At 46.2% G+C, this 144,179-nt stretch overlaps 3 protein-coding genes across 8 annotated transcripts in view; all 3 read right to left on the bottom strand.

Annotated features, from left to right (window-relative positions):
- Positions 1–4,626: 4,626 nt before the first annotated feature.
- CEP135 (centrosomal protein 135) lies at positions 4,627–50,975 on the bottom strand. Of its 3 annotated transcripts, XR_005456524.1 has the most exons (26): positions 50,834–50,975; positions 45,842–46,032; positions 44,004–44,171; positions 42,541–42,682; positions 41,320–41,404; positions 36,558–36,686; positions 35,071–35,286; positions 33,119–33,184; positions 31,807–31,957; positions 29,951–30,156; positions 28,701–28,853; positions 26,096–26,236; positions 25,499–25,576; positions 25,230–25,381; positions 23,684–23,799; positions 23,358–23,512; positions 21,944–21,999; positions 20,418–20,586; positions 17,009–17,119; positions 15,864–16,049; positions 14,001–14,210; positions 10,732–10,934; positions 8,760–8,864; positions 7,763–7,891; positions 5,616–5,793; positions 4,627–4,702 (listed from the first exon to the last, which is right to left on the bottom strand). XR_005456524.1 is itself a non-coding variant. In XM_038769321.1 (25 exons), the coding sequence occupies exons 1-24, from the start codon at positions 50,944–50,946 to the stop codon at positions 7,786–7,788; spliced, it is 3,408 nt and encodes a 1,135-aa protein (XP_038625249.1). In that variant the 5' UTR covers positions 50,947–50,975; the 3' UTR covers positions 5,260–5,793; positions 7,763–7,785. The 3 variants fall into 3 exon arrangements, 2 of the variants coding, with proteins under 2 accessions (XP_038625249.1, XP_038625250.1); XM_038769321.1 differs by lacking the exon at positions 4,627–4,702 and having other exon boundaries at positions 5,260–5,793; XM_038769322.1 differs by lacking the exons at positions 4,627–4,702; positions 25,499–25,576 and having other exon boundaries at positions 5,260–5,793.
- Positions 50,976–71,520: 20,545 nt separating this feature from the next.
- EXOC1 (exocyst complex component 1) lies at positions 71,521–133,568 on the bottom strand. Of its 4 annotated transcripts, XM_038769108.1 has the most exons (20): positions 133,491–133,568; positions 120,596–120,775; positions 119,211–119,341; positions 116,675–116,834; positions 114,263–114,283; positions 110,626–110,813; positions 108,156–108,383; positions 107,144–107,276; positions 106,131–106,240; positions 100,645–100,794; positions 94,608–94,713; positions 89,377–89,421; positions 88,334–88,497; positions 85,506–85,616; positions 84,218–84,294; positions 81,960–82,188; positions 80,469–80,652; positions 75,828–76,027; positions 74,234–74,428; positions 71,521–72,239 (listed from the first exon to the last, which is right to left on the bottom strand). In XM_038769108.1, the coding sequence occupies exons 2-20, from the start codon at positions 120,717–120,719 to the stop codon at positions 72,087–72,089; spliced, it is 2,709 nt and encodes a 902-aa protein (XP_038625036.1). In that variant the 5' UTR covers positions 120,720–120,775; positions 133,491–133,568; the 3' UTR covers positions 71,521–72,086. The 4 variants fall into 4 exon arrangements, with proteins under 4 accessions (XP_038625036.1, XP_038625038.1, XP_038625037.1 ...); XM_038769110.1 differs by lacking the exon at positions 89,377–89,421; XM_038769109.1 differs by lacking the exon at positions 114,263–114,283.
- A 6,207-nt stretch (positions 133,569–139,775) lies between these two features.
- EXOC1L (exocyst complex component 1 like) overlaps positions 139,776–144,179 on the bottom strand; it is a 17,159-nt gene continuing 12,755 nt past the window's right edge. Inside the window, exon 3 of the mRNA XM_038769123.1 lies at positions 139,776–140,042. Coding sequence (XP_038625051.1) covers positions 139,776–140,042 — 267 coding nt within the window. The remainder of the gene's footprint in view (positions 140,043–144,179) is intronic.

The raw sequence follows: 144,179 nt of genomic DNA, 5'->3' as shown, positions 1-144,179 counted from the left end.
GAGGTAACCGAGGCCCAGAGAAGCTAAGTGACTTGCCCAAAGTCACACAGCTGACAATTGGCGTAGCCGGCATTTGAACCCATAACCTCTGACTCCAAAGCCCGGGCTCTTTCCAATGAGCCACTATGCTTCTCAACTTCTCTGTGCCTCAGTTACCTCAACTGGAAAATGGGGATGAAGACTGTGAGCCCCCCCCCGTGGGACAACCTGATCACCTTGTAACCTCCCCAGCGCTTAGAACAGCGCTCTGCACATAGTAAGCGCTTAATAAATGCCATCGTTACTATTGTTATTATTACAAGAGCTGGGGGGGCGGGGCATACAAGGTGATCAGGTTGTCCCACGTGGGGCTCACAGTCTTCATCCCCATTTTACAGACGAGGGAACTGAGGCCCAGAGAAGACAAGTGACTTGTCCGAAGTCACCCACCTGACAAGTGGTGGGGGCGGGATTAGAACCCACCACCTCTGAGTTCCAAGCCCGGGCTCTTGCCACTGAGCCACGCTGCTTCTCTGTGTGTGTGTGTGTATCTGCCAGGTGTGTCGACGGTATTTATTGAGCGCTTACTGGGTGCGGAACACTGTACTGAGCACCTGGGAAAGGACACTACAACAATAAACAGACACATTCCCTAACTACGACAAACTTACAGTCTAGAGCTTGTATCTAGTCTGCATCTATCGCAGCGCTTAGTTCAGTGTCTGGAGCATAATAAGCACTTAAATACTATTTTAAAAAAAAAACAACTAAGGGCCAGGATTTGGGAGGGAGACTGGGGAAGGTGGGAAAAGTTGAAAGGGAGGAAAAGGGGTGGAATAGGAGAGGCTTGGGGGTGGGGAGTTACCTGATCAGCTGGTGGAGTCACGGGGGGAAAATTGTCACGTTTATTTTACCTCCAACCAAGTAAAGGCTGGAAACGGGCCAGGGATGAGAAGCAGCTGGGTCTGGGACGCGGAAGACCTGGGTTCTAATCATTCATTCAATCGTATTTATTGAGCGCTTACTGTGTGCAGAGCACTGGACTAAGCGCTTGGAAAATACAAGTCGGCAACATGTAGAGACGACAAAACAAAACAGGTAGACGGGTGTCAAAACCGTCGGAATAAATAGAATTATAGCTCCATGCACAGCATTAATAAAATAGAGGGTTAATATGTACAAGTAAAATAAATAGAATAATAAATATGTACAAATATACACCAGTGAGATGGGTGTCAAAACCGTCAGAATAAATAGAAGTATAGCTCTATGCACAGCATTAATAAAATAGAGGGTTAATATGTACAAGTAAAATAAATAGAATAATAAATATGTACAAATATACACCAGTGCTGTGGGGAGGGGAAGGAGGTAGGGTGATGGGGAGGAGGAAAAAGGGGGCTCAGTCTGGGAGCCTGCCCCTGCCACCTGTCTACTGGATGCCTGTCATTCATTCAATCGTATTTATTGAGCGCTTACTGTGTGCAGAGCACTGTACTAAGCGCTTGGGAAGTACAAATTGGCATAGAGACGGTCCCTACCCAACAATGGGCTCACAGTCTAGAAGGGGGAAGACAGACAAAAAACCAAAACAGATAGGTGTCAATACCATCAGAATAAATAGAATTATAGCTATATATACACAACATTAATAAAATAAATATAGTAAATACGTACAAATAAAATAAAGAGTAATAAATATGTACAAATGATCTCTCTCTCGGCCTTTGGGCCAGGTTCCCACCTTTGGAAGGGAGCAGGAGGACTTCAGGATCCCCTTTAGTGGGATCCTCAGCAGCAGTAAGCGATTCCGGAGGTAGGGGCAGGGGGAGACCCGGATTTTATTGCGGAAACCAACTGCCAGAGGGCCCAGTGACATGATCCATTCTCCTCAGCAAAAGCGCCCCAAAGTCATCCTAAGTAACACCACCCACGGACAAGTCACTTCACCTACCTCGTGCAAAATGAGGATTGAAAAGCCTCCCTCTTCTGACTTCGACTCCGAGCGCCGAGAAGCAGCGTGGCTCAGTGGAAAGAGCCTGGGCTTGGGAGTCAGAGGTCGTGGGTTCTGATTTCGCCTCCGCCACTTGTCAGCTGTGTGACCTTGGGCAAGTCACTTCATTTCTCTGGGCCTCAGCTCCCTCATCTGTAAAATGGGGATGAAGACTGTGAGCCCCACGTGGGACAACCTGATCACCTTGTATTCCCCCTAGTGCTTAGAACAGTGCTTAGTGCATAGTAAGCGCTTACATACCATTATTATTATTATTATTATTCATTCATTCATTCAATCGTATTTATTGAGCGCTTACTGTGTGCAGAGCACTGTACTAAGCACTTGGGAAGTACAAGTTGGCAACACACCTACCCAACAGTAGGCTCACAGTCTAGAAGGGGAGGACAGACAACAAAACATATTAACAAAATAAAATAAATAGAATAAATATGTACAAGTAAAATAAAAAAATAAATAGAGTAATAAATACGTACAAACATATATACATATATACAAGTGCTGTGGGGAGGAAGGGGGGAGGAGGGGGAACATATAGAGACGGTCCCTACCCAACAGCGGGCTCACAGTCTAGAAGGGGGAGACAGACAACAAAACAAAATATATTAACAAAATAAAATAAATAGAATAAATATGTACAAGTAAAATAAATAGAGTAATAAATACGTACAAACATATGCAGATTATTCTAACCTAATTATTTTGTTTGTACCCCAGCTCTTAGTATCGTGCTGGGCACACAGTGAGCGCTTAGTACCCTTAAAACAAAGTCAGTTGCTCTATTGTGGAACCTCTTTGACTAGATATGAGTATTGAGAGACAGTGTGACCTACTGGAAAGAGCATGGGATGGAGAGTCGGGAGACCTGGGTTCTAATCCTAGCCCTGCCTTGTGACCTTGGGCAGATCTTTCTGGGCTTCAGTTCCCTAATTGGTAAAATTCATTCATTCATTCATTCAATCATTTATTGAGCGCTTACTGTGTGCAGAGCACTGTACTAAGCGCTTGGGAAGTACAAGTTGGCAACATAGAGAGACGGTCCCTACCCAACAGCGGGCTCACAGTCTAGAAGGGGGAGACAGAGAACAAAGCAAAACATAAGACCTCTGTGTGTTTTAGTTAGGTCTTCAAGTAGTCTTCAAATATTACTCAATATTACAAAAATAATATTGTAATAATATTAATAATAATATTACAAATATTATTCAATTAGTCTTCAAGGTCTTCAAATATTACTCTATTTTATTTGTACATATTTACTCTATTTTATTTTGTTAATATGTTTTGTTCTCTGTCTCCCCCTTCTAGACTGTGAGCCCACTGTTGGGTAGGGACCGTCTCTATATGTTGCCAACTTGTACTTCCCAAGAGCTTAGTACAGTGCTCTGCACATAGTAAGCGCTCAATAAATACGATTGAAGAAGAATATTAACAAAATAAAATAAATAGAATATGTTCAAATAAAATAGAGTAATAAATATGTACAAACATATATACATATATACAGGTGCCGTGGGGAGGGGAAGGAGGTAAGGGGAGGAGGGGGGGACAGATGATTCCCACCCTCTTTCTCACTTGATCTGTGAGCCCCCAGCTGGCCCAGGATTGGGTCTGATCTCATCAGCTCACTTGTACATATTTATTCTATTTATTTTGCTAATATGCTTTGTTTTGTTGTCTGTCTCCCCCTTCTAGACCGTGAGCCCACTGTTGGGTAGGGACAGTCTCTATATGTTGCCAACTTGTACTTCCCAAGTGCTTAGTACAGTGCTCTGCACACAGTAAGTGCTCAATAAATACGATTGATTGAATGAATGAATGAATCAGCTGTATACCTACCCTAATTGATGACACATGGGAAGCGCTTAATAAATACCATAACCCCCCCCCCCAGACATTAATGTGGCTATATCGCTCATCTATAATCGACCGGGGGGTCACGATTCTGGATCATTTGGGGAAAAAAAAAGGGGGTGTCTGGCCCCGATTCAGGAACCACTTCCTCATTTATGACATCGTCCCTATGGGGAAAGGAGTTCCGACCGACCGGCTCGCTTGAGCCGACGGAGCGGACCTCCCAATCTGCTGACAACAAGGCCTGGGCCGAACTTAATCCACACACACGGTTTGCGCTGTTTGGCGGCAACCAGAAAGCTGGCTGGGTCCGTGCTGCCTGATTCCAGGATCCCCATTACCTGAAAATCCGGCCCCTCTCCTTTAAGATGAAAAATGCGTTTAAAATCATGGTCTTAGTGGAGAGAGCCTCGGGCCTGGGAGTCTGAAGGACCTGGGTTCTAGTCCCACCTCTGCCACCTGTCTGCTGTGTGGCCTCGGGCAAGTCACTTTGCTTCTCTGGGCCTCTGTTATCTCATCTGTAAAATGGGGATTAAGACTGTTAGCCCCTTCTGGGACAGGGATCCGACCCAATTTGCCTGTATTCACCCCAGTGTTTAGAACACTGCCCCACACAGAGTAAACGCTTAACAAATACCACAGTTGTTATTCTTTATTATCATTTAAAATGTGGAAGGAATTGTACTTCTGTGAAGGTGAGGGTGCCTTTTTTAAGCTTGTCGGGGCCAGTACAAATTAAGACCCTTTAATGCTCATCTTCTACTATGGAAATGAGCTGTCTGGAGACAAATCACAGCAAAAGCAGCTGGAGAAATCCGCCACTCCACAACCACACCCAGCAGTTCCTGCCACGGACTACAGATGAAAGAAACATCGAACGTCAGGCTTCAATAAAACACAGAATGGAAAGCTTAACCGACTGAAGATGTTTTGGGAAAATAAAAAAAAAGGATTCTTGTTTTTGAAGCCACAGACCGTACTTGGCAAATTGTCCTCCCAATGAGCTGAGGAGGGAGTTTACTGGCTTGTCATTTTAAAGTGCTTTCCGCCAAGACCTCCATCGTGACCATCATCATCGGTGGTATTTATTCAGCGCTTACTATGTGCAGAGCACTGTACTATGCACTTGAGAGAGTACAACAGTTAGCAGACGTACTCTGATCAAGTCTTCCCATTCATTTTCGAAAAAATTTGAACTGAGAGAACAAAGGCTCATGAATTTTCAATGAGTGAAAATATTGAATATCTTTTACAGATAGCTCTTACCGTACTCATCAGAAATATCAAAAGTCTACAATACAAAAGACCACATACTCAAAAACTGTGGCTAATGTATAAGAACAGAATGAACAGATTCGGCCCCCCTCCCGCCGCCACAGCCCCACAATAAACTGCAAATTAGTGAAGGCAATTGTGAATTTCACAGAGTTTATTTAGAAAAAAATAATAAGGATGATGGCACAGCATCAAAGTCAGCCATTCTTCACGAATGTGTTAAAGTTAGGGGTAATAAACACACGCATGTAAACTGGAAATGCACTTTAAAACAAAAGCATAGCAAGTATATCGTTGCTTAAAGAAATGTAGGTTAAGGTGAAATGGGGATATTGCTATCCTACAAGTTCACAGTTTAAACAGAATTTGGAGAGCCATCGCTGATTAAGGGGACACAGAAAACACACAGACGTTAATCGAACCTTTTCAAATCAGTTATTCTGGCCGAGCACACATTCTGTTTAGAGCATTCATAGATAATGAAACAACTTACACACGCAAATATGAGTTTTGAAACGTAAACGGCACACAAGTCACTGATTTGAGGAAAACTCAGACAAGAGGTAGAATTCGTGTCAACCTTCATGATTTTCAGAAATAAGTACTTCCCAATCAGTTCATTCTTTGTCATATCAAAGGTCCAGCTTCCCTGTTCCTTGAAGACCACAATTCTGTGAGCGATAAGAGCATTGGAAAACGCAATTATTCAATGGAGGTTCGGGCAGAGAATCAAAAGTCTGAATTTTCTGAGTTGTGTCATACTAACTCTTTCTCCTCCTCTGAATGCACCAGCAGCCGGCTATTCCCTGGCCATTATAGAAGTGTGGGAGATAAGGGTTTGCTTTATTTTTAGGCTTAGAAAAACAGTTAAGAAGTACTTGGATGTGCTCTGGGGCTTAAGTGAGCCCCACGTGGGACAGGGACTGTGTCCAACCTGTTTAGCTTGTATCTCTCCCAGTGCTTAGAAGAGTGCTTGACACATAGTAAGCGCTTAACAAATACCGTAATTACTTATTCCTTTATTATTAAAGGCCCAGCAGAGCACTGCCAGCTCTCTGATTGGCACAGGGCCTGGAATACGTCTTATACTTCACCCAGCCTTAGTCTGAATGGTATTCAACAAGGCTTGATTTACTTGAATATGTTCTGTACCCTGTGAACCCCACTTGTGGACTGGAAGCTCTTTGTGGGCAGGGATCGCGCCTGCGAACACTTTCATTCATTCAAACGTATTTACTGAGCGCTTACTGTATGCAGAGCACTGTACTAAAGCACTCGGAAAGTACAATTCAGCAATACAGAAAGACAATCGCTGCCCATACCAGGCTTAAAGCCTAGAAGACTTGTTGCAGTGTACTTTCCCAGGTGCTTAGTGGGGTGCCCTGTAAACAGTAAGCACTCAATAAATACCACTGACTGACTTAGTACTTTGCCAAAGGAGGCAATCGGGAATTGGGTTCTTACTTTTTATTTGGAGGGATTTCCAAGCCGGGGCTGCAGGTGAGGTAGAGAGCCCCAAGGAGATGATGGGCGCTGGGCTCGGTCTGAAGCTTCGACTCAGATTAATCAATCAATCCAACAACCGTATTTATTGAGCACTTACTGTGCGCAGGGCACTGTACTAAGCACTTGGGACCTTACAATATTACAGAGTTGGTAGAGACATTTCCTGCCCACAATGAATTTACGGTCTAGAATGGGGAGACAGGCGTGAATATAAATAAGTTAGAGTTGGGGCATAAGCGGTGTGAGGCTGAGGGAGGGATTAGAAAGAGATAAACTGACAGGCTGTGGTGGGGTTTCTCACCCCGGTAAGAGATTTCTTAGAGAAGCAGTGTGGCCTAGTAGATAGAACCCACGGCCTGGAAGTCAGAAGGTCAAGGCTTTTAAGCGCGGCTTCGCCTTCTGCCTGCTCTGTGGCCTTGGGCAAGGCAATTCACTTCTCTGAGCCTCAGTTCCCTCGTTTGGAAAATGGGGATTAAGACTGTGAGCCTTATGAGGGACAGGGACTATGTCTAACCTGATTTGCTTGTATCCGGCCCAGTGCTTCTTACAGTGCCTGATACATAGTACGCGCTTAACAAGTATCACAATTATTATTATTATTATGCACCCCCAGACCGGACCAGGGACCCCTCGTACAGCCAGGGTGAGGATTCAAGGCCTGAAAACTCAAGCCTCCTTAACAATTAACCATATTAAATACAAAGATGATATTTGTTAAGTGCTTACTATGCACCAAGCACGGCTCCTCTGAGCCCTGGGGTAGATATAAATTAATCTGGTTGGACATAGTCTGTTCAATAAATATGACTGACTGAATGAAATACCATTAAAAAGAGTAAGAAGGAGTAGTAATAATAATAGTGGTATTTGTTAAGCGCTTACTACGTGCCAAGCACTGTTCTAAGCACCGGGGTAGATACAAGTTAATCAGGTCGAACACAGCCCCTGTCCCACAGGGAGCCCAGAATCTTAATCCCCATTTTACAGATGAGGTCACTGAGGCGCTGAGGCCAGACGTCTGTTGGGTCTTAAGAACCGGCGGAGAGGGTTGGTTTAGACGGAATCCCCCAGGGGCTCCTGGATTCCCTCGGAGGGCCCGGGCGACGTCCTCGGACACGGTTAGAGGTCACGTACTTCTCGGAGGGAGCTGCCGCTGGTCAAGACCGGCGTTCTGGAGATCTCGGGGTGGAGCTCAGGGGAGACGAGGAGCGCAGGGAAGATGTGGGGAGGCCGTGCCGCCGCATCTCCTGGATTGCACGTTCGCTGTCAAGATTGGAAGTTGGTGACCCTTGAGGAACTTGCGATTTTATATTTTTCTTTATCGCATGCGCGAGCGTTCAAATTCTAGCGGAGCATTCATTCATTCAATCGTATTTATTGAGCGCTTACTGTGCGCAGAGCACTGTATTAAGCGCTTGGGAAGTACAAGTTGGCAACATATAGAGACGGTCCCTACCCAACAGCGGGCTCACAGTCTAGGAGCAGCATGGCCTACTCAAAAGAGCTGCGGCCCGGGAATCAGAGGACCTGGATTCTAAGCCTGGCTTTGCCGCTTGCCTGCTATGTGACCCTGGACAAGTCACTTCACTTCTGTGGCCCTCAGTTCCCTTGTCTGCAAAATGGGGATTCAATCCCTGTTTTCCCACCTACCTGAAACTGTGAACCCCAGGTGGGATCTGATGATCCTGTATCTAACCACAGTACTCAGGACAGCACTTGGTACTTGATAAGCACTTAATAAATACCACTGTTGTTATTACAACATAACTATATGGCATAATTACACAACAATAATAATAACAATAGTATTTGCCTGTGGTACCTGCCACTGGTCTGCTGTGTGACCATAGGCAAGTCACTTCCCTTCTCTGTGCCTCAGTTCCCTCATCTGTTAAATGAGGATTAAGGCTGTGAGCCCCATGTGGGGCATGGACTGTGTCCAACCTGATTACTTTGTATCTTCCCCAGTGCCTGGAGAATAGTAAGCGCTTAATAAATACAATGTGTCTCTTTGTTGTTGTACTGTAGTCTCCCAAGTGCTTAGTACAGCGCTTTGCACACAGTAAGCGCTCAATAAATACGACTGAATGAATTACATACCATTAAAAAAAGACGAAGCAGGCTTCCTTACCGTTCAAACCTTTCAGTTGTCAGTTGCCTTTTTAAAACATCGTAGTCAGTTTGCAGCTGGGCAACTTTGGTTCGGAGCATGGCGGTCTCTCGATTGTGACTGGTTCTAAACACACACAGAAAAGTCGCAGAAAACAATGAAAAATAGTCTTAGGCGAGTTGGCATTTTCAAGACTCTTCTGGAAGGACATTGAAAGAGTTTATAAGAGCTGAGATGCAGCGTGGCCTAATGGAAAGGACATGGACTCGGGAGTCAGGAGACTTGGGTTCTTATCCCAGTTCTGTCGCTTGCTGTGTGACTTTGGGCACGTCTCTTAACTTCGCTGGTTAAGAAACCTCAGTTTCCTCATTCACAAAATAGGGATGAAACATTTGTTGCGTTTCCCTCAGACTGTGAACCCCATGTAGGCGAGGGACTGTGTCCGATCTGCTTATATTTTATCTATCATCAATCGTATTTATTGAGTGCTTACTGTGTGCAGAGCACTGTACTAAGCGCTTGGGAAATACAAGTTGGCAACATATAGAGGCAGTCCCTACTCAACAGTGGGCTCAGTCTAAAAATCTATGTCATCTACTTGGCATCAACACATACACACATACATACCCAGCCCAGCCCAGTTCTGGATCCAGATAAAGAGGGGACATAGGGATTTTCTGGGTCCAAAATACGGAAAAGATTTCAGTTTTACTAGATGTAAAAGAGCACTGTCCGATGGTTACCCCACGCTAAATACTAGGAGACAAAGTGGATCCCTTCAAAAGGTTCTTATGACCACGTGAACTTCCAATTCGAAGTCACCAGAATAAGAACGGTCCAGAATAAAGGACAAGCTTTGTCTAGGCCAGTGGCAGTAATGAAGGAAAATGGATGAGCTAAACTGATCTGGCACAAGGTTAGCTGCTCGCTATTGTGAAATGAAATATTGCTTATTTTCCCAGATTTGCTAGCTATCCCGGTGCACATTATTTTATGTGGGCTTGGGCTCCTTTTGCGACATTTCCAATGTCACCTACATAGGTCCTTGGTCGGTGAAGGGCGCAGACCCTGGATAGTTCAGTGTTTACTAGGGAGAGACACACCAGCCTTGAGAAACTAATCTTCAAGAGAGACAGTTCATTTTAGCTCCATGAGAACTTAGGCGGCAGTTCAGCAGTGCCCTGGGCTGGCCCTGATCTTCCTGACATTTCAGTAGGCGGTCTGGCATCCTGTGGGCTGCCCTGAACCAACAAACCGGCATTCCCTGGAGAGTGCAGTCACGGAATGAGGGACCCCACTCAGGTTGGGGAAAAGAAAAAAAAATCAGGAAGCAGCATGAAGACCCCAGTTACTTTGACATGTCTATTCCCAAATCATCCTAGCTAATGGAGTATTTCAATTTATTTCTATTAGTGTTTTTCTGTCTTCCCCTCTAGACTGCTAGCTCTGCTGCACTGCACTCTCCCAAGCACTTAGTAGGGTGCCCTGGAAACAATAAGTGCTCAATAAATACAAATGCTTGATTGATTCAAAATGAGGACACTCCCCCCCCCCCACCAGAATATTATATAATAATAATAATGCTGGTATTTCATTCAATCATAATTACTGAGTGCTTACTGTGTGCAGAGCACTGTACTAAGAGCTTGGGAAAGTACAATACAACAATAAACAGACATACTGCTTGCCCGCAATGAGAAGCACTTACTTTGTGTCAAGCACTGTCGTAAGCGTTAGGGTAAATACAAGCTAATCAGGTTGGACACAGTCCCTGTCCCACATGGGGCTCAGTCTTCACCCCCATTTTACAGGTGAGGGAAGTGAGGCCCAGAGAAGTGACTCACCCAAGGCACTCGGCAGATAAGTGGCAGAGCCGGGATTAGAACCCAGGTCCTTCTAACTCGCAGGCCCGGGCTCTTTCCATTTCCATTTCCAAGAGAAAGGCATTGGCCTCAGACCCTAATAGGAACGGGGGGCGCTTTCAGAAACTCACAGTTTGCTCTCTGAAAGCGTCAACTTGTCTTTAAGAAGCTGAATTTCAGAATCCTTCTCATGGGAGGTTAAATGGTTATGGAATTCTTTGTCTCTGTTGGTAGCTAACAAGGTTTCGAGGTTTTTAACTGAAAGCCTCTCGCTGGATAACTGCTTCTTCAGCAGCTCTGACTCCGTCCTCGCGTCGTCTAGTTCTGCCAGGACCTATCGAGAAACAAAACAGGAATGACTTCAATGAGATGGTAGCCGGTTTTACAGCCAAGGTCCATATAGTGTTATAAAGTGTTGCCTGGATGCTAAGGATTTATCGCCTTCTTCAACCAAGTTGCAAAGCCAAACACAGTACTTTGAATTAAAGGGTCCTGTGAGCGGGTGGAGGGTGTCATCCTCAAGGTGGGATGAGGAGTTCAGAGCTTTGGGCCGGTGCGGGGGAGGCAGTCAGGCCCAATCAGTGGGATTTGTGGAGCTCTTACAATGCACAGAGCACTGCATTCAGCGCTTGGGGGAATTCATCACAACAGATTGAACAAATTCATTCCCTGCCCACAGTGAGCTTACAGTCTATGGTGGGGGAAAGACATTACTATAAATGCAGAATTTATAATATACGATTTAAAGACATGTACATAAGTGCTGTGAGGTTGAGGGTGGGGTGAATATCAAATGCCCAGAGGTCACAGATGCAAGTGCCAATCCAAAGGAGCTGGAGAAGGACAGGAGTGAGGGGGACGGGAAGAGGATCGGAGGTGGGCGGCACTAGAACTCTTTCCAGCCCCCTCGCTTTTTGCCCCGCAAATTCCCCTAGCCCTCCTGGCTAATAATAATAATAGTAATCGGGGTATTTGTTAAGCGCTTACTATATGGCAAGCACTTTACTAAGCGCTGGGGTAGGTACAAGATAAACCGGTCCCACATAGAGCTCACAGTAGGAGGAAGACAGATATTGAACCCCCATTTTGCAGGCGAGGGAACTGAGGCACAGAGAAATTAAGTGTCTTGCCCTAGGTCACACAGCAGGAATGTGGCAGAGCCAGGATTAGAATCCAGGGCCTCTGACTCTCAGGCCTATGCTCTTTCCCCTAGGCCAGGCTGCTTCCCTACAGAAGGCTAACCAGGATTTTAATAACCGATATCCGATAACCAATATATTTTTTAAGGACATCTTTCAAATAGGACAAAAAAGACTTCATAAAGAGAGAGGTGTGCCCCCAGAGGCATTTCAAGACAATAAATCAAACGGTTGGCCAGTCATTTAAAAGAACTAATTTTTTTTTTTAATTGTCACTTATGAAGTGGGCTAGATTTCTTCCAGCAAACACAAACTGATCCAAATTAGGAAAGTATTTAAGTTCGAACTAAAGTTCTAGCGTAATATGTCCCAGTATTGAATAAAACAATTTGCACTCTATGAGAAAATTCTAAATCCAGGCTTTATTGACGGACTTAATTCCAAGGTTTTGGAAAACTTCCATTTGACAAGGCCCAGCGTTAAAATAAATGTAATGTTTTATACAAATTTTTCAGTTTGAAATGATTAACGACTTAGAACTAATTTTGTCAAGCTGTGATCTGCTTAACACACATTCTGAGGCATTATTTGAGATGACTAGATTTCAGGAAACCCTGGAGCAGTGTGGCCTAGTTGACAAAGCCCAGGCCTGGGAGCTAGAGGACCTGAGTTCTAATCTCAGCTCTAACTACCATTTGCCTGCTGTGGGAACTTGGGCAAATCCCTTAACTTCTCTGTGCCTCAGTTTCCTCAACCGCGAAGTGAGGATTCAATACCTATTCACCTGTGGACTGTGAGCTCCATGGGGGACCGGGATTGTTTCTAGCCTGAATAACCTGTATCTATCCCAAGGCTCGGAACAGTGCTTGACAAACAGTAAGCACTTAACAATTACCATGAAAACAAATAAAACCCTGGCAACAAATCTAAGAACTTTTAATTTTATTTAACACACCTCCAGAAGTGTTTCCTTCAGGAAAACATCACACAATAACATCCCGAAAGAACTCACAAAACCCAGCCAAGCTCTTGGAACCCAGAAGCACGAATGTCCTTCCTAAGACTCCTTTCCTTCCATTTTTAAGAGGAAGTTCATAAGTACTCCTCTCACACTGATTTCTGATTTTGCTGTTTCCTGCTTTGCGTTCTGTGGCTAAAGACAGGGGCCACGATGATGACTCTTTGACAGTACCTAGAGAATCACATTGCTGTCTTTAAGAAGGAAGGAGGAACAAAGTCGAGCTTGAAGTTGTGAGTTTTCTACAAAATGGTGGGCAACAATTGCTAAGGCAAATTTAAGAGCCCTGGATAGGAGTTCTGAGAGAACACTGAGAATGAAGGGGATTCTCACAAATCTCCATCATACAGCAAGTCAATGAATCACAGGTATTTACTGGGCACTTACTGTGTGCACCACACTGTACTAAGTGCCTGGGAGACTACAATACGAGTCAGAGTTGTTGGGCAGGGAATGTGCCTGTTTATGGTTGTATTGTATTCTACCAAGCATTTAGTACAGTGTTCTGCCTGCAGTAAGCACTCCGTAAATATGACTGACTGAATGAATGAACACATGTTCCCTGTCCACAAACAGCTTACAGTCAGAGTGAGTGGGTGAGTTAATGTGATTGTGTAATAACTATGTGACTGTTTAGGGTGATTGTAATAGCACTAGTAATAACGACGTGGTATTTTCCCTACACACAAGGAGCTTACACTCTAATGGAGGAGACAAACATAAAACTATTTACAGGAGCTGTCCAAAGAAAACATCAAATGTACAATGGAATCAAACCTCTCGTCTATCTCGCTGCCAACCTCTCACCCACATCCTACCTCTGTCCTGGAACACCTTGCCTCCTCTGATATATCAAACAGATAATTCCTCTCCCATACTTCAAAGCCTTATTGAAGACACATCTGCTCCACTCTCTTCTCCACTCCCTTTTGCACCACTCTAAATTGCTCCTTCATTCATCCTCCCTCCCATCCCCACAGTGCATATATATATACAAACAGGTATATACAGATATGAATAGAATAAATTACTATATATCTGTAATTTATCTATTATTCATATTGATGTCTGTCTTCCCCTCTAGACTGTGAGCTCGGTATGGGCAGGAATGGGCGTGTTTGTTGTTATATTGTCCACTCAGTACAGTGCTTTGCACACAGTAAGCGCTCAATAAATATGATTGAATGAGTGAACGAATAAATTCCAGCAGCCAAGGACAGCTGAAGGGTGTTTTGCATCTTACCCTTTCGAGCTCGATGTTTTTGGAGGCGAACTGCCGCGAAATGACCTCTTTGCCGGAATCAAGTTTAATGCAGAGTTCTCGGACCGACGACAAGTCGGCCAGGGCGGATGACTTCTCGTCTTTCTCTCGCCGGAGTTCTTCCTCCAGCCTGGCTTTGGCTTTGGCCGCGGAGGAGATCTGAGTCTCGTACGCTTGATGAGCACTCATGTGCTGGCAAAGGGGAGATCGAGGAGTGCCGTCAGCCACCTGGTTCTACTTCCACGTTCAGTCAGTGGGGTTCTTTCTCTCCCGTTAGAAATTCCCAAAGCCCTGGGGCGGACGGGGGGACGAGACCCTGGCTGCTCTGGTGGTGACCGAACGTGATCGGACAATGGGACTCCCCCAGGATGGACTCAGGACACCCCTAGAAATGGTGGGCTTTCTCCTTGAGGGCAGGAACGGGATTCTGTAGCCCTATCATACCCATCCAGGCGCCTCTTAAAGTGTTCTGCACACAGTAGGCGTTCTCCACCAGGCCACTGATGGATCGCTTGACTGATCAGAAGCTCCACGGAAAAGGCCTCTCACCTCTGTACTCTCATGCCAATGGAAGCGGGGAAGCTTCGGCCTCTTGGACTGGAGCTCCGCAAAATGGGAGATGGAGCAGAAGTCTTCAGACCAATCATTTAAAAGCTTCCATGCCCGATGCTATAACGGAGGTTACTCCATTTATGGAGTCCATGATCTCTCTGCCCCTGCATCCTGTGGCAAAGAGCTGCCCAAACTGGTGCAGGCCTGGGTCACCTTGAATCTCTTGTAAGAGTCATTCAGTCAGTCAGCCTTTATTGAGCACTTACTGTGTGCACAGCACTAAACTAAGCGCTTGGGAAAGTCCAAAAGAACACTAAACAGACACATCCCCTGCCCACAATGAGTTCACAATCTAGATGGGGAGGGTGGATCCAACGTGGCCTAGTAGGTAGAGCCCCCATCTGGGAGTCAAAAGGACCTTGGTTCTAACCCTGCCTCTGCCACTTGTCTGCTGTGTGACTTCGGGGAAGTCACTTCACTTCTCTGGGCCTCAGTTGTCTCACCTGTAAAATGTGGATGAAGGCTTTGCCCCCCATGTGGAACAGGGACTGTGTCCAACTTGATTAGCTTGTATCTACCCCAGCGCTTAGTATACTGCCAGGCACCTAGTAAGCGCTTAGCAAATACAATTTTTTTTTAAAGGCGTCACAGTTTTAGGCCCCTCAAGGCCTGCTGGCTGGAGCATTACTTCAAAAGTGAGCCCACTGTTGGGTAGGGACTGTCTCTATATGTTGCCAACTTGTACTTCCCAAGCGCTTAGTACAGTGCTCTGCCCACAGTAAGCGCTCAATAAATACGATTGATTGATTGATTGATCTTGTTCAGACCTCTGAAGTATGCTGACCCAGGCCCAGTATTCTTTTCTGAGCCCCAGGGCCCAGCAACTACCCCATCACTGATTCTCGGGCAAAAGACAGATCGAAAGAGAAGCAGCATGGACTAGTGGAAAGAGCACAGAACTGGGACTCAGAGGACCTGGGTTCTAATTCTGGCTCTGTCACTTGTCTTCTGGGTGACCGTGGGCGAGTCACGTCACTTCTCTGCACCTCAGTTTCCTCATCTATAAAATGGGGATTAAATCCTACTCCCTCCTTCCTAGACAAGGAGCTCCATGCAGATTAGGGACTGTGTCCAACCTGACAACCCTGTCAATCCCAATGCTGAGAACAGGGATGGCCACGTAGTAAGTGCTTAATGAATGCCTTTTTTTTTTTTTTAAAAAAGGGGGGGTACTATTATTTAAGCCTCCTTACTAGCCCTGGATCAACTTTAATAGAGGAAGTTGGCTGCTACCTCCTGAATCTCCTTCTCCAGGAACTCCACTCTCTCTCTCAAGTGCCTCCTATCCGTGTCGACGGAGAGGAGTTCAAGTCGGATTGAGCTGCTTTCTCCCTCGGCGTGATGGGCCTTGACCTCCCAGTCTTCAGCTTGACTGTGAAGCATCTGAAATTTATCTAGCAGGTCCCGGTTTTCTTGCTCCTAACAGAAAGAAAAATCACTTTGAAGATGATTCCGATATGAAAAAGGAGGGAATGTGGTCACCTGAGACATAGGGCCTGCTCCAAGCTGCCATTTAGACGGCAATCTCCTCAAGGGCAGGAACGGGATTCTCTACCTCTATCGTACCCTCCCAGGCTCCTCTTACCGTGCTCTGCACACAGTAGGCGTTCTCCATCATGCCACTGATGGATCGCTTGGTTGATCGGAAGCCCCTAATCTGAATTTCTCTGCAGAAAAGGCCTCTCGCCTCCGTACCTTCATACCAACAGAAGCGGGGAAGGACCAGCCTTTTGGATTAGAACCACTCAAAATGGAAGGTGGAGCAGAAGTCTTCAAATTGATCATTTAAAAGCTTCACTATCCAATACTAAAAAAGTAAATGACGCCACGGTGGTGGGGCGGGGGGGGTGTCTACTCATTCATTCAATTGTATTTATTGAGCGCTTACTGTGTGCACAGCACTGTACTAAGCGCTTGGGAAGTACAAATTGGCAACATATAGAGACGGTCCCTAGCCAACAGTGGGCTCACGGTCTAGAAGGGGGAAGACAGACAAAAAAACAAAACAGCTAGGTGTCAATACCATCAGAAAAAATAGAATTATAGCTATATATATACAACATTAATAAAATAAATATAGTAAATATGTGCAAATAAAATAGAGTAATAAATATGTACAAATGATCTCTCTCTCTGCCTTTGGGCCAGGTTCCCACCTTTGGAAGGGAGTAGGAAGACTTCAGGATCCCCTTTAGTGCAATCCTCAGCAGCAGTAAGCGATTCCGGAGGTAGGGGCAGGGGGAGACCCGGATTTTATTGCGGAAACCAACTGCACTCTGAGGGCCCAGTGACATGATCCATTCTCCTCAACAAAAGCGCTCCCAGAAGTCTCCTAAGCAACACCACCCACATCCAACCAAAAAAGGGAATTTTCTCACCTTCGCAGCCATTAGGCTTTCGAATCTGGACACTTCCGTTATGTAATTATGAACTCTGGTTTTCATTTCTTCTTTTTCCCGCACTGCTGCTTCCAGTTCGGCTGAGATGGCCTACAAAATGGCCACCATTAAAGACAAAGTAATAAAATGACAGTGCCACACTTAAGCACTTTGTAAATTGATGGCTCTGTCTCCTGTTGATCGGGAATCTTGATTTACCCTCTGGGTAACAGTTGATCAAATCTTGCATTTTAACAAATCTTCCAAGAGACTTAACTGGGTGGAAGAATGCTGATAATAACAACAATAATAATAAAAAAATGTTTTTTGTCAAGCACCTTTATGTGCCAAGCACTGCACTGAGGGCTGGAGTAGATATAAGATACATAGGGCTCACAGTCCAGGTAGGAGGGAGAACACGTATCAAATCCCCATTCAGCAGAAGAGGGAACTGAGGCACAGAGAGGTTAAGTGACCACCCAAGGTCACACAGCAGGTAAGTGGCGGAGTTGGGATTAGAACCTAGATCTCTTGACTCACAGGCCTATGCTTCTTCTACGATGAGTCTCAAAAACAATCATGGCAATGATGATGATATTTATTTACTAAATACCAAACACCGTTTTAGGCTCTGGAGCAGATACAACAGACACCAATCCCTTTGCCACCCACAAAAAGGTTTCACTACTTTTTCAAATCTATCTTGGAACGCCATTCAGATGAAGCCCATAATTTAAAAGTTACTTTTTCCTAACAAATATGAAGGCTTTTGCCAACCACAGAACGTAGCAGTCGAAGGTTAACGCCCAAAGAATAAGATCAGTCCTTCACTACAAGAGGCTCAGAAACATAAGTACACGTTGGGTGAAGCCACATCCCCTCTGTGCTTAGCGAGTACTTACAGTGCATAAAAGAGTGTTTAATAAAATATCATCGTTAAAATAGATATTTGTTTTATCCGCTGTCCGTCCATTATTTGTTCTGATTAGTCTGTTTGTAAATATTTTCCTGTCTGCTTCCCCTGTTACAGTGTAAGAACCCCTGACTGCTTGATTGATTGTGGGCAGGGAATGTGCCTTGGGCTTCTGTTGTGCTTTTCCAAGCGCTTAGTACAGTGTGCTGGCCTACTGGTTACTTAATAAATGCCATTATATGGCTTAATACAAGCCGTAACTACTTAGAACGCGGTTGGGGAATTAGGAAGCATTCATTCAGCCATGGAGTTATGGTGCGAATTTGCTTTCACGTGAGATTTGGCGAGAACACGCAACTGTTGTATTGTACAAGAACTGGGTGTATTATGTTTGGTCCAAATGCAAATCGTCAGATGTCAACATCTGTGTTTTTTCCCTTAAGAATATCAACTCTTCTGAGGCCGGGCTCTGTCGCCTTGGTTTGAACTATGATACTGTGTCTATCAATCAATCAATCACATTTATTGAGCGTTTACTGTGTGCAGAGCACTGTACTAAGCGCTTAGTACAGCCTAGCACCATCCTTTATGTCAAGTAGTATGTGATGAGGAGATTCATTCATTCAAGTGTATTTATTGAGCGCTTACTGTGTGCAGACCACTGTACTAACTGTTTGGGAAAGAGGAGCAGCGTGGCTTAGTGGAAAGAGCACGGGCTTTGGAGTCGGAGGTCGTGGGTTTGAATCCCGCCTCTGCCATGTCTGCTGTGTGACCTTGGGCAAGTCACTTAACTTCTCTGAGCCTCAGTTACCTCCTCTGTAAAATGGGGATTAAGACTGTGAGCCCCACGTGGGACAACCTGATCACCTTGTATCCCCCCCAGCGCTTAGAACAGTGCTTTGCACATAGTAAGTGCTTAAAAAATGCCATTATTATTATGATTATTATCTATCCCAGCGCTTAGAACAGTGCTTGACACATAGTAAGCACTGAACAAATATCATTATTATTATTATTATTGGGGAAAGTACAATACAACAATAAAAAATGACATTCCCTGCCCAAAACGAGCGTGTATGTAGATCTGGAGCCATACTTACACAAACTTGGCAAGAGGAATTTTCGGTATTACACTAATAACAATTATAAGTAATGGTATTTGTTAAGTGCTTATTATGTGTCGAACACTGTATTCTAAGCACCGGGATAGATACAACATAATCAGATTGGACCCAGTTCCTGTCATAGAATAGGGCTCACATTCTTTATTCCATTTTACGGTTGAGGGAAATGAGGCCCAGAGAAGTGACGTGACTTACCCAAGGTCACACAGGAGATAAGTGGCAGAGCTGGGATTAGAACCGGTATAAACACTATAAACCTACATAAACCCTGTTCCTATAGAGGAATCTATGAGGTGCATCAGGAAACAGGAGCCGAAGAGTTGGAAAAAACTAATCCACCTGTGTCAGAAAATCAACCTGGGAGCCAGAGGCCCTGTGTTTTACAAAATGTAGAGAAAGGCTGGGACTAGATTAGACCACTCAATATTTTTCCTGAGCACAGGCAGAGGGAATGACACTGTACTAAGCACTAGGTACTGTATTATAATGCACAGTCATTGTAGGAACAGATTTTTCCTTCGGGGGGGCACCTCAAATCAATCAATCAATCAATGGTATTCAGTGAGTGCTTACTATGGGCAGAGCACTGTACTAAGCACTTGGGAAAGTACAGTACCACAGAACTGACAGACCATGCTCAAACCCTGAGTGCAGGAAGAACCATTCATTCATTCATTCAATCACATTTATTGAGCGCTTACAGTGTGCAGAGCACTGTACTAATCAATCAATCAATCAATCGTATTTATTGAGCGCTTACTGTGTGCAGAGCACTGTACTAAGCGCTTGGGAAGTACAAGTTGGCAACGTATAGAAACGGTTCCTACCCAACAGCGGGCTCACAGTCTAGAAGGGGGAGAACCAGAACCAGACCCTCTTTTCCTCCCTCCCGAGTGAGGAGGAAAGAAGCAGCGTGGCCTAGTGGCTACAGCACAGGCCTGAGCGTAAGAAGGACCTGGGTTCTAATCCTGGCACTCCCGCTTGTCTGCTTTGTAACTTTGGGCATGTCACTTTACTTCTCCGTGCCTCTGTTCTCTTACCTGTAAAGTAGGGATTAAGATTGTGAGCCCACGTGGGATAGGGACTGAGTCTAACCCGATTAATCTGTATCTACCTCAGTGCTTAGTACAGTGCCGATCATAGTAAGCACTTAACAAATACCACGGCGGGGAGGAGAGAGAAAAAGTGGCCAAATATTGTTCGGCCTCCTGCTTCAGGCTGCCGATTGGGTGTCGAAATCTGGCCAACTGGGTCAGTGTGTTACTCGACGCGTCTTTACCAAGATACCGCAACTGATCGGCGGGAAAGGAAACCTCCCGGTCTCAACTCCACAGGAGATTTGGCTGCAACTGACTCCCTCGTCTTTCCATACCTGGTTTTCTCTGGTCATGGTGGCCAGATCGTCCTGCAACCTCCTGATTTCCTTAACAGCCACCTCCTTGGACCGCTCTTGCTCTCCGAGCTCCAGGTGGACGGTGTCAAGCTGGCGGCGAAGGGAGGCCACTTCCCGGTCCCGGTTACTCAAGGTGTCCTTCAGGCGGCTGTCAAGGGGGCGGTTTGGAAAACCTTAATTAAAATTTCTTTTAAAACGGGAAGTGCTGAAGGCTCAAAAGCTTTTCAATATTCACCAGATCAATAACGCACTAAATAAAGGCTGCTTTACTAGGAAATGGCCGCCCTGTCAGATAACGGCATTTTTAATGAGCTAATCACCTACAGTGCTCAATTTCAAACAGAACCGACCAAAGAAGTAAATAATCTGGGCAGATGCTGAATGTTATGGGAGGAAATAAAGGGTCCAGAAACGGGGTAGAAGCAGCGTGGCTCAGCGGAAAGAGCCCGGGCTTTGGAGTCAGACGTCATGGGTTCAAATCCCGGCTCCGCCAACTGTCAGCTGTGTGACTTTGGGCAAGTCACTTAACTTCTCTGTGCCTCAGTTGCCTCATCTGTAAAATGGGGTTAAAACTGTGAGCCCCCCGTTGGACAACCTGATCACCTTGTAAACCTCCCCAGTATTTAGAACAGTGCACATAGTAAGCGCTTAGCAAATACCATTATTATTATTATTATTATTATTACTATTCCAAAGCTGACAAGAAACCAAGGGATTCTCAAAAGATGTAAAAGAGAATGCCACTGTCTTCTGAATTTGGGTCTTCTACTACTACTAATAATAATAGTGGTATTTGTTAAGTGCTTACTATGTGCCTAGCATGTACTAAGTTTTGGGGTGGACACAAGATAATCCTCATTTTGCTTATGAGGAAACTGAGGCGCAGAGAAGTGACTTGCTCAAAGTCACACAAGTAGGTAAGTGGCAGAGCTAGGATTAGAACCCAGGTCCTCTGATTCCCAGGCCTTTGCTTCTTCCACTGGGCACAAACTACAGCTCTTTTGTGACAAATCCCCCTCACTAAAGGACACTTTGAGAGTGCTTATTATCCTTGTTGCCTTTTAGACTTAAGCGCCTCAGTCGGGGAGAGCAACCCCAAGTGTTAAAGATGGCGCTTCCCAAGGTCCAGTTGTTAAGTACGGCCGTCACTGGAAATGCAGGCATTCTGAATGCTCCCTTTTACCCACATAACTTTTCCCTGAAGTTTTAATTTAGAATTTGGTTTGGAACCCACTTCTGGCCATCTTCGCGCTCTCCAAATGCCCAAGAGCAATGAAGCCAAGGCGTCACTCAGGGCTTCTGAGGGCAGGACCCCTTAAGCCCCTCCAGCCTGGCAGACAGCCTGCCACCCCCCTGACCCTCCGTGCAGGGCCTGACAAGGGGCTGCCACAGCTGGGCGGATCCAGATTCCGTTTGTTTAAGCGGGAAACATCCAAAGGCTGGTGACTCTCCTTGAAAATGTATAACGTGGAAGCCAGAACGGGCCTGTTTTGGTCATGACTTACTCTGTGGCTGACTCCAGCTCTGTCAGGGTTAGTTTCAGGTGGGCAATGGCTTTTTCCTGAGGAAATTACAAATATTTTAGTATAAAAAGCCCCAAAGTTCCATCAGGGAAATTGACACTTGAATATTGCCTGTGTACTCATTTGCAGACTTAGATACAGGCATGCCGAGAGATCGGTTTTTAATACGTTCCTTGGAAATGGGCCAAATGATCCCGAGATTCACCCGATCGTATTTATTGAGTGCTTACTGTATGCAGAGCACTGTACTAAGCGCTTGGGAGAGTCCAGTATAACAATAATAAGAGTTGGGGGTTTTCAGTGATCCTGGGGACAATCAAAGGATGGACTGGGCTTAATAATCAGGCCTGGTTTGACTATAAACCTCTCCTAAGAGTTGCTGCCCGCTTGCCATTTTTATCAACCCACTGCATTTATTGAGCACTCATTAAGTGCAGAGGACTGTACTAAGCACTTGGGAGAGTACGATAAAACAATATAACAGAGTCGGGAGACATGTTCCCTTCCCACAATGAGCTTACACTCGAATTGGCTCGAGAGGAGTGGCACATGTAGGCCCCGGGCCCCTGAACCTCAATATAACCCCCCTTCTACCTGCAATCAATCAACAGAACAATGACATTTACAGAGCGCTCCGTGCAGAGTGCTGTACTGAGCACTTGGGAGAGTACAGTACGAGTTGGTAGACATGATCCCTGCCCGCAAGGAGTTTTCAGTCTAGAGGAGAGCAACTGAGACCGTGGCCTTCATCTCAGGAGGTGAGGGATAGAACCAATGACTAGTCATCTCCCCTACTCCCTGCTAAAGTTCTCCCATTTTCCTGCCAAGGAAAAAAGAGGATAGAAACACATAAGAGTCAGTGGGGAGAAAGAGAAGATGTGATTGGCAGGGGAGGGAATCAGGGAGAGGGAGAAAGGGAGGATGTGTTAGTGTGACGACGAGAGGTAGAGAGAAAGACATACCCACACGAGGGGAGACGGAAATAGAAGCGTAGCTGAAAAATGGAGAGAAAAAAATTAAAAGGACAGAAAAAAGGCCAGAGACTGCAGCTTGCCCCTCCTGAATTGAGCAAGTCCTATGAAAACCTATTCTACAATCGCCCGGGACCCAGTTCAAGGACAAAAGAATGGGTTTTGGGGGGACTCTTGTGGAGGGAAATGAGTCTTTGGAATTTTGGAGTCGGCACAGATGACAATTAGTGCAGCTAGTTCTATGTGTCGGTCACTGCTCAAGTCATGGTTTTAAGGGGGCTCCCGGTTTTTGGTTTGGGTACAATATGGTAGCCCAACCTTGTCTATAGGAGTACATTCACGTCTCAGTGGCCCGGACCGACGGCTTCTCTCCTTCCTGATCTCTGAATCGGACGGAGATGTGACATCCTGGCCCGCCTGCATACCTTATTGGCTAAGTTATCATCTAAACATGCGAGCCTCTCGGTCTTCTCATCCACCGTCTCCTGAAGATGGTCCTTTTCCCTGTCCAGGACACACACGGCCCTCTTGAGCGTATTCACTTCCTCGTCTTGGCAGGTGATCTTTCGGCTGAACGAATCTAGACCCCGGGAGGAATCCAGAGAGGAGCGAGGGAGATGGTAAATGACCGCTTCACCCGACCGCACGCTGTTGTAGTGTACTTTCCCAAGCGCTCAGTACAGTGCTCGGCATACAGTAAGCGTTCAATAAATACGATTGAATGAATGAATGAATGAATGAGCCCGCTCACCTATTTTGTCTTCCAGGGCGGCGATCTGGGCCTGGGCCGACTGAAGCTCGTCCCTCTTCACGGACAGGCGGTGCTGGAAGTCATCAAGGGAGCGCTGGAGCTGGTCATTGAGGAGCCTGTGGAGCCCACCCCAAAATGACGGAAGGGCACGCTGAGTGCTGAGGTGGGGGCACCACCATGCGACCTGTTTTATTCACCCTGCCCGCTTCAACTGGACAAGGCCCGTGGGCAACGGCGCTGAGATGGCCTCGGCTCCGCTTTCCCACCGCATAACCAGGGTACTTATTAAGAGCTGACAGCCGGGACCAGGGAAGGCGGTACAAGGGCAGTCCCCATCCCACGCAACCTGCTGCTAAGTGTTCCCACCATCATCATGGCAGCGTGGCCTAATGGGTAAGCCCAGGCCTAGGAGTCAGCAGGACCTGGGTTCCAATGCTGTGTGATCTTGGGCAAGTCACTTAACCTCTGTGCCTCAGTTACCTCATCTGTCAACTGGTGATTAAAACTGTGACCCGGTGTGGGAGACGTGGAGTGTGTCCAACCTGACTGCCTTGTATCTACCCCAGCGCTTAATATAGAGCATGGCACGTAGTAAGCACTTAGAAAATACCACCACCAAAAAAAAAGGCCCAGGCCAACGGTCAGTGTGCCGGCCCTTGCTTTTGGGTCCATTTGTGACCGTTAGGGGTGGGCTGGCCACTTGCTTCACCCGTCGTCTGTCAAGCCCTGAGTGAAGCTGCGGGTACCAGTTCCCCCCTAAAAAAGCCCGGAACTGACATTATGTGGAGGGAGGAGATTCCCTCAAGCCGTCCGTCTCCTCTGCGTTGTCCAAAGGCTCATAGGGAAGAGGGGGATAGAGGAATGTAAGCTCCCTGAGGGAAGGGATCAGACCTACCATCTCTACTGTACTGTACTCGCCCAAGCGCTATTTTTTTCTTGGAATGGTATTTGCTATGGGCCTACATTGTGCTTAGTATCGAACTAAGCGCTGAAGTAGATATAAGATAATCCAGTTGGATGCAGGCCCATACGGGGCTCACAGTCTTAATCTCCATTTTACAGATGAGGTAACTGAGGCCCTGAGAAGTGACCTGTCCAAGGTCACACAGCAGTAGACAAGTGGCGGAGCCGGGATTAGAGCCCAGGTCCTCGGACTCCCAGGCTCTTGCTCTATTTACTACGAAACGGTACTTCTCAAGCACTTAAAGTGGCAGTGCTCTGCACACAGAAAACACTCAATAAATACTACTGATTGAATGGTTAGTTGGCTATGAGGGCCTTGGGAACACTGGGATTTGAATGCAGAGAGCAGCATCTTCCCACTCCTTTGGTAGGGGGTAAAGGGGTTTGGGGCTGAGACCCAATGAGGGCCTGACTCGCCTTCTATGACCACAGGGAAACCCACCCCTCAAGCAGAAGGCTCAATGGACCTGGGATTCTGCCCAGTATCAAAGTACGTGTTCAACCCTCTGAATGTCAGGGCTTACCGAAGTGTGTTTCGATCATATCAAGGTAGGTGTTCAACTATCTTAACGTCAGAGCTTACCGAAGTGAGTTCAGCTCCGTCTGCTGTTGAGATGAGTCTTCGGAAGCTTGGATGCGTTTCTGTGACTGGACCTTTAGTTCGCCCTCCAACGAAGCTATCGTCTCTCTCATTTGGGATACTTTAGACTTCAAATCAAACCTTTCGGTTTCAAGCTAGAGTTAAAACAGGAGAAGAGTTTCTAATTATGAAAAAAAAAACCATCTTGAACACACGCGTTCGTTTTTCTTTCAACCGAAAAGTCATCGTGTAAAAGCAGAGTTCAGTTTCACCTCGTAGTTGGTGTTTTTCAGCTCTTCAATCTTGTATTCTAACTCTGATTTCCCCAGAATGGTCAAGTCCTGTTGGTTCTGAGGTAAGACAACTTGAATGAAAAATCACAGGCTATGCTGAAAACCTTTGAACCATCAGAAACTCCATACTGACCTGGGTTTACACTCGACTGTGAGTTCGTTGTGGGCAGGGAACGTGCCTACCAACTCTCTTATACTGTCCTCTCCCAAGCACTTAGTACGGTGCTCTGCACATAGTAAGCGCTCAATAAACACCACTGATCGACTGATTGATTGATTGATTGATTGGTTGCCTTACTGAGAAAGACAGGTTAGGCCAGGGACATTGGCCCAGGTGTCACAAAACTAGCTGCTCAGGTCAAATCACACTCCTGTCCAGCTTCCATTTTAGCACCCTCCCTCCGAATTCAGCCCCAGGTAGAAACTAATTGGATTTGGCTATTTCCACACTTGCAATGTGTTCAGTTATCCCCATTTATTCATTTATTTTAATTTTCTATACCCAACTGTAATATAGATAACTTGGAATAACCACTGTGCAGATTTTAAAAAATGAAATAAACGCAAAACATTCACCTTTAACTTTTCTCTTAAACATTCTTTTTCCTTGATCAGTCTTCTTAAATCAGCTAATGCATTTTCCTTCTCCTCTTCCAGTCGGCAAAGAACATCTTGAGACACTGCATCCCTTCGGAGAGCGCTTAATTCATCCTGTGCCTTAAAGGATGAAAAAGTACAAATGAATAGTTGCGGTGTAAAATTTGTTACCATTTTAGAGGCCTGCCCTAATCACCATTAATGAATGAATCAATCAATGGTATTTACTGAACGTTTACTGTTTGTGTCTAGGGCACTGTACTAAGAGCTTGGCAGAGTACAATTCCGCAGAGAGTTTCCAATTAGCTGAAAAGTTTATTGGCTGGAGTCTGTGATGTTGATTAGTCGCGTTCCTGTCAAAAAAAAAGCTGATAGATAATTTTGCTTCTCATCACTGACAGAAGAAGTCCTGCTCTGAAATAATAATAAAAAAAGGATCTCAGGAAACCTACATAACATTCAGGTCTGCCCTAATGCAAATTTGCACTAAGCGTTTTAGCTAGAATGCTGTCAGGAAATTGGGAGACAGCGGTCTAATAACACAAGTTTGTCTAGAAAATACAAAATCATGGTTTCGGCAAGTACCACAACGTGAGTTATTCCTTAACATAAGAAGCAGTGTGACCTAGTGGCTAGAGCATGGGCTCCGGAGTCAGAAGAACCTGGGTTTTAATCCCAGTTCTATCACTTGTCTGCTGGGTGACCATGGATCAATCACTTTAACTCCTCCGTGCCTCAGGTGCCTCATTTGGACAATGGGGATTAAGACTGTGAGCCCCACGTGTGCCATGATATCTACCCCAGCGCTTAGCAAAGTGTCTGGCACATAGTAAGCGCTTTAATACAATTACAAAATACAAAACAACAAAAAATGTGGTATTTTGAAAGGACTTAACTTTGTAACAACGCCACGCTTGCCTCCTAGAAGTGTGGCAGTCTGGCTCATGGTCTCCGAGCCATCTGTTTGGGGGTAGTCGGTCAGTTTAGAGTATTTATTGAGTGCTTACTGTGCGCAGAGCACTGTACTAAGAGCTTGGGAGAGTTCGATATGACAATAGAACCGACACATTTTCTACCCACAGCGAGCTTAAAGTCTAGAGACGAGGTGGGAGACCTTCCACAGGATGCGGTAAACGGCCAATAGGACCTTGGTGAAAGGGCTGGGGGTGGGGAGGGGAGGAAGAGGGTGCCGAAAAGGGCAAAGGTGAAGGAGTGGCTTCCTCCCACTTTCTTCGGGTTGACTCTAACCAGAGTCCCGGTAGTGGGGGTCATGTCTGCACCCCAAATTTGGAGCATTCACGTAGAGAGTGACCTTTTTAGAATAGGGAGTCCCAAAAAACGGACTGCTGCAAACCCTGAAAACCTCCACCCCCAAAACATCCAGAAACTTAAATCTTTCTTCAGAATACTAAACAAATGAGTCAAAGATCTCAAGGCTCCCAAGAAAACTGTTGTTGCACTCTAATGATCTGCTTGATATCGCTGTATAATAACAATAATGATAGCATTTATTAAGCGCTTACTAGGTGCAAAGCACTGTTCTAAGCGCTGGGGAGGTTACATGGTGATCAGGTTGTCCCACGGGGGGCTCACAGTCTTAATCCCCATTTTACAGATGAGGGAACTGAGGCACAGAGAAGCTAAGTGACTTGCCCAAAGTCACACAGCTGGCAATTGGCAGAGCTGGGATTTGAACCCATGAACTCTGACTCCAAAGCCTGGGCTCTTTCCACTGAGCCACGCTGCTTCATCTCTCTCATCCTTTTTTAAATGGTATTTGTTATGTGCTTACTATGTGTCACACACTACACTAAGCCCTGGGGTAGATAACAAGTCAATCAGGCTGGACACAATCCATGTCCCTCATGGGTCCCTCCCGTTGTTGGGTAGGGACCATCTCTATATGTTGCCAACTTGTACTTCCCAAGCGCTTAGTACAGTGCTCTGCACACAGTAAGCACTCAATAAATACGATTGAATGAATGAATGAATGGGGCTCACAGTCTTAATTCCCATTTCAGAGATGAAGGAACTGAGGCACAGAGAAATGAAGCGACTTGACCAAGGTCACACACCGCAGGCAAGTGGAGGTGGGATTAGAATCCACTTGTCTCTTCCTCGTCTGCTCTGTGACCTTGGGCAAGTTACTTCGCTTCTCTGGGACTCAGTTCCCTCATCTGTAAAATGGGGATTGTGACTGTGAGCCCCACCGTGGGACAGGGACTGTGTCCAATCTGATTTGCTTGTATCCACTATCCAGGGGTTAGTATCGTGCCTGACTCATAGGAAGTATTTAACAAGTACCATTATTTTTATTATTTTGAGAATCCAAGTCCTTCTGACTCCCAAGACCGTACTCTATTCACTAGGCCACCCTGTTTCCCCTCATTTGAAGTCTTAGTCTGTAAACTTGAAGAGATAACAGTAATTTCAACATAACAGATCTAGCCATTCCCAAGATGTTATCAAATATCATTTAACTATATTAAAATATCTTCAACATGATATACCCTGGAGATGCTACACCTTTTTCTTTTTAGCTCTGCAGTCTATTGGGTCTTTCAAGTGACTCTCAGTTTCTTACTTGTTCATATAAATCATTCAGCTTGTCTCTCTCCGCTGTCAACAATTTGACGTTGGATTGAATTTCCACCACGTGCTTTTCAAATCTGTCCATCATGGCCTGAAGTTCATCCCTCTCCCTTGTGACCAGCCTGAGTTCTGAGTTGTAATCACTCTGCGGGTGGAAAAACAGCATCGTCTATTTCAATGTTTGTCACCAAAGAGACCCAGAAGGCACTCCTGTAAGTCAACCAATCAATCAGTGATATTTACTGAGCGCTTACCGTGTGCGGAGCACTTGACTAAGCCCGCTAGACTGTAAGCTAGTCTGTAGAACAGTGCTTGGCACACAGTAAGCGCTTAACAAATGCCATCGTTCTTTTTCTTCTTCATCTTATAACTCTGCTGCATTGACCTTTCCCAAGTGCTTAAGTACAGTGTTCTGCACACAGTAAGCACTCAATAAATACCACTGATTGATCGATTGACAATATAAGAGAGTTGGTAGGCAGGTTCCATGCACATGAGTTCAAAGTCTAGAGTTATGTACTCAAACACCCAAAGCCACATGTGCAATTTTAAATCTGGAGTGTGCCGAATGCCCCGCAAACACAGCCTAAGGAATTCCCTAACCCCAGACCACCTCCAGCTGTAACAGCAGCACAAAAACCCATCTTCCAAATTATTTTCCATCATTATTATTTTCATATCAATCAGTGATATTTATTGAGCACTTACTGCTGGCAGAGCACTGTCCCTAAACACTTGGGAGAGTACAACAGACTTTCAGCTTATTGTGGGCAAGGAAGGTGTCTACCAACTCTGTTGTACTGTACTCTACCAAACGTTTAGTAGTACTAGGGTGCTCTGCATATAGTCGGTGCTCAATAAACACCACTCATGATACCAACTGTTGTACTGGACTCTCTCCAGCATTTAATACAGTGCTCTCCGCACACAATAAGTGCTCAATAAATACCACCGATTGACTGACCTGGGGGAGACAGACACTGAAATACAATAACAGAAAGGGGAAATGGCAGGGTGTAAGACTACATTGGTAAGCGCTGTGGGGGTCTCTTCTGGAACTCCCGACACACCAGTATCCTCGGGTGGAAAATCCACGCGAGGCAGAGGGAGGTTGGTCTTCCCATCTTTGTTCCCAACTGCAACCACGGGCCGGAAGTGGGAGGTGAGGGGGAGGACAGGACAATCCCGTTCGTCTCCCAGACCCTCCCGTTCATCCACTCCCACCGACCAGGAGAACGTTACCTTTTCTGGACTTTTTCGGACTGGGCTTCTCTCCCGAACCGCTCTTCGCTTGACGGTCTTCTGGAGGTGCTCTAGCTCCCTTCTGTAATGATCCCGATCCTCTTCTAGACTCTTTACAAATGAATCCAAGCGCGACGGTGTCTTGTTGGCATGCAGGACACCATATTCCAGCCTCATTTTCTCTAATTCTACGACAATTTCTCTTTCTGGGGGGGCAAGACACAAAAGCGGGTCATCAAACGACTACTTGAATTCTTAAGACTAGTGTGGGCCCCTTCAAAAATTTTGCCAAGAGCTTTCAAAGGAAAGGGCCGCGTCTTCTGGGGATTTGGTACGACGCAAATGCTGAGTATTTAAAGATAATGACGATAAAAACTAAAATTTAAAGGGGAACTTCTCCCGGGGTCTTGATTTCAGCTCTCATGGATTCTATTTATACTTGGAGGTTACCTTTCAGTACTCTTTTGTCACAAAGAATTAGCAAGGCCTAGTGGATACAGCATGGGCCTTGAAGTCTAAAGGAACTGGGTTCGAATCCAGTTCCCCCACTTACCTGTGTGACCTTCGGAAAGTCACTTCACTTCTCTGGGCCCTTTTGAGCCAAAGACTAAAGCACAGGACGGTGTCCAGAAAATAGCCCATTGGCAAAATCCACAGCCTGAATTTGGGCACCAGGAGTTAGGCTGACTGCACTTATCGTGAGGATCGAGGGAGAAGAAACCTTGGTAGTGATGACATTAGCAGTTATAATCAGTTCCCTCATCTGTAAAATGGGGATTAAGACTGTGAGCCTCAAATGGGACAGGGACTGTATCTAACCCAATTCGCTTGTGCTCTGAACCGTGCTTGGTACCTAGTAAGAACTAAAAAATACCACAAGTATTATTAGATCCCAGGTGCCAAATGTACAATATGGGACTAACCTGACAGGGGTATGGGCTCAATATTTGCAGTTTTAAAATCTCCAAACCATAGAAGTCTTATAAATATATTCAAGCAAAGAGGTGTCCTTGTGCTTGAATACATTAAGCTCTCTTTTACAATTATCCTTGTGAATGCGGAAACACAAAATTACAATGTCAAATAACTTCTTCTCATCCATAAATGCTCGGTGACTGCCCATTTTCGTGGTTCAAGGACAATCAGCTTTGCCCAGAAACGGAAATCTGGGCCCTTCTGAGTCAAAGACTAAAGTGCAGGGCAGTGCCCAGAAAACAGCCCACCTGCAAAATCTGGAATCTGAATTTGGGCACCACGAGTTAGGCTGACTGGACTTATCGTAAGGCTCAAGGGAGGAGAAATCTTGGAAGTGATGACATGAGCGGTGTGACTGGGCAATAGTTGCCTCACTAACTACAATCAGAAAATCTTGCAGGAGAAAAGGTTTGGAATGACCAGTCAATTAAGAAAGTCCTTGTTTTTGGAGGACATTTTACGCAAACATTAAATACCTTTCCAATCATATTCATTCATTCAATCATATTTATTGAGCGCTTACTGTGTGCAGAGCACTGTACTAAGCACTTGGAAAGTACAATTCGGCAACAGATAGAGACAATCCCTACCCAACATCGGGCATATGTGCAGCACCTTTGGACAATGGCTAGCCAAACCAGCCGGCTAAATCTGAGATTCCCCCTCTCCCATTTTACGAGCTGCTGGGCTCTGCCCTGCTGGCACTGCCGCCCCACGAGAGTATTCAAGGGAAAAATAAAAAGAGGTCCTCCCCTCAAACTGAAATTAGCCGGGGACAATGAGTTATTAACAGGTAGTGACAACAGAGACTAAAATCAGATTCTCTGCTCTTTTAAAAAAAACCTAAAAATCATTTTGCCAATTTATCATTCATGCCTTACCTGTAATCATCAGTTTTTCCACTTTTTCAGACAGTCTGCGCTTTTCGTCTTCGATCTGACTGAGCACCGATTCGAGATTGGATTTCTCATCTGCTACGAGGAGGAGCTCGTCAGCCAATCTCTCTTGCTCTCTCTGATGGGAGCACAGCTCCTGCGAAAGAGTGAAACACAGTAGTTCAAATCCTGGAACCGCTGCTGCGAGACAAACAGAAGAAAACAAATGGGTTCTCCATCTTCCGCTGGACTGTTTCGAAGAAGCGGCGTGGCCTAGTGAACCAAGCGCGGGCCCGGGACTCAGAAGGGCCTGCGCTCTCATCCTGCCTCCACCACTTGTCTGCTGTGTGACCTTGGGCAAGTCAGTTCTACTTCTCTGTGCCTCAGTTCTCTTATCGGTAAATGGGAATTAAGACTGTGAGACCCATGGTGGACATGGACTGTGTCCAACCTGATTAGATTAGATCTAACCCAGAGCTTAGTACAGTGCCAGGGGACATGGTGAGTGTTTAACAAAAACCATAAGAAGAGAAAAAGAACCAAGAAAGGGCATATTTCAGCAGGACATTTTCTAAGCCCAACAGAATTCTCTACTGTTCGGGTCTCTAGAGAGCCGAAGTGGGCGAGACGGTGTCTCCCGGAGGGCCGGTGGTACTTTCCTGCAGCTGGCCTGAATGCCGGGGGCCTTCCTGAGGAACCCGGAGCAGATGGGGTTTAGGTCCTGGGGACTAGGGGAGCAAAACCAGTTCCCATCCACCCCTCAGCACCATCCGGCCTTTCTGCTTAGGCCGATCTTCACTGACACCTCTTGCTGTCCAGTGCTATGTTAGCCCCGGGTGGCCGTGGCCAAAGAAAAACCATTTCCCTGCCTAGTGACCCCTGCCCTAAACAGCCAGGCAGGAGTGAAACGTCACATACGTGCCTTCATCCCTAAGGGCCTGAGGGCACTTGAAAGTCATATTACCTCCTTCCCCTCCCCACAGCACCTGTATATATGTTTGTAGTTCTTACTCTATTTATTTATTTTACTTATACATATCTATTCTATTTATTTTATTTTGTTAATATGTTCTGTTTTGTTCTCTGTCTCCCCCTTCAAGACCGTGAGCCCACTGTTGGGTAGGGACCGTCTCTAGATGTTGCCAACTGGTACTTCCCAAGCGCTCAGTACAGTGCTCTGCACATAGTAAGCGCTCAATAAATACGATTGATGATGATGATATGTTGCCAACTTGTACTTCCCAAGCGCTTAGTCCAGTGCTCTGCACACAGTAAGCGCTCAATAAACACAATTGAATGAATGAATGAATTAACTCACAGACTTAAGCCTTGCCACTGCTTCTTCAAGGTCTTGTATTTCACCGTGTTTTCTCTTAAGCTCTTTCTAGGATTAAAAAAAAAAACTGCTGTGAAAATACTGAAAGGCAAAATATTTTAAAATAGTTAAATGATAATACTGAAAGGCAAAATATTTTAAAATAGTTAAATGATAATAACCCATCATTTCCCTGAAGGCAAAATATTTTAAAATAGTTAAATGATAACCCCATCATTTCCCTGAAAGTGTAAAATATGAAGAATTCACCCTGTGGATTTTTAATAGATTCCCCCCAAATAATAATAATGGACTTCTTAAGTGCTTACTATGAGCCAAGCACTGTTCTAAATGCTGGAGGAGATACAAGTTAATCACGTTGGACACAGTCCCACAAAGGGCTCACACTCTTAATCCCCATTTCTCTGAGGCCCAGAGAAATGAAGTGGCTTGCCCAAGGGCCCCCAGTAGACATGTGGCAGAGCCAGGATTAGAACCCAGGTCTTTCTGACTTCCAATCCCATGCTCTCTCCACTAGGCCATGCTACTTCTCGATCTACTGCAGCTTGGCCCTTTAACGGGCCGCAATAGCTGGGATGGCCCTTTAAGTAACCGGTCTTTCAAGCCAGTGGTACAGAAGGTGAAAGCGCAGGTGGCTAAAAGCTGACTTGGGTTCTCTGTGGGCTGCCTAATTTTTGCTCTGTTGCCCATTACGGCATGATGAACATTTATTTTTAAAAGCCTCTCTAGATGTGTTCTACGCAGGAGTCCCCTGGGTTCGACGCTGACACCTCTCAGGGAGAGATTTCTTGCTGGGTGTTGGTGTCGCCAAAGGCAGGAACCAAGGCACCAGCTGAACTGGAGAGGGTAACTGGTATGTGGGAAGAGTGGCGGAGATTTGCGGGCTGTGGGCCGCAGACCACTCCCGAATGCCGGCCCCAACGTTTCCTGCTTCTCCGCCTGAAGGCAACCGGAGGGAGGAGGGGCAGGGAGGGTCCTCAAGCCTCGTGGCTACTAGAGAAGCACCATGGTTTAGTGGTTAGAGCCCAGGCTTGGGAGTCAGAAGGACCTGGGTTCTAATCCCGGCTCCCCCACGTGTCTGCTGGGTGACCCTGGGCAAGTCCATTCACTTCTCTGGACCTCGGTTACCTCATCTGTAAGATGGGGATTGAGACCGGGAGCCCTTGTGGGACAGGGATTGGGTCCAACCTGATGTGCTTGTACCCACCCCAGCGCTTAGTACAGTGCCTTTAATTATTATTTATTACTTCTCTGGGTCTCAATTCCTTCATCTGGAAAATGGGGATTGAGAGTGTGAGCCCCATGTGGGACAGGGACTATATCCAACCTGACTGACTTGGCTCAGTGGCAAGAGCCCGGGCTTGGGAGTCAGAGGTCGTGGGTTCTAATCCCGGCTCTGCCACTTCTCAGCTGTGTGACTTTGGGCAAGTCACTTAACTTCTCTGTGTCTCAGTTCCTCATCTGTAAAATGGGGATTAAAATTGTGAGCCCCACGTGGGACAACCTTGATTACCTTGTATCCCCCCAGCGCTTAGAACAGTGCTTGGCATATAGTAAGCGCTTAACATTTATTTACTTTTAGACTGTGAGCCCACTGTTGGGTAGGGACTGTCTCTATATGTTGCCAATTTGTACTTCCCAAGCGCTTAGTACAGTGCTCTGCACATAGTAAGCGCTCAATAAATACGATTGATGATGATGATGACTTATACCTACCCCAAGGCTTACAATAGTGCTTGGCACGTAGTAAGCACTCAACAAGTATCATAATTAGTATTATTCACTCGATGGGACCTTGGGCCTAGGTGTTCAAATACTGTTGGGGTTGCCTCTTGGAGTCAGATTTTGATTTTCCAGTTGGAACCTGGACCATTTCAGAGGGAGAACCGATTAATGTTAAAGAGCCTTAAAAAATCACCAAGCCTCTTCGTTACCTTGGCTTCCCCGAGTTCTTTATCGGCCGTTTCCAGGGCAATTTCTTTGTGCCTCTCCATCTGCTGGGCGAGGTGATCTATCTCGGACAACTCCTGGCAGAGTTCTTCATTTTTATTACTTAAACTGACCACTTCGTTAGTCACGGTATGCTTGGAGTCCAACAGGTCTTGGATACGATCCTCCAGGTCGCGGTTAGTTTGCTGAAGAAAGTCAACCTGAAAAGACGTTCATGAAGGAGATTGAAAAGTAAATGTCAAATGTTCATTAAAGAAACATGGTAGCCACTGCCGCCGCCATCCCTCTCGCCCCCGAGGGCCTCCTTTCCGGCTTGCTCCTGTGCCACCTCAGGCTCTTCCGTCACGGCCGAGAGTTGAGCTTATTTGGTGTATTTGTGTTGTGTTTGCAGGTTTCACCACTCCCGACGGGTCTGTTTCCAATCCTTCCTCACCGCTCGGATTGTGAGAGCCCCAAAGGGCAGGAAGCAGCATGGCCTAGTGGTTAGAGCACGGGCTGGGAGTCGGAAGGACTTGGGTTCTAGTTCCGGCTCCACCACTTGTCTGTTGAGTGACCCTGGGCAACTCATTTCACTTCTCTGGGACTTAGTTACTTCATCTGAAAATGGGGATTAAGACCGTGAGCCCAATGTGGGGCAGGGACTGTGACTATTACTGTATATCTATCCCAGCACTTAGTACAGTGCCTGGTACACAGTAAGCACTTAATAAATAACACAAGTATTATTATTCTTGGCCCGGTGGGGACTGGTCTAATGCAGCTAAGCTGCTGTGAGTTAATCAGGGAAGGCTTCCTGGAGTAGGGAACTTTTTAAGAGGGCTTTAAAGATGGGGAGACCTGCAGTGTGATGGATCTGCGGTGGGGAGGATGGGCTGAGTGGGAGGGGAAGGGGGAGGGGCGGAGTCAGGTATCAGGGAGCTTGGGAGAAACGTTTTAAACCCCATTTTCCAGATAATAATAATAATAATTGAATTTACTAAGCACTGTGCAAAGCACTGTTCTAAGTGCTGGGGAGGTTACAAGGTGATCAGGCTGTCCCATGTGGGGCTCGCAGTCTTAATCCCCATTTTACAGATGAGAGAACTGAGGCACGGAGAAGTGAAGTGACTTACTCAAGGCCACACAGCAGACAAGTGGCGGAGCCAGGATTAGAACCCATGACCTTCGGACTCCCAGGACCTTGCTCTATCTACTAGGCTACCCAGCTTCTCAACTGAAGTGATTTGCCCGAGGTCACCCAGCAAGCAAGGGGCAGAACTGGGTACGCCTGGGCTCTATCCACTGGGCCACTGCTTCAAGCGCTTAGTCCAGTGCTCTGCACACAGTAAGCGCTCAATAAATACGATTGATTGATTGGTTGATTCTCCGAGCGCCTTCCTGGTCTGAAATCTCATATGTCTAACTGAGCGTAAACTATTAAACAGCTTTAATCTGGTAGAGGGACCAAGCCCAAAATGTGGCAATCAGTTACCTGATGATTTAAGTGGGCGATGAGCTTCTCGTTGCTTTTATTCCTCGATTCCAGAGACAGGACATCGTGGGAACGGCCCCCATCCAAGGCCATGGCCAGACGCTCTATTTCCCGCTCTCTCAGCTCGATCTGCCCGAGGGAAATGTTTCTGTTATTTTGAGGGTTTACTCCGCCATGGATAACAACAAACATTTGTATATGGCTTAGTCCATCATTCAATTGCATTTATTGAGCACTCACTGGGTGCAAAGCACTGTACTAAGCATTTGGGAGAGTACAATATAATAAACAGACACATTCCAGCCCACGGCGAGCTCACAGTCTAGAGGGGGAGAGAGACGTTAATATAAATAAATAGATGAACAAATAAATACATGACAGTTCTATACATCTGTGCTGTGGGAATGGGAGGGAGGATGAATGAAGGAGCAAGTAAGAGCGGGCAGAAGGGAGCCTATTTAGTTTGGAATAGGCTGACCAAGGTAACTGAGACATTGCTATTTGTCATTCATTCATTCAATCATATTTATTGAGCGCTTACTGTGTGCAGAGTACTGAACTAAGCGCTTGGAAAGTACAATTCAGCAACAAAAAGACAATCCCTGACCACAGTAGGCTCACAGTCTAGAAGGGGGTGTGTGTGTGACAGACATCAAAACAAGTAAACAGGCATTAATATAAATAAATAGAATTTATAGATATGTACATATATACACAAGTGCTGTGGGGCGGCGGGGGGGGTAGTGTGGGGGGAGGGAGAGCTGAGGAAAAGGGGGCTTTAGTCTGGGAAGGCCTGTCGTGGACGAAGGGAAGGCTCCTCTGGACCAAACATCCTGCCCGGAAAATCAACTTTACCAAACAGTTCCAAAAGCATTTTCAAGCAAAGAAAATTTCTGGTAGTTTCAATCATCTTTTCTGGACAAATGGGGATTCTCATTCCGAGTCGGTTTCAATCAATCAACCGTTCCATCAATGGCACTAATTGCGCACTTTCTATGTGCAGAGCACTGTACTAAGTGCTTGGGAGAGCATAATTTATATTTATATTATTTATATTAATGTCTGTCTACTCCTCTAGACTGTAAGTTCATTGTGGGCAGGGAATGTGTCTGTTATATTGCTACACCACACTCTCCCAAGCACTTAGTACAGTGCTCTGCACATGGTAAGTGCTCACTAAATACGCCTGACTACAACAGAATTAGCAAAAATGTTCCCTGCCCACAACAAGCTTGCAGTCCAGAGGGGGAGACGGCCATTAACGGGAATAAAAAAGTAATTTATAATATACGATTTAAAGATATGCACATAAGTGCCTTGGGGTTGGGGCAAAGGTCAAATGGACCTAGCCTTGGAGCCGTGGTGTAATTTGGAGGTGTAAAATAGTAGGAAGTGCTGTAGAGTCAAAATGATGGAGGAATCGATCCCCAAATGAAAATAAAAACAGGCTTTCAATGTAAAGGAGGTGGGGAGGAGGGAGAGTTGGGGGAATAGATAGTCCCTGGGAGAAGATGATGGCTTTTATGATTTAGTCCCTAACGAAGGATGGATCCCTAAATGCTTGGAGCTGTGGAGATGCCACAGCACAGACTTCTAGTCCTTGCACCGTTCCTAACTATGTACCTGGTAAACCAACAACTTCTCTAGACCTTTAATTTCTCGTTCAAAAAAAGGAGATGCAAATGGAAATAGTAAGGAGTAGACACCTTATGCTTTTAAAGGATCTTCTATAGGAAAAGGAATGTATGAACTACTGATGATGATGATGATGATAATCATAACTGTGGTATTTGTTAAGCACTTTCTACGTGCCAGGCTCAAGCAAAATGGGTTGGATACAGTCCCTGTCTTACATGGGGCTTGTCGTCTTAATCCCCATTTTACAGGTGAGGTCACTGAGGTCTAGAGAAGTGAAGACACTTGCCCAAGGCCACCCAGCAGACAAGTGGCGGAGCTGGGATTAGAATGTAGGGCCTTGCGATTCCCAGGCCCTTGCTCAATCCACTGGGCCACACCGCTGAACAGACACTCATCAAAGTTTTTACTTCATTGGCATGGTTTACTGTTTCACTAGAACGGGATAATAAAACCCCGTGCAGATTTCTGAGAGACGTGGTGGAGCAGCCATCCCTGGAAAACTTTGAAGATAAAATAAAATAAATACATCCTTAAAAACTCCCAGGCCTGGGATGGTTTTGTCCTTCACTTGTGTGGAGGCGGAGGGCTCTAGACAGTCCCCCCTGGCTCTAGGATTTTACAGCTTGCCAGAAGTCTCTGGGTTATAAATTTTGTTACTGATGAGCACACTGTTGGTGCTTTTTATCAATCCCGCCAAATACAAAAAAAGCCCCCAGCAGGACTTTACACGCCCACGAATCACACTTAATGTCTATCTGTAGATGTAAAAACCACTTGGCTCAAAGGGATGCAATCATGAGGCTTTGGAGAGCAACTCTTTAACAATGCACGGGCAATTCTCCAAACGAACTTTGGCTGGAAATGGATGCTAAATAGTTGTAACGACAAGATGAGTATTATAAGGCAGTAATTACCAAAGGGCAGATTTCAGGCCAAGAGTGAAGCGGGCCAAGGCCCCCGTGAATGGGCTTGGCTTTGGACCTTTGCTTTCCTGGAAATTATGCTTTATTTGTATTCATTCAGTCAGTCAATGGTATTTATTGAGTGCTTACTGTGTGCACAGCACTGTACTAAGGGCTTGGGAGAGTGCAATATAAAAATAAACAGCCACATTCCCTGCCCACAGAGCTTATAGTCTCCGAAGTGTTTAGTACAGTCCTCTGCACACAGTAAGTGCTCAATAAACACCACTGATTGCTTGGTTGATTGCTTAGGACACCCAAAGTTCCCAGAGGAATCTCGGAGGGTCCCGACCAAAAGCTCGGAGCTAACTGCTGCAGACGGACCAGCCTGCCATACGGCCCTGATGGAGCCGAAACGTAGTAAGGATTGTGGAGATGAGGAGGCCGAATAACAACAATTGTTGCATTTGCTAATCAATCAATCAATCGTATTTATTGAGCGCTTACTGTGTGCAGAGCACTGGACTAAGCGCTTGGGAAGTACAAGCTGGCAACATATAGAGACAGTCCCTATCCAACAGTGGGCTCACAGTCTAGAAGGGGGAGACAGAGAACAAAACCAAACATACTAACAAAATAAAATAAATAGAATAGATAGGTACAAGTAAAATAAATAGAGTAATAAATATGTACAAACATATATACATATATTCAGTCACTCAGTCATATTTACTGAGCACTTATTGTGTGCAGAGCGTTGTACTAAGCTCAACTGTATTCAACCCACTCAGCCAGCTCTATCACTTCTGGACTTATTTATACCCCTCCTCAGCACTCTTACATTTCTATACATACCTATGTATATATGTGCAAATACATATATGTATTTATATCCCTCATTAGTACACAAACACACACATATATATGTAAGCGTTGAATATAAATATATATATATATATACACACCCATCCCAGCAGTATTATTTATTGAACGCTTACTACTGCCAATAATAATAATAATAATAATAATGGGGTGTGCTTTGTTCTTCTTCACTCGTATTTACTGAGTGCTTACTGTGTGCAAAGAACTGTACTAAGCACTTGGGAGAGTACAGTATAACAACAGACACATTCCCTGCCCACAACGAGCTCACAGTCTTTGCTAAGCCCTTTACTACGTGCCAAGCACTGTTCTAAGCGCTGTGGTAGATACAAGTTAATCAGGTTGGACGCAGTCCCAGCCCCATACGGGGCTCACAGTCTTAATCTCCATTTTCCAGTTGAGGGAACTGAGGCCCAGAGAGTGAAGTGACTCGCCCAGGGTCACACGGACGACAAGTGGCGGAGCTGGGATTAGACCCCATGTCCTCTTACTCCCAAGTTCGTGCTCTTGCCACTGTGCCACACTGCTTCTCAGGAGCGAGAACAGCACTGTGCCCTGTAGATGGCAAACATGCTGTACGGCAAAGAATGATCTTTGCGCACGGACAATGAGGTCAGAATGGTGGTCCCGCAATGGCCTTGTCAGTTAGCCACCGCAGGGGATTCTTAACGTCACTCATGTCTCCTTTGAGGATGAAGGGAAGTTTTTCTATACACGTGTAGGCGATGCTCTCAAAGAAAAAAAAACAACACAGAACGAAGAGATGAGCAATGATGTAAAACGAGACCCACTTCAGAATTTTAAATGGTTCAGATCCTCACCATTCACCATCAAGAGTGATATTAGTTTCATTCATTCATTTAATCGTATTTATTGAGCACTTACTGTGTGCAGAGCACTGTACTAAGCGCTTGGGAAGTACAAGTTGGCAACACATAGAGACGGTCCCTACCCAACAGTGGGCTCACAGTCTTGAAGGGGGAGACCGAGAACAAAACAAAACATATTAACAAAATAAAATAAATAGAATAGATATGTACAAATAAAATAAATAGAGTAATAAATACGTACAAACATATATACAGGTGCTGTGGGGAGGGGAAGGAGGGAAGGCGGGGGGGATGGGGAGTTCAAAAAAACTCTCAGTCCAAGAGAGATCTTTTGTCCACGGGAGATGTACCCCACTAATTCTTCGGTTTGGCTCGGGCATGGAGGAAATACTCAAAAAGGGGAAAATTCAAGCATCAAAAAATGCTGAGATCCCACATGGTAACCACTACCCCAATAAACAACAACTCACCGTTAGGCCATTTCGATCGCTACTTAAAATACAGTCCTACCTGCTTTTCATAATGCTTGGCTCCATTTTCAGATGCAGCCAATTTTTCCTGTAATTGAGACACTTCCTGTTGAAGTTCATGAATTCTGAAACATATTTACAAATTAACCGTTGGATCAATTTTTCTCAGGGAAGCAGAACGATGCAGTAAATTGCTCATGCCCTCTTCCGCCCTGTTCCCCTCCCCGCCGGCTCATCGTCTAAATCCCCCATTTTACAGATGAGGGAACTGAGGGACAGAGAAATGAAGTGACTTGTCCTAGTCATTTGGGCACACTCTTCAACGGTTAGGGTTTTTCAGCTTTTCAACATGTTAGCTGGGAAGCAAAAATCGTGGGCATTTTCAAAGTCTCCCCTGGTGCAGAATGACACTGGCCCAGTGAAAGATACTCTCATTATGTTCCTTAGTCATAAATTCACTAAAAAGGCACCCAAACACCCATCATCACCGAAGGAATTCACAGGATCCACATTAATTTTGTACCCAGTCCCTCCATGAGGAAAACGTTATGAGGAGAGATCAAAAATCTTCTTCAGAGGAAGTTCACCACCCGGACAGGCACATTATTAGGGAAGCAGCATGGCCTAGGGGATAGAGCACAAGCCTGGGAGCCAGAAAGCTTCTAATCCCGGCTCTGCCACTTATCTGCTGTGTGATCCTGGACAAGTCACTTCACTTCTCTGGGCCTCGGTTACCACACCTGTAAAATGGGGATTAAGACCGTGAGCCCCGTGTGGGACAGGGATTGTGGCCAACCTGATGAGCTTGTAACCACCCCAGTGCTTAGAACGGTGCCTGACACACAGTAAGCGCTTAACAAATACCATTATTATAATTAATACTATTGTTGGGTAACCTAATTCGGCCTTATGGAATATCAGGACATTTCCCCCAGCTTAATCAACTGTCAAAATGAAGGTTACTCAAACTATTTCAGACCTGAAAGACCGGTTCCCCATTCCCTAGTCTGTTCTGATAAAGGAATGTGAATCTCCGATTCTAAGAATGACGATTTTTCTAGCAACGGGAGCCTCACTAGCGGAGAAGGAACTCCAAAGAAAACTGAGGACGGAGACGTCAACTGAATCAGGAGCAGGGCCCCCCCAAGGCGCCTCCGATTAGCTGGATGAGGGGGAAAAAGAAAGGAGAGCTTCTTGAACGGATCGAGAAAGACCGCTGTCTCGCTCGGCCGGCCGGGCCATCCCGGATCCCCTCAGTCACCTGTTGTCGGCCACTTGCAGGAGATCCGCAACGTAAGGGTCGCTGGGCTGAGGGACGGGGTAAGCGCTGAGTCCTGAGGGAGGGACGGGTTGGTCGATGTGCATTCGCTGGCGCCGGAAAGGGATGGGTCTCTTCTTGCCACCTAAAGAGGAAAAGGCCAGTTATTCCAAGTTCCAGGGGAAACCAAGTTGCCCGTTGCCATTTCCAAGGTGACCTCGCCCTGGCTACCCCACATCGTGTAATTACCGGAGGACTCTACCGTGGCCATGGATGGGGCAGCAATCAGCGTGGGCACAGCTGGACGCGGTAGGAACTCTTCCCACACCCTTGGCAGGGGAGAGGGGCAGACAAGCACCGTAAAAAGGAACAAACCGTTGCCCTGGGCCACCGAGAGACAGAGCGAGAGAGGGAGGGAGGGAGTGCTGGCCTTTTTGGCTGAATATTGTTAAGGTGGACCCTTTAAGGAAGTACCTGGGAGCATAGAAATTGTGCAGAGCCAGTCAAGGAAGAGGAGGGCACACAAAGTCACTCCCACAGACAGAAGAGGGGCAGGGACACAGAGGGACACGGAGAGGAGCAGGGAGAGGGAAGGGAACAGGGATATGGGGGGAACAGAGAGAAACAGAGGGGACTGGAGAGAGGGAAGGGCAGGGAGAGAGCGGGGGCAACACAGCACATAGGGCGAACTTATGTCCGTATCGGTCACATTTATTTCTATTAGTGTCTGTCTCCCACTCTAAGCTTGCTGTGAGCGGGGAATGTGTCTGCTACACTGTACCCTCCCAAGCCCTTAGTACACTGGCTCTGCACACAGTAAGCACTCAATAAACACCATCGATGATGAAAACATCACAATGGCAGAACTGTGAGTGCCAATCCCATCCACACTGCAGTATAAGGTCAAACCTTATACAGTTTCTGTCAGGGGACGGCTTTCTCGGTGAAAGACTCTAAGCTGGGAATCTCTGGTCCCCAAGATTTCTCTCAGTCATTCATTCAATCGTATTTATTGAGCGTTTACCGTGTGCAGAGCAGTGTACTTGGGAGAGTACAATGTAGCAGACATGTTCCCTGTTCACAGCGAGTTCAGAGTGGAAGAAAGACATTAATAGAAATAAATAAATGACAGATATGGACATGTGAGCCCTATGTGCTGTGTTGCCCCCCCGCCCATTCCCTCCCTTTCTTCATTCTCCCTATTCCCCCGCGTCTCAATGAGGCATTTTTCTGCAACCGATGGGGAGACCTCCGCTGTCCCTCAGAGCTGTGAGACATACCGAAACAAAAATCGTGTTTCCTCCTCAAACCCGCCCAACCGCTCTCTTCTACAAACCCAAGCACGGACACGATTCACCTCTCTTTCACACCTGTCGTGGATTTTTCAGAGGGACCTGCCGAGGTTACTGCTTAAAAGAAAAAAGCAACCGTGGGGCTTCATCTGCCGGACAGAGAGACGTTCCTACCTGGGGTTTGTACGACCGCATGCAGATTCTTTTCTTGGAGCTGCTGGATCTTTTCTGTCTTGGCTTTGCTGTCCTTCTCCAACAGCTTAACTTTGTGGATGTACTGGTTGTTCAGAAACTTTAAATCAGCCGTCTCGTGCTCGATCTTCCTTAAGGTGATCTTCAGATCTTTAAGTCAGAGAAGGCAGAGGGGGTCCTTGTGACAATACATTCTATTAGTACAAGAGAAGCAGCGTGGCTCAGTGGGAAAGAGCACAGGCTTTGGAGTCAGAGATCATGGGTTCAAATCCCGGCTCTGCCAATTGTCAGCTGTGTGACTTTGGGCAAGTCACTTAACTTCTCTGTGCCTCAGTTACCTCATCTGGAAAATGGGGATGAAGATTGTGAGCCCCCCACCGTGGGACAACCTGATCACCTTGTAACCTCCCCAGCGCTTAGAACAGTGCTTTGCATATAGTAAGCGCTTAATAAATGCCATCATTATTATTATTATTATTATTACTAAATAAGTTGCTGGTAAATTGAAGACATCCCTCTGCTGATTTTGTTTGTTTTAAAAAATATTTGTTAAGTGCTTACTCTGTGCCAGGCGCTGGGGTACATTCAAGCTAACCAGGTGGGACAGAATTCACGTCCCACGTGGGGCTCACAGTCTCAATCCCCAATTTATAGAGAGGTAACAGAGGCACAGAGAAGTTAAGTTGACTTTCCCAGAGTCACACAGCAGGCTGAGTCAGGATTAGAACTCAGGTCCTCTAACTTCCTGGCCCATGGCTCTTTTCACTAGGCCACTCTGCTACTCTAGTTGTCTAGTCCTCTGACACCTGAAAAGGCAAGGCTTTTCCCTTCTAACGCATCCAGGATTTTTCAGATGCGGTTACAAGGTCACAAGGACAGGAATCAGGAAAGCCAGACTCTCCTAGGAGCTTAGTACAGTGCTCTGTGAACACTAGACATTCGAAGCCGCCTCGCTGCCCAGGGTCGCACGCATGCGCGCCCGAAGGTCCGGCCCACTACAGCTTTTGATGGGCTGTAATAATAATGATGGCATTTCTTAAGCACTTTATTTTACTTGTACATATCTATTCTATTTACTTTATTTTGTTAATGTTTTGTTTTGCTCTCTCTCTCCCCCTTCTAGACTGCGAGCCCACTGTTGGGTAGAGACCGTCTCTATATGTTGCCAACTTGCACTTCCCAAGGGCTTAGTACAGTGCTTTGCACACAGTAAGCGCTCAATAAATACGATTGAATGAATCAACAGTGCTTGACACATAGTAAGCGCTTAACAAATACCATTACTATTACTATTAATATTCTCGGCGCCTCAGTTCCCTTTTAGACTGTGAGCCCACTGTTGGGTAGGGATTGTCTCTCTATGTTGCCAACTTGTACTTCCCAAGCGCTTAGTACAGTGCTCTGCACACAGTAAGCGCTCAATAAATACGATTGATTGATTGATTGAAAAACACTACTGTTAGGCTGATTAGGTTTCTTGACATAGTCTCAAGAAGGGGAGAAGGATGTCACGGGGCGTGTAGGGTTTAGGACCCATGAGAAGGACAGGGGAGGGTGAGGGGGCTTGCGTGGCCTATTGGATAGAGCCCAGGCTTGAGAGTCAGAAGGACCTGGGTTCTAATCCTGACTCCACATGCCTGCTGTATGACCTTGGGCAAGTCACTTCACTGGGCCTCAGTTCCCTCATCTGTAAAATGGGGATTGTGGGACGGGGACTGTGCCCAACCTCCTTAACTGGTATGTACCCCAGTAGTTAGAGCGGTGCTCAGAAGACAGTAAGTGCTTAAAAAGTACCATTATTATTAATTATTATCACTTACCTTTGACGTGTTGGTCTGATTTTTCTTTCAGTTTCAATAATTCCAGGTGTAAGTCGTTATTTTCCCTGACGAGCCTAGCATTTTCGGTTTTATACGGTTCCAAAATAAAATCACAATTGGCATTCTCTTTTTCTGCCTTGCTGGCAGACAGTTTTGTGCTCCGCAGACTCTCGGTTGTATGGACAAGGTCGCTGAAATGAAAAGACATCGGAGGATCTAAATACGGATGCAAATCGACATTAAATACTTATCCCTTCGGCAGCCGGTTGCCCCTAGTCAAAGCTGGTTTTATATTTCTTAAATAAAAAAATGATGAAACGATGATGATGGCGTTTCTTGCCATCCCTGTTAAAAATCCAAATTTTTAATCTTGCTATGGGATCGTGTCGGCTAATTCTGTTGTATTCTACTCTCCCAAGCGCTTAAACTTTGTAAGTGGTCAATAAATGCCACTGATTGATTAAACCAAGAAACATATGCAGTACAATTTTGATTAATGACAAAAATTCCATGATACTTCCAGGTCTCAGTTTCCTCATCTGTAAAATGGGGATTCAATACCTGTTCTCCCTACTATTTAGACAACAAACCCCATGTGGGACTATCTTGAATCTACCCTGGCACAGAGTAAGCACTTAACAAATACCACTAATTATTATTATTATTATTAGAATTTTGTTCACCTAGAAGAGTAGTAAAAGATCTCACCCTCACCTCCTCCAGGAGGCCTTCCCAGACTGAGCCCCCTCCTTCCTCTCCCCCTCATCCTCCTCTCCATCCCCCCTGTCTTATCTCCTTCCCTTCCCCACAGCACCTGTATATATGTATATATGTTTGTACATATTTATTACTCTATTTATTTATTTTACTTGTACATATCTATTCTATTTATTTTATTTTGTTAATATGATTGATTTTGTTCTCTGTCTCCCCCTTCTAGACTGTGAGCCCACTGTTGGGTAGGGACCATCTCTATATGTTGCCAACTTGTACGTCCCAAGCGCTTAGTACAGTGCTCTGCACACAGTAAGTGCTCAATACATACGATTGATTGATTGATTGATTCCATTGCCTGTGAATATTCCTGTTTCAGTCTTTCCCGTTAGAATGTAGCTCAATGTGGCCAGCGAAGGTCCTTGAGTTTCTGTTGTACTTCCACGGAGCTTAGTACTCAATGGTATTTACTGAGCACATAGTGTGTGCAAAGCACTGTACTAAGTGCTCGGGAGAGCGCAATTCGACAGGTTTGGTAGACGCGTTCCCTCTCCACAAGGCCCAGCGCAATGGTACTCAGTTCGCACTCAAGAGGCGGCACTACTAAATCATTACTTCTCTAAAGAGAGAAGGGTCAAAATCTGATACACCCAGAGCTCTGAATTACACACTCATGCCAAAAATGGACTATGGATCCTATGGACTGCGGATGCAGTGTGGCCTAATGAAAAAAGCACAGACCTGGAGTCAGAGGACCCGGGTTCTAATCCTACTCCACTACTTGTCTGCTGTGTGACCTTGGGCAAGTAACTTAACTTCTCTGAGCCTGAGTTCCCTCACCTGTAAAATACCTGCTCTCCCTCCTATTTAGACTGTGAGCCCATGTGGGACAGCGACTGTGTCTGACCTGACTTGTCTCTGCCGCAGCGCTTAGAACAGTGCTTGACATATAGTAAGCACCTAACAAACTCCATTGAAAAAGTTAATTTTCCTTCAAAAAACACCACAAAATGAAATGCGCAAACAAAAATAAGACCCATTTGTCTCTATTATCAGGGTTGATAGTCAACTTGAAGGCATCTTCTGCAACCAAAGAATCAAAATTAAATAGCTTTTACCTCTTCTAAAGTCACCATTGAGTCCTACCCACTAAAAAACGGGTATTCCAGAAACATGGATCAAAAATAACAAAAACTACGAGAACAACTCAGTAGGCAAAAAAAAGACAATCACCTACCTAGCTAGCCTACAACGATGACATCAACAGGGATACTATTTTTAAGAAACTAAGATAACACCTCTGATTGCAGTCAACGTTACTGTTTGTCCTAATGAAACAATAGCCAATAAATGGAATTGGTCAAGGTGCTTTCCCCTTCTCGACTATAAGTTCGATGTGGTCAGGGACCGTGCCTGCTAACTCAGTTGTGCTGTACTCTCCCGAGTGTTTAGTACAGTGCTCGGCACATAGTAAGGGCTTAATAACTACCGTTCGTTGATTTCTATCAAGTGAGTTTGCCAATAACACCACCACCCTGGCGGAATAGTAGAAGTGAGCGTGTTTCGTCTTTCGGGTTTTAATTGGTTGAAAAGATTTTCGCCCAGGTGATGCAATCCCCGTGTGATCACCCCTCCACGCAAAAGGTTCTCGTAATTGGAGAATCATTCCTGCTGTCGTAAGACTTGTGAATTTGGGCACCAGGCTCCGGAGAGAGTCTGGTTGGCTTTTATTCAGCTAAGATGAGAAAAAAACAACTGAAGACAATTACTCAGGGCAGACAATCATCAGAAACGAGAAAGCAGGGCTTATATTTCAACCTAGGGCAAGTCATTTTATTTTATTTAGACGATTCTTGGAAAAAGAAAATAAAGAACTTAGCTTGGGCTCTTCCTAGCTGAGCATAACAAACCAATCAATCGATTGATTACTGTGTGCAGAGCACTGTACTAAGCATTTAAGAGAGTACACTATAACAGATGCATTCCCTGCCCACGACAAGCTTACAGTCAAGAGGGGGAGACGGACATTAATATACATTACGGATATGTACATAAAGTGCTGTGGGGGGTGAATAAAGCGAGCAGATCAGAGCAATGCAGAAAGGAGTAGGAGAAAAGGACTTAGCTAGGGAAGGCCTCTTGGAGATGCACCTTCAATAAGGCTTTAAAGGCGGGGAGAATAATTTTCTGTCAGATATGAAGAGGGAGGGCATTCCAGGCCAGAGGCAGGGTGCGGGCAAGAGATGAGTGGTGAGATCGACAAGACTGACGTACGGCAAGTAGGTTGACATCAGAGGAACGAAGTGTGCGGGCTGGGTTGGATAAGGACAACCTTGGTGTTATCCTCTCTCTCATTCAACCCACGTACTCAATTTATCACTAAATCCTGTCGGTTCAACCTTCGTACCATCGCTAAAATCCACCCTTTCCTCTCCATCCAAACTGTTACCATGTTAATCCAATAATAACAATGGCATTTGTTAAGAGTTTAAGCGTTTGAGCGAGTAGAAGGTAAGAATAAGCAGACACATTCCCTGTCCACAATGAGTCTAGAGGGGGGGAATGTACGTGTCAGAAGTGGGATGTCATCCACCATCTATCCCTCCGCAACCCTTCTGTGTCTGATGTCTAACTTGGACTTCCCAAGCGCTTAGTACAGTGCTCTGCACACAGTAAGCGCTCAATAAATACGACTGATTGATTGATTGATGGCAGACAACCAGAGGGGACAGCCCAGGCCTGGCCTACGACAATGGCAAACAGAGTAGATATTTCACCAGAAAAGGTTTGGGATACATAACCAAGAGACAGCCTAATGGAAATGGCCCAAGCCCAGGGGTCGGAAGGATCTGGGTTCCTGGCTCCGCCACTTGTCTGATGTGTGATCTTGGGCAAGTCACTTCTCTTCTTTATAACTCAGTTACCTCATCTGTAAAATGGGGATTAAGACTGTGGGCCCTGTGTGGGACATGGACTGTGTCCAACAGATCAAGCTTGAAATGCTAATAATTATTATTACTGTGATACTTGTTCAGTGCTTACTATGATTCAGACACTGTTCTAAGCTCTGGGGTAGGCAGAAGATAATCAGGTAGGGCTCACAGTCTTCCCAGTGCTTAGTACAGTGCCAGGCATGTAGTACGTGCTTAATAAATGCCATTAAAAAAAAGAGGAGAAATCAAAACAGCACAAGGAACTCCAGGTAGCGAACAAGACAAAGGGACAACATGTAGCCAGCGAGGAATAATAACGATGGTTTAACGACCCATCATCTTTTTCAGCATCACTCAGGTGACATTTCACCACCAGACGCATCACTTTCGGAGAAATAGCACAGTTATGTCACCACAACCTGTGGATTTTAATTTCTGCAATTTTGAAAGGAAATTGCAGAAGCATCCTGCTTTTTAGGTCTATGCAGTGGCATTGCTCAGCGTTATGAACCACAGACGTGTGAATTATACAAAATAAAAGACTGATATGACATAATTCAACTAAGACCACAGCTCAGAGAGAAAGAAAAGATCACCAGACAGTTAAGAGAATCAAATGGTGACAAGCTTCAAATGCCAACTGCGTTAAAACAATCTAAGAAACGGCACGTCCTGGTTTTGCGGTAGTGTAAGCAGGCAGATATGAGCTCTGGGAAGCTCATAACTGTCTGGTGAACTTTTTTTTTCTCTCTGAGCCTTGGACTAAAGTTGAATTTTGTCATTTTAGTCTTTTATTTTGTAGAATTCACAAGTCAGTGGTTCATAACACTGAGCAAGGCCACTGTTTTAGAGCTAATCATTTTTTTAAAGGTATTTGTTAAGTGCTTACTATGTCTCAGGCACTGTGCTAAGTAATGGGGTAGATCATCATCATCATCAATCGTATTTGTTGAGCGCTTACTATGTGCAGAGCACTGTACTAAGCGCTTGGGAAGTACAAATTGGCAACATATAGAGACAGTCCCTACCCAACAGTGGGCTCAGGCTGGACGCAGTCAGTGTCCCATATGGGGTCCACGGTCTTAAACCAGTTTTACAGATGAGATTGCTGAGTTACAGAGAAGTGAAGTGACTGGCCCCAAGTCACCCAGCAGGCAAGTGGCAAAGCTGAGATTACAATCTAGGTCCCTTCTGACCCCCAGCCCTTTGCTCTCACCACTAAGCCACACCTTTTCTCCATCCGATCTCATCCCGTTTAGGAGCACAAGATGGATGGCTATTCCAGCTAGCTGCTGGACCTCATTAAAACCTGCGCTTTCCAACACAATCTTCCTTTCCTCGGTACCTGAAAAGTTTTTCCACCAGAGGCAAACACTCCACGCTGAGGGGCTGCCGGTACCCGAGCTGATCCAGCCGCTTCCGGATGTTGATGAACTTTCTCTCGGCAGCGGAACTCATCGCGTCTCCGGAGAGCGACTTTAATTACGCCCACGACGCCCTGTAAGACGGAAGACAAGGGTGACTCCGTTTTGTTTCCGATACTCTGTGACTGACTGTGGTTTTGGTGGGTCTCCAGCTTGGGGAGGGGGCACGAAGCCATTGCACTCCTCCCACGCCTGTCTGGGTTGGGGCCCGGAGCCAAGTGTTTCCTAATCAATCAATCGTATTTATTGAGCGCTTACTGTGCGAGACCGGAGGGATTCCAAGTGGGACCGAACGGTGCTGAGAGTTTCCAAGTCAGGCCTCTCTCGTCGGAAAGCGTGGCCTAGTGGAAAGCCTGACTCCTCCAAGAGGCCTTCCCTGACTAAGCCCTCCTTTCCTCTTCTCCCAATCCCTTCTGCGCTGCCTTGGCTTGCTCCCTTTATTCATCCTCCCCCCCAACCCCACAGCACTGGCATCCATAGCTGTAATTTTAGTTATTTATATTAATGTCTGTCTCCCCCTCCAGAACTGTAAGCGCACTGTGGGCAGGGAACGGGTCTGTTATTATATTGTCCTCTCCCAAGCGCTTAGTACAGTGCTCTGCACAAAGCACTCAATAAATACCACTGAATGACTAAATGGAAAGACAACAGGCCTAAGAGGCAGAGAATCGGGTTCTAACCCCAGCTCTGAACTTGTCTGTTGTGTGGCCTCGGACAAGTCGCTTCACTTTTCTGTGCCGCAATCCGTCGGATTTCTTATTTTTTACTGTGCAGTTTCCTCATTTGTAATATGGGGCTTCAATACCTGTTCTCCCTCCCCCATGGACTGTGAAGCCCAATGTGGGATGGGGATTCGGTGTGACCTGCTTATCTTGTATCCACCTCAGTGCTTGGCACATAGTAGTGCTTAAAAAAGACCACAATTATTATTAATCAATCGTATTTATTGAGCGCTTACTGTGTGCACAGCACTGTACTAAGCGCTTGGGAAGTACAAGTTGGCAACATATAGAGACAGTCCCTACCCAACAGTGGGCTCACAGTCTAAAAGTGTTATTTAGACTAATAACTAAATAGCTAATTTAGACTAATAACTAATGTTATTTAGACTAATAATTAGTGTTAATTATTAGCCACTTTCCCTCTTGGAAATCCCTTCCCATTTGCTCCCCCCTTTACTCCCACAGTGAACTCGGTCTCTGGGAAGTCACAGGGACAAGAGCCCAATGAGGGGGATGATTTTTTTGTGGAGGGGTCGGGGAAGGAGAAAATAAGGGTGAAATGGAGGCAAGTGAAAGGTGGGAGAGTGAAGAAATGGAAGAAGGAACTGGGGGAAAGAACCATGAGCTATTTGAGGGAAGAAATCAAGCACTTACTACAGTGCTCTGCACAAAGAAATCGCTCAGTAAATTTCATTGACTGATTGATTGACAAAGGGACCAAAGGAAAGGAGGATGGGACAGAAGGGGAAATCTTGGGGTTGGTTCTTTGCCCTTTGAATTGCTTCATATTAAGTGCTCAGTATGGGCACTTAATATGTGCTAAGTGCTGGGGTGGAGACCAGGCAATCAGCTTGGCCACATTCCCTGAGTCATGTGGGGATAACAGACTAACACGGGGACAGTGCAGGAATTTTATCACCGTTTAACAGATGAGGAAACTGAGGCCTGGAGAGGCTAGGTGACTTGCCCATTGTCACACACCAGACTTTAACCTAACAATAACAACAGCAGCAATGAGGAAACTGAGGCCTGGAGAGGCTAGGTGACTTGCCCATTGTCACACACCAGACTTTAACCTAACAATAACAACAGCAGCAATGAGGAAACTGAGGCCTGGAGAGGCTAGGTGACTTGCCCATTGTCACACACCAGACTTTAACCCAAGAATAATAACAGCAGCAATAATAATGTTTTATGAGGTTACTATGTGCCAAACACTGTGGTAATAATAATAACAATAATAATAATAATTATGGAACTTGTTAAGCTCTGTGTGTCAAGCACTGTTTATCAGGTCGGACACAGTTCCTGCCTCCCATGGGGCTCACACTCTTATCCCCATCTTACAGATGAGGGAACTGAGACCCAGAGAAGCAAAGTGATTTGCCCAAGGTCGTTCATTCATTCATTCAATCGTATTTATTGAGCACTTACTGTGTGCAGAGCACTCTACTAAGCGCTTGGGAAGTCCAAGTTGGCAACATATAGAGACGGTCCCTACCCAACAGCGGGCTCACAGTCTAGACGGGGGAAACAGACAAAAAAACAAAACATACTAACAAAATAAAATAAATAGAATATGTACAAGTAAAATAAATATGTACAAACATATATACATATAAAAAGGTGCTGTGGGGAGGGGAAGGAGGTAAGGCGGGGGGGATGGGGAGGGGGAAAGGTCACACAGCAGACATGTGGCAGAGCTGGGATTAGAACCCACGGCCTTCTGATTCCCAGATGATCAGGTCCCACACGGGGCTCACAGTCTAAGGAGGAGGGAGAACAGGGACAGAATCCCCATTTTCCAGATGAGGCAACTGAGACTGTCCTCAAATCCAACAATGACTCTCCTCTGCTTCAAAGCCTTACTGGAAGTCCATCTCCTCCAGGAGGCCTTCCCAGACTAAGCCCCACTTTCCTCACCTCCCACTCCCTTCTGCAATGCCCTGACTTGCTCCCTTTTCTCATTCCCCTCCCAGCCCCACAATCAATCAATCAATCAATTGCATTTATTGAGCACTTACTGTGTGCAGAGCACTGTACTAAGCGCTTGGGAAGTACAGGTTGGCAACATATAGAGACAGTCCCTACCCAACAGTGGGCTCACAGTCTAAAAGGGGGCTCACAGTCTAAATGTCTATGGCTTAATGGCAAGAGCGCACACTTGGGAGTCAGAGGTCGTGTATTCTAATCGCGCCTCCAGCCACTTGTCCGTTGTACATATTTATTCTATTTATTTTATTTTGTTAATATGTTTTGTTTTGTTCTCTGTCTCCCCCTTCTAGACTGTGAGCCCACTGTTTGGTAGGGGCCGTCTCTATATGTTGCCAACTTGTACTTTGCAAGCGCTTAGTACAGTGCTCGGCACACAGTAAATGCTCAATAAATACGACTGATTGATTGGTACAGTGCTCTGCACACAGTAAGCGCTCAATAAATACAATTGAATAAGTGAATGTTGTGTGACCTTGGGCAGGCCACTTCTTCTCTGTGCCTCAGTTCCCTCATCTGGAACATGGGGTTGAAGACTGTGAGCCCCACGTAGGACAACCTGATCACCTTGAATGCACCCCAGCGCTTAGAACAGTGCCTGGCACAAAGTAAGCGCTTAACAAAGACCATCATCAGCAAAGACCAGAGAAGTAGCGTGGCTCAGTGGTAAGAGCCCGGGCTTTGGAGTCAGAGGTCGTGGGTTCGAATCCCAGCTCCACCAATTGTCATCTGGGTGACTTGGGGCAAGTCACTTCACTTCTCTGGGCCTCAGTTTCCACATCTGTAAAATGGGGATTAATGTGAGCCCCAGGGACAACCTGATCACCTTGTAACCTCCCCAGCGCTTAGAACAGTGCTTGGCACATAGTAAGCACTTAATAAATGCCATCATCATTATTATTATTATAATCTCTGTCACTTATTTATTTATATTGACGTCCATCTCCTCCCCGCTCTAAACTGTCAGTTCTCGTTGGGCAGGCAACGTGTCAGTTTATTGTTGTCCTGACAAGCAACATGGCCTACTGGGTCCAATACCAGCTCCACCACCTAATAATCATCATCATCATCATCATCAATCGTATTTATTGAGCGCTTACTGTGTGCAAAGCACTGTACTAAGTGCTTGGGAAGTACAAGTTGGCAACATATAGAGACAGTCCCTACCCAACAGTGGGCTCACAGTCTGAAAGGGGGAGACAGAGAACAAAACCAAACATACCTTATTACCTTGGTTCTTGTCCTAATAATGATAATAATAATAATGTTGTTATTTGTTAAGCGTTTACTATGTGACAAGCACTGTTCTAAGCACTGAGATAGACACAAGGTGATCAGGTTGTCCCAGGCAGGGCTCACAGTCTTAATCCCCATTTCACAGATGAGGTAACTGAAGCACAGAGAAGTACACTGGTCTACTGTGTTGGGTAGGGACCGTCTCTATATGTTGCCAACTTGGACTTCCCAAGTGCTTAGTCCAGTGTTCTGCACACAGTAAGCGCTCAATAAATACGACTGAATGAATGAATAGCGCTATAATTCTATTTGTTCTGATGACTTGACACCTGTCCTCATGTCTTGTTTTGTTGTCCGTCTCCCCCTTCTAGACTGTGAGCCCGCTGTTGGGTAAGGACCGGCTCTCTATGTTGCCAACTTGTAATAATAATAATGATAGTATTTATTAATCGCTTACTCTGTGCAAAGCACTGTTCTAAGCGCTGGGGAGGTAACAAGGGGATCAGGTTGTCCCACGGGGGGCTCACAGTTTTAATCCTCATTTTCCAGATGAGGGAACTGAGGCCCAGAGAAGTGAAGTGACTTGCCCAAAGTCACACAGCCGACAAGTGGCGGAGCTGGGATTTGAACCCATGACCTCTGACTCCAAAGCCCGGGCTCTTTCCACTGAGCCACGCTGCTTTTCCCAAGGGCTTAGTCCAGTGCTCTGCACACAGTAAGCGGTCAATCAATACGACTGAATGAATCAATCAATCGCATTTATTGAGCGCTTACTGTGTGCAGAGCACTGTAGTAAGTGCTTGGGAAGGCCAAGTTGGCACCATATAGAGACGGTCCCTACCCAACAGTGGGCTCACGGTCTAGAATACTGTGAATGAATGGACAATGACTGAAATCAATCAATCATATTTATTGAGCGCTTACTGTGTGCAGATCACTGTACTAAGCGCTTGGGAAGTCCAAGTTGGCAACATATAGAGACAGTCCCTACCCAACAGTGGGCTCACAGGCTAGAAGGGGGAGACAGAGAACAAAACCAAACATATTAACAAAATAAAATAAACAGAATAGAAGCAGCATGGCTCACTGGAAAGAGCCCAGGCTTTGGAGTCAGAGTTCATGGGTTCAAATCCTGGCTCTGCCAGTTGTCAGCTGTGTGACTTTGGGCAAGTCACTTCACCGCCCTGTGCCTCAGTTCCCTCATCTGTAAAATGGGGATGAAGACTGTGAGCCCCCCGTGGGACAACCTGATTGCCTTGTAATCTCCCCAGCGCTTAGAACAGTGCTACTAGCTCTTTCCCTCCCTTCAAAGCCCTACTGAGAGCTCACCTCCTCCAGGAGGCCTTCCCACACTCAGCCCCCTCCTTCCTCTCGCTCTCCTCCCCATCCCCATTCCCCCGGCCTTACCTCCTTCCCCTCCCCACAGCACCTGTATAGATGTATGTTTGTACGTATTCATTACTCCATTTACTTATTTATTTTATTTGTACATATTTACTCTATTCATTTTATTTTGTTAATATGTTTTGTTTTGTTCTCTGTCTTCCCCTTCCAGACTGCGAGCCCGCTGTTGGGTAGGGACTGTCTCTAGATGTTGCCAACTTGGACTTCCCAAGCGCTTAGTCCAGTGCTCTGCACACAGTAAGCGCTCAATAAATATGATTGAATGAATGAATGAATGCTTTGCACATGAAACAGCGTGGCTCAGTGGAAAGAGCCCGGTCTTTGGAGTCGGAGGTCATGGGTTCAAATCCCGGCTCCTCCAATTGTCGGCTGTGTGACCTTGGGCAAGCCACTTAACTTCTCTGGGCCTGTTACCTCAACTGTAAAATGGGGACGAAGACTGTAAGCCCCCGCTGGGACAACCTGATCACCTTGTAACCTCCCCAGCGCTTAGAAAAGTGCTTTGTACATAGTAAGCGCTTAACAAATTCCACTATTATTATCCAGCGCTTAGAACAGTGCTTTGCACATAGTAAGCGCTTAACAAATGCCATCATTATTATTATTATAGTAAGCGCTTAATAAATGCCATTATTATGATTATTATTATATGTACAAGTAAAATAAACAGAGTGATAAATATGTACAAACATATACACATATGCTGTGGGAAGGAGGCAAGACGGGGGGCGGGGGCAATGGTGTGGGAAGAGACCTGGGGAATTGAAGATTTTTCTCCGCCTTGGAAATAATGAAAAAATCGTGAGTTTCCATAGCTGCAGCCAAAGCATAAATAAAAAACTTGATTAGCCAACATCCTCCACCATTCTCTCTTCCTCCCTTCAAGGCCCTACTGAGAGCTCACCTCCTCCAGGAGGCCTTCCCACACTCAGCCCCCCCCCATCTTACCTCCTTCCCTTCCCCACAGCACCTGTATATATGTTTGTACATATTTACTACTCTATTTTACTTGCACATATCCATTCTATTGATTTTATTTTGTTAGCATGTTTGGTTTTGTTCTCTGTCTCCCCCTTTCAGACTGTGAGCCCACTGTTGGGTTGGGACTGTCTCGATATGTTGCCAACTTGGACTTCCCAAGCGCTTAATACAGTGCTCTGCACACAGTAAGCGCTCAATAAATACGACTGATGATGATGATGATGATTTCTCTCCTGCCAAGTCGGTCAAAACCAATGGCCAAAGGAGTGGATGCCAGGCGTTGGTCAGGCTTGGCGGCCCTGTTATTTCCCAGCAGGCCCCGCGGCGCTGCCCCCTCAGGGCTGCCTTGGCCTACCTATTATTTCCCAGCAGGCCCCGCGGCGCGGCCCCCTCAGGGCTGCCCCCCGTCTCCTGAGGGAAGGCCGCCCATGGGCGGGGAGGAGGAAGGGGCTTTACCGGCCGGGTCCCCTCGGGGGTTTGGGGGCCTCACCTGGGGCTCGGCCCGGCGGCGGGCCCGGCGGCGGCGGCGGCCCCCCGGGCCGTTTGAAAATGGCGCCGGCCGCAGGAAGGATGCTCACCGCCCTGAGGCGGGAAGGACCACGGCGACCGTTGCCTTGGTAACCGCGGGAGGCGCAACGGCCGGCGGGGGGAGGCGAGAGAAGGGGGGGGGGGGAGTGAGGGGAAGCGCGCGCGCGCCCCCCTCAGGGGAGCCCACAGCGCCCCCCGGCGGACCGGAGGCTCCGACACGCTCACTCACTCATCCATTCATTCCCAGCGTGGCTCAGTTTTGGAGTCAGAGGTCAATCAATCAATCAATCAATCAATCAGTCGTATTTATTGAGCGCTTACTATGTGCAGAGCACTGTACTAAGCGCTTGGGAAGTACAAATTGGCATCACATAGAGACAGTCCCTACCCAACAGCGGGCTCACAGTCTAAAAGGGGGAGACAGAGAACAGAACCAAACATACCAACAAAATAAAATAAGTAGGATAGAAATGTACAAGTAAAATAAATAAATAAATAGAGTAATAAATATGTCAGTCGTAGTCAGTCAGTAATAAATCAATCAGTCAGTCGTATTTATTGGTTAGGGACTGTCTCTATATGTTGCCAATTTGTACTTCCCAAGCGCGTAGTACAGTGCTCTGCACATAGTAAGCGCTCAATAAATACGATTGATTGATTATTGAGCGCTTACTGTGTGCACAGCACTGGACTAAGCGCTTGAGGTCAATCAATCAAGCACCAATCAATCGTATTTACTGAGCGCTTACTGCGTGCAGAGCGCTGGACTAAGCGCTTGAGGTCAATCAATCAAGCACCAATCAATCGTATTTACTGAGCGCTTACTGCGTGCAGAGCACTGGACTAAGCGCTTGAGGTCAATCAATCAAGCACCAATCAATCGTATTTACTGAGCACTTACTGCATGCAGAGCACTGGACTAAGCGCTTGAGGTCAATCAATCAATCATCAATTAATCGTATTTATTGAGCGCTTACTGTGTGCAGAGCACTGGACTAAGCGCTTGAGGTCAATCAATCACCAATCGTATTTACTGAGCGCTTACTGCGTGCAGAGCACTGGACTAAGCGCTTGTGGTCAATCAATCAATCATCAATCAATCGTATTTATTGAGCGCTTACTGTGTGCAGAGCACTGGACTAAGCGCTTGGGAAGTACAAGTTGGCCACATAGAGAGACGGTCCCGAACCAACAGTGGGCTCATCCATTCATTCCCAGTGTGGCTCAGTTTGGGAGTCAATCAATCAATCGTATTTATTGAGCGCTTACTGTGTGGAGAGCACTGGACTAAGCGCTTGAGGTCAATCAATCAATCATCAATCAATCGTATTTACTGAGTGCTTACTGTGTGCAGAGCACTGGACTAAGCGCTTGGGAAGTACAAGTTGGCAACATAGACGATCCGGACCCAACAGTGGGCTCATCCATTCATTCCCAGCGTGGCTGAGTTTTGGAGTCAATCAATCAATCAATCATATTTATTGAGCGCTTACTGTGTGCAGAGCACTGGACTAAGCGCTTGGGAAGTACAAGTTGGCAACATAGAAAGACGGTCCCTACCCAACAGTGGGCTCATCCATTGATTCCCAGCGTGGCTCAGTTTTGGAGTCAATCAATCAATCAATCAATCGTATTTATTGAGAGCTTACTGCGTGCAGAGCACTGTACCAAGCACTTGAGGTCAATCAATCAATCAATCAATCGTATTTACTGAGCACTTACTGTGTGCAGAGCACTGGACTAAGCGCTTGGGAAGTCCAAGTTGGCAACATCTAGAGACGGTCCCTCCCCAACAGTGGGCTCACAGTCTAGAAGGGGGAGACAGAGAACAAAACCAAACATACTAACAAAATAAAATAAATAGAATAGATATGTACAAGTAAAATAAATCAATAAATGGAGTAATACATATGTACAAACATACATACATATATACAGGTGCTGTGGGGAAGGGAAGGAGGTAAGACGGGGGACGGATGAGGGGGAGAGGAAGGAGGGGGTTCAAATTCTGCCTCCGCCACTTCATTCATTCATTCAGTTGTATTTATTGAGCGCTTACTGTGTGCAGAGCGCTTGGGAAGTCCAAGTTGGCAACCTAGAGAGAAGGTCCCTACCCAACAGTGGGCTCACAGTCATTCATTCAATCGTATTGACTGAGCGCTTACTGGGTGCAGATCAATCAATCAATCGTATTTATTGAGCGCTTACTGTGTGCAGAGCACTGGACTAAGCGCTTGGGAAGCACAAGTTGGCAACACATAGAGACGGTCCCTACCCAACAGTGGGCTCAAGGCCCAGAGGAGTGAAGTGACTTGCCCAAAGTCACACAGCTAATTGGCGGAGCCGGGATTTGAATCCATGACCTCTGACTCCAAAGCCCGGGCTCTTTCCAGTGAGCCATGCTGCTTGTCAGCTGGGTGACTTGGGGCAAGTCACTTCACTTCTCTGGGCCTCAGTTCCCTCGTCTGGAAAATGGGGATGAAGACTGGGAGCCCCCCGCATGGGACAACCTGATCACCTTGTAACCTCCCCAGCACTTAGAACAGTGCTTTGCACATAGTAAGCGCTTAATAAATCCCATTATTATTATTATTATTAAATCCCTGCTCTGCCGCTTGTCAGCTGTGTGACTTTGGGCAAGTCACTTAACTTCCCTGTGCCCGTTACCTCACCTGTAAAATGGGGATTAAGATTGTGGGCAGGAAATGGGTCCGTTATATTGTTATAGTGTACTCTCCCAAGCGCTTAGTACAGTGCTCTGCACACAGTAAGCGCTCAATAAATATGATTGAATGAATGGCACGTGATAAGCGCTTAACACTTTAAAAAAAAATTGTGATTTGATGGTTCCCGAACGACCGCCCTGTTCCCTCTAGATTGTCGGCTCTTTGTGGGCAGGGAATGGGTCTGTTATATTGTTATACAGTGTACTCTCCCAAGCGCTTAGTACAGTGCTCTGCACACAAGAAGTGCTCAATAAATACGACTGAATGAATGGCACGTGATAAGCGCTTAACAATTAAAAAACAAAATTGTGATTTGATGGTTCCCGAACGACCGCCCCGCTCCCTCTCGATTGTCGGCTCTTTGTGGGCAGGGAATGGGTCCGTTATATTGTTATACAGTGTACTCTCCCAAGCGCTTAGTACAGTGCTCTGCACACAAGAAGTGCTCAATAAATACGACTGAATGAATGGCACGTGATAAGCGCTTAACAATTAAAAAAAAATTGTGATTTGATGGTTCCCGAACGACTGCCCCGCTCCCTCTCGATTGTCAGCTCTTTGTGGGCAGGGAATGGGTCCGTTATATTGTTATATAGTGTACTCTCCCAAGCGCTTAGTACAGTGATCTGCACACAGTAAGCGCTCAATAAATACGACTGAATGAATGGCACGTGATAAGCGCTTAACAATTAAAAAAGAAATTGTGATTTGATGGTTCCCAAACAACCGCCCCGTTCCCTCTAGATGGTCAGCTCTTTGTGGGCAGGGAATGGGTCCGTTATATTGTTATAGTGTGCTCTCCCAAGCGCTTAGTCCAGTGCTCTGCACACAGTAAGCGCTCAATAAATACGATTGAATGAATGGCACGTGATAAGCGCTTAACAATTAAAAAAGAAATTGTGATTTGATGGTTCCCGAACAACCGCCCCGTTCCCTCTCGATTGTCAGCTCTTTGTGGGCAGGGAATGGGTCCGTTATATTGTTATATAGTGTACTCTCCCAAGCGCTTAGTACAGTGCTCTGCACACAGTAAGCGCTCAATAAATACGACTGAATGAATGGCACGTGATAAGCGCTTAGCAATTAAAAAAAAAATTGTGATTTGATGGTTGCCAAACGACCGCCCCGTTCCCTCTAGATGGTCAGCTCTTTGTGGGCAGGGAATGGGTCCGTTATATTGTTATAGTGTGCTCTCCCAAGCGCTTAGTACAGTGCTCTGCACACAGTAAGCACTCAATAAATACGACTGAATGAATGGCACGTGATAAGCGCTTAACAATTAAAAAAGAAATTGTGATTTGATGGTTCCGAAACGACCACCCCGTTCCCTCTAGATTGTCAGCTCTTTGTGGGCAGGGAATGGGTCCGTTATATTGTTATAGTGTACTCTCCCAGGCGCTTAGAACAGTGCTCTGTACACAGTAAGCGCTCAATAAATACGACTGAATGAATGGCACGTGATAAGCGCTTAAAAATAAAAAAAAAATTGTGATTTGATGGTTCCCAAACGACCACCCCGTTCCCTCTAGATTGTCAGCTCTTTGTGGGCAGGGAATGGGTCCGTTCTATTGTTATATAGTGTACTCTCCCAAGCGCTTCGTACAGTGCTGTGCACACAGTAGGTGCTCAATAAATACCAAGCGCTTAGTACAGTGCTCTGCACACAGTAAGTGCTCAATAAATACCATTGAATGAATGAATGAATACGATTGATTGACCCGTCCTGGGCATTTCCCGGGTTATGTCTCCCCCTAGCGGCCAATGTCCGGGACTGCCGGCAAGACCTTTTCCTGCCAATCAATCAATCAATCAATCAATCAATCGTGTTTATTGAGCGCTTACTGTGTGCAGAGCACTGGACTAAGCACTTGGGAAGTCCAAGCTGGCAACATCTAGAGCCGGTCCCTACCCAACAGCGGGCTCACAGTCTAGAAGGGGGAGACAGCAAACAAAACCAAACAGGCTAACAAAATAAAATAAATAGAATAGATAGGTACAAGCAAAATAAATAAATAAATAAATAAATAGAGTAATAAATATGTACAAACATATACATATATACAGGTGCTGTGGGGAAGGAATACTAATAGCAATAATAATAATAATCGGTATTTGTTAAGCACTTACTATGTGCCAAGCCCTGTTCCAAGCGCTGGGGTGGGTACATGGCCTTACAAGGTTTTGCATCTGTAAAATGGGGATTCATCACCATCATCATCATCATCATCATCATCATCATCATCATCATCATCATCATCATCATCATCATCATCATCATCATCATCATCATCATCATCATCATCATCATCATCGTATTTGTTAAGAGAAGCAGCGTGGCTCAGTGGAAAGAGCCCGGGCTTTGGAGTCAGAGGTCATGGGTTCAAATCCCGGCTCCACCAATTGTTCAGCTGGGTGACTTTGGGCAAGTCACTTCACTTCTCTGGGCCTCAGTTCCCTCATCTGTAAAATGGGGATTAAAACTGTGAGCCCCCCGTGGGACAACCTGATCTCCATGTAATTTCTCCAGTGCTTAGAATGGTGCTTGGCACATAGTAAGCGCTTAATAAATGCTATCATTATTATTATTATTATTCTCTGTGCCTCAGTTCCCTCATCTGTAAAATGGGGATTAAGATTGTGAGCCCCCCGTGGGGCAACCTGATCACCTTGTAACCTCCCCAGCGCTTAGAACAGTGCTTTGCATATAGTAAGCGCTTAATAAATGCCATAATTTTTTTTTAAGTGCTTACTGTGTGCCAAGCACTGTTCTAAGTGCTGAGGTTAATACAAGGTAATCAGGTTGTCTTTCGTGGGGCTCACAGTCTAGTGCTTAGAACAGTGCTCAGCACATAGTAGGCGCTTAATAATGATGGTATTTATTAAGCGCTTACTATGTGAAAAGCACAGCTCTTAAATACCATCATTATTATTATTATTGAGCAGCATGGCCTAGTGGCAAGAGCCTGGGCTTGGGAGTCAGAGGTCGTGGGTTCCAATCCAACTTGTACTTCCCAAGCACTTAGTACAGTGCTCTGCACACAGTAAGTGCTCAATAAATTGAATTGAATTGAATTAATCCCAGTTTCGCCCCTTGTCTGCTGTGTGACCTTGGACAAGCCACTTACCTTCTCTGCACCTCAGTTCCTTCATCTGTAAAATGGGGATTGAGACTGTGAGCCCCACGTGGGACAAACTGATTACCTTGTATTTACCTCAGCGCTTAGAACAGTGCTTGGCACCCAGTAAGCACTTAACAAATACATTATTATTATTATTATTATTATTATGAATAATAACAGACTATGAGCCCACTGTTGGGTAGGGACCGTCTCTCTATGTTGCCCACTTGGACTTCCCAAGTGCTTAGTCCAGTGCTCTGCACACAGTAAGCGCTCAATAAATACGATTGAATGAATGAATCCCCATTTGACAGATGAGGTAACTGAGGCCCAGAGAAGTTAAGTGGCTTGCCCAAAGTCTCCCAGCTGACTGGATTAGAACCCACGACCTCTGACTCATTCTATATGTTGCCAATTTGTACTTCCCAAGCGCTTAGTACAGTGCTCTGCACATAGTAAGCGCTCAATAAATACGATTGATGATGATGATGATGGTATTTCCCAAGCCCGGGCTCTTGCCGCTAAATCCCGCCGCTTCTGCTTCTTAGTCACCGCCTCCTTTGAAGGCAGAACGGCGCTTTGCACATAGTAAGCGCTTAATAAATGCCATCACCATTAAGGCAGGAACTCAAAAGTTGCAGCCCCATCGGCCCAGCCGCGAATTTCTGAGGGCTGGCAGCGAGACTGTCAGACTTCTAGACTGTAAGCCCACTGTTGGGTAGGGACTGTCTCTACATGTTGCCAACTTGGACTTCCCAAGCGCTTAGTCCAGTGCTCCGCACACAGTAAGCGCTCAATAAATACGATTGATGATGATGACTTCTAGACTGCGAGCCCACTGTTGGGTAGAGACCGTCTGTATATGTTGCCAACTTGGACTTCCCAAGCGCTTAGTCCGGTGCTCTGCACTCAGTAAGCGCTCAATAAATACGATTGAATGAATGAATGAATGAACGAGATGCATCGCCTGTCGCCTGGGCGGGTTCGAGGAACCAAAAATCAAATAAAATTCAATATAAAAAGAAAAATTCCAGCCCTCATCCGCCCCTGGCCTTGTGGCTACGGTTCTGTCCGTCCGGAGCCACGCTGACTCGGCCGCAGAGGAGCCGAAGCCGTGCGAACGATCCAGCGCTAGCAGAAGCCATTTCTCTGTCAAATATATGTAGATGAAGGATTATCATTTGGGATACTCTATTTATTTATTTTACTTGTACATATCTATTCTATTTTATTTTGTTAGTATGTTCGGTTTTGTCTCCCCCTTTCAGACTGTGAGCCCACTGTTGGGTAGGGACTGTCTCTATATGTTGCCAATTTGTACTTCCCAAGCGCTTAGTACAGTGCTCTGCACATAGTAAGCGCTCAATAAATACGATTGATGATGGTGATTTATTTATTTATTTTACTTGTACATATCTATTCTATTTATTTTATTTTGTTAGTATGTTTGGTTTTGTCTCCCCCTTCCAGACTGTGAGCCCACTGTTGGGTAGGGACTGTCTCTATATGTTGCCAATTTGTACTTCCCAAGCGCTTAGTACAGTGCTCTGCACATAGTAAGCGCTCAATAAATACGATTGATGATGATGATTTATTTATTTATTTTACTTGTACATATCTATTCTATTTTATTTTGTTAGTATGTTTGGTTTTGTCTCCCCCTTTCAGACTGTGAGCCCACTGTTGGGTAGGGACTGTCTGTATATGTTGCCAATTTGTACTTCCCAAGTGCTTAGTACAGTGCTCTGCCCACAGTAAGCGCTCAATAAATACGATTGATGATGATGATGATGATGATGATACCAGAAAACCATTCCCCAAAAGATCGCTTAAAGCTGGAAAAGAAAGCTGCTTTCCCTGGTCGCACGCCTCTGGGAATCGGTCTCCAGGCCAAAGGGAGCCCCCACGCTATCTCTTTTCTTGATGCTTGCTTATATTAGGGCTTGCATTTTTGAATTTGTTAATTCTTCCCCAAACACCTTTACTCTGAAGGCTCTGAGTTTTATAGATCGATCAGTCAATCAATCAATCGTATTTATTGAGCGCTTACTGTGTGCAGAGCGTTTGGGAAGTCCAAGTTGGCAACATAGAGACAGTCCCTACCCAACAGTGGGCTCACAGTCTAAAAGGGGGAGACGGAGAACAAAACCAAACATACTAACAAAATAAAATAAATAGAATAGATATGTACAGGTAAATTAAATAAATAAATGTATTTATTGAGCGCTTACTGTGTGCAGAGCACTGTACTAAGCGCTTGGGAAGTCCAAGTTGGCAACATAGAGACAGTCCTTACCCAACAGTGGGCTCACAGTCTAAAAGGGGGAGACGGAGAACAAAACCAAACACACTAACAAAATAAAATAGATGGAATAGATATGTACAAGTAAAATAAATAAATAAATGTATTTATTGAGCGCTTACTGTGTGCAGAGCACTGTACTAAGCGCTTGGGAAGTACAAGTTGGCAACATAGAGACAGTCCCTACCCAACAGTGGGCTCACAGTTTAAAAGGGGGAGACAGAGAAGAAAACCAAACATACTAACAAAATAAAATAAATAGAATAGATATGTACAAGTAAAATAAGTAAATAAATGTATTTATTGAGCGCTTACTGTGTGCAGAGCACTGTACTAAGTGCTTGGGAAGTACAAGTTGGCAACATAGAGACAGTCCCTACCCAACAGTGGGCTCACAGTCTAAAAGGGGGAGACGGAGAAGAAAACCAAACATACTAACAAAATAAAATAAATAGAATAGATATGTACAAGTAAAATAAATAAATAAATGTATTTATTGAGCGCTTACTGTGTGCAGAGCACTGTACTAAGCGCTTGGGAAGTACAAGTTGGCAACATAGAGACAGTCCCTACCCAACAGTGGGCTCACAGTCTAAAAGGGGGAGACGGAGAACAAAACCAAACATACTAACAAAATAAAATAAATAGAATAGATATGTACAAGTAAAATAAATAAATTAATTAATTAATAAATAGGTACAAACATATGTACAGGTCTTTTCTGGTTGGGCATCCTCACCCGTCTTGTACAGATTGAGAAATGGAAATGCAAAGGGAAGGAGGGAGGGGAGGGGGGGAGAGAGCGGGAGAGAAGCAGCAAGACATAACCGTCAGAACCAGTCAGTGGTATTTTTTGAGCGCTACGTGCAGAGGACTGTACTAAGCTCCCGGGTTCTAATTCTGGATCCGCCACTTGCCTGCCGGGTGGTCATTTCACTTCACTTTTTTTTTTTTAATGGCATTTATTAAGCGCTTACTCCGTGCAAAGCACTGTTCTAAGCGCTGGGGAGGTTACAAGGTGATCAGGTTGTCCCACGGGGGGCTCACAGTCTTCATCCCCATTTTACAGATTGAGGTCACTGAGGCCCAGAGAAGTGAAGTGACTTGCCCAAAGTCACACAGCTGACAAGTGGCGGAGCCGGGATTTGAACCCATGACCTCTGACTCCAAAGCCCAGGCTCTTTTCCAGTAAACCACGCTGCTTCTCTAAAAATTTAAATAATGATGCCATTTGTTAAGCGCTTACTATGTGCAAAGCACTGGATACAAGGTGATCAGGTTGTCCCACGTGGGGCTCAGTCTTTATCCCCGTTTTACAGATGAGGGAACCGAGGCTCAGAGAAGTTAAATGACTTGCCCAAGGTCACACAGCAGACATGTGGCGGAGCCGGGATTCGAACCCATGACCTCTGGCTCCAAAGCCCGTGCTCTTTCCACTGAGCCACGCTGCTTATCAGTGAAGAGCTACTTCACTTCTCAGTGACCTCATCGATAAAATGCATTCATTCGTTCAATCGCATTTATTGAGCGCTTACTGTGTGCAGAGGACTGTACTAAGCTCCCGGGTTCTAATTCCGGATCCGCTGCTTGCCTGCCGGGTGGTCATTTCGCTTCACTTCTCGGTGACCTCATCGGTAAAATGCATCCATTCGTTCAATCGTATTTATTGAGCGCTTACTGTGTGCGGGGCACTGTACTAAGCGCTTGGGAAGTACAAGTTGGCAACATATAGAGACGGTCCCTACCCGACAGTGGGCTCATGGTCTAGAATGAGATTGAGACTGTGAGCCCCATGTGGGACAGGGACTGTGTCCAACCTGATTTGCTTATATCCACCCCAGTGTTTAGTTATAATAATAATAATAATAATAATAATAATAGCATTTGTTAAGCACTTACTATGTGCAAAACACTGTTCTAAGCGCTGGGTACAGCACCTGACACACAATAAGCACTTAACAAATACTACAATTATGTTATCCTCTACTCTTCTCCCTATGTGTAATTCATTTTAATGTCTGTCTTCCCCTGTAAACTGTAAGTTCTTTGTGGGCAGGGATGGAGTCTACCAACTCCATTATATTGTACTCTCCCAAGCGCTTAGTACAGTGCTCAATAAATACAATTATTTGGTTGATTGAATAAGTAACCCCGCCCAGAGCAGCAACAAGGAGCAGCAAGGCATCCCACCAAAGATCGTGTTCTGGTCCAGATCCTCTTTCACCTCCCCCAGCTCCGCCACAGTCGGCTGTGTGACCTTGGGCAAGTCACTTCACTTCTCTGAGCCTCAGTTCCCTCATCTGTAAAATGGGGATTAAGACTGTGAGCCCCACGTGGGACAACCTGATCACCTTGTATCCCCCCCCAGCGCTTAGAACAGTGCTTTGCACATAGTAAGTGCTAAACAAATGCCATTATTATTATTATTATTATTATTATTATTATTATTCTTCGGAAGCAGCATAGCCTAGGGGATAGCACCTTGGTCTGGGAATCAGAGGACCTGGGTTCTCACCCCGGATCTGCCGCTTATCTTCTGTGTGACCTTGGGTGAGTCACTTCCTCTGTGCCTCAGTTCTTTCATCTGCAAAATGGGGATTCGATACCACTTTTCCATCTACCTCCTTACTCCCAGCTTTCCCACGTCCCGTCTCTGGCCCGGAATGTCCTCCACGTTCACGTCCGTCAGTGATTCTCCCCTCCTTCAACGTCCACCGAAAGGCCTTTCCTGGCTAAGCCCTCGTTTTCCCTTTTCCCACTCCCTTCTGCGTCATCCTTGCACTTGGATTTGTACCTTTTATCCACCCCTTCCTCAGTCCAACGGCACTTACGTCAATCAACCATATTTATTGAGCACTTACTGTGTCCAGAGCACTGTCAGAGGAAACAGGGAGGCTTTGGGAGAGTCCCTCGGGATGAATCTTCCAATAGTGGTGGTGGTGGTGGTCCTGGGGGCCCCAAGTTCAGCCTGGCACCATTCATTCATTCATTCAATCGTATTTATTGAGCGCTTACTGTGTGCAGAGCACTGTACTAACTGCTTGGGAAGCACTTCGGCTGAGAGCCAGGACCCCTGGGAAGAAGCCAAAGAACCAAAGTCGGGGGGCCGTGAGGGAGGGAAGGAAGAGGGAGTGTCTGTGAGTAGGGAAAGAAGAGGGAGGGGTGGATACAAGCAAATCGAGTTGGGCACAGTTAATCAATCAATCAATCGTATTTATTGAGCGCTTACTGTGTGCAGAGCACTATACTAAGCGCTTGGGAAGTACAAGTTGGCAACATATAGAGACAGTCCCTACCCAACAGTGGGCTCACAGTCTACAAGGGGGAGACAGAGAACAAAACCTAACATACTAACAAAATAAAATAAATATGTACAGGTAAAATAAGTAAATAAATAGAGTAATAAATATGTACAAACGTATATACAGGTGCTGTGGGGAAGTCCCTGTCCCACACGAGGCTCACACTCTTAATCCCCATTTGACAGACGAGGCCCAGAGAAGTGAAGTGACTTGCCCAAGGTCACACAGCAGACAAGTGCTGGAGCCGGGATTAGAACCCGTGACCTTCCAACTCCCAGGCCCGTGCCCTAGCCACTAAGCCACACTGCTTCTCTTTATGGTTTCCCTTTCTCCACCCCGGGTCTCTCACCGCTGGCGAAGGCAGTGTCCCAGGAGGTGATTCCGGACTAAGTTCCGTCACTGAATCAAACTCGTTGCCGTATCTTTTCCATCGCTTGAAGGCCTGCAATGTTTCCTGCGAAGGCAGCCTGGAGTTTTTATTAAATGCTGTATTAGCTCACTACTCAGAAAGCCTTTTAGAAAACTCTCCTGTAAGTGCTATGATATTGAGTCCTCACCGTTGGCCTCCAAGTAATTTCACCCCGATCGATAGTCGCTTAGTTACAACTTGGCAGAAGTCAAAGGAAGGCAGAATAAATATAATCAGCGGGCTCACTGGGGCATCGGTTCCAAAGAGCTACTCAAGGGCGGCGGGTTTTTGTTTTTTGAAATATAACCAATGGATATTATGTTATTGGAGGCAATGTAAAACCTTCTCAACTTCATGTCGGGATCCAAGAATCCCGTTTTGCTGTTTCATTTTGCATATTGAGAGCAGCACTTTACCCGCGGGTCTCCTCCCAAAGAATTAGAAACGTTACTCATCGTCACTGTCCTCATCATCAATCGTATTTATTGAGCGCTTACTGTGTGCAGAGCACTGTACTAAGCGCTTGGGAAGTACAAGTTGGCAACATAATCATCTCCATCAACCCGCCTTGTGTGTGTGCAGGACGCTGTGCTAAGCACCTGGGACAATACAAGAGCCTGCCTTCAAGGGGTTTACAATTTAAAGGGGGAGTCGGACAGACGCAAACTATTTACAGATAGAGAAGCAGCATGAGTGTCAGAGGACCTGGGTTCTAATCCAGCTCCGCCACGCGTCTGCTGTGTGACCTTGGGTGAGTCACTTCACTTCGTTATGACTCAGCTTCCTCATCTGTAAAATGAGGACTTAATCCTACTCCCCTCTTAAGAAGACTGTGAGCCCCGTGTGGGACAGGGACCGTGTCCAACCTGATTATCTTATATCTATCCCAGAACTTAGTACAGTGCTTGGTACGTAGTAGACGCTACACAGAGAGAGTGAGCGAGCGAAGATACATCATCGAACGAATAAATACATATTTGACTTGGTAGGAAGCTGAGTGCTGCCGGAAAGACGTGAAAGGATTGGGGGAGAAAGTGAGACAGGGAGCCGAGGAAAAAACCTTCAAGGACCTAGGTTCTAATCCCGGCTTCGCCATTTGTCTGCCAGGTCACCTTGGGCAGGTCACTTGACTCCCCTGGGCCTCAGTTCCCTCACCTGCAAAATGGGGATTAAGACTCTGAACCCCACAGGGGACACAGCCTAAGTCCAACCTGATTAACTTGTACCTATTAATTCATTCATTCAATCAATCGTATTTATTGAGCGCTTACTGTGTGCAGAGCTCTGTACTAAGCGCTTGGGAAGTACGTCGGCAACATATAGCGACAGTCCCTACCCTATTACTCTATTTATTTATTTATTTTACTTGTACATATTCTATTTATTTTATTCTGTTAATATGTTTTGTTTTGTTCTCGGTCTCCCCCTTCTAGACTGTGAGCCCACTGCTGGGTAGGGACCGTCTCTAGATGTTGCCAACTTGTACTTCCCAAGCACTTAGTACAGTGCTCTGCACACAGTAAGCACTCAATAAATACGATTGAATGAATGAATGAACAAAGTACTTACAGTGTGTGGCACGTATATATGTATATATGTTTGTACATATTTGTTACTCTATTTTACTTGTACATATCTATTCTATTTATTTTATTTTGTTAGTATGTTTGGTTTCGTTCTCTGTCTCCCCCTTTTAGACTGTGAGCCCACTGTTGGGTAGGGACTGTCTCTCTATGTTGCCAACTTGTACTTCCCAAGTGCTTAGTACAGTGCTCTGCACACAGTAAGCGCTCAATAAATACGATTGATGATGATGACGTAGTAAGTGCTTAACATTTAACAATTACCATAAAAGAAACCCCCTCAAAATAAGAGGACGGACTAGCGTTACCCAATAAATAACCTTTAATCGAATTCTGCAAGAACCCAACTGGTCGGGCTTTTGAAAATTCCATGACTTCTGATTAGCCCGTTTTCCCGGTTTCGGTCCCCGAATTCTCCAACCCCCGCCCAAGGTGGGGACATTTCTCCTGCCCAACGCCCGGCTGGGGATTTTTCCAGCTGGACGCGGCGGAGAGGAAAGAAAACCCGGCCCGTGATTTTTAAAGTTTACGTGATTTCCAAGAAGCTGGGGGGACGGGACAGAGGGATTAGTGTAGGCAGAAGAGCAGGATTGCAACTCGGAAGAATCCGGAAGGGAGTCGTCCGAGCGCGTCTCTTGCCCATGGAGTGTTACGGAGAGTGGCGGAGGGTTAATGCTTTAGGTTGGCGGTTGAGGATGTTGCCCGGGTGAGGAGGAGGCTGAGGGTGACCCTCAAGGACGCCCACCCACTGTTGCCCCTCCAAGACGGCTGAAGCGAGTCCCGCGGTCTGTCTGGGCTGGTATTCCCAAAAGGCCCTCCCCTCCCCTCGCACCCGGCCCCCGGAGCTTATCTCCTTCCCCTCTGGAGCGCTCAGTGAGACTGGGCGATGCTGGAGCAGTAGTCTAAGATGTCCTGGATGGTGAACTCCATCGTGACCCCGGAGCCGGGGTAGCAGCGGCCTATCAGCCCCTCGAAGTGCTTGTACTGGCGGATGAACTCGTCTTGCATGGAGTGCCACACCACCTGTCAGGCCAAGGGAAGGCCATCAATCGTCAGGCAATCAATCGATGGGATTTATCGAGCGCTTACTGTGTGCAGGACGCCGGACTAAGCGCCTGGGAGAGAACATTATTCAGAGAAGCAGCATGGCGTAGCGAATAGAGACCATGGGCCTGGCTGGGAGTCATGGATTGTCTTCATGTGAGTGTCACTTCACTTCTCTAAGCCTCAGTTACCTCATCTGTAAAATGGGGATTGAGACTGTGAGCCCCACGTGGGACAGGGACCGTGTCCAACTCGATTTGCTTGTATCCACCCCAGCACTTAGTACGGTGCCCGGTACATAACGCTTAACAAATACCATTATTATTATTATTCGGGATTATTTACTCCGGTATTTTGTTAAGCGCTTACTGTGGGCCAAGTACTGTTCCAAACGCTGGGTTCATCAGGTTAGAGCCAGCACTTAGTATGGTGCCTGGTATACAACGCTTAACAAATACCATTATTATTATTATTCGGGATTATTTATTCCGGTATTTGTTAAGCGCTTACTGTGGGCCAAGTACTGTTCAAAACGCTGGGTTAATCAGGTTGGAGCCAGCACTCAGTACGGTGCCTGGTACATAACGCTTAACAAATACCATTATTATTATTATTCGGGATTATTTACTCCGGTATTTGTTAAGCGCTTACTGTGGGCCAAGTACTGTTCCAAACGCTGGGTTAATTAGGTTGGAGCCAGCACTTAGTACGGTGCCTGGTATAAAACGCTTAACAAATACCATTATTATTATTATTCAGGATTATTTATTCCGATATTTGTTAAGCGCTTACTGTGGGCCAAGTACTGTTCCAAACGCTGGGTTAATCAGGTTGGAGCCAGCACTTAGTACGGTGCCTGGTACAAAACGCTTAACAAATACCATTATTATTATTATTCGGGATTATTTATTCCGGTATTTGTTAAGCGCTTACTGTGGGCCAAGTACTATTCAAAACGCTGGGTTAATCAGGTTGGAGCCAGCATTTAGTACGGTGCCTGGTACATAACGCTTAACAAATACCATTATTATTATTATTCAGGATTATTTATTCCGGTATTTGTTAAGCGCTTAACTGTGGGCCAAATACTGTTCAAAGCGCTGGGTTAATCAGGTTGGAGCCAGCATTTAGTACAGTGCCTGGTATAAAACGCTTAACAAATACCATTATTATTATTATTATTCAGGATTATTTATTCCGGTATTTGTTAAGCGCTTACTGTGGGCCAAGTACTGTTCCAAACGCTGGGTTAATCAGGTTGGAGCCAGCACTCAGTACGGTGCCTGGTACAAAACACTTAACAAATACCATTATTATTATTATTCGGGATTATTTATTCCGGTATTTGTTAAGTGCTTACTGTGGGCCAAGTACTGTTCCAAACTGTTCCAAACGCTGGGTTAATCAGGTAGTACGGTGCCTGGTATAAAACGCTTAACAAATACCATTATTATTATTATTATTCGGGATTATTTATTCCGGTATTTGTTAAGCGCTTACTGTGGGCCAAGTACTGTTCAAAACGCTGGGTTAATCAGGTTGGAGACAGTCCCTTTCCCACATGGGGCTCATGGTCTAATCAATCCATTAGTGGTATTTACTGAGAGCCCACTATGTGCAGAGTACTGTACTAAGCGCTCGGGAGAGTACAACACAACAGCATCTGCAGATGTGACCCCTGCCCATAATGAGCTAAGTAGGAGGGAGAACAGATACTGAATCCCCTTTTACAGCTGAGGAAACCGAGGACCAGAGAAGTGAGGTGACTTCTTGCCCACGGTCACACAGCAGACGACTGATAGTCGATCGTGTTTATTGAGCACTTGCCGTGTGCCGAGCACTGTACTAAGCACTTGGGAGACTGCGCTACAACAATAGACGCATTCCCTGCCCACGACGAGCATACAGTCTGGAGGAGTACGTGAGTACGTCGGCCTTAGAACCGAGAGGACGAGACGCGACGGTGACCTCACCTGAAGCAAATTCTCCTCTTCGCAAAGATGCTTATCCACCTTCTTGTAGAGATTATCCAGGCCCTTCTTCACTTCTTTGCCAGGGTACTCTTTAATAACTTTACGGAGTTCTTGTTTATTAAAGGCGAGTTGATAACTTACTTCCTCCTCCCTTATGCCTTGGGCCACACGGGCCTCGACTCCCTCGAAGAAATGCTGCGATGAAATTCGACCAAAGACACGGTGAATCGATCGATCAATTAATGGTATTTATTGAGCAGTTACTGTGGGCGGAGCACTGTGCTAAGCGCTTGGGAGAGGACAATACAACAGAGTTGGCAGCCGCATTCCCTGTCCACAGGGAGCTTACAGTTTAGAGAGGGAGATGCTGGTCAAAGTAAGCTTCTCTCACTGTATGTGCATGCCATTAATAATAATAATGGTATTTATTAAGCACCTACTATGTGTCAAGCACTTTTCTAAGCACAGGGGTGGATATTAGCTAATCAGGCTGGACACGGTCCCTGTCCCACGTGGGGCTCCCGGTCTTAATCCCCATTTTACAGATGAGGTAACTGAGGTCCAGAGAAGTGAAGTGACTTGCCCAAGTTCACCCCGCAGACAAGCGGCGGAGCCAGGATTAGAATCCAGGTCTTTCTGGCTCCTTGGCCCGTGCTCTATCTGCTAGGCAGCACTGTTTCTGTGGCGCTGTGACAACGCAGTATGTATTCTATGTTGGACCTGCGTTCTAATTCTGACTCTGCCGCTTGTTTGCGGTGTGACCTCGGGCAAACTGCTTGACTTCTCTGGGCCTAAGGCTCCTCAACTGCAAAGTGAGGATTCCCTCCTACTCAGACCGCGAGCCCCATGTGGGACGGGAACTGTACCGACCTAATTAGCTTGTTTCTACCCAGCACTCAAAACTGCTTGGCACACGGTCAGCACTTAACAGATACCTTACAAAAAGTCCCTAAATTCTTGCTGGGTGATAGTGGGGCTTTTCAGACTGCTCCAGATGGTTAAATCTTAACCGTTGCTTGACTGGGCTGGGGAAATGGACGTGGAAGGACTTGGCCTCTTCTTGTGCTCCAAAACAGCCTGGAATCAACATTTCCTTATTTGTACAGAGTTGGGTTTGGCACCGAAAACCCACATATCCTTCCTTCTTCATTAACGTACGCGACTGGTATCGCGAGTGACCTAATTTTCGGAGAAGAGGAGGCAGGAGGTGATTTGAGAAAAGCATTCAGTATGGCCCAAGGGTCACTGGATGGCACCATTTCTCTGCTCTTCAGAGCTTGGGAGTCAGAGGACTTGGGTTCTAATCCTGGTTCTGGACTGGTCTGCTGTGACCTTGGGCAAATCGCTTAACTTCTCTGGGCCTCAGTTTTCTTACTGGTAAGATGGGGATTAAATACCCATTCCCCCTTCCGCTGAAACTGTGAGCTCCATGGGGGACAAGGATGGGGGATGACTACCTCGTATCTACTCCAGCACTTGGCACATAGTAAGTGCTTCACCAACACCACAATTATAGGACCAAAACTTCTTTTCTAGCATTTTCCATATTATTGGTATTTGCCCGAGAAATGAAACTCCCCAAGAGGATACTTACATTGAGTTTTTCCAGGGGCTGCCCTAGAGAATAAATGACATAAGACTGAAGGTGGTCTGTGTATTTCTGCTTGGCTTCTCTTTTCTCGGCTTCCAAGCACGAGATTTTCAGACGAGAGAGGGTGGCGAAAATATGGTGAAAGTTCTCCATCATCACCACGTCCCGGGGGGTCTTCTGGCTTTCGTTGGCCACCTTCTCCACTAAAACCGAGAGAGGGAGGCGGCATTAAAATCAAAGGTCCCAAGTGTCCCGAACTTTTCAAAATGACAGAGCAGAAACGCCCAAGTTTGTTGATGCCGAACACCCCGGGACACCTTGGGAAAACAGTCATCTGTCCAAACCCCGTCAAGAGGAAACCGTCCAAGAGTCAGTTCTTGACTCTTCTGGGGTTCATAATCCAGTTTTTAGGGGACCTATTTGGGCAAGTGATTATTTCACCACCTTTGATACTTGGTAGCTCATTCCCAGAGCATGGGATTAATCACCTTTGTGGGCTTTGCTCACAGAGCGGCGACGATCTTGCTTGTGCTTGTGAAATCACTTATCTAGAGTCTGAATCTAGCTACAGTGGAAAAAGCATGTGGGGCTGGGAGACCAGAGACCTGTGTTCCAGTCCGAAGTCTACCACTGGCCTGGCGTAGGGCCTTAGACAAGTCATTTCATCGCTCTGGACCTCAGTCTTCTCATCTACTAAATGCGGAAACAACATCGGGTCTTCCTGCCTCTTGGAGTGTGGGCCCTTGACAGGACAGGGACAGTGTCTGATCTGATTGTATCTACTCCAGAGGTTAGCACGGTGTTTGGCACACAGTTGGCACGTCATAAATACAGTAACTAGCTCACTTCGGGGAAGAGAATTTCCAGGAATTCTGGTTCATACAGAACAGAGCATGGATAAGATAGAGCAATTGTTCCTAATGAAAATGAACACTACAGCAGTATTGAACTTTTGAAAGCAATCCCCTCTTTATTATAGATTTTAGCATGCCCGTTGAAGTAAGAAATAATCCCTAAGGGCTCAAATCTTACCCTTAGAAAAATCTCTCTCTCTCCCTCTCTAAATTAGAATGATTCCTTTTTCAACCAAAAACTTGCAAGCTGGGTCCTAGCTCCTCCGTTTGTCTGCTGTGTGACCTTGGATAAGTCACAACTTTGCCGGGTCTCAGTTCCTTCACCTGTAAAATGGGGATTAAGAAAGCCCCATGATGGACACGGTCAACTTGATTGGCTTGTGTCGACCCTGGTGCTTAGTACATTGCTTATGGCCTATCATAAGTGCTTAGCAAATGCCCTAAAAAGAAGAAAAAAGAAGAATGAGACCAGAACCTTCAGTCAGAATGGGATTCTTGGACAAGGACTGTGTCCTACCTGATTGGCTTGGATCGACCCCAGCGCTTAGCACAGTGCCTGGCACACAGTAAGCGTTTAGCAAATACCACAAAAAATAGAAAAAAGAAGAATGAGACCAGAACCTTCAGTGAGAATGGGATTCCTGCCATCTTTGAGTAGGTGTAATGTGGTCTTGGTAGCATTATAACTCACTTTGGAGATCTGGTTGGAATGCTGAAAACTGCCCTGTTGATTGATATTGGAAATCTATGGCCTCCGCACAACAGAAGTAGCCAAAGTTCCCTGAAGCTTCTACTACCACTTCATGTAGGTTCAGGAGGATCGTTAAGGTGAGGGAGAGTAATTCCACATCTCCTGCCCTGGAGGCGGTGGGAGGCGAAATGTTTCCCAAAATTTAAACTTTTTAAAAATGCAACTGAAAAAACTGTTTCTCAGGTGGAGAGACTGTGTCACAGTTAACAATAATAATAATTGTGGTATTTGTTAAGCGCCTATTATGTGTCAGTTGCTATTGTAAGCGCCGGGGTAGACCCAAGATAATTGAGTTACACACAGTCAGGAGATCCAAGTTCAGGTCCCGGTCCTGGCCAGCTGTGTGACATTGGGCAAGTCATTACAACTCTCTGGGCCTCAATTTTTTCATCTGTAAATCGGGCATAAGGTCCCTTCATTCATTCATTCAATCATATTTATTAAGCACTTGCTGTGTGCAGAGCACTGTACCAAGCGCTCTGTCCCTGTCCCACACAGGTCTCACAGTCTTAATCAGCTCGGCTTAGTGGATATAGCCTGGGCCTGGGAGCCAGAAGGACCTGGGTTCTAATCCCGGCGCCACCACTTGTCTGCTGTGTGACCTTGGGCAAGTCACTTCACTTCTCTATGCCTCAGTTCCCTCATCTGAAAAATGGGGAGTGAGACTGTGAGCCCCATGTGCCACAGGGACTGTGTCCAACCTGATTAGCTTGTTTCTACCCCAGCGCTTGCAATAGTGTTTGACAGATAGTAAGTGCTTAACAAATACTATTATTATTATTATTATTATTATTATTATTATTATTACCTATTTTATAGATGAGGGCACTGATGCCCATAGAAGTGAAATGTCACGCATCAAACGGCAAGGCCAGGATTAGAACCCAGGTCCTTCTGATTCCCAGGCCTGGACTTTATCCATTAGGCCACACTGGGATTTGGGGCTGGGGGGGCAGCATGGCCTAGTGGATAGAGTCCAGGGCTGGGAGTAAGAAGGACCTGGGTTCTAATCCTGACTTTCCTGTTTGTCTGCCAGGGAGGGGAGGTCCTCTAGGGGTTAATGAAGCATCACTAAAGACTCTCTGAGGTGACCAGGCGTCCATAATAATAATAATAATGATAATAATAATAACATTTGTTAAGCGCTTACTATGTGCAAAGCACTGTTCTAAGCACTGGGATAGATACAAGGTTATCAGGTTGTCCCACGTGGGGCTCCCAGTCTTAGCCCCCATTTTACAGATGAGGTAACTGAGGCACAGGGAAGTGAAGTGACTTGCCCCAAATCACTCCCAACAGAGAGGTTACCAAGTGGTGGAGCCGGGATTCGAACCCATGACCCCTGACTCCAAAGCCCGGGCTCTTTCCACTAAGCCACGCTGCTTCTCAGAGAGGTAAGCCAGCTGGAACCCGAAGAAAAACCACTCCCAACAGAGAGGCTACCAACTGCAGGCTCCTCGTGGCCGGGGTTGGAGATTCCAACTGGGCAAGTCTTCCTGGGATGTGGCAAGGGGTTAAACTTTAAATTATACACCCGACATCTGGCCCAGGATTGATGAGAGCGTTTTAAAAGACCCCGGGGAAATTTAAAAGCCTCCGGGGAACCAAGAAGGAGAGGGTCTCCGGGCCCAACCTGTCGGTCTGTCAATTATATTTATTGAGCGCTTACTGTGTGAACAGCTTGGGAGAGTAGACTATAATGATAATAATAATGATGATGATGAAGGTATTCGTTAAGCGCTTACTATGTGTCAATTATATTTACTGAGCGCTTACTGTGTGAACAGCTTGGGAGAGTAGACTATAATGATAATACTAATGATGATGATGAAGGTATTCGTTAAGCGCTTACTATGTGTCAATTATATTTATTGAGCGCTCACTGTATGAACAGCTTGGGAGAGTAGACTATAATGATAATACTAATGATGATGATGAAGGTATTTGTTAAGCGCTTACTATGTGTCAATTATATTTATTGAGCGCTTACTGTGTGTACAGCTTGGGAGAGTAGACTACAATGATAATACTAATGATGATATAATGATAATAATAATGATGATGATGAAGGTATTCGTTAAGCGCTTACTATGTGTCAATTATATTTATTGAGCGCTTACTGTGTGAACAGCTTGGGAGAGTAGACTATAATGATAATACTAATGATGATGATGAAGGTATTTGTTAAGCACTTACTATGTGTCAATTATATTTATTGAGCGCTTACTGTGTGAACAGCTTGGGAGAGTAGACTACAATGATAATACTAATGATGATGATGAAGGTATTCGTTAAGCGCTTACTATGTGTCAATTATATTTATTGAGCGCTTACTGTATGAACAGCTTGGGAGAGTAGACTATAATGATAATAAGGATGATGAAGGTATTTGTTAAGCGCTTACTATGTGTCAATTATATTTATTGAGCGCTTACTGTGTGAACAGCTTGGGAGAGTAGACTATAATGATAATAATGATGATGATGAAGGTATTCGTTAAGCGCTTACTATGTGTCAATTATATTTATTGAGCGCTTACTGTGTGAACAGCTTGGGAGAGTAGACTATAATGATAATAATAATGATGATGATGAAGGTATTCGTTAAGCGCTTACTGTGTGTCAAGCATTGTCCTAAGTGCTGGGGCACATCCAAGCTAATCACGGTGGACAGAGTGCCTGTTCCACTTGGGGCTCAGTCTTAACCCCCATTTTATGGATGAGGGAACTGAGGCCCAAAGACGACTGACTTTGCCCGAGGTCACACAGCGGAACAAGCGGCAGAATCAGGATTAGAACCTAGGCTCTTCTGACTCTCAAGCCCTTTCTCTATTCCCTAAGCCATGAACTATGAACAGACCCATTCCCTGCGCACAACGAGCTTCGAGTCTAGAGAAAGGGACAGGCAGTAATATAAATAAATACATCATGGCTATGGACTGGGAGTGGGGACAAATAAAGGGAGCAAGTCAGGGTGCCGCAGAAGGCAGTGGGAGAAGAAAAAAGGAGGACTTAGCCAGGGAAGCCCAGTGGCCCTCACCGTTGTTAAAGACTCCTCTGATGAGCTTTATGTAGGCTTTGTCCAGGTCTCCCCGGCGCTCCGCATTTCTGAAGATGGATTCGGCGAGCCCGGCGAACTCCTCAAATTCGGCCACGAACAGGAGGATGCCCACCTTGCTCTTCTTCGAGATCTTGACTTCCTCCATCTGTCTGATTTGGTTGCTCTAGCGTTCAAACAAAGCACCGAGGTTAGGCCCACAAGTTCAACGGGGCGGTGGGGCCTACTGCTTAGAGAAGCAGCGTGGCTCAGTGGAAAGAGCCCGGGCTTTGGAGTCAGAGGTCATGGGTTCAAATCCCGGCTCCGCCACTTGTCAGCGGTGTGACTTTGGGCAAGTCACCTCACTTCTCTGTGCCTCAGTAACCTCACCTGTAAAATGGGGATTAAGACTGTGAGCCCCATGTGGGACAACCTGATCACCTTGTAAACTCCCCAGCACTTAGAGCAGTGCTTTGCACATAGTAAGCGCTTAATAAATGCCATTGTTATTATTATTATTATTATCATTATTACTGGAAGGAGCCTGGGCGTCAGAAAACCTGGGTTCCAACCCTGGTTCTGCCACTTGCCTGCCATGCAACCTAGGGCCGGTGGCTTCACTTCTCCGTGCCTCTCTTTCCTCAGCCGTAAAATGGGGACATGCTACCTGTTCTCCCTCCCGCTTTGGCTGTGAGCCCCACGTGGGACAGGGGAACCGGGCTTTTCATTCATTCATATTTGTTGAGCGCTTACTGTGTACAGAGCACTACTAATCAATCAATCAATCAATCAATCGTATTTACTGAGCGCTTACTGTGTACAGAGCGCTGTACTAAGCGCTTGGGAAGTCCAAGTTGGCAACATATAGAGACGGTCCTTACCCAACAGTGGGCTCACAGTCTAGCAGGGGGAGACAGAGAACAAAACAAAGCATATTAACAAAAGAAAATAAATAGAATAAATATGTACAAATAAAATAGAGTAATAAATACATACAAACATATATACATATATACAGGTGCTGTGGGGAGGGGAAGGAGGTAAGGCCGGGGGGATGGAGAGGAGGAGGAGGGGGAGAGGAAGGAGGGGGCTCAGAAGGATGTGGGTTCTAATCCCAGCTCCACGAACTGTCCACTGCATGAGCTTGGGTGAGTCACTTCACTTCCCTGTGGTAGATGCACAGACAATCAGAGAGTCTTTTGTGACGCTTCATTAACCTGTAGGAAACCTTCCCTCCCCCGGGATCTGAACCTGGGTTTTGGGCATGTATCCACCCCAGAAGTCAGAACAGTGTCTGGCACCTAGTAAGCGCTTAACGAATACCCTAATTATTATTATTATTACCAGTACTATTATTAGTAATAGCAGTACCTATCCCGTAACTAAGTTCATGCCAAGAACAGGGCTTGGTGTGTAGTGAGGGTTTAATGAGTCCCTCAGTTATCATTCAGCTGTGGGGGAGCCTAATGGCCGGGGGGCGGGGGGAAGACTTACGATGCACTTGTCGAAGTTCCTTTTGACGGTCACCAGGACGTTCCCCAGGGTGGTGCTGAGGAAGGAGGCGGGGTCCACGTTCTGAGCCGTCCACACGTGGTGACTTATCTTCACCAGCATGTACAGTGAGTTGAAGCTGTCGATCTTGTCCCCCAGGGCGATCAGGTTGTTCAGCTCGGGTTCGACGCAGCGGAAGATCTTGATCATCATCAGGCGGATCACGTCTTTCCTGTCGGGGACACGTCACCCCCCCCCAACCCGGGACACGAACGGTGAGGGCAAGGGGCAGGTGAACTCGTCCCCGACTACAGAAGCAGCGTGGCTTAGAGGACAGAGACCGGGCTGGGAGTCGGAAGGGCCTGGGCTCTAATCCCAGCCCTGCCACTTGTCTGCTGGGTGAACTTGGACAAGTCACTTCACTTCTCTGAGCCTCAGTTACCTCATCGGTAAAGTGGGGATTAAGAGTGGCAGCCCCATGGGGGACCGGGACCTGATTAACTTGTATCTATTCCAGTGCTTAGAACAGTGTTTGGTACATACTAAGCCTGTAACAAATACCAAAATTACAAAACTGTTCTCCCCGTCTTGATGTGGGCAGGGAACGTATCTACAAACTCTTGTTGTATTGTACTCTCCCAAGCTCTTAGTACAGTGTTCTGCCCCAGTAAGTGCTCAATAAATACCATTAATTCACTGCTGTGGGAGAAGGATGGGGTGAGATCACTCAGAGGGTACTTCCTATTTGATCCCTGAACGTTCAAACCTTTTGCGATTTACTGATCGCTCAATTCTGCCCTCATTCCTTCCCTCTCGCCACAGTAATAATAATAATAATAATAATAATAATAATTATGGCATTTATTAAGTGCTTACGATGTGCAAAGCACTGTTCTAAGCACTGGGGAGGTTACAAGGTGATAAGGTTGTCCCACAGGGGGCTCACAGTCTTAACCCCCATTTTACAGATGAGGTAACTGAGGCACAGAGAAGTGAAGTGACTTGCCCAAAGTCACACAGCTGACAATTGGTGGAGCCGGCATTTGAACCCATGGCCTCTGACTCCAAAGCCCGGGCTCTTTCCACTGAGCTACGCTGCTTCTCTTACTTATTAAGTACTTATTGAGTGCTATGTGGGGGACCCTTCTCCTAGACCCTCAGGGGACTAGATGTACATGGACCCTACCTTCAAGGAGCTGACAATCAAATCCTTATTCCCTCAAAAGCAACGTCCCCCATCATTTGAATGACCTGGCGGGGGGAAATGGTCCGCAAATTTGACTTGAAGCGGACCAATACCCTTCCTTAATACGGAGCGTAGAGGGCTACAGTTCTATGAAATGCTCACAGCAGACCTCGGGTTGTTTTTCTTTTTGTTTAAACGGTATTTGTGAAGTGCTTACTATATGCCAGGGACTGTTTAAACCTCTGGGGTAGATACAAGCTATTTAGGTTGGACACAGTCTGGCTCACAGTCTGAACCCCCATTTTGCCGATGAGGGCTCCGAGGCACAGAGAAGTGAAGTGACTTCCCCAAGAGGAAGAGCAGGGATTGGAACCCAGGTCCTCTTGACCCCCAGACCACTAGGCCACACTGCTTCTCAGTTCTTGGGCAGGAGGGGCTGTTAGGGATTTATGCCCCTTGACCACCATAAAGACCCCACTGTACGCTGATGGCTGTCCTCAATCTTTCTGCTTCTTCTCCCAAGCACTTAGTACAGTACCTTGCAATCATTCATTAACTCATTCAATAGTATGTACTGAGCGCTTACTGTATGCAGAGCATGTACTAAAGTGCTTGGAAAGTACAATCAGAAGGCACTCATTAAAGTCCTTTGGCTGATTAACTGACAGATTGATTTTGAGGCTACTTGTTGCGACATGATGATTCCGAAGAACAAGGGCACTCAATAACTTCTGGCTTTGCTTTACCAGGGAAATGAAGCAGTGTGGACTTGTGGATAGAGCAGGGGCTAGGAGTCAGAAGGACCTGGGTTCTAATTCTGGCTCTGCCCCTTGTCTGCTGTGTGACCCTGGGCAAGTCGCTTCATTTCTCTGGGCCTCAGTTACCTTAGCTACAAAATGGGGATTAAGAACGTGAGCCCCATGTGGGACACTGACTGTGTCCAACCTGATCAGCTTGTATCTACCCCAGTGCTTAGAACACTGCCCGGTACATAGTAAATGCTTAACAGATACATTAAAATAAAAATTAGGAGCTTTGCTTCCTAGCTGGAAAATGGCAAAATAAATAGACGTACTCGGACGACACAGTCTGCAGGGCACTGGGATTGTGCGAGCGAGAGAATACTCCTCCATCCATTTCTTCTGCATCTGCCTGAAAAGCGACGTGGGTTTTTACAAAGTCAAAAGGCAAGTTCATCAACGGTCATTCAAATGCGGCTGTTAATCCCTTAAAACGCTCTCCAAAATTATCAACTTCCCAGAACTGTCTCTGGAAATTCATCATGAGGGGGTTTACAACTTTAAGCTTCCCGTTCTATTATGGCATCTAGATGTTCAGTCCGCTAAAATATCTGACCTGAAGGTGAACGGCTAATACGTTCACGGGTTCTTGCATTTTCGTGCCCTGACACCAACCCAGGTGTCTGCTAATTCTGTTGGATTGTGCTCTCCCAAGGGCTTAGTACAGTGCTCTGCACAGAGGAAGCGCTTGATAAATACCACTCTTTGACTGATTGGTCTTCCCCTCTACACTACAAAACTCCTTGTGGGCAGGAACATGTCTACCAACTGTTTTACTGTACTTTCTCAAGTGCTCAGGACAGTGCCCTGCACATACTAAGTACTCAATAAATACACTTGACTGATTGACTGAATCACTAGCAGGACAATTTATTTTCAGAGGGCATCTCTCCCACTTTCTCCATCGTTTTACTTGGGCCTTTCCCAGCCTGACTTTTCACATGACCTGGTTTTCTACGAGGATTTAAATCCCCCTTTTTCTTCTTTGAAAAACCATCGTTTCTTCCTGCTAGGAGCTGCTCTAGCACTTCACCAATTCAGACCCCACTCTTTCCGAAGTGGCCTGCGTTCAGACTGAGGCTTTATTTACCACACGGCGCTATGCCCCGGGGCCTGCGGAAGGCTCTGGAAAACCCCCCATCCCTACCGGGAAGAGAGACAAGGGAGGAAGGGGAGGGTGGGTGGAGGAAGGGGTGGAATCCCACAGACAGAAAGACGGGAAGTTACCACTGAGAGAGCAGAGTTGACCCCCCACAAATCCCCTCCCATCCCAAATTGACTGTATTGATACATGCGGTTGACACTTTCTGCTTCGAAAAAAGGAAAGCAGTCAGTCCACTTTTCAGCGCGCCATTTCCAACCAACCTCTGGAAATCCGGTTCAGGAAATTTCTCTCTTCCTTGTCAGGAGAAAGACCCAGGAAAAATACAGGGGATTTTCCAACTCTGTCATCTCGCAAAACTCCCAAAGCTGCCTAATTCCCTGGCAGGGGCTGGAGCGGGCTCTGGGTTAGACGTCCAAATCGTTCAGAGCTCAGTGGGCCCAGGTGATGGGAAATCTTACCGCTGCCGGGCCAGGCATGCTCTGGTGCTGCTGCAGTTTGAAAAATTTACTGATGAAGTCTTGCTCGGCCAGACACAGGGGCTCCAGTTCACTTAGGACCTGTTCAAAGATCTGAAGGGAACAAAGAGCGCCAGGCAATGAAACAGCAAGACTTACACTGAGGATTTCCGCTTATTTTTTTATTTTTATTTTTTTGGCTAAGGGCGCGTACTTTCTCTCCGCCGCCTTAGCTGAGCTGGGAGGTCCCCGTAATGACTGAAAGATGGGGAGCGTTCACACAGCAACCCTGAGATAGTACGGGATGTAAGGGGTGGGTGTAGGCTGCGTAGCACGTTAACTCGCAAGGCTGGAGGTGGTGGGTTATTGATAGTCTTGTGGGGGCCAAGCCAGCTGGGGGGAAGCTTTGGGGAGAAAGAGCAGGGGGGGCCTGGGAAAAGACCCTTTTGTGGAGGAGTATCCATAAATTATATATTACAAATTATTTAATTATATTAATGTCTGTCTCCTGGTCTAGACTGCAAGCCCATTGTGGGCAGGAAGTGTGTCTACCGACTCTGTTGGACTGTACTCTCCCAACCGTTTGGTACAGTGCCCTGCACACAACGAGCACTCAATAAATACCACTGAGGAGGAAGAGGGGAAGGAGGAAGAGAATTCGTTTCTTCTCTTCCTCTTCATTCATTCATTCATTCAATTGTATTTATTGAGCACTTACTGTGTGCAGCGCTTGGGAAGTACAACCCCGAATGGCTCAGTCTGGCCACTTTTGAAGAATTACTCAATTTAGAGGGGTGTTTTTTGCGGAGATAAGGCAGAGGAAGGGGAGAAGAGGACATCCATTTGGAGATATGTTTTTTTTCCCTAGAAATCACCTTCTTTATGCCTCAACATTGTTAAAGATCCCGACGGCCTAAGCGGTTTTGACCATTTGGGACAGATCTCCAAGTGAGCTGCAAGCCCTTATTCGTGAACATCCTAGGGCAACTTGTTCCTATAAATCAGTAATGAGCTCATGTCCGGGAAAAAACATGGAGATGATTTTATTTGCAACTGGGCCCTCTGTAGCAAAAGAAGTGAAAAGGCTCTCCTTTCGGAGTAACTAGAAATATGAAGTAACTCTGGCAACCTAACCTGCCTCTTTGACTGGTATACTTAGCCCCTTAAATAATCCCCCTGCACTCTGGGTGACTTCATGAGGTTTAAAGATATGCCTTGCTCAAAACGATAGTCCAAGGTTCTCATTTTAGAGAACCGGTTTGGCCCAGCGGAAAGAACCCAGGCCTAAGAGTCAGAGGACCGGGGTTCTAATCCTGACTGGGGGAACCTGGGCACGTCACTTCACTTCTCTGTGCCTCAGTTCCTTCATCGGCAAAATGGGGAGGCAATACCCGTTCTCCCTCCGACTTAGAGAGGGACCCCCCTCCCACGTGAGACCGTATCTACCTCAGCACTTAGTTCAATGCTTGGCACACAGTAAGTGCTTAACACATAGCCCACTGTTGGGTAGGGACCGTCTCTATATGTTGCCAACTTGTACTTCCCAAGCGCTTAGTACAGTGCTCTGCACACAGTAAGCGCTCAATAAACACGATTGAAAGAATGAATACCACAATGATTACTATTCTTATTAATATGAATAAGCATGTTTACCCTTGACTAGGGATTCCTTGGCAGTAGAAAACCTTCCCGAACCACCAGAGATTCTCGCCCTCCTCCAAGACAATCGGGATGTTTCTCTTTCGAATGTATTTGCACAGCTTCGCAGAAGCCATGGCCACCTAATCCCTTGTTGCTACCGAAAATTTGGTCGGGATGTGTGTGCGTATGTGTGTGAGTGGAGGGGATGGGCCGAAGGCTTTTCCGGCTTCAGTACAAGCGCCTTGTCCAGTTTTCCTCACGGAACCACCGCCAGGTACCCTCCCTGGGAGCAATTTTAAGTGGGTAGAAAGTCAAATCCTGGCGGTCCCTGACCCCAACCAAGGCCACCCTTCCCCAACCACAAAATTCGGATGGTGTGGGCCACTCTCTCCTCATACCTGCCTTCCAAACAGGAACGCATTTCCATGGGTGGCTTCGCGATTCTCCAGTGCCATTTGGGTCATTTAAAATAACTGTTCAATTCAGTATGTTTAAGTTACGAAAAAACCTAGGTAAATCCTCAAAGTGCCTGCCCTAAATATACATCTCCACAATATAACTGTGATCGCATGCCCTCGGGGGCCCCAGAAAATCTATCCCAGGGCTCTCCTGGAAAACCTTTGTCCTACATCCCTCCTGAGGAGCTGGGTTCTAATCCCGGTGCTGCTCCTTGTCTGCTGGGTGACCTTGGGCAAGTTACTTCACTTCTCTGGGCCTCAGTTACTTCATCTGGAAAATGGGGATTAAGACTGTGAGCTCCCCATGGGACATGGACTGTGTCCAACCTGAGTATCCTGTGTCTACCCCAGAGCTTAGTACAGTGCCTGGCACACAGTAAGCGCGTAACAAATACCATAAAAAAGTAAAAGGGATTGTGAGGTAGAAGTGAGTCCTCTGGTTCTTCTTCTTCCATATACTCCCACCTCTCCCTCTGCTCAGAGGTTAGACTGTCCAAAGCGATCAAATTTATGTTTATCTTTAGATATAAATCTGATTGCTTTGGATAGTCTAAACCCAAGGTTTACACACATTCTCTCTCTCACACACTCCCTCCACTTCTCTATCCAACATACTCCTGCCCAGTGGCATTCCACATTCCCAGATATCCACCTCCTGAGGTGATTCATCACAAAACGTGCATCGTTAGAAATCACACAGCTCTACGGGGGCCGATGCGAGGCTCGTTTCACCTTATCGAATTTGGTCCGGTCGGCGACGTCGAGATCGGAGGCGGACATGTTTCCCATATCCAACAGGGAGGAAGACTGAGATCGGCGGTTCCCGGAACTCTGAACCGACAGTTTATTGAGGCTGGAAGTGGATCCGGTCAACTTCCCAGAGCTTCCGTGGAGACCTATGGAATAACCCGATGCTGTAAGATGGCCACCTGGTCTTGTGGAGGGAGCAAAGATGGCAGCCAGCATACAGGAATCCCCCACCCCGCTTCTTCTTCTCCACTCCCGAGTCGTAAGGGGGACCATTTTGCCCTTCCTAAACGAGGTGCCTATTCCATAACCCAACAGCCTTATAAAGCTGATGATGTCTAAAACACAGTCTCAGGACGGATACAAGAGCCAACCAGGGCGGCTTGGGTTCCGGAAAGACCGGAGACTGTCGGCACACCCGGCTCTCAAGACCCCGGGAACTTTCTCCAGGCTGGCCTGAGTCCGGACCACAGCACGCGACTCAACCAATGTCTTCCGGTCGCTCCCGGGCCGAGACCTCGACGCGGTTAGGTGAGAGTGGACGGCAGGGGAAAAGAGGCGGGAAGTGGCCGAAAATGGGGATGGAGGGGAACGGGGAATGCTACCCACACTTTGTGCTGGTTTTTCTCGGTTCACTGGCCCTGCTTAGTTCAAACGTCTTGCCTGATGTGAGATGCGGAGGGAGAAGACCATCGCTCTGATGAGGCGCCTGGCTCTAACCACAAACCTTTAACCAAACCCCGGTCATTGCAGCTTGAGTGCCACAGTGTCCCGGTCATTTGGGTCACAGATCTCTGCCTCTCCTTATTGCCCAGATGAGTATTGAAACCGGGCCCGGCCCGTGTTGCTTAACTGCAGCCTTACCATTTGCCGAAGGATTTTTTTTTGCTCTCCCCCTCCAAATACCTCCAAATCGGGGTGGGCTCGACAAACTCTGCCGTTGATGTGTTTTTGTGACACGTAACTACTGTCTACACATAGAACAAACATGCATTGAGAATTTCCACTAGCCCACCGGTCATACTCACTCTCTGTTTCTTGTTTGACAGCACTTTCTTTTCGAGGCAGGGTGGCTGGGATGGATTAGGTTGTGAGCATCAAAGACAAAGACAAGTTAATAAACGGCATCTGGCACAAACCATGCACCGGAGTTAAGCTCTAGTTCGAGAGACACATGCAGAGAACAGTGAGCGGCAAGGAAATACAGTCGCAAACACGGGTTTAGTCAGGCAAACTGACGATCTAGAAAGCCCTCCGGGGAAATCGTTCCCCTCCCCAGCCCACCCCCCGGATACTGGATCTACAACTTTTCATTTATAAAGCAATCGCTTTTTAAAAATCAGGTGTCTTACTCTTAAAAGAAGCTTTACCACGGTGGCGGTCTGAATCGGGGGACGGTTGGGAGGAGGTGGGTCTTTGGAAGAAATGCTAGGCGTTTAATCAAAATTACAATTGATTGAGAATCCAGTGGGGATTGCCTGTCTCCTACTGGACGGAGTGGCCGACCCGTCAGTAAAGGCAGTTGGATAGACCACAGGAAGCACTGGTAGTCCCAAGCGCTTAGTACAGTGCTCTGCAAACAGTAAGCGCTCAATTAATATGTCTCACTGACCGACTGAGACCCATACCCACTCTACGAAGCGCTCAGTACAATGCACTGCATACAGTGAGTGGCCAATAGATATCAATGCTACTATCACCAAGGAGCAATGTGGCCTATTGGGAAGAGCCCGGGCCCAGGCATTAGAGGACCTGGGTTCTAATTCCACCTCCGCCCCTTGGCTGCTGTGAAACAGTCCATTCTTCTTCTCCCACTCCTTGCTGTGTCGCCCTGACTTGCTCTCTTTATTCATCCCCGCCCCTCAGCACTTATGTCCATATATCTGTAATTTTATTTGTTTCTATTAATGTCTGTCACCCCCTCTAGACTGTAAGCTCATTGTGGGCAGGAATGTGTCCGTTCATTGTCATACTGTATTCTCTCAAGCGCTCAATACGGTGCTCTGCATACAGTAAGCGCTCAATAAATACGCCTGTCTGACTGAACTTCTCCGTTTCCCAGTTTCCTCATCTGTAAAACAGAGACGAAGTCCCTGTTCTCCCTCCTCCTTAGACTTTGAGCCTCATGTGGGGCGGAGATTACAACTGATCTGATTAACCTCACTGTCCTCACTGTCACTCATAACAGTGCCTGACATAACTGCTTAACAAGAACCACCACTATTATTATTTACTGATACCACACGCTCTTTCTCTGGGCCCAAAATACAAGTGAACATACGAGGCTCCAAAAATGGTACAAAAAACTAGTCGCCGGCCAAGCCCTTGCCAGGCGGGTAGGTGAAAAAAAAGTCATGACTGGAAGGAAATGTTCTCCTTCCCCACATTATCTTCAGAGAGGTGACTAGATGGGGGCCCCAGTGAAAAGAGGCACGGACTCATCCACTTGGGCTACCGAGGGCTGGGGTGTGGGCTTCTGGTTCAGAGGCGGTGCCACTGCTGCAGGACAATAATAATAATAATAGTAAAAATAGTACGGTCTTTGCCAAGTGATTACTATGTGCCAGGCACTGTAAGAACAATAATAATATTGGTGGTATTTTGTTAAGTGCTTATTATGTATCAAGCACTATTCTAAGTGCTGGGGTAGATACAAGTTAATCAGGTTGGGCCGTCCCTGTCTCACAGGGGTTCACAGTCTTCATCCCCGTTTTAGAGATGAGACAACTGAGGCATAGAGAAGTTACATGACTTGCCCAAGGTCACACAGCAGTCAAGTGGCGGAGCCGGGATTAGAACCCGTGACTTGTTGACAACTTGGCCCATGCTTTTTCCACTAGGCCACGTTATTGCTGTTATATCGTATTCTCTCAAGTGCTTAGTTCAGTGCTCTGCACACAGGAAGCGCTCAATAAATACGACTGACTGACTCTGGGTCCAGGTGGCTCTTTGCAATAAATGGGAGCTCCCTATCCTGAGGAGGCAAGTGGGAGGAGAAAGAGGAAATGTGCAAGCCTGACGTTTTCTGTTGGGGGGCATGTTATATCAAGAGCCCCTACTTTTTATTTATAAGGGCCACTTGGAATAGCCAACTTAGCTTCACCCAGGGCCTTATAAACTCTTCTGCAGCCCCGCATTTTTGGACTGTGGGATACACAGACTAGCCCCGGAGATCATCCTGGACATGAATGAACAGAAAACACAATGTTGAGGATGCCAAAGAATGGTTATCGTTCAGATATGAGGGACCAGATACACAGATCAGGGATTGGAGGAGGGGGGAAAACGGGGACACGTACAGAAATACCGTATGGCTAGTTTCCACTCAGCCCTCCCTTATTTAGCGATATTTAAACTCTAAGGAGATGGCTACTAGAGCGTTTTAGAGAAAAGTTTCTTGGCCACATCGGGATCCTTCACTGAATCCCCATGGACGGAAAACAGGATTTTACCTTTTGGAAGAGGTCCACGAATATGCCTGGAAAACGGAACTCTAGCACCCAGGCGATTGATTCATCGAACGGGCGGACTGTGTGTGAAGCTTTTCTGGCTAACCGTGCAACCGTTCACGCAACCGTGATTTATTTGCATCTTATGAGGTTCGGGCTAACTGAACCCAGTTTAGGAGCTCATGGAAATGGGAATTCAAGTATCTTGAGGTGCTCGTGTTTCAGACTCCTCGGGCTGCAGCATCTGGACATTCTGAACTCGAGCTTGAGTGGGCTGAAAAGCTAAGTTTGACTGCCAAAGATGATGAACACGACAGTTTTTCAGGGGTCAAATTCCACGCTCAGAATCCAGTTCCTTATCTCCTCCGGCTAGTGACGCAGGAGGAGGAGGAATGGGTTTTTATGCGGTTTTAAAATGAAGGTCCGCGCTCCTGTGTCGACCATTCGGCATCCATTTTAAAAGGAGCATTTAAGAGGGCTCCTTCCAGACAGTCTACTATTAGACTACTACTAGACTTGAATAGTCCAATACTTTTTGATTTAGGCACTTAGTCATCCACATGTCCACCTTCCCATGCTCTTTTTTTCTCCTATCTGGATGGCATTTTATGTCTGTCACCCTGCCAAACTGTACGCTCTTTGAGGGCAGTCAGTGAATGGCATTTATTAAGCGCTAACTGTATGCAGAGCACTGTATTAAGCGCTTGAGAAAGTACCATGAAACAATAAACGGACATATTCCCTGCCCACAATGAGTTTAGAGTCCAGAGGCAGGAATCAGGTCTTTTAACTCTCTGGGTACTCTCAAATGCTCAGTACACTGCTCTGCTTACAGCAGCAGTTCAGTAAATACTATAAAATGACTGACTGCCTAGGGCTCCTATAGGTCAAGAGGGATTTATCATTTCAAGAAGCGCTCCACGAGCCATAATAACTTTACCTCTGATGTTCACCACTATTTTCTTCCAGGGATTCACTGCCCTCAATGTGAATCTTTGTCTCAAAAGACTGTGTTGCAAGGTTTAAAAGGCCGCTCAACAGATACCTGGAAGAGACCTCTTCTTTGACGCCAGAGGGTTCTCCCCTCCAAACAATTAAGCCACTAACGAGTGGTGACAAACACACTTGAGGCAAACACCCAACACAGAACGGGTCTGGGAACGGACGGTCAACTCAGAAGCAGCGTTACAAGTCAACGGCGGCGGAGAAGGGGAGAAGAGAACGAAAAAAACACACTCTACTCTTTGGGAGCAGCTCACCTTTACAATGAGCTAGCATTTCTTTCTTCTGAAGCCCATGACCCCAAATTCCCCTTAGGATTCCATGACAATCCTTAGGGCCCATCACGTGGAGGTTGAGAGCTGAACAAATGGAAACTTTTGGATGGGCAGATACAATTCTTCATCAAGGAACACTGGCAATTTGGCTTTTCCTTTTATAACAGCTTCTGAATACTAATATCTAAGCTCATGATGGGTAGGGAACACGTCTTCTAATTCTGTTGTACCGGCCTCTCCCAAGTGCTTAGTACAGTGCTCTGCACAGGGTAAGCGCTCAGTAAATAACACTGATTAAAACAAAGCAACCAAATGGCTGGTCCTCAGAGATCAGCTTGCTCGCTAAAATGTTAGGCAGGGTGCCATCCTTGAAAGACAAAGTCACTGACTTTTCCTCTGTTTTTCAGATTTTTCCTAGAGAGTGTCCCCTCATTCTCCTCTAGACTGAAAGCTCCTCCCCAGACCACAAGCCAGTCGTGGACAGGGAATGTATCTACCAACTCTTATGTTGCACTCTCCCAAGCGCTTAGTACAGTGCTCTGCACACAGAAAGCACTCAATAAATACAATTGACTAACTCACTGATGATTGCCAAACTGGATCAGGGAGTGGGTTTCCCTCTGCAATGCAAATGCTAAGTTCATTCCTCTAAAGGGCGGCTCTGCAGACACAGTGAGGAGAGCAGGCTTGGAGCAACCTAAAGCCAAATTCTGACCTCGGGGAGCACATCTCACCTCCTCGGGGGATGAAGGGAACAAGCCCCGCAAAGCAGAATGTGGCCTTAGTAGAGACGACCTTCCTCTTCACTGCCTGGTTAGGTACAGCTAGGTTGGGAGGCCTAAATTCCGGGTTATGATTTCACCGGAGAAACGGAACAAATATCCTGCAGTCGTGGTGGAGAAAACCGCCTCGACGGAGGCTCGTTTTCAATTCCCTTCTCCACGGAGCTCGGAGGACGTGGCTGATGTTCGCTGACCCTCGGGCGAAGCGAGGGAGTTTTCTGCTGCCGGAGGGCCGGTGGTCGGGGCAGAACTCTGGCCTTCGTCCGTCGGCGTGCACTGTTTCCTCTGGTGTCCATCTCTTTCTCTACGAACCAATCTTCTTCTTCACGAAGCCAACTGGCGGGTTTGAGCTACTATAACTGGCTTCCAAACGATAAGCGATCATCTCTATTTAAGCGCAGGGTACCCTTTCGGGTCGCACCCAATACTCTCCCTTAAGGTCTTGCCTATCAATCAGTCTTGCTGGTTTTTGGGTACCCCTAGTCCGGTGGAATCATCTGACCTTGGACTTTGTTCACATGCCTCAGAAGAGAAGACTCAATGAAGGAAGCGCCTTATGGGTGGAGTCTGTGCCTTTGACTCCTCCTGTACTTTCCCGGGTGCTTAATAAGGTACATGGTGCGTGGAAGGAGTTCAATACATACTACTGGTTGGTTGACTGACCCATTGAAAAGCAAGAAAAACAGGTACAAGAAACCCTGGGGAGGCAGTGGGGGAAGGGAATTAGAGTAAGAGAACTGGCCTGGCTTACCAAACTTCTTGCTTTCTTTGGTGGTGCCCGTCATCTTGATCTTCGCCACCTCAAAGAATTCTTTAATTTCTCTTTCGTATAGCCGGGATAAATAATCCATGTAATTCTTTAAAAAAAAATTTTTTTTAAAAGAAAAAAATTCAGGATGTACCTTGTGACTGATTTTGAAATCATGAAAGGCAGGGAAATCTACTCTGGATAACCTGATTATAATAATAATAATAATAATAAGAATATTTATTAAGCGCTATGTGCAAAGCACTGTTCATTCGTTCATTCATTCAATCGTATTTATTGAGCGCTTACTGTGTGCAGAGCACTGTACTAAGTGCTTGGGAAGTACAAGTTGGCAACATATAAAGATGGTCCCTACCCAACAGCGGGCTCACAGTCTAGAAGGGGGAGACAAGACACCAAAACAAAACGTATTAACATAATAGAATAGTATGTACAAGTAAAATAGAGTAATAAATCTGTACAAACATATATACAGGTGCTGTGGGGAGGGAAAGGAGGTAGGGCGGGAGGGATGTCGGGGAGAGGAAGGAGGGGGCTCAGTCTGGGAAGGCCTCCACTGTTCTAAGCGCTGGGGAGGTTACAAGGTGATCAGGTTGTCCCACGTGGGGCTCGCAGTCTAAATAGGAGAGAGCAGGATTTAATCTCCATTTTACAGCTATGGAAATTGAGGCACAAAAAAGTCAAGTGTCCTGTCCACGGTCAAAGAGCAGAAAAGTGATGGAGATGGGATTAGAACCCAGGTCTTCTGTCTTCCAGGCCACTGCTCTCTCCACCAGACCATGCTGCTTCCCTACATTTAGCGTTTCGAAATCTAGCATTCAAGGCACTACATTTTACTAAAGATTTTGGGGAGAAGCAGAGGGGTCCCAGTATAATGAGCATTGGACTGGGAGTCAGGAAACCCTGGGTCCATCACCTGCCTGCTGGATGACCCTGGGCAAGTCACTTACCTTCTCTTTCTCTCAGTTTCTTCATCTGTAAAATGGGGATTAAATAATAATAATAACGATGACATTTGTTAAGTGCTTACTATGTGCCAAGTGCTTGTTCTCCCGCCCCCTTAATCTGTATCCAGTCCGATTACCTTGTATAAGGCTTGGCACATTCTAAGCGTTTAAATACCAGTAGCATTTTGATAGTTAAAAATAAAAACTACCATAACTGGTTGGCAAGGTGGAACATGTGGTTTTGTCAAGAGGTCAAACCAGGGATCCAGTGACATTCCTGGGAGATGTCCATTTTATAGTTATTACATTACCACAGTCCATCCATCCACTCAGGGATTATCTGGGATTGAGTACGAAATTTGTCTACCAACTCCCTTGTACTGAACTCTCCTAAGCACTTAATAGAGTGCTCTGCCCATAGTAAGCGCTCAATAAATATCACTGGTTGATGGACTGAGAGTGTGAAATATTCTCAAACTGGACCAGGGGATTAAATGTGCGGTCATTAGGCTTGTGGGCGACCCCTCCACTGGGCACAGCCGCTTGGTGATTTAGAAAAACGGTGCTGCCAGGACAGGCCAGAATTCAACAGGGACAAGGGCCAAATCCACAAAACCGGGACGGAGTAAAGGGGAAACTGACCTGGGGAAGCAGTGTTGACCCCATATTGCGTGTGAGTTCGTGTTTTGATGTCACTAATGAAACAGTCCTCATCGTTGTGGATTGTATTAAGAAAGGTTTGGCTTATGACATCCGAGTCGGAAGGCAAATACTCTGAATTGCTAGTATCAGACCTCAGGAATTTGTCCAGTTTTGCTACCCACACTTGAAGAAGCAATAAAAAGGATTATTGCACTGGGAAACAGGGCACGTTCCACGTGGGATTTCCCTAGCACTTTCTAATTCTCCAAATGCTTCTACTTTGTTGCCCTTGTATTACCACTATCATGAGCACCTTGTGAGGTAGGAACAGGCACATATTGATATTCCCGAATCGATCAGTCGCATTTATTGAACCAAACTGTGTGCAGAACACTGGACTAAGTGCTTGGAGAATGGCTCCCCCATTTTACAGATGAGGAAATTGAGGCTCAGAGAGGTTAAATGGTTTGCCTGAGGCTACCTAGTATGTCTGTGGCAAAGCCGGGATGAATATCCAAGTCTCTGGGCTTCCAGCCTTGTGCTCTTTCGCCTGAGCCAGGCTGCCTAGGGGAAAATTAAAGAAACTGGACCTGTTTCATCTGGAGAAGAGTTGGCTGAAGTGCTGATTTATCAGATGTCTTTGCACAAGAAAGGTTCATTTAAAGCACGGAGAAGAATTTCCTGTCAACTCAATCAATCAATTAATCGCATTTCCTCAGTGCTCACCGTGTGCAGGGCACTGTACTTAGTGCTTGGGAGCGTGCGACATAACAGAGTTAGCAGACATGTGCCCTGCCTAAAATGAGCTTTCAGTCTAGAGGGGGAGACAGACATTAATATAAATAAATTGTGGCTATGGACAGAAGTGCTGTGGGGCTGGGCGATGTACAAGGGAATGGGAAAAGTGGAAATGAGGGCTTAGTCAGGGAAGGCCTCCTGGAGGAGTTCCACCTTTAATAAGGCTTTGAAGAGGGGGAGAGTCCTGGTGTGTGGGATGTGAAGAGGGAGGGCGTTCCAGGCCAGAAGCACGACATGGGCGAGATGTCAGTGGTGAGACAGATTCCTTTCTATGCACTTTAAAGCAATCAATCACTTTGCTCCATCCTACCTTATCTCCCTGATTTCCACGTCCTCCTCATAACCGACAGACCATTACTCTCCCCATCTTCAGAACCCTATTAAAGGCCCATTTCCTCCAAGAGGCCTTCCCCGACTAAGCCCTCATTTCCTCTTTTTTTTTTTGATGGCATTTATTAAGCGCTTACTATGTGCAAAGCACTGTTCTAAGCTCTGGGTCATCTTTACACTTGGAGTTGCACACTTTATTCACCCCTCCCTCAGCCCCATGGCGCTTATATACATATCCATCATTTATTTATATTAATGTCTGTCTCCCCCTCTACACTGTAAGCTCGTTGCGTGCAGGGAACATTTCTACAGTCTCCATTACATTGTCCATCATCATATCAATCGTATTTATTGAGCGCTTACTGTGTGCAGAGCACTGTACTAAGCACTTGGGAAGTACAAGTTGGCAACATACAGAGGCAGTCCCTACCCAACAGTGGGCTCACAGTCTAGAAGGGGACTAGAAGCCCCATAAGGGGATTACAGTGTACAGGGGGATACAGACGTCAATATAAATAAATTACAGATATGGACATAAGTTTTACCTGACCTACTTTGTATATTGGTAATCTCCAATTTCTGTTTCTCAACATTTCCCTACTCACCCCCACCCATTTGGCTTGGGAACCATCTTTTCCTCAAAAGAGCACTCCCTAGCCCAAGAGTTTTCCGGGGCCTCAAAGGATCTGGTGTTTTGGTTTTGGGGTTTTTTTGTTTTGTCCTCTCCCAAGCGCTTAGTCCAGTGCTCTGCACACACCAAACGCCCAGTAAATGCAATTGATTGATAAGAAGATAAAATCCTTTCCTTCCAGGTCCTTTAAGCTTTCCATCCTGCAAAGGGCTTAGTGGAAAGAGTACGGAACCGGAATCAGCAGATGGGGGTTCCAGTGCCAGCTCTGTCTTTGGCTCACTGTATGTCCTTGGGTCAGTCGCTTAACCCCTCTAAGTCTTACTTCTTCCTTCAATTTCCCATCTGTCAAGATGATGAAATAGATTTCTGGGAGGGTTTTTTTGTTGTTGATTTTTTCCATCGTATTTGTTAAGTGCTATGTGCCAGGGACTTTACTAAGAGCTGGTAGCTACAAAGCTAATAAGGTCGAACACAGTCCGTGTCCCACATGAGGCCCACTGTCTTAATCCCCACTTTACAGATGAGGTAACTGAGGCCCAGAGAAGTTAGGTGACTTGCCCAAGATCACACAGAAAGCATATAAGTGGCGGAGCTAGAGAATTTTTCACCAAGAGAAAAGATGACAACTTAGGCAGCTCCCTGCTTGGAGCCAGGGGGATGGATCAGTTTACCTCAAGGCTCCCTGGCAGTTCTATGCCATCCTAAGCATCAAAGGAGTCCAAAAGCCTGTTGGGGTTGACAAAATATTTGACTCGTGCTAAAAATTACATTGATAAATATTGCATGACCTATGAAGATAGATTAGTAACATTCACTGACAACACAATTAAGCAAAAAGCTTTATTGATTAACTTGCTTATTTGAATATTCACTGGGGGGAAGCAAAATCACTTGTTGCCACAAAACCTCCTCTAGAGTTAGGGTCTACATTTAATTATTTAAACCCTGGATCCTTTTCTAAAGCTCCAAGAGGCCAAGAATTCCAGTAATAAAAAAGTTTCCCACAGGCTGAGTCCCAACTCGGAGCTGAGTTGAGCCAAAGACAAACCCAGAGGGATCCCTCTCCCTGATATTTAAGGGGGCTGCGCTAAGGGGGAAAAGAAACTGCGTATGGGCAAAAGACCTTAGGAATCGAGGTACTGAACTTTAGAAAATCGTGGGGAGAACGGTTATAAAAAATGAGGGCCTGCCACCCATCACAAGCTTCTTAAAAACGAATTTGTCTGCAGGGAAGGGTCTTATCTTACCGAGAGCAGCATCCTGGTGGCTACAGAGAATGTAATACTTTTCTCCCTGAAGGCTGCGACTCCGAAGCACAAAAAGCATCATCTCCATTTAAAAGAATGCCTTGAAAGAGATCATCCTCTCTCCCTCTATGTAGGGCAATAGATTTTGTGACTCATTTTTAGATCCCAGATCCAACAACCAAAATGTTTTTGAGGAGAGTTTGTCCCGGAGACTGGAATTGGCAGCAGGGGCAATTTATCTGTGGTTTCCAGAGACATATGACTTCAACAATTCCATCACTTCTGCTTCGACTGAGTTTCTCAACTTAAATCACAGCTGATCATGATCATAGCTCATGCAAAATTGGATTTTCTTTGGTTTTCAAAAATATAGGTGAGTTTATACATTTTTTTTTTTTTGAATGTGTAGTCGGGCCCGCAAACCTTGTAGGTTTCACCATGCAATTGAGAATTATTACTAAATAAATTGCTCTTTCATTCTGGGAAGGGCAAACTTCCCCGAACGCGAAATCAGGGTTCATAAAAGTGAGTTTTGTATGGAAAAAACGTTAGTCCCAATTTAGAGACAAAGAAAATTTAGAGCCCAGATAACTGACACTGATAACTGTAGTTGCCTTACCGTACCCAGGCAAGAGAAGCAGTGTGGGCTAGTGGACAGAGCACAAGTCTGGGAGTAAGAAGGATCTGGGTTCCAGTCCTGGCTCCACCACTTGTCTGCTGTGTGACCCTGGGCAAGTCACTTCACTTCTCTGGGCCTCAGTTCCTCATCTGTAAAATGGGGACTGAGACCGTGAGCTCCATGTGGGACATGGATTGTGTCCAACCTGATTACCTTGTATTTACAAGGTATTTACAATCCTCCCAACTGTAAGCTCGTTGTAGGCAGGGAATGTGTCTGTTCTGTTTTTATATTGTACTTTCCCAAGCGCTTAGTACAGTGCTCTGCACACAGTCAGCACTCAATAAATACGACTCCTCATGGGTCAGTCGCCCCTCATGGACGACCATTCCCTCAGACCCCATGATCTGCTATAACCAAACAGGCTAATGTTGCTGGATAAACTTTTCCCAATCCGCGAACCCCGTTTGAGCTGTGATAATGCGCCTTTTGGCCCTACGGGGCTCCCTTATTCATTCATTCATTCATTCAATCGTATTTATTGAGCGCTTACTGTGTGGAGAGCACTGGACTAAGCACTTGGGAAGTACAAATTGGCAACATATAGAGACGGTCCCTATGCAACAACGGGCTCACAGTCTAGAAGGGGGAGACAGACAACAAAACAAATCATGGGGACTGATGTCAAGTCGTCAGAACAAATAGAAGTAAAGCTAGATGCACATCATTAACAAAGTAAATAGAATAGTAAAAAGGTTAGCACCTAGCAAGACAAAAGGCCAGAAGCCTCCGAACAGATACCAACCTTGGTGAGGCCTTCGTATTTCCCGAAATCGGTACTCTTCAACCACTCCATCAGCTTGGAGTAGCGCAGTAGGTCTCTGTGGAACGGGTGGTGGTTGGGTAAGGTCAGGTCGATGGAGTGCTGGGCCAGAGTGGAACTCTGGTCGTGGCCCTGGGGGGAAAGATGAGGGATCAATATCAATCCTGGATGTGGACGATGGCAAAAAAAAAAAAAAAGAAAAAAATCATCCCTGCTGATCGGCAACCTCGCTCCTGGTCACTTCGTGTCGAGCCAGCGGGAAGGGATGCAGGAAAACCAGACTAGATGCCCTTGCTTTTGAAGCAGTTGCCACCTGGGAAGGGTGGCACTTGATAAAACATTTCTTTTAAACAAGGTGAGAAAGGAGAAAGCAGGATTAGTTGGCCTGACAAAGCAGTCATCTGTGTCCTTCACAATCCACCCAGATCCACTCCTTCTCTCTTTTTTTTTTAAAAAAAAGTATCCATTAAGCGCTATGTGCCAGGCACTGTTCTAAGGGCCGGGGTAGATATATGATAATTGGGTCAGACACAGTCCAAACCACTTCACGTGGGCCTCAGTTCCCTCATCTGCAAAACGGGGATTAAGACTGTGAGCCCCATGTGGGACAGTGACAGTGACCCAATTATCTTGTCTCTACCCCAAGGCTTAATACCGTGCCTGGAACCTAGCAAGCACAACAAATACCATTAAATAAATAATAATAATAATAAAAATACTCTTCACTCTGACAGCCAGGAGGAATCCAGGGGTGGCCCTCTATACAACTGGAAATTTGCTAGGTGATTCTTCAGCTTAAATGGCTGCCCACCTCCATCACAGAGCACAGACAAACTTTGCAAAAGAAAGAAAAAGCGGTTATAAAATGTAAATTTGAATTCAAACAGTCGAAGCTGGAGAAGTTAAAGAGTAGCTAGCAGTTTGTTTCATTCTCCAGCAGCATTCTAAATTATAATGGAAACCACTCCACCGAGCTTAAAGCAATGTCTTTTAAATGACATCACTGCAGCTATAGTTTATATTAATAATTCAATGCAAAATACTCCAAAGAATACAATGTTGCACTCATCTAACGTTTTCCAATTCTTCTGCTACCTGCGTTAGACTAACATTAACAGAAGATATGTGTTTGTGGCGGGAGTCAACTAATTCAGCGTTTGGAATACACATTTCCCTATTTCTGCTCTCTGATATGCTCAGATTCCGCTGAAACAACAGGGAAGGTCACGTTAAACAACAAATGCGCGCTGAACACGATGTTAAAAACAGAAGACAAAGACGTGCCAGTGTCAAATCAATGCTTCCTACTGTAAACTAATAAATCCCTCTTATCAAGAGTTTAGAGGAACGTATTAAAAGAAAGGCTCTGCTATCAAAGCACATCAACATGCCATCTCATTTTATCCCTCTGGGAACTAAGTAAGGGTTCAAGAGTTGACCATTTCTTTTTCCTCCTTGTCCTTAGAATGGGGTCACACTACAGACATTGACATCAAATTAATTTCCATTCAGTGTCCCGCTATAGGTGGTATAGGATCATAACTCTTGTGGAAGATCCAGTAAAAATATAAACCTTCATGAAATAACGCCCATTCTACCACGACAGATGATTTCAAATCCCCGCAGAGGCACTGCTAACTATGGCAGGCCGAGAAAATTGGATTCTGGGCGAAAATTTGCTCATCGGAATGGTTCTTAAGCTATAAAAGTCCTCTTGGCTTAGTAGCAAAGGAAAAATTCAGGTCGAATTGGTCAGGTTCTTCCATTCAGAAATCTCCCTGACGCCAGAAAGCCCAAGAAAAGTCACTGATGACTGATAGCTGCGAACTGCAAAAGTTCTGCCGATGAACCCTGTGTCGAGGCGAATGCACACTTGCACCAACACGGCACACAAATGCATGGCTGTTTCTTCTGACATCCTACCACATTCTGGTCCAATGCATGCAATTCCCCAATGGCATTCACACCAAAACACGCAGAGAAAACAATCATTATTATTATTATTATTGTTATTTTAATGGAATTTGTTAAGCCCTTTCTATGTGCCAATCTGTTCTAAGTTTGGGGATAGATACAAATTAATTAATCTATGGTATTTATTGAGCACTTTCTGTGTGCAAAGCACTGTACTAAGCACTTGGAAGAGTATTATAGAACAATATGACAGACACATTCCCTGCCCACAGTGAGCTTACAGTCTCTGGTTGGACACAGCCCGTCCTATTTGGAGGGAGAACAGGCGCTGAATCCCCATTCTGCAGATGAAGTAACTGAGGCACGGAGAAGTTAAGCGACTTGCCCAAGGTCACATAGCAAGTAATTGGTGGAACTGGGATTCGAACTTAGGTCCTCTTACTCCCAGACATGTGCTCTTTCCATTAGGCCATGCTCCTTCTGGGAGAACAGACCTGGTGTGCTGAAACATGTAGTCAATAGACCTAGCAAACCTATTTTATAGATTCACTCAAAGAGAAAGGTGGAATAAATTTCAGAAAACAGGATTACGCTGTTTGAAAACTGAGTGTTCTAACACCGGGGAAGGTCCCCATTCAGCAGTTTCCCATTATTGAATTTTAATTGCTTGGGGAGAATTCTACAAAGTTCCTCTTGGCTTAGAAGTTTCCCTTCCCTTCCCTCTGAACTATTTTGACTGACTTGAAAAGGAAAATTAAAGAATAGATCCTCCATTCTGACTTAATACACTGCTGTATAACTCAGGATATAAGTACCATGTGGGAAAGGGGCTATATCCTACCTAACTTGTAGGTAGGATAACCCCAGTGCTTAGAACAGCGCTTGACACATAGACAGCACTTCACAAATTCCAATTATTATTAGTACTAGTAGTTAACATTAACTAGATTCACAATACAAATTTCCCGTCCAATTAAAATAATGCCTTTCGTGAAAATTAAAATGTGAGTTACATAATTAAAAAGCAGACTCTAAAAACAATATTGCCTATAAACCCATGATACCTTGTACCCACCAAATTAGTTATTTCAATTAGATTTTTGGCTCACGTTATCTTCAAATCTTGACCATTCACTAAGACCAATTTGATTAAAGAAAACTCTACAGAGAAGAAGGTTTCTGTTTAAATGATGGAGGAGAAAAAGAGGGTCAGAAACTAACCAGAAAGAAAGGAATGTTAACCTAGCAAACCTATTTTATAGATTCACTCAAAGAGAAGGGTGGAATAAATTTAAGAAAACTCAACGGGATTACGCTGTTTGAAAACTGAGTGTTCTAACACCTGGGAAGGTCCCCATTCAGCAGTTTCCCATTATTGAATTTTAATTGCTTGGGGAGAACTCTACAAAGTTCCTCTTGGCTTAGAAGTTTCCTTCCCTTCCCTCTGAACTATTTTGACTAACTTGAAAAGGAAAATTAAAGGCTATTTCAATTTATCCCAGACAAACATCTATTGCTAATGAAGCTCTGGTGTGTTAGCCCAAGGAGTCTTTTTGCTGAATAAGATGTGAAAGCAGAATGAACATGGAACTGGGAGTCCGGAGACCTGAGTTCTAATCCTGCCTCTGCCACTTGCCTGCTGTTTGACCTTGGGCTTGGTTTCTTAGTGCCTCGGTTTCCTCATCTCTAAAATGGGGATTAAATATCTTTTCTCCCTGCTCCTTAGACGTGGACCGTGACCAAGCTGATTGTATCAGCTTTCAGCATCGTGCTTGGCCCTCGCCACAATTACTATTATTATTATTTGCACATGTACCCAAGGAAATCCAATGCAAAATCTTTCATTATCAGAACATATTTACATGATTTATGGATTATTAAACTAGATTTTTTATGTTTCTTAACATAGCTACCCAGTGCTTAGTACAGTGCCTGGAACATATTAAGCGCTTAACAAATACCATTTAAAAAAATCCTCAAATGGGCATGTTGCTGTATTGGGATTCTTTGGGGAACTGCATATCAAAGGCTTGTTCTGAGCCAAGGGATAAGGGTAAGCCGTTAGGCAGATGACATAATAATAATAATGATGGTACTTACATGCTTACTATGTGCCAAGCACTGTTCTAAGAGCTGGGGTAGATACAAGTTAACTGAGTTGGACATAGTCCCTGCCCCACATGGGGCTCACACTCTTAATCCTCATTTTACAGACGAGGTAACTGAGACCTAGAGAAGTGAAGTGACTTGCCCATGGTCCCACAGCAGACAAGTGGAAGAGTCCGGATTAGAACCCAGATCCTTGTGACTCTGAGGCCCGGGCTCTAGCCTCTAAGTCACCCAGCTTCTCCTACCAATGGGCCCTGCTTGCTGGGGCCACGAACAACAGACACGCCCTGTGCCCAACAGAACTGGGCATTTAAGGAACGCCTGGAGACCCGCAATCGCCCCTTTTCTTTGGCTCTGTGATGCCACCCCAGAGGATTTACCACTTTCACCCCCATGGAAGAGAAGAAGAAAGAAAGAGAGAGAGAAAAGAAGTCCAGCAGGATTATCCCAGGCCTCAGATCCCAACCGTCCCACAGCAAAGCCACCAGGCCGGGCAGAGACTGGAAGCCTCCAAGTGGGTGATTATTTGGTAGCCCCCACTGGGCTCTGCCAGGGTTATGTATTGGTAAAAGCTGCTTGGCTTCTCGGCAGGAGGGTGAGAAAGCTTTAGGAAACCACGTGGGGCGAATTAGAGAAAACTGAGCCAAGCCCGGAGTACTCACGGAAACCGCAAGAGAGTAGGGCCTGTTATAGAGCTGGAGGAGAGCTTGGGTAAACTAGGTGGAGAGAAAAGAGCAGAAGGCAATGGTTTTAGAACACTGACAAGCTACACGTGGAAGAAGGCCAACCACCCGGAGGGCTTTTCAAAGAGTGGAGGAGAGACCGTGCTGTGTCCAAAGGAACTAAAGCAAGACGAGATGCTTTTTCCCCCCTAAAAGTCAGAAAAAAGACAGTTTCGAACAGGGTCCCCCACTTCCGTTACAGCTTGAGACCTTTGCGAAAACCACCCCGAAGATTGTCACCCCGGTCCCCTCCCCGACTAACACTGCAGCCTGTTCTGGTCATTCAGGGCGCCTAATTTGATTTCTAACAGGCACTCCAATAGCTGCTCCCTTGGTTCTGTGGAAAGAAAATGGGCTAGGGTAGGTCTAGAAGGCCAGCGATACAGCCCTGGGGCCCAAATCCTCTCTGGGCCCCGGATAAAACTGACGGGATCGAGCTGGCCCGAAACAGGATCAGGGTGGCTCTCCTTTCCCTCTCCCCGGGGCGTTTGGGAGCTGGACTTTTTCTGACATGAGCCGACTGGCCTCTGACCCTATCTAGTGCTTAGAACAGTGCTTGGCACATAGTAAGCGCCTACCAAACATCATTATTATCACTGGCCACTCGGTTGCGTGAGATTGGGTTAACTGGCCTTTCGGCTACACCATATTGGCCCCGGGCGAACTGCCTTCACTGACGGCCTCGTCCCGGTCCCTCGCAATCAGCAGGCCCCCCAGGGTTACCTGTTGGACGAAAACGTTGTTCAGGTGGCTGGCCAGTCTCCGGGAGAACTGTTCCCGCAGGTCGCCGAACCGCTGCTGCTGCTGTTTGACGGCGTGGAGCATGTTGTGACCTGAAAGCGGAACACATTTCCGTTGGGCCTCTACTGGAGGGGACCCCCTCTAGGCGGGAGAAGGTGTGGATGTCCGATTTAAAAGGAGCAACCCCTTACCTGCCTGGGGGAAGCAGAAATGCAGTGGACCTGATTTGCAAGGGATGAAAATTTCACCCGCTCGTCTGCTTATTTGATTCAGGTAGCTAGCTAGCCCCACGGCACGATGGCACTTACCTTTCTACTTTGCTAGTCCCCCAATCTGTAATTTGCTCGAATGCCTGTCCCCTCTCCAGACTGTAAACTTCTTGAGGGCAGGGATCATATCTACCACCTCAATGAACTGTACTTTCCCAAGCGCTTAGCACAGGGCTCTGCACAAAGTTGAGTGCTCAATGAATACCATTTTTTAAAATGCAAGAAGACTAGGGGGGGAACAGATGCTAACGTATCCCTCTTTCTGTTTGACAGATGATCACTCTTCCCGCCTTCAAAGCCTTATTGAAGGCACATCTCCTCCAAGAGGCCTTCCCTGACTAAGACTTCGTTTCCTCTTCTTCCACTCCCTTCTGCGCCGCCCCCCAGCCCGAAAGCACTCCTGTTCATATCCATAATTAACTTCTATCAGTGTTCGTCTTCCCCTCTAGACTGTAAGCTCTTTGTGGACAGGGAATGTGTTTACCATTTTGTGTTCAGCACAGTGCCCTGCCCACAGTAAGCGCTTAATAAACACGAGGATCGATTAATGCAAAATTGTCAGTGGCCCATCTCCCACTTCTGCCCGCGCCTCAGCTCTGCCTGCTCTCTCTGAAGATTTTCCTTCGAAGGTGAAACACTCCTGCATCTCACTAACAGGGAGGCAAAACTCAGGGGTGACGGAGAGGACGAGGGAGAAGGCCTGGGTTATGGTTCAGTCAGCCTTACCTGGTCGAAGGGCCACGTTCATACACTGCAGGAGCGCGTCGGCTGCATTGGTGCAGGCCTCGATGCCCCGGGACGAGGCGAGGTCTCCCTCTTGCAGGGCTTTTATGTGACCTTTGGCCAAATCCAGATGGTTCTGGAATGCGAAGCCGGCACGCGTTTCAGAGCTAATCTTAACTCCGCGGCCCGCTGAGTTTCTGAAATCATCTCACTAAATCACCAGGGCTAGTCTCTCGGCCCCTCTCAGATTAGGGATAAAGACTTGATAACACAGGGAAGCAGCACAGTGTAGCGGACAGGGCGTGGGCCCAGGAGCCGGCAGGTCATGGGTTCTAATCCTGACTCCACCACGTCTGCTGTGTGACCTTGGGCGAGTCACTTTGCTGCTCTGTGCCTCAGCTGCCTCATCTGTAAAATGGGGATTGAGAATGTGAGCCCTGTGTGGGACAGGGACTGTAACTCGATTTGCTTGTATCTATCCCAACGCTTAGTACAGTGCCTGGCACACAGTAAGCACGTAACAAATACCACAGTAATTATTATTATTATTACAATACAATTATCCCAATAATTATTATTACCACAATAATAATAATGACAATAGTAATAACTCTGGCATTTATTAAGGGCTTACTCCATGCAATGATGAGCATAACAATCACAATTGTGGTATTTGTTAAGTGCTTCCTCTGTGCCAAGCACTGTACTAAGCGCTGAGAGTGGATTATAAGATGATCAGGTCCCACGTGGGGCTCACAGTCTAAGTAGCAGAACATTTTGCAGATGAGGGAACTGAGGCACGGAGAGGTGTAAGCGCGTTGTGGGCAGAGAATGTGCCTGTTTACTGTTGTACTCTCCCAAGTGCTTAGTACAGTGCTCTGCACATAGTAAGCTCTCAATGAATACGACCGACCGACTGAATAATTAGAGCCCAGGTCTTCGGACTCCCGGGCCCGCGGTCTCTCCGCTGGCATCTTGCATTTCACCGTGACGTCTGAGGGACACACACACTCACCACGAGGAACTCGATCTCGGATAAGAGCTTCACGTTATTAGTGTTGCTGAGGTGAATTAAGTGGTTGCTTTGGGAGATCTGGTCCATCTGCTCCTTGACGCTCTGAAGCATCTCCTCGTAGCTGCTGAGCTTCAGTTCGATCTGGTCCACCTCCTTCAGCGCCTCGTCCAGGAGCTTCATCAAGATGTTCACCTGCTTCTCGGAGGCCATGATGGACTGGATGTTTGCCTACGGGAAGACGATCCCAGATGAATCCCTGAGGTACACCGACCAAGCAGACCGGGTGGAGCCAATACAGTCTTCATCACCGGATCGTCTCCTAAAGTCGCACTTCCTCCAAGAGGTCTTCCCTGCCAAAGCCCTCATTTCCCCTCTTTTTTTCCACTTAAGCACCCATACAACACTTATATCTAGTCTAAACTAGTCCTCTAGACTGTAAGCTCCTTGTGGCCAAGGAACGTGTCTACCAACTCTGTTATTCTGTTGTATTATGCTCTCCCAAGCGCTCAGTACAGTTCTCTGCACACAATAAGTGCTCACCAGATACGACTGATTGATTGATGTACTCATCCTTCTACTCTACCATTCTGCCCTTCTGTATACATCCCGATACTCTTCTATTTCCCCCTTTTCTGGAATTTTATTGTACATATTTATTACTCTATTTATTTATTTTACTTGTACATTATCTATTCTATTTATTTTATTTTGTTAGTATGTTTGGTTTTGTTCTCTGTCTCCCCCTTTTAGACTGTGAGCCCGCTGTTGGGTAGGGACTGTCTCTATATGTTGCCGACTTGTACTTCCCAAGCGCTTAGTACAGTGCTCTGCACATAGTAAGCGCTCAATAAATACGATTGATGATGATGATGATAATTTATTTTAAAGTCTGTCTCCCCTGGAGACTGAAAGCTCCTTGTAGGCAAGGACCGCGTCTACCGACTCCACTGTATCACACTCTCCCAACCTCTTTGTATAGTGTTCCGCCCACGGGAAGTGCTTAATAAATACCACTTGTGGATTGATCGATCAACCTGCTTATACATATATCCCTAATCTGCATTTTGACCCAGGAACCTCAATATCGTTACCGCTTCTTCACTCCATTCCTTGGCTTTCAGATTCTGGTAAACTGTTTTTGTTCTCTTCCTAGTTGCTATGCTCCAGAAGAACCCTGGATTCTGGGAAAATCACGCCTCGACCGACACCACATGTGGGCACATAGTAAGCGCTTAATACCATTATTATTATTATTATTACAAACCTGCTTCCTCCTACACTGCATCTGCTCACACTGACTTATCCATCAATCCATCAATGGTATTTATTGAGTGTTTATTTTGTGCACAGCACTGTACTAAGCGCTTGGGAGACTCTAATACAACAGAATTAGCAGACACGTTCCTGGTCCATAAAGAGCTAAGTCTAGATATGAGACTAATGGACGGTGTTCTAGCAAGATGGACGTGAGTTCGGGGAAGCACGTTCCCCTAAATTCCAACAACGTTCTACCCAAATCGTGCAGTGAAGTACAGTGCTCTGCACACAGTAAGTGCTCAATAAACGCGATTGAATGAATGAATGAAAACACACGCTGTGGCAGAACACACACCAAAAGCCGGAGCAAACAAAATCGCTTTACTTATTCATAGGAAAACCGTTTATATCTGTTCTCGTTAAATTTCCCTGGGCAGAGTCGGCATTAAATTTGTAGTGCAGGAGACTCTATCCTGTGCATAACCAGTGGTCTGAGCCAAGAAGATTTTCAAAGGGTGAATTCAAATATTCCCTGGAAACCACCTCCCTGTCAGGTCCGAAATGGGGAAAAATGACCCTTGACTCCTTCCTCTAGCTATCTCAGGCTCTCAAGTGTCCTAATTGGCTTTTGCTCTCCATCACTCTATGGCTTCTAGAGAGTAAAATTCACTTTTCCAAAACGTCATATCTTACTCTGGCTCGGGGGCAGATGCGCCTATAGCTTTAATTCAATTTGTTCTGACGACTTTGACACCTGTCTACATGTTTCGTTGTCAGTCTACCCCTTCTAGACTGTGAGCCCGTTGTTGGGGAGGGACCGTTTCTATATGTCGCCGACTTGTATTTCCCAAGCGCTTAGTCCAGTGCTCTGCACACAGTAAGCACTCAATAAATACGATTGAATGAATGAATGGACTCCCAATTCACCCAATCTGGACCCGGAGTTTGGTCAGCTTTCCCTCCTGAACAAAATGAGACTCCAAAGGTTAGGAAGGCAGGGGGAAAGTGGGGGTTTTGAGGAAACTCCGCCTCGAAGCCTCCCGGTGCCCGCCTAACGTCGGAGGGCACTGAGAACTCATTCAGCTTGCTGGCTCTGAAACACTTGACCGTGTCCAGAGAGAGAGGGTCAGGGACGGTCAACTAGGACTGTGGTCCGGGTTCCCAGTCCAGTCCATTTCATGCCAGTCGTTCCTATCTCCCAAGCCATCCTTACCCCGTCGAGCACCTGCAGCTCCCTGGATAACTTCTCTGCAAAAGCTTCGGCGTTGGAGATGGCGTACTCGCATCCTTCCATCATGATTTCGATGTCTTGCTCTTCCCTGGCATTCAGCTCCTGGTACTCGTCGACCGCTTCTTCATCCCCTCCGGCCACACTCTGATTCTCGCCGCTGGGAACGGATTCTTGGAGTTGGAGGGGGGGAAGGGGAAAATTTAACCAAGGTCATTGAGAAGCAAGGGATCACCATTTGTCACTTCCTCCAGGAGGCCTTCCCAGACTGAGCCCCCTTTTTCCTCTCCTCTTCCCCATCGCCCCTATCCTACCTCCTTTCCCTCCCCACAGCACCTGTATACATGTTTGTACAGATTTATTACTGTTTTACTTGTACATATGTACTATTCCATTTATTTTGTTAATGATGTGCATCTAGCTTTACTTCTATTTATTCTGATGACTTGACACCTGTCCACATGTTTTGTTTTGTTGTCTGTATCCCCCTTCTAGACTGTGAGCCCACTGTTTATACGTCTGTACATATTTATTACTCTATTTATTTATTTTCTTGTACATATCTATTCTATTTATTTTATTTTGTTAGTATGTTTGGTTTTGTTCTCTGTCTCCCCCTTTTAGACTGTGAGCCCACTGTTGGGTAGGGACTGTCTCTATATGTTGCCAACTTGTACTTCCCAAGCGCTTACTACAGTGCTCTGCACACAGTAAGCTCTCAATAAATACGACTGATTGATTGACTGATTGTTGGGTAGGGACCGTCTCTATATGTTGCCAACTTGTACTTCCCAAGTGCAGACTTGCTCTGCACACAGTAAGCGCTCAGTAAATACAACTGAATGAATTTGTCCCCTCAGACTCTAAGAGTGGCTGAAAGGAGCCCAGTTCAGGAGTGGCCTAGAGAAGCACCCACCACAGTGGATACAGCACAGGCCTGGGGGTCAGAACATCATGAGTTCTAATCCCCGCTTTGCCACTTGTCTTCTGTGTGACCTTGGCCAAGTCGTTTCACTTCTTTGGGGCCCAGTTACCTAATCTGCAAAATGGGAATTGAGACTGTGAGCCCGACGTGGGACGGGGACTGTGTCCAACCCGACTTGCTTGCATTCACCCGAGCGCTTAGTACAGTGCCTGGAACGTAGTAAGTGGTTAACAGATATCACAATTATTACCAGCGGTAGCAGAATGGGAGAGGCGGGCTTCGCAGTGTACCAAAACGACGTCAACACGAAAAGCTACGTTAAGACTACACTTTAACAAAGCACTCTGAAGAGCTTGTTGTGAGCAGGGAAGGCGTCTGTTTACTGTTGTACTGCACTCTCCCAAGCGCTTAGTACAGTGCTCTGCACGCAGTAATTACGACTGAATGAACGAATGAATGAAGATGGGAGAGACAGGTGAAGCGGGACCGGCCGGGACACCTGTAGCCTCGGCTTGTCCTTTTCTCAAGGGTTGGAAAACGAACCCCACCATTTTCCTGCCTTCTTGGTTTATATCAACAACAGCAACAACAACAACAAAAATAATGACAATGGTATTTGTCGAGCACTACGTGCCAAACACCATTCTAAGTGCTGGGGTAAATACAAGATAATCAGGTCCACTGGCAAAAAGACCGACGGATAAAATCCCAAGTGTTAGAAAAGAACCCTGATGCTGTCGGTTATTTTGGGTTTTTTTTAATGGTATTTGTTATTCATTCATTCAATCGTATTTATTGAGTGCTTACCGTGTGCAGAGCACTGTACTAAGTGCTTGTTAAGTGCTTACTATGCCAGGCACTGTTCTAAGCGCTACAATATGATCCGGTTGGACACAGTCCCTGTCCTACATGGGGGTTCACAGTCTTAATCCCCATTTTACAGATGAGGTGACTGAGGCCCAGAGAACTGAAATGACTTACCCAAGGTCACACAGCAGACAAGCGGCCGAGCCAGGATCAGAACTCAAGCTGGGGCTCTATCCACTAGGCCATGCGACTTCTAGAGTCAATCTCTAGTTGATTCTAAAAGTTGCATTGTGTCTTTGGGCTCTCCAAATGGTCAAATCCATTTTTCTTTATGAACGTATCAGTGGCTTTAAGACTTCTGGGAACACGTGGACCTATTCTGTTGTGCTCTCCCAAGAGTTTAGTACAAGGGTCTCCACCCAGTAAGTACTCAGTAAATACCACTGGTTGATCGATTCCTTCTTTCCGGCTTCTACAGCAAGGGGCTGGAGCGGAGAAATGATGTCACTTGAAATGTGGGACAGGGACTGTGTCAGATCTGATTGCCTGTATTTTCCCCAGGGCTTAGTTTACAGGGTTTCGGCCCAAAGGAAGGGCTTAATAAATACCACAATGAGAATAATGAAAACCTCCTCAGGATACGTGATACTTAAGGCATCGAGTTTGGAACAGACTGGAAATTTCAATTCTTTGGGAAGGGCGGGAGGAGAGGAGAATGATTTCTGAATGATGCTCAGAAATTCAGAGACTGAAGTCGAGACAAAGGTCAATGGTGCTCCCTTTGGGAAAGCAATTTCTCCCCGAAGAAACCATCTGTTTGGGCAACTACGAGGCCTCCGCTGTCCGTTATAAAAAAACAGTTCGGGATTATCTGGTGCCTCTGATGGTGTTCTTGGGAATCCCCAGTCAGGGAGACAATATTTAGGACGGGGTCAGGTTCTGTGAGGGGTAGTTAGAGCCATGAAAAATCAGGAGTCACTGCCTGCATCTGACCAGAGTCTCAGCTTGGAAACGACGGATGATTTGCCTCGGCCTTTTATTATTATTATTAATAATAATGATAATGGTATTTGTTAAGCCCTTCTATGTGTCAAGAAGCACTGGGGCAGATACATACCGATCAGGTTGGATGCAGTCCCTGTCCCACATGGGGCACGTACTCTTAATCCTCATTTGAGGATTTGACAGATGAGGGAACTGAGGCCCAGAGAAGTGAAGTGACCTGCCCAAGGTCCCATGGCAGACAAGTAACAGAGCCGGGATTAGAACCCAGGTCCTTCTGACTCCCTTGCTCTATCCACCAGGCCAAGCTGTGGCACACGGGGTGTGACACGGAAACATCGCTTTCCAACGAGGAGGATATGGTCACAACTGGTTGGTTTGCCCGGGGAACACAACGTCCAACTCCTTCCCTCACGCCTGCCGGACGCGCCCAGCTGGGATCGGGGAAGGAACCGGAATGAAAACTTCCATCCGATTCGAGAGCCGGTGTGGACGAGGCCGATTCTGAACGGATTTTCCCGGCGGAGGAGAAGAAACGGAGGGAAAGTGGGCTGTGGCAGGCGAGGATGATAAATGTGATCTCCGGCGACGCAGGCACCGCTGAACCGGTAACCGTATCGCAGAGTTCATTTTTATTTTATAGAGGGAAATCAAACCGTCACGTAGGACTGTTAAGGCAGTAATCTCTTCAGAGAGCAACTACCCTTCGGAGGCTAATAATGGAAATACCGTCAGACTTGATCCTGCACTGAGCACTCTGATTATGGAATGGGTCCCCCGGCACGCCGCCTCATAAAATATGCAGCCGACGATACAAAGACCAACGAATGATAAACGGCCACGTTGACGGAGGAGGAGGAAAATTAAAAAAGAAAAGGTGTTACGCACCTTCTGTAACTTTAGGCAGTTCTGCAGAGTTAAAAGGTACAAGAAAAGCATAGGAAAGGAAGCAGAGGATATTAGCTGAGCAGAGAACAAACAGGTTTAATGCTTTAAAAAAAACCGTTATTAAAGTACCGTCGCTGTGGGCAGGGGAAGTGCGACCAACTCCGTTGTACTGTCCTTTCCCAAGCGCTTAGTACAGTGCTCTGCACACAAGAAGTGCTCAGTAAGTACCATCGACTGACCGAAGATTGCGGTCGGAATTGTGTGGCAGTGGCATGTTTTAAGACAATATTCGATTCAACCAGAAGGCCAGGTTCCGCAGAGTAAAATGGGTTCCAAAATACATTTTTCTCCTAAAGGATTTTTCTGATGCTGACTGCAAAATGATTTCACTCGTACTTTCCCCCTTGTTTCTTCGTTCCCTACCGGAATTTTCGGTATGACGCTTGCGGCTCCCCGAGGGACAACCTCGCACCCAGTCAACACTAAGAGGGTCTTCTTATTATTCGACCACCTGCGACTTTTCCCAGGTTTAGTCCTGTTCTCCTGGCATGAAGAGAGCATGTGTTTTAGACGGTGATTTCTTGACAATGGATCGCCCTCCCACAGCCTCCAGCGGGGCGCTCGGGCAATTACGGGGGTGCATTTGAGGCAGACGCGAGTTAAGACGTCAGGAGCCGGTTATGTTGTTGGAATCCAAACAACAAGCCTCAGATTAGATTAAAAAAAGAGGAGCACGCAAATGCCCAAGTCAGAGGACCAACGGGAAAACTCCAGATGACGAGTTCCGCTCTTAAGTGCACTATTCTCTCCACTTTGCATTACTGGGAATATCTCACAAACCCTCGCAGGAGAATTGGGAATGGGAGAAAGTGATTACGACCAGGGAGGTGGAATCAATTTCACTTTTCCCAACTCTAACATGGCATTGTTTCTCTGTCCACCTCACCCCAGGCTGACCACTGGGATCCTCCCAACTATTGACTGAAGCAAATATCCTATGTATTTGGGGACTTAAGGTGTGGAGTGATGGAGATGAGTTTTAAAAATAAAAGGTAAGGTCAGTGCATGTGAGATCGATCGGTTTTGGGGAGGCAGCTTCTCTCCCTGACACAGGTCGGATTGTTCATTGTGGCCGGGGAATGTGTCTGTTATATTAGACTCTCCCAAGCGCTTAGTACAATGCTCTGCACACATTAAGCGCTCAACAAATAAGATTAATGGCCTGTTCAGAGTTGGTCTAAGGGGCACCACGCCCGATGGTGGGAGTGCTCAAAAACAGGCAAGGAAAAGATTTACGGTAAAGAGATGCTTAAAATGGCCTTCCCGAGGACAGAAAAAGTCACTTGGGGCACAGAAAACCTACTGGCATCCCAACAGCATGGACACCTTCATTTACATGGGACTTCAGTGTGACAGCGAAAAAACCCGAATTCACCCCAGAATCCGCCCCGCCATTTTTGGTCAGGTGTAAACTCCACCCTGGAATCTTCATCCTGGAATCCTGCAGTGAAGGATGACTATCGGAGCGGCTCCGTGAACAAAAGCTGAAATCCTTTAATTAAATACGTTTCCCCCAACTCTCCTCAGTCCATTAAAAAGTTTGCTGTGGGCAGGGAATGTGTCTGTCTAATGTTATATGGGACTCACCCAAGTGCTTAGTTCAGTGCTCTGCACTCTGTAAGCACTCAATGAATACGACTGACTGATTTAAAGGGTGACTACGGGCCACACGTATTTACGATGTGAGTCCCTTCTGGGGCAGGGACTGAATTGTTCTCCGTTATCGATCCCAGAGCTTAGCGCGAAGTCGAGACGATCATTAGTGTCGTTATTGAGCTGGACAACCTGGGGGGCCAGAGGTGGATGGTGACTTCAGGCCAAAGGAGGAGGGATCACCAAGGGCTAATTCTGCGGGGTCTCCAGTTCCCCAGCCTAGAGGGGGTCTCCCCCACTGCTGGCAGGGGGGCCAGGAGGGAGGACACAACGGTGGTCCTGGGAACCATCAGGGCTTGAGGAGGAAGATGAGAGTAGTTCTGATTTCCCACCCATTTTGACCAAAATAAGCCACAGGATTCAAAATCAACTGGTGTTAATTTGGACTGGTTTTCTCCCCCAGCTGGCTGCCTTAAATCTGGGACTAATAAAAAAAAAAAGATAAGTAAACCTGGCCTTGTTCATATTCTTGCAATTGGCTGCATTAAAGCCTTATCTGTTTAGTCAGACCTAACCTGCTCAAAAGATGTGTTCTAGGAGGCATCGTCCTAAACGCACCAACTGCCCTGGGCTAAAACGTCCTGATTAATTCCACGTCCTACTTGGTTGGGATAATCGAGATCAAATCGTACGAGGGCTTCAGGCTATCTACCGGCACAAGGGGCTTTTTCACACAGATCCATTTCTCTCAGTTTTTACCTTCCAAGAGCTGGGAGCTGACGCTGACAAAATCGATTTTCTTCCGGAGATACCGCTGGTTCAGCTTCCAGATGCACGAAATGAAGGCGTTCTTTTCGGCCGTGCTGCTGGCCACCCACCTGTAGACTTTTTCAAAATGCAAATCAAATTCGGGGTTCTCCTGCAGAAAAGCACACACAGAACACAAACACAGGGCCATTTGTTTTCACACGCGGGAGAGCCTGAAACACCCCAACCCAGGTGGGGGACTCCCTCTAGACCATAAGCTCGTTGTGGGCAGGGGATATACTGTACTCTCCCAAGTACGATCCACTACCCACTAGGCCACTCCGCTTATCGTCTCGAAAGTCCAAACCATGCACGGGCCAGACTGGCGTTTGCAGGCTCGCCCTGCTGCCAACGCGAACTCTGAGAAGAACATTTGGCGGCCGCCGCCAAATCTGCTGGGAAATCAGCTCGGGGTTGGGAACTCTTCCCACAATGCCATAAAATCAAGTTGAGTGTTCCAGTGGCTCGGCTCGCACGGATCAATGTGTGATACAAATGGCTAATGTTAGGTTCGGTATAAAAATTTCATCCTTTCCTCTGCATATATATTTAGCACCCGAATCTCCGAGAGGCCTGCGGAGGAAGAACGGGGAAAAAAAATCCAGTACGGCGGCTATCGGGGAGGCGGAAGGGGGAGATGGGGTTCCCCAGGCAGCACCCCAAAGCCCAGGCTTGGCAGAGTCACTGAGGTGGCAGGGGGTAAATCCATTAAGACTCTGCCACTTGTCTGCTGTGTGACCTCGGGTAAGTCACTTCATGTCTCTGGCCCTCAGTTCCCCCCCATCTGTAAAATGAGGATGAAGACGGTGGCCCTGTGTGGGTCAGGGACCGTGTCCAACCCGACTAGTTTGTATCTAATGCAGCTAATGCATCTTATAGCTATAATTTATCTATTCATTTATATTTATTAAATTTACATTAATGCCTGTCTCCCCCTATAGACTGTGAGCTCGTTGTGGGCAGGAATGAGTCTGTTTGTTGTTATACTGTATTCTCCCAAGCGCCTAAGTACAGTGCTTTGCACACAGTAACTGCTCAATAAAGACAACTGAATGAATGAAGGACTATCTATCATCATCATCAATCGTATTTATTGAGCGCTTACTATGTGCAGAGCACTGTACTAAGCACTTGGGAAGTACAAATTGGCAACATATAGAGAGAGTCCCTGCCCAACAGTGGGCTCACAGTCTAAAAGAGGGAGACAGAGAACAAAACCAAACATACTAACCAAATAAAATAAATAGAATAGATACGTACAAGTAAAATAAATAAATAAATAAATAAATAGAGTAATAGAGTAATATAAATCTACCCAGGGCTGAGTACAGGGCCTGGCCCATAGTAAACGCTTAACAAATACTATGAAAAAAATTAAATGAAAAAAAAAAGTGCCCATTCCAAAACGGAAATTAGGAATCTAAGGCTGGGAATCATACTATCAAAACCTTGGGATTGGTGTTCCCTTGTTTTATGGGGTTGGGAGGGTTGGTTGGTTGCTTTTTTTTTTCCTTTTCAAACTTCTGCACTATTCCCGAACTTCTGTCGAATTTGCAAGTTTCTTGAAAGCTCCACTTCAACCCATTTCAGCCGACTCGGGGCGAGGGGATTTGCTCCCGGCCTCTACCGCGGCTCCCCTGCCCGGAAGACCAGGAGGGTGCAAATTTCCCTGAGGCTCTGAGGGCTGCCTTTTCTCCCCGAAGGCAAGTCACTTCACTTCTCTGTGCCTCAGTTACCTCATCTGCAAAATGGGGATTAAGTCTGTGAGTCCCCCGTAGGACAACCAAATCACCTTGTATCCTCCCCAGCGCTTAGAACAGTGCTTTGCACATAGTAAGCGCTTAACAAAAACGATCATTATTATTATTATCCTCCCGCCGCTTCCTGACTGGCCCAGGAGCCTGCCCTATGGCAGCCACTCCCGCCCAAGGATGTATTATTGTGGTACTGTACTCTCCCAAAGCTTAGTACAATGCTTCGCACACAGAAAGCACTCAATAAATATGGTTGAAATAATGAATGAACTTGAACTCTGGGCAGAGGCCTAAGGAGGCCGACGGCTCATCTGAGGCTGGAGAGTGAAACGTTCTACATCTGAGGATCCCTTCCCTCACCCCATTCAGATGCATCCCCCGCTGCGCCTGCAGCTGCGTTAGCATCGGTGGGCCGCCGGACAGAGAGGCTGCTGTGTGCCCTTGGACAAGTCACTTCTCTGTGCCTCGGTTACCTCATCTGTAAAGTGGGGATTGAGACTGGGAGCCCTATGTGGGACGGGGACTGTGTCCAACCCGATTACCCTGTATCTACCCCGCCACTTAGTTCATGCCTGGTACCTGGAAAATGCTTAAAAACACAATGATTATTAAGGAGAATCAGACTTGGGTGGAGATGTGGCCTGGAGTCCAGGAAACTTTTTTCTAGAATGGGTGACGCTTGCTGAGCACGGGTCCGACAGCCCGCCCACCCAGGCCCAACAATTCAAACCTACTTTGACGGCATCTTTGGCATCCACCACGGCCAGGTCCCTGAGGGCCCACGCGATCTGCCTCTTGTAAAAGTCGCCCTTGTCTGATTTCTTCACCTTCACCACGTTCACCTGCACCGGACGCTCGGTCGTCACTGTTGAGGAAGAGGCAGAATCTGTTTCAGCGGGGTCCTCCGTTCCTGTTCCCTCAGGGGAGCGGGGCCACGGCCCTTCCCCGGCGCAAATTCCTCCACGGACCCACAACCTTTTTTCCTTTTTTTATCAATCAGTCAATCAATCAATCAATCAATCGTATTTATTGAGCGCTTACTATTTGCAGAGCACTGTACTAAGCGCTTGGGAAGTACAAATTGGCAACACATAGAGACAGTCCCTACCCAACAGTGGGCTCACAGTCTAAAAGGGGGAGACAGAGAACAGAACCAAACATACCAACAAAACTAAATAAATAGGATAGAAATGTACAAGTAAAATAAATAAATAAATAAATAGAGTAATAAATATGTACAACCATATATACATATATACAGGTGCTGTGGCGAAGGGAAGGAGGTAAGATGGGGGGATGGAGAGGGGGACGAGGGGGAGAGGAAGGAAGGGGCTCAGTCTGGGAAGGCCTCCTGGAGGAGGTGAGCTCTCAGCAGGGCCTTGAAGGGAGGAAGAGAGCTAGCTTGGCGGAGGGGCAGGGGGAGGGCATTCCAGGCCCGGGGGAGGACATGGGCCAGGGGTCGACGGCGGGACAGGCGAGAACGAGGTACAGTGAGGAGATTAGCGGCAGAGGAGCGGAGGGTGCGGGCTGGGCAGTAGAAGGCGAGAAGGGAGGTGAGGTAGGAGAAGGGAGGTGAGGCAGGTTTTTAATGGTACTTAAGTACTTACGACGCGCCAGGCACTGTACTAAGCACTGGGGTACATACAAAGTAATCAGGTTGGACAAAGTCCCTGTCCCACATGGGGCTGCCCGTCTAAGTTTTTCCCTCTGCCCTTCCTGTGTCCCCCCGGCTAGTCTAGACGGGTGCCACCTCCGTCTGCCCATCCCAACTTCTGGCCTCGGCCTCTATCCTGGCCTTCCTGGCACCCTTGGGCTTCCCCAGCTCAGTCTGGGACCACAAGGCTACCCAACTGCAGTTTCCAGGCCCTTGTGGTACAAAACGATCTAAGCCTACCCAAAATTTATAGCACCGGGGATGGACATCACCATGGAAGTCACTAAAATTTCTCTGGATCAGCCCAAGCCAGGAGGACAGAGGAACAAAATGAATCTACATCATCCACCTCGAGACTGAAGAGACTTAAAAGGGAGACTTGTCCTCCAAAACACCCACCGCCCACCATCCCCATCCTCACCACTGTATTCCAAAAGAATATTTTCCCTCACCCAGGCTACCCACCTGTCGCACATAAAAAGCAGTTTTTCTTCTTCTTGCCAGCTTTGCAGACATTCACGATGCTCAGTAAACGTTCATCATTGGGGGTAAAAATATCCCTCTGCAAGGCGTGCTTGATGGCGGTCATTTTTTCTCAACTGAAAAATGCAAGGATTCGGCAGGATTCGGAAAGCAATCACCAATCTAGGGTTGGGAGAAAGAAACAATACAGTGGATGATTCCCCCCATTACCATTTTGTTTCTGGAGACTTTTTTAGTTCTAAAATGATTCTTTAAAGCCCTAGCCTAATCTCTAGATTAGAGGAACAAATTTGGGGAGCACCACGGCTAATGGATAAAGCCCAGGAGTCAGAAGGACCTGGGTTCTAATCCCAGCTCCACCGCTTGTCTGCTGTGTGACCCTGGGCAAGTCCCTTCACTTCTATGGGCCTCAGTTCCCTCATCTGTAAAATGGGGATTAAGAGTGTGAGCCCCATGTGGGACAGAGATTGTGGCCAACCCGATTAGCTTGTATCCACTCCAGTGTTTAGAACAGTGCTTGACACATAGTAAGTACTTAAATACCATTATTATTATTATCATTATTATTATTATTGTTAAATTAGCACTTTCAGTTTGGTAATATAGCAGAGCTTGTCCTTAAAGCCCCCTTTTTCCTCTCCTCCTCCCCTCCCCATCACCCCCTCTCCCTCCCTCTGCCCTACCTCCTTCCCCCCCCCCCCACAGCACTTGTAAATATTTGTACATATTTATTACTCTGTTCTACTTGTATATATTTACTACTGTATTTATTTTATTAATGGTGTGTATATAGTTATAATTCTACTTATTCTGACTGTTTTGACACCTGTCTACATGTTTTGTTTTGTTGTCTGTGAGCCTGTTGTTGGGGTAGGGACCGTCTCTATATGTTGTCGACTTGTATTTCTCAAGCACTTAGAACAGTGCTCTGCACACAGTAAGCGCTCAATAAATACGATTGAATGAATGAATTTGAATGATTTAAGCACACCGCATGGTGGCAAATTCTGTTGCACTGTACTTGCCCAAGAGCTTAGCAGTACTCTGCCCACATTCAATGCTTAATAAATGCCATTGATTGACTGACTGATTAGGATAGTGCCTAGCAATAAGCAGGTGCTCAATAAAAGCCACTGACTGCCTGGCATTTAAGCCTTTTTTTAATTTTAGCTTGCAGCCCCTGACCTTCTTACCATACCAACTGCCCTCTGCTAAGCAGGGCAGATAATATCCGATGTTTTCGATCTTTTATATTAAACTACAATTTCAATTTAAGATCTTTTCACGCAACCTCTGTAGTAGTAATAATGGCATTTATTATGTATTTACTATGCACCAAGCACTGTGCTAAGTGCTACCTAAAACTGTAGTACAATTGGACCCAAAGATTTCTGAAGAGAAATTACAAGAAATAATGAAACTATTTTCTTAATAGTTACACAGGCTGGGGACCGAAGAAAAACATGCAAAAATATGAATGCTTGTCGCGTGAAGAAAAGCATGCAAAAATATGGATGCTTGTCGCCTGAAGAAAAACATGCAAAAATACGGATGCTTGTCGCGTGAAATAAGTTGTTTATTATTCAAAAAGCCAATTGTTTTTTGGTGAGGATTATTTTCATCCTCCTTAAAAAAGCGAAGTATCCCTCAAGTGGCTGTAACGAATCTGGTTAACTGAAATGTTCCCTTTGCAATAAATTCAGAGGTAGGTTTCAATTGACTAGCGATAACAGAAATGATAATAATAGCATCTGAGGGTTTACTAAGTGCCAAGCACTGTACTAAGCACTGGGGTAGACACATTACAACCAGATCAAACACAGTCCCTGTCCCGCCTGGGTTCATTGTATTCGGCAGGGAGAGAGAAGGCATTTAAATCACACTTTACTGATGACAAAACTGAAGCCAGAGAAATTAAGTGGCTTGTCCAAGGTCCCACAATAAACAGGTGGCAGGGCCGGAATTAGAACCCAGGACTCCAGACTTCTAGTTCTGTGCTCTTTCCACCAGGCCACGCTGCTTCTTGTAAATACAGTCAATAAATCATGATTCATCATCATCAATCGTATTTATTGAGCGCTTACTGTGTGCAGACCTCATCGGGAAAACATACCAAAACGTAGGGCCGCTTTAAAATCTGCACTGTGCACCTTCCAAAAACAAAGTGTCAATACGGATTAGAGTTCAGTCAAGCGACAGGAAAGCACTCTCGGTGGAAAACAGCGACGGCATTGAGGCTGACCAGAGATTTAAACCGTTTCATTTTCATCAAAGCCATCCCGCCACCAATATACCATCGGGCCAGCCAAAATGCTGGGTGCCATTCCCTGCATAACGTCCTGTGTTCACCAGGTGCACGACCGTGCACCGTAATGCACCATGACTCCACGGTGATCAATCAATCAATCAATCATATTAATTGAGCGCTTACTGTGTGCAGAGCACTGTACTAAGCGCTTGGGAAGTACAAGTTGGCAACATATAGAGACAGTCCCTACCCAACAGTGGGTTCACAGTCTAAAAGATCAACCATCAGTGGTATTTCCAGACCATTTACTGTGTGCAGGAGGCCTTCACAGACTGAGCCCCTTCCTTCCTTTCCCCCTTTTCCCCCTCTCCATCCCCCCATCTTACCTTCTTCCCTTCCCCACAGCACCTGTATATATGTTTCACATATTTATTACTCTATTTATTTATTTTACTTGTACATATCTATTCTATTTATTTTGTTTTGTTAGTATGTTTGGTTTTGTTCTCTGCCCCCCCCACTTTTAGACTGTGAGCCCACTGTTGGGTAGGGACTGTCTCTATATGTTGCCAACTTGTACTTCCCAAGCGCTTAGCACAGTGCTCTGCACACAGTAAGCGCTCAATAAATACGATTGATGATGATGATGCAGAGCACTGTACAAAGTGCTTGGGAGAGGACAACAGAAAAGAGTTGGTAGACCTGTTCCCTGCCCACAACATGCTTCCAGTCTAGGGGGGGAACAAGGGAACACTGCCTAGGCCTCTAGTTGTCACCTTTTAGCAAGGACTGTAAGCTCGTTATGGACAGGGAAAGTGTCTGCTAATTCTATTGAGCTGCACACTCCCAACTATGGTCCTCTGCACATAGTAAGCACTCAATAAATACCATCTCGCTGCTGACCCCTCACCCATGTCCTGCCTCTGGCCTCCCGCCTCAAATCCAACAATGACTCTCCCCCCCATTAAAAGCCATATTGAAGGCCCTTCTCCTCCAAGAGGGCTTCCCTGACTAAGCCCTCTTTTCTTCTTCTCCCACTCCCTTCTGCGCTGCCCCGACTTGCTCCCTTTCTTCATCCCCCTTCCCAGCCCCACTGCATTTAATGTCCATATCTGTAATTCATTTCTTCCTATTAACCTCTTGTCTCCCCTCCTCTAGACTGTAAGGTCGTTGTGGGCAGGGAATGTGCCCATTTAGTGTTGTTTTGTACTCTCCCAAGCGCCTAGTACGGGGCTGTGCACACAGTAAGCGCTCAATAGATACGACTGAACGAATGAATTGATTGACATCATAGAGAGGCTGTGTAAAACGGAGAAGGAGCCACAGAGTCTAATCCTAGTTCCACCACTGGCCTGCTGTGCAACTCTGGGCAAGTCACAACCGCTCTGGGCGCCCACTGAAGCAGTAATAAGAATAACAAACAATCAATCAATCAATCAATCGCATTTACTGAGCGCTTACTGTGTGCAGATACACTTCTTCAACCCAGCAGGTAATAGGAGAAAGGAATGTGTTTCCACAGGGGCTGGACATTCATTTACTCAGTCAATTGTATTTACTGAGCGCTTACTGTGTGCAGAACACTGTACTATTACTACTACTACTAATAATGATGGCATTTGTTAAGCACTTACTATGTGCAAAGCACTGTTCTAAGCGCTGGGGGGATACAAGGTGATCAGGTTGTCCCACGTGGGGCTCACAGTCTTAACCTCGATTTTACAAATGAGATAACTGAGGCTCAGAGAAGTTAAGTGACTTGCCCAAGGTCACACAGCAGACACGTGGCTGAGCCGGCATTCGAACCCATGACCTCTGACTCCCAAGCCCGGGCTCTTTCCACTGAGCCACAAAGCGCTTGGTAGAGCATGTATAATACAACAATAAATAGTGACATTCCAAGCCCACAAATAAATAAATAAATAACGATGGCATTTGTTAAGCGCTTACTATGTGCAGAGCACTGTTCTAAGCGCTGGGGGGATACAAGGTGATCAGGTTGTCCCATGTGGGGCTTACAGTCTTAATCCCCATTTTACAGATGAGGTCACTGAGGCCCAGAGAAGTGAAGTGACTAGCCCAAGGTCACACAGCAGACATGTGGCAGAGTCAGGGTTCGAACCCATGACCTCCGACTCCAAAGCCCGTGCTCTTTCCACCGAAGCACGCTGCTTCTCTACCTAGCAACAGGCCACATAAGGCAGTACGTTCAAAAGCAGTTTACCAGAAAGACCGTGAAACAGGAATAGGGGGAAGAGTGCCTCGCCTCTGAGGGTAAAGTTTTTGTTTCATGGTATTTGCTAAGCGCTTACTAAAATAATTACGGAATTTGTTCATCATCAATCGTATTTATTGAGCGCTTACTATGTGCAGAGCACGGTACTAAGCGCTTGGGAAGTACAAATTGGCAACACATAGAGACAGCCCCTACCCAACAGTGGGCTCACAGTCTAAAAGGGGGAGACAGAGAACAAAACCAAACATACCAATAAAATAAAATAAATAGGATAGATACGTAGATATGTTCAGCGCTTACTATGTGCCAGGCTGGGGAGGACATGAACAAATCAGGTTGGACACAGTCCCTGTCCCACGTGGGGCTCACAGTCTCAATCCTCACGTTGCAGATGAGGTCCCTGAGGCCCAGAGAAGTGAAGTGACCCGCCCAAGGTGACACAGTAGCGGACGCAGGATTAGAACCCATGATTTCATGACTCCCAAGCCCGGGCTCTATCCACTAGGCCACGCTGCTTCTCAATCTTTGTCAAGCACGGTTCTAGCACCGGGATAGGTACAGGCCGATCAGGTCGGACATATCCCCGTCCCTCCTAGTCTAAATAGGAGGCAGAATGGGTATTACATCCCCGTTTTACAGTTGAGGAAACTGAGGCACAGAGAAGCAATTTGCCTCCCGTTACAAGGCAGCCAAGTGGCAAAGTGGGAATTAGAACCCAGGTTCTCTAACTTCCCCCTAGGCCACGCTGCTTTCAAATAACTCCCAATTAGGACTGCACTAATCATTCATTCACTCATTTATTGAGCGCTTACTGTGTGCACAGCACTGTACTAAGCGCTTGGGAAGTACAAATCGGCAACATATAGAGATGATCCCTACCCAACAACTGGCTCACGGTCTAGAAGGGGGAGACAGACAACAAAACAAGTAGACAGGTGACCCCAGTGCTTAGAAAAATGCTAAACATATAGGAAGTGCTTAACAACTATAATGATGATAATAATAATAATAATAAGCAATCATTATCATTGTCATTATTATTATTATTAAAGTATTAGTTTGGGGCCTTGTAGTTATCCTGGACTTAATAATGGTACTAATAATACTGAGTATTTCTCTCTGAATTGAAGCACTGGGAACACCTCAGTTTCTGCAGGTTATTCATGATTTATTTTTTATGGTATTTGTTAAGTGTGTATTATGTGCATGCCACTGTACTAAGCACTGGGGTAGATAATCAACTTGCAAAAGCGGTCAAATGTCCAGGGGCCCAAGTCCCCACGCCCACGGCGCTGGCTCAGAAAACATGGTTCTCACAGGAACAAAAGCATTTCCGTTTCCCAAGCCAATTCCTGAATGTCTCTCTGTACTAGGGTGGAAAGGAAACGAAGGGTGAAACAGCAGAAAATAAATCCCCATAGCTGGTCCCAGATTCTGAGATTCAACTGTCCACACAAATAATAATAATAATGATGTCATTTATTAAGCGCTTACTATGTGCAAATCACTGTTCTAAGCGCTGGGGAGGTTACAAGGTGATCAGGTTGTCCCACGGAGGGCTCACAGTCTGGAGCACACAAATGAATTTCCCAGGAATGCTAGGAAAGGTTAGGACTCCTTTTCTTTTTCCCCTCTGTCCATTAAGAAAATAAAAACAGTTCACGAATGAGCCAACTGAATTCACTTTTTTAAAAATGGTATTCATTTAGCACGTACTATGTGCCGGGTACGTACTAAATGGGGTAGACACAAGCAAATCAGGTTGGACTCACAGTAGGGCTCATAGTCTTAAAATCCATTTTACAGATGAGGTGACTGAGGGACGTTAAGTGACTTGCCTGAGGTCACCCAGCAGAAGAGAGGCAGAGCTGGGTTTAGAACCCAAGTCCTTCTGAATCCCAGGCCTGTGCTCTAATAATGGCATTTTATTAAGCGCTTACTATGCACAAAGCACTGTTCTAAGCGCTGGGGAAGTTACAAGGTGATCAGGTTGTCCCACGGGGGGCTCACAGTCTTCATTCCCATTTTACAGATGAGGTAACTGAGGCACAGAGAAGTTACGTGACCATCATCATCATCATCAATCGTATTTATTGAGCGCTTACTGTGTGCACAGCACTGTACTAAGCGCTTGGGAAGTACAAGTTGGCAACATATAGAGACAGTCCCTACCCAACAGTGGGCTCACAGTCTAAAAGGGGGAGACAGAGAGCAAAACCAAACATACTAACAAAATAAAATAAATAGAATAGATATGTACAAGTAAAATAAATAGAGTAACAAATATGTACAAACATATATACATATATACAGGTGCTGCGGGGAAGGGAAGGAGGTAAGATGGGGGGGATGGAGAGGGGGATGAGGGGGAGAGGAAGGAAAGGACTTGTCCAAAGTCGCACAGCTAACAATTTGCAGAGCCGGCATTTGAACCCATGACCTCTGACTCCAAAGCCCTTGCTCTTTCCACCGAGCCACGCTGCTTCCCATTTAGAAATTTAGGCAAAACCAGGCAAAGGGGACTTCTGTAGTAAAGTGCCTTTCTAATCCTACCATTTTTCTTAACAACTACATACCCCAGGACGGCAATGACGGGAGGTGGGAGCAAAACTTTCTAAGACATGGGGACACTTGTTACTGACTCACCATCATTAGATTCTAGAGTTTTGGCGGAAACCTCATCGTCAAAGGGGTAGTTGTGGGCGTACATGTGGTTGAGATCTGCTTCAAGATGCAGATGTATTCAAAAGGTCAACAATGACATTCTCGGAATGACCGCGATTAGCCAAAAGGCACACCCACACTTCTAACCAACTCATCATCATCAATCGTATTTATTGAGCGCTTACTATGTGCAGAGCACTGTACTAAGCGCTTGGGAAGTACAAATTGGCAACATCTAGAGACAGTCCCTACCCAACAGTGGGCTCACAGTCTAAAAGGGGGAGACAGAGAACAAAACCAAACATACTAACAAAATAAAATAAATAGAATAGACATGTACAAATAAAATAAATAAATAAATAGAGTAAAAAATATGTACAAACATATATACATATATACAGGTGCTGTGGGGAAGGGAAGGAGGTAAGATGGGGGGGATGGAGAGGGGGACGAGGGGGAGAGGAAGGAAGGGGCTCAGTCTGGGAAGGCCTCCAAATAACTTCCCCTAACTGTAATTTATTTTAACGTGTACAAAGCTTAAACAGGGAACATGCCTATCAACTCTGTTATACTGGACTCTCCTGAGCGCTAAGTTCAGCGCACGACGCACAGTAAGCATCCGAGAAATGTCACTGATTGATTTCGTTTATGGAATTTGGGAAACGCTTACGGTGGGTCAGGCACTGTACTAAACTCTGGGGTGGACACCAGTTGATCAGGTGGGAAAAAGTCCCTGTCCCACATGGGACTCACAGTCTTAATCCCCGTCTGACAGAAGTGACTTGCCCGAGGTCACCAGCAGACAATTAATAATAATAATGGTATTTGTTAAGCGCTTACTGTGTGCCCAGCACTGTTCTAAGCACTGGGGTGGGTACAAGTTAATCAAAGTTAATCAGGTTGGACACAGTCCCTGTCCCACTCAATCCCCATTTTACAGTTCAGGTAACTGATGCCCAGAGAAGGGAATTCCCTTGCCCCAGATCACACGGTGGATAAGTGACGGAGCTGGAATTAGACCTCAGATCTTCCTACTTCCAGGCAGAAGGAGCACGATGTGGTGGACAGAGCGCGGGCTTGGGAGTGGGAAGGTCACGGGTTCTAATCCAGGCTCTGCCACTTGTCTGCTGTGGGACCCTGGGCAAGTTACTTCACTTCTCTGGGCCTCAGTTCCCTCATCTGTAAAATGCGGAGTGAGGCTGTGAGCCCCACGTGGGACAGGGACTGTATTCAACCCAATGTGCCTGTATCCATTCCAGCGCTTAGTAATAATAATAATAATAATAATGGTATTTGTTAAGTGCTTAGTATGTGCCAGCCTTAAATGCTGCGGTCAGGCTGGACATAGTCCCTGTCCCACATGAGGGCTCGCAGTCATTTAGTCATTCAATCGTATTTACTGAGCACTTACTGGGTGCAAAGCACTGTATTAAGCGCTTGGGAGAGTGTGGTACAACAACAGAGACATTCCTGCCCCGAACGAGCTCACAGTCCGGGGATTGGGGCGGGGGGGGGCACACATCAATAATAATAATAATAATGATGGCATTTATTAAGTGCTTACTATGTGCCAAGCACTGTATCAATACAAATACGCAGACAAATAAATAAATGACAGATCTATACATAGATCTATACATAGATCTATACACAGTCTTTTAGACTGTGAGCCCACTGTTGGGTAGGGACTGTCTCCATATGTTGCCAACTTGTACTTCCCAAGCGCTTAGTACAGTGCTCTGCACACAGTAAGCGCTCAATAAATACGATTGATGATGATGATACATATGTGCTGTGGTGATGGAAGGGCAGATGAATGCAGGAGCAAGTCAGAGCGGTGCAGAAGGGAATGGGAGGAGAGGAGGGCGCAGTCAGGGAAGGCTTCTTGGAGGAGGTGGGCCTTCGATAAGGCTTTGAAGGGGGGCGGGGAAGAGTCGTTGTCCTGGGAATATGAGGAGGGAGGGTTGTTCCAGGCTAGAGGCAGGATTTGGGAGAGAGAACAGTGGTGAGATAGACGGGATGGAGAGACAGGTTGGCAGGTTGGCATCAGAGGAGGGCAGTGTGCGGGCTGGGTTGGAGGAGCAGGGCAGCGAGGGGGCGAGGGGATCGAGGGTTTTAAAGCCAAAGCCAAAGTTTTAAAGCCAAAGGTTAGGGAGTCCTCATGCCCATTTTCTAGATGAGGGAACCGAGGCCAGTGGAAAGAGCCCGGGCTTGGGAGTCAAGAGGTCATGGGTTCTAATCCCGGCTCCGTCAGCTGTGTGACTTTGGGCGAGTCACCTCACTTCTCTGGGCCTCAGTTCCCTCATCCGTGAAATGGAGATGAAGACTGTGAGCCCCATGTGGGACAACCTGATTGCCTCGTGTCCCCCTCCAGCGCTTAGAACAGGGCTCAACACGTAGTAACACCTTTATTATTGTTAAGTGAAGTGAGTTGCTCAAGGTCACAGAGCAGCCAGGCGGCGGAGGGGGATTAGAACCCAGGACCTTCTGCCTCCCAGGGCCCGGCTGGCACATAGTGAGCGCTGAAAACTCTCCCCACTTCAGTCTATACTTCACTCTGTTGCCTCCGCGGATCATCTTTGTGCAGAAACTCTCTGGGTGTGTCACTCCCCTCCTCACAAATCTCCACTGGCTGCCTGTCGACCTACGCACCAGGCAAAGACTCCTCACTCTCGGCTTCAAGAAGCAGCGAGACTCAGTGGAAAGAGCCCGGGCTTTGGAGTCAGAGGTCAGGGGTTCAAATCCCGGCTCTGCCACTTGTCAGCTGTGTGGCTTTGGGCAAGTCACTTCACTTCTCTGGGCCTCAGTTCCCTCATCTGTAAAATGGGGATGAAGACTGTGAGCCCCCCCGTGGGCCAACCTGATCACCTTGTAACCTCTCCAGCGCTTAGAACAGTGCTTTGCACATAGTAAACGCTTAATAAATGCCAACATTATTATTATTCTCTGTGCCTCAGTTACCTCATCTGTAAAATGGGGAATAAGACCAGGAGCCCCCCCTTGGGACTATCTGATCACCTTGTATCCTCCCCAGCACTTAGAACAGTGCTTTGCACATAGTAAGCGCTTAACAAATACCACAATTATTATTATTATTATTATTGTTCTCTGGGCCTCAGTTCCCTCACCTGGAAAATGGGGATTAAGACTATGAGCGCCCCGTGGGACAACTTATCACCTTGTATCCTCCCCAGCACTTGGAACGGTGCTTTGCACATAGTAAGCACTTAATAAATGCCATCATTATTATTCTTCTCTGGGCCTCAGTTCCCTCATCTAGAAAATGGGAATTATGACTGTGAGCCCCCCATGGGACAACCTGATCACCTTGTAACCTCCCCAGCGCTTAGAATGGTGCTTTGCACATAGTAAGCGCTTAATAAATGCCATCATTATTATCATTAATCTCTGGGCCTCAGTTCCCTCATCTGGAAAATGGGGATGAAGACCAGGAGTCCCCCGTGGGACAATCTGATCACCTTGTATCCTCCCCAGCGCTTAGAACGGTGCTTTGCACATAGTAAGTGCTTAACAAATGCCATTACTATTATTATTATTATTTTACTTGTACATATTTACTGTTCTATTTACTTTGTTAACGATGTGCATTTAGCTTTAATTCTATTTGTTCTGATGACTTGACACCTGTCCCCATGTTTTGTTCTGTTGTCTGCCTCCCCCTTCTAGACTGTGAACCTGTGGTTGGGTAGGGACCGTCTCTATATGTTGCCAACTTGTACTTCCCAAGCGCTTACTACAGTGCTCTGCATGCAGTAAGCGCTCAATAAATACGACTGAATAACAACAACAACAACTACAGAGACATTCCTGCCCCAAATGAGCTCAAAGTCCGGAGGGGGACGACGACACATCAATAATAATAATAATGATGGCATTTGTTAAGCGCTTACTATGTGCCAAGCACTGCATCAATACAAATATGCACATGAACAAGTAAATGACAGATCTATACATATGTGCCATGGTGATGGAAGGGCAGATGTATGCAGGAGCAAGTCAGGGCGGACCTGAACAAACTTACTATGTGCCAAGAACTTTATCAGTACCAATACACAGATGAATAAATAAATGGCAGATCTATACATATGTGCTGTGGTGATGGAAGGGCAAATGAATGCAGGAGCAAGTCTGGGCGGGCCTGAACAAACTTACTATGTGCAAAGCACTGTATCAATACCAATATGCAGATGGATAAATAAATGACAGATCTATATATATGTGCCGTAGTGATGGAAGGAAAGATGAATGCAGGAGCAAGTCAGAGCGGACCTGAACAAACTTACTATGTGCCAAGCACTGAATACGCTGATGAATAAATAAATGACAGATCTATACATATGTGCTGTGGTGATGGAAGGGAAGATGAATGCAGGAGCAAGTCAGAGCGGACCTGAACAAACTTACTATGTGCCAAGCACTGTATCAATACCAGTACGCAGATGGATAAATAAATGACAGATCTATACATATGTGCCGTGGTGATGGAAGGGCAGATGAATGCAGGAGCAAGTCTGGGTGGACCTGAACAAACTTACTATGTGCCAATCACTGTGTCAATACCGATACACAGATGGATAAATAAATGACAGATCTATACATATGTGCTGTGGTGATGGAAGGGCAGATAAATTCAGGAGTAAGTCAGAGAAGGCCTGAACAAACTTACTATGTGCCAATCAATCAATCGTATTTATTGAGCGCTTACTGTGTGCAGAGCACTGTACTAAGCACTTGGGAAGTCCAAGTTGGCAACATCTAGAGACGGTCCCTACCCAACAGTGGGCTCACAGTCTAAAAGGGGGAGACACAGAACAAAACCAAACATACTAACAAAATGTGCCAGGCACTGTATCAATACCAATACGCAGATGGATAAATAAATGACAGATCTATACATATGTGCCACGGTGATGGAAGGGAAGATGAATGCAGGAGCAAGTCAGAGCGGACCTGAACAAACTATGTGCCAAGCACTGTATCAATACTAATACGCAGATGAATAAATAAATGACAGATCTATACATATGTGCCATGGTGATGGAGGGGAAGATTAATTCAGGAGCAAGTCTGAGTGGACCTGAACAAACTTACTATGTGCCAAGCACTGTATCAATACCAGTACACAGATGGATAAATAAACGACAGATCTATACATATGTGCCATGGTGATGGAAGGAAAGATTAATTCAGGAGCAAGTCAGAGTGGACCTGAACAAACTTACTATGTGCCAAGCACTGTATCAATACCAGTACGCAGATGGATAAATAAATGACAGATCTATACATATGTGCCGTGGTGATGGAAGGGCAGATTAATTCAGGAGCAAGTCAGAGCGGACCTGAACAAACTTACTATGTGCCAAGCACTGTATCAATACCAGTACGCAGATGGATAAATAAATGACAGATCTATACATATGTGCCGTGGTGATGGAAGGGAAGATGAATGCAGGAGCAAGTCAGAGCGGACCTGAACAAACTATGTGCCAAGCACTGTATCAATACCAATACGCAGATGAATAAATAAATGACAGATCTATACATATGTGCCGTGGTGATGGAAGGGAAGATGAATGCAGGGGCAAGTCGGGGCGGCCCTGAAGCAACAGCCCCAGGCTGAGGGTGATGGTGATGGTGCTGGGAGCCAGTAGGCCAAGCTGCTTTTCTGGGCTGGTGGGGAGCGGCGGGGCGGGGCGGGGCGACCTTACCGCGGGATTGATGGCGACCCTCCAGGGGGTAATGGCGGGGCCAGGGGCGGCCACCGGGCCTTTGGCGGTGGCGGTGGCCGGGCCGGGCTGGGCCGCCCACCGGAACTGGGCCTCCTCCTCCTCCTCCTCCTTCTCCTCCTTCTCTTCGGCCAACCGCCATCACGGGACCGGAAGCGCCCGCCCCGGCCCAGGGGGAGCGGGGGGAAGGGGGAAAAGGGGAGGAGGAACGGGAGGAACTGAGGAGAAAATGGAGGGGAGGGGGAAGAGGAGGGGAGGAGAGGAGGAGAAGGGGAGGGGAGAAAGGAGGAGAGGAGATGAGGAGAAAAAGGAGGAGAGGAGGAGGAAGTGAGGAGAAAAGAGGAGAGGAGGAGGTGAGGAGGAAGTGAGGAGAAAAAGGAGGAGAGGAGGAGGTTGAGGAGAAAAAGGAAAAAGTGAGGAGAAAAGAGGGGAGGAGGAGGAGAAGGTCAGGAGAAGGAGGAGGGGAGGAGAAAAGGAGGAGAGGAGGAGGAGGAGGGGAGGAGAAAAAGGAGGGGAGGAGGAGGAGGAGGGGAGGAGAAAAGGGGGAGAGGAGGACGAGGTGAGAAAAAGGAGGTGAGGAGAAAAAGGAGAGGAGAGGAAGGAGGGGAAGAGAAAAATGAGGAAAGGAGATGAGGAGAAAAAGGAGGAGAGGAGATGAGGAAAAAAAGGAGGAGAGGAGATGAGAAAAAGGTGGGGAGGAGGAGAGGAGATGAGGAGAAAAAGGAGGGGAGGAGGATAGGAAGAGGAAGTGAGGAGAAAAAGGAGGAGAGGAGAGGAGAAAAGGAGGGGAGGAGGAGGAAGTGAGGAGAAAAAGGAGGAGAGGAGGAGGTGAGGAGAAAAGAGGGGAGGAGGAGAAGAGGGGAGGAGAAGGTGGAGGCAGGAGGAGAAGGGGAGGAGAGGAGATGAGGAAAAGGAGGGGAGGGGGAAGTGAGGAGAAAAAGGAGGAGAGGAGATGAGGAGGAAAAGGAGGGGAGGAGGGAGTGAGGAGAAAAAGGAGGAGAGGAGGAGGAGGAGGTGAGGAGAAAAAGGAGGAGGTGAGAAAAGAGAGGGGAGGAGGGGGAGGAGGTGAGGAGAAGAAGGAGGCAGGAGGAGAAGGGGAGGAGAAAAAGGACAAGGTGAGGAGAAAAGGGAGGAGAGGAGAGGAGGAGGAAAAGGAGGGGAGGGGAGGAGAGGAGGAGTAAAAGGAGGAGAGGAGAGGAGGAGGAAAAGGAGGGGAGGAGAGGAGGAGGAAAAGGAGGGGAGGAGGGAGTGAGGAGAAAAAGGAGGAGAGGAGGAGGAGGAGGTGAGGAGAAAAAGGAAGAGGTAAGGAGAAAAAGGAGGGGAGGAGAAAGAATCGTGGCTTAGTGAAAAGAGCCCGGGCTTGGGACTCAGAGGTCGTGGGTTCTAATTCCAGCTCCACCACTTGTCAGCTTTGTGACTTGGGGCAAGTCACTTCACTTCTCTGGGCCTCAGTTACCTCATCTGTAAAATGGGGATTAAGACTGTGAGCCCCGCCATGGGACAACCTGATGACCTTGTATCTGCCCCAGTGCTTTGAACAGCGCTTGGCACATAGTAAGCACTTAACAAACACCAACATTATTATTATTAGGAAGAGGAGAGGAGGAGGAGGGGAGGGAGGAGGGGAGGAGAAAAAGGAGAGGAGGAGGAGGGGAGGAGAGGAGGAAGAGGGGAGGAGAAAGGAGAAATGTGTGGTGAAGAGGTGAGAAAATGGAGGGGAGGAGGGAGGAGGAGGAAGAGGGGAGGGGAAGGGAAAGAGGAATGTGGAGGAGAGAGGCCTTGTGGCCTAGTGCATAGAGCATAACCCGGGAGTCAGAAGGAACTGAGTTATAATCCAGGGTCTGCCACTTGTCTGCCATGTCACCTTGGACAAGTCACTTCACTTCTCTAGGTCTTAGTTACCTCAGCTGTAAAATGAGGATGAAGTGTGTGAGCCCCACGTGGGACAACCCCAGCCCTTACAACAGTGCTAGGCACATAGTAAGCGCTTAACAAATACCATCATCATTATTATTATTCCCTCATCTGCAAAATGAGGATTAAGATTGTGAGCTTCATATGGGACAGGGACTGTGTCCAACCAGATTAGCCTGTATCTATCCCAGCACTTAGAACAGTGCTTGACACATAGTAAGAGCCTAACAAATACCATCATCGTTCATTCATTCATTCAATCGTATTTATTGAGCGCTTATTGTGTGCAGATCATCCTTAATGCATCTTTGCCCCCCTCCCAAACTGGCCCAGGCAACCGGCTTGGGAATTCCCCAATTCCCAATCAGTGTTTTAGCCAATATGTGTAAAGTAAACGTGTGCCCTGGCAGGATGGAGTGTCGCTTCATTGCCCCACATTCTGCTTTTATTATTCAAGAAGACCTTCTTCAGTCCTTCAGTTCTTGCTTATACTTCTAATTCTTAGCATTGTTTCTCTCAAATATTTCCTATTTCCCTTCTGCTCTTTCTGTGTTTATTTCAGGAAAGGAAGAAAAGCATTTCCGGAGATGCCAGCCTCTTTCAAGTCACTAAGTAAGACAATGTAACTTCTCTGAATAAATGCAAAGTGGGAGGGGGGACGGGGGGAAGAGACAGAGAAAAATAATTAGTTTTGTGTTGACAAGAGATAGAGAGACAAGTGGGACTTTGGGTTTTGGGTCAGAGTATTTGCTACGTGTGAGATTATCGGGAAAGCAGTTAAAGCATTTATTTATCGTGCTTTTGCAGATAATATTCACCTTGGGTTTTGAACGCTGCCGTATTTTGCAACATATCCAAAATAAAAAAGAATCAATCAATTGATATTTGACATATATTTGCTATAATGGCATTTATTGAGAGCTTATCGTGCACAGTGCTCTATATTAAACATTTGGGAGAATACAGTAGGATAGCGTTGGTAAGACGTGATCCCTGCCCTCAAGGAGCTAACAATCTAGTGGGAAGCCACGTGAGTGGATTATCCGTTAGAGAGTGAGTGAGTAAAGCGAGGAGAATGGAGGGCCAACAAGAGGTGAGTGGTGGGTGTCCGAAGTCCAGGGATGCCCCCGTCAGCCATCGAGAAGGTTATGGGGTTTTCTCATCTAGGTCTGCTTCTAAATCAACCAGTCGTATTTCTTGAGCCCTTACTTTGTGCAGAGCACTGTACTAAGCGTTTGGAAGAGCGCAATATAACAGAGTTGGTGGGCACGTTCCCTGCCCACAGCAAGCTTACAGTCTAGAGGGGGAGACAGATATTAATATCAATCAATCCATCAGTGGTATTTCTTGAGTACTTACTACGTGAGGAGCTCTGTACTAAGCGGTTGGGAGAGTACAATACAGCAGAAGTAGCAGACATGCCCCCTGCCCAGAGAGTGTATTGGGCTGTAATTAACCCTGTAAATAAACCATCACTCACACAGTTTCCCTGGCAGGGAACTTCCCTAACCTCCATCAAACTTGCCAGACCACAACTTTCCCCATCCTCAAAGTCCTCCTTAAAAAAAACAACAAAACACCTTCCCCTGGAAGCCTTCCCTGATTCATCCACACCACCTTAGCACCTTTAGCATGTTTATACTCAGTGGAAAGAACCCGGGCTTTGGAGTAGGTGGTCATCGGTTCAAATCCCGGCTCCCCCACTTGTCAGCTGTGTGACTTTGGGCAAGTCACTTCACTTCTCTGGGCCTCAGTTGCCTCATCTGGAAAATGGGGTTTAAGACTGTGAGTCCCACGTGGGACAACCTGATCACCTTGTAACCTCCCCAGCGCTTAGAACAGTGCTTTGCACATAGTAAGCGCTTAATAAATGCCATTACTATTATTATTATTCTTATCTGTATATTCAGTTAAGTATTGGGTTATTCCATCCAGATCCAGCTACACTCCTACCTGTAAGACCTTGGTTCTTTTTCCTCCCACTTGCATGTGTATGTTTTTATTTATTTGTAAATTCAATTATTTATCCGGTCATTCCATCCAGCTCTACTTATACTTCTACCTGTAAGAACTTAGTTCTTTTTCCTTTCACTATTTCTAAATCGTCGTTTTTTCTACCTGTCTCCCCTAGTAGATGATGTGCTCCGTGAGGGTAAGGAATGTGTCTTTAAAAATAAAAATACATTAAATTTTAAAAAAGAACCCTCCAAAGAGTTTAGTCCAGTGCTCTGCACTCAGGAGCCCCTCAATAAATGCCATTGATTGATTGATTCGATTGGGTCCTTCATCTGGATACTAGTAGTCTGTGTTGGGCACCATCCTTCCACCAAATGACAGTGATTAAAGAACGCAAGCAACGTGATCGTTATGTCCCTCCAGTGGTCCAGCCGCCCAGGATTCTGTTTCGGAGAGCAGCTTGGAGGAGCAGTGATGCTAATAAAAAATTCATAATTGTGGTATTTAATCGCTTGCTATGTGTTAAGCGCCGTTCTAAGCGCTGGGGTGGATTCAAGATAATCAGGTGGGACCCGGTCCCTGTCCCACGTGGGGCTCATAGGCTAAGTAGGAGAGAGGATCTAAGTCTATTCTTCCCCAGCTATCATTTCTGCCGGTCCGTGAATGCATCCAAACCTCTCATCCCTACTGGTTGTGAGCTCACTGTGGGCAGGGAATGTCACCGTTTATTGCTGTATTGTACTTTTCTAAGTGCTTAGTACAGTGCTTTGCCCACAGTAAGCGCTCAAATATGATTGAATGAATGGTACTTTCTGGCAGCACAACTTCCTGTAGTGACAAAATCCACACGCTTGTCACCTCCCTCCTCCCTTCCCACCGTGGCTTCAAATTTCATCCCAACGGTGGGGAAATATGGTGAATAGCACTTAAAAGTTTGGCCTGTCCAAACCTTTCATGGTTTTGTAGGTTTCAGTCATGCCCACCCCAGGACACCAGTGGCTCCACAACGTGCTTGCTGTGTGACCCTGGGTAAGTCACTTAACCTCTCTGGTCCTGGTCCGATCTGGTCCTGAGTTTCCTCCTCTTTAAAATGGGATGAGATCTACTTTTTTCAAAATGATTGTTTTCCTTCCCTGGATCAAGGAAACTGGTGGCCAGCTTCGGAAAAGACAAGACTCTTCCTTTGGTTTGGATCTTTTTTTTTATGGTATTTGTTAGCGCTGTACCAGGCATTGTCCTAAGCACTGGGATAGATACAAGCTAATCATGTTGGACACGGTCCCTGTCCTGCTTGGGATTCGCAGTCTTAATCTCCATTTTACAGTTGAGGTAACTGAGGCCCAGAGAAGTTAAGTGACTTGCCCAAGGACACACAGTAGACAAGTGGTGAAGCTGGGATTGATTAGAACCCAGGTCCTTCCGCTTCCTAGGCCCGTGCTTTAGGCACTTGGCCATGCTGCTTCTCTTTCTCACTGAAAAAAGGGGACTGGGAGTTAGATAAAATAATATTTTTACAGTCACAATGGGGATAACTCACTGAAAGGGAAGGAAAAGGTTTTCAAACCCAGGTTCTAGAACAGGTGGGATTATTATACATCTGGCTGAAGAGGAAATAATAATGATAATAATCACAATACTCATAATAATAGTAGACCATAAGCTCGCTGTGGGCAGGGAATGTGTTTACCAACTCTTTACCAACTTTCTAGACTGTGAGCCCATTGTTGGGTAGGGACCGTCTCTATATGTTGCCGATTTAAGTGCTTAGTACAGTGCTCTGCACACAGTAAGCGCTCAATAAATACGATTGATTGATTGATTTGCACTTCCCAGGTACTTAGTACAGTGCTCTGCTCACAGTAAGCGCTTAATAAATACAATTGAAGGAATGAGCTCTTGTCGTATTGCACTACTTTCCAAGAACGTAGTATGGTGCTCTGCACAAAGTAAGCATTCAGTATGTACCACTGATTGATTGATTGACTGGTATTTGTACACAGTAAGCGCTCAATAAATACGATTGATTAATTGATTGATTTGCCTAGTATTATACTAAGCTCCGGGGGTGGTGGGTTGGGGGGGCGAGTATACAATAATATACAATAACAATACTTATGGTATTTGTGAAGTGCTAACTATACGTCAGGCACCGTTCTAAGCACCAGGATAGATACAAGTTAATCAGGATGGACACAGTCCCTGTCCCAAATTGGGTTTACAATCTGGGGCAGGGAAATGGGCACTTAATCTCCAATTTACAGATGAGGAAACTGAGGCCCAGAGAGGCGAAGCGGCTCGCCCGAGGTCACACGGCAGGGAAGTAGCGGACCTGGGATTCGAACCCAGGTCCTCTGGTTCCTAGGCCCTCGGTCTTCCCTCGTCTCTCCACAAAAAAAATCAATATGGGAAAGGGCAGAGCGACAGGCACAGGAGATTGGAGGCATAGAAGCAGACCCTCATAAGGACCAGGCAGTCCTTGTTATTGGACGACCAGTTAGAGTCATCGTTTATGTAGGTGATGTCGAAGTTAACAATTCGCAGGTCCTTTTTCAGGTAGGCGTGGTTCAGTTTGTTCACAGTCCGAGCAAAGGAATATTTAGAAGCGCAGCTGTAGGCTTCAAGGCTGTAGACTTTCTTAAAGTGCAGATCAAAAAATGGATTGTCCTAAAAGAGAGAGAGAGAGGCATCCGTACAGCGTGGTCACTAGGCTATTATTATTAATAAATAATGAGCCCTGGGAGATTATTAGTAAATTAATAAATCATTAGCATCAGGAGAAAAGTACAGAGTCCAGTGGTGGTTCTGGGCCTGGATCTCTTTCTTAAAAAAAAACAACACTTCACAGTTTTAGACTGTGAGCCCACTGTTGGGTAGGGACTGTCTCTATATGTTGCCAACTTGTACTTCCCAAGCGCTTAGTACAGTGCTCTGCACACAGTAAGCGCTCAAATACGATTGATTGATCAATCAATCAATGGTGTTTATTGAGAACTTACTATGTGCAGAGCACTATACTAAGTGTTTGAGGGAGCACAATACAAACACACTGAGCTAACAGTCTAGAGAGAGCAATGTCCACAGAAAAAAGTTTTCAGGGACTGAATAAATTCCCTCCCTCCCTCCTCTCCCTCAATGCATAATAAAATTCGGATAATTGAAAATTAGATGCTAAGATATTTGAGGACAGAAATCTGTCCTCTAATTTTATTTTACCCTCCCTTCTCATTCATTCATTCATTCAATCGTATTTATTGAGCACTTACTGTGTGCAGAGCACTGTACTAAGCGCTTGGGAAGTACAAGTTGGCAACATATAGAGACAGTCACTACCCAACAGCGGGCTCACAGTCTAGGACTAACTGTATTGTACTCTCAAAAGTGCTTTAGGACAGTGCTCTGTACCCCATAGGCATTAAATAAATACTATTAATTGGCATTGATAGTTCTTGTCTGACTCCCGAGGACAGGGACTGTGCAAGATTTAGCAGCAATCCTGTTAGGATTTTATCCCAGTTGATTTACATTTTGGAAATGTCTTTAGTTCTTTAAAATGGTTCGAATTTTGATACTCATGACTAAGTGCTGCTGTTGAAAGTGGATTAAATTTTTTTTTATTTTTATTAAATGAGAAAATTCATTCCCACCTTTGAGGATGTGCCAGTTTTCTAATCCCCAGACATTTTATGATTTTAAATCATCTGTGTTCTCCCTTAGGTGTTGCCAGTTTGGGTTTTTTTTCCTGTCACAACTACACTTACGTAGCCAAAAAAATGGGCAACTTCACTAGGCCTCACCTCACATTCTGTTCCTAGTGGCAGGCTGTTCCCGGGGTCTCTGCAATGGATTTCTGCCTGCTCGGGATTCCCTCTCCCTTCCCAACCACCCTGCTTCAAAGCCCTCCTGAAATCCTACCCCCTTCAGGAGGCCTTCCCTGCTCAATCTCCTCCTTCCCAGATACCACCCTCCAAACCACTTCCAGCATCTATGCACACTCATCCACCCATGATTATTATGAACAAGTGGAAAAAGCCCCGGGGCCCGAGAGTCAGAAGACCTGGGTTCTAATTCCAGCTCTTTCTGGAATTACTTGCCTGCTGTGTGACCTTCGGCAAGTCACTTCACTTCGCTGGGCCTCAGTTTCCTCATCCATAAAATGGGGATTCAATACCTGTTCTCCCTCCTACTGAGACTGGGAGGCCCATGTGGGAAGGGTCAATGTCTGACCTGATTATCTCGTATCTTCTAGACTGTGAGCCCGCTGTTGGGTAGGGACCGTCTCTATATGTTGCCAACTTGCACTTCCAAGTGCTCAGTACAGTGCTCTGCCCACAGTAAGCGCTCAATAAATACGATTGAATGAATGAATGAACGAATGAATATGCCCCAGTGCTTAGCACAGTGCTTGGTATATAGTAAGCACTTAACAAAGCAGGGAAGCAGCATGGTTAGTGGATGGAGTATGGACCTAGGAAGCAGGAGAACCTGGGTTCTAATCCTGGCTCCCCGTCTTGTCTGCTGTGTGACTTTGGGCAAGTCACTTCACTTCTCTGGGCCTCAGATGTAGCCTCATCTGTAAAACGGGGATTAAGACTGTGAAGCCGGTTTGGGACATGGACTGTGTCCAACCTGATTAGCTTCTATCTACCCCAGCCTTAGTACGGTGCCTGGCACATAGTAAGTGCTTAACAAATATCATTTTAAAAAATACAGTCATTATATATCGTTTTATCAGTCAGTCAGTCATATTTACTGAGCGCTTACTGTGCACTGTACTAGCGTAGAACAATAAACAGAACGTTCCCTTCCCACAACGAGTTTTAAACACCTATCTTTTCACTTGCCACTCACTTTTTCTCCTTTCTATAAATCCTCTGAGGAACAGTCATCTCTTTAAAGACTGCCTGAAGAGCACATAGGCTCCAAGAGTCAAAATGGAAGTTTGAATCTGGACTCTTGGGATTAATTCATTCAGTTCAGTTGTATTTATTGAGCACTTACTGTGTGCAGAGCACTGTATTAAGGGGTTGGGAGAGTACATTATTAAATAAACAGACACATTCCCTATCCACAATGAGCTTACAGTCTAGAGGGGGAGACAGACATTAATAAAAATAAATAAATGATAGATATGGACATAAGTGCTACGGAGCTGGGAGGGGCGGTGAACAAAGGGAGCAAGTCAGGGCAGAGGGGGTGGGAGGAGAGGAAAGGAGGGCTTAGTCGGGGAAGACCTCTTGGAGGAGATCCTAAAGATTTTGGGGTGGAGAGTCGTTGTCTGTCCGATATAAGGAGGGAGGACGTTCCAAGACACAGGCAAGAGGTCGGCGGCAAGATAGATCATCATCATCACCATCAATCGTATTTATTGAGCGCTTACTGTGTGCAGAGCACTGGACTAAGGGCTTGGGAAGTACAAGTTGGCAACATATAGAGACAGTCCCTACCCAACAGTGGGCTCACAGTCAAAAAGGGGGAGACAGAGAACAAAACCAAACATACTAACAAAATAAAATAAATAGAATAGATATGTATAGGTAAAATAAATAAATAAATAAGTAGAGTAACAAATATGTACAAACATATATACATATATACAGGTGCTGTGGGGAAGGGAAGGAGGTAAGATGGGGGGGTGGAGAGGGGGATGAGGGGGAGAGGAAGGAAGGGGCTCAGTCTGGGAATCAATCAATCAATCAATCGTATTTATTGAGCGCTTACTATGTGCTGAGCACTGTACTAAGCGCTTGGGAAGTACAAATTGGCATCACATAGACACAGTCCCTACCCAACAGTGGGCTCACAGTCTAAAAGGGGGAGACAGAGAACAGAACCAAACATACCAACAAAATAAAATAAGTAGGATAGAAATGTACAAGTAAAATAAATAAATAGAGTAATAAATATGTACAACCATATATACATATATACAGGTGCTGTGGGGAAGGGAAGGAGGTAAGACGGGGGGATGGACAGGGGGACGAGGGGGAGAGGAAAGAAGGGGCTCAGTCTGGGAAGGCCTCCTGGAGGAGGTGAGTTCTCAGTAGGGCCTTGATAGATGAGATCGGGGTCGCCAGGAGATTGCAAGGAGGGACGTTGGGATATCCTAAAGTCATGGATGTAGTTCTTCCTTGGCCTGAGGCAGGTGGGGAAGAGGGTCCATGAAGCTGGTGGGCCCCAACGGGGCCCAGGGAAAAATAGCCCCTTCCTTCTGAGTCTTTCTTAGCCAATGCATAAATCCCTCCGCTCTTTCCGTGCCTGTCCCTTTCACCGAATCCGAGACAGGTCCAATTGTTAAATTGGTTTGTACACCAAATCAATCCTCAGGCCCCAGTCATCTTGATGGCCTGTCCATAAATTGCCTTCAGTTTTCATTTCAGTCCAGTGGAGGGATGACAGATTTCTGTCTCCAAGCTCCTCCCCGACGGAGTCGGAGAGCCCGGTTTGCTGAGTCCAGCAGGTTACGATTCCAAGAGCGGAGAGTAGTAAGCAATCTCAGGAGGACTCGGATATGTTGATATCGGGAAAGCTAAGCCTTTATAAACTATCCTCTGTACATATCCTATTTATTTTATTTTGTTAATATGTTTGGTTTTGTTCTCTGTCTCCCCCTTCTAGACTGTGAGCCCACTGTTGGGTAGGGACCGTCTCTATATGTTGCCAACTTGTACTTCCCAAGCGCTTATTACAGTGCTCTGCACACAGTAAGCGCTCAATAAATGTGATTGATTGATTGATTGATCCTCTTGGGGTCTGACAGCTTGCTTCTCTGCAATTCAGGAATTCCGTACCTCCGACCCACCC

This window comes from Tachyglossus aculeatus, chromosome X5 (genome assembly GCF_015852505.1).
Source record: "Tachyglossus aculeatus isolate mTacAcu1 chromosome X5, mTacAcu1.pri, whole genome shotgun sequence".
NCBI classification, from domain to species: domain Eukaryota; kingdom Metazoa; phylum Chordata; class Mammalia; order Monotremata; family Tachyglossidae; genus Tachyglossus; species Tachyglossus aculeatus.
This window is presented reverse-complemented; position numbering and strand designations above follow the sequence as displayed.

What these genes read in the sequence shown, in the direction of transcription:
- EXOC1 (XM_038769108.1), bottom strand. Translation starts at nt 120,719, where the DNA reads ATGACCGCCATCAAGCACGCCTTGCAGAGGGATATTTTTACCCCCAAT. An exon ending in CAGCTCCCAGCTCTTGGAAG is followed by an intron (nt 114,284 to 116,674) that starts GTAAAAACTGAG and finishes TTAACTCTGCAG; the next exon opens with AACTGCCTAAAGTTACAGAA. An exon ending in AAGAGGAGAATTTGCTTCAG is followed by an intron (nt 72,240 to 74,233) that starts GTGAGGTCACCG and finishes TTGGCCTGACAG; the next exon opens with GTGGTGTGGCACTCCATGCA.
- CEP135 (XM_038769321.1), bottom strand. Translation starts at nt 50,946, where the DNA reads ATGAGTTCCGCTGCCGAGAGAAAGTTCATCAACATCCGGAAGCGGCTG. An exon ending in CAGTGGCAAGGCTTAAGTCT is followed by an intron (nt 31,958 to 33,118) that starts GTGAGTTAATTC and finishes ACTCTTTCGCAG; the next exon opens with GAGCTGTGCTCCCATCAGAG. An exon ending in GTTTAAGAGAAAAGTTAAAG is followed by an intron (nt 25,577 to 26,095) that starts GTGAATGTTTTG and finishes GTCTTACCTCAG; the next exon opens with AACCAACAGGACTTGACCAT.